The sequence below is a fragment of the Oncorhynchus nerka genome, linkage group LG24 (assembly GCF_034236695.1).
Source record: "Oncorhynchus nerka isolate Pitt River linkage group LG24, Oner_Uvic_2.0, whole genome shotgun sequence".
NCBI lineage: Eukaryota > Metazoa > Chordata > Actinopteri > Salmoniformes > Salmonidae > Oncorhynchus > Oncorhynchus nerka.
In genome coordinates, this window is record NC_088419.1 from 60,237,088 (window position 1) to 60,338,293 (window position 101,206).

Below are 101,206 nucleotides of genomic sequence, written 5' to 3' on the forward strand. Positions count from 1 at the left end.
AAACACACCAGAGCTCTTGTTGTTGCAAGCATAGTGATTTCCTGGATATACAGTATGGCGCCGTGGGGAGAGGAAATACAGCTATGGGTCAAGAGAGAACATTTAGAGTTTTCAAGAGTCTAGGTTTACAATCGTGTGCTTGTGTGTGTGTGTACGCTTATGCTTTTGTTGTGTACGTGTGTGGCACTGTGAGTTAAGGCTGTCTGACGCACAGTTTGGCAGTGAGTTAGCTTGTTTGGAATTTAAAGTTTAGTGGGAACTGGGGGGGTGGTTCTATGGTGGAAAGGGAGGCCCTCTTGTGCCTTCACCTTTCTGCCCCAGACCCCCCCCCCCCCCCAAACTACCCTCTCTCCTTTCCTCCTCCGCTCCTCACTGAAACAGTTACACAAGAATGAAACATGCTTCTCAACCAACCCTCACGTTCTCAATGTTTACCCTTTGAGTTTGGATTTCATCAGACTTGTACAGGATATCCTGGAACTCTGACAAACACAACATTAGCACAACAGATAGGATTTTATCAGATAAGTATTATTTTAGATCACTGTGAGGCCATCACATTTCAGTCAGTCTGATATCCCTCTATAGGTGGTCTTGATTAGAGCTCTGAGAGCTGATAGTCTATCTGGACCTGTATACCTAACTGTTATCTGGACAGTATGTCCAGTATGTGGCCCCTACAGGGTCCAGATGGCAGACAGTCTGAGGAGCAGCCCTGCTTCACTCCTGAGATAGCTATTTATATTGGTTGGTTGAAAATAGTGACATCAAAGGTACATAATGGAGAGGTATGTGTACGTGACTGCAGGTTGAAGTTTCCTGTAGGCACTTAGCAGTAGGCAGTGGCACAGATCTAGGATCAGCTTACCCTCCCTAGATTCTAACTGTAAGCCCGTATGCGCTTTTTTTGTATGGGTACAGAATGTCACTGAGATTTTCTTAGAGAAAGTGGGTTGTCGAGGTCACTTCCTGTTCCTGAAAAGAAGTAGTCAGTTAACAGGAAATCTGATGAGAGAAACAGATGACAAGATGGATGAAAGTTTACTCAACTGAGCTGTGTAGATTTCCATACCGAGCAAAACATTCAGACAGCAGATCAAAAGCACAATCAAGGTGAGCAAAGACATTGATTGGTTGATGATCTTACAGTGACAATGCCTTGTTCATGTGCTAGTCAGAACTTGGAAACTCTGACCTTTCCGACTGTCTAACTGGTTGTAGTTCTACACGTGCTGCGTTCAACCAGTTGGCAAGTCGAAAATCCCAGAGTTTCCTAGTTCCAACTAGCTCATAAACGTTGCACAATAGACGGAGGAATGAAGAAAAATACATATTTTTAAAAGCAGAAGATAATGTACCGATGAGAGTTTACTATGTTGAGTTTAATGTGGTAAGAAACCAGTGGAAACTGAGCTTTAACTTTAATGACCCAGCAGGGAGGTTTTAATAGCAAACCAAACATAATAATAAAATGTCCTATTACTCAAAAATGGACATTAAAGTGCTTGTGAACATGGTGCCACAATACATCAAAATACGTTTTTTATTATCACAGTCCCGTCTTTCACCCATCTTTATCTTCTTTCACATGTCATCTGTTGTCGGTTAGAACATACATTTTTTGTGGCCTTCATTTATTTTCCTTGTGATCATGGCCTTAAACACTAAATAAAGTTCTGGCCTTTGCCTTACCAAATAACTTAAAAATAACTTGGACCTCAGTCATGTAAACAAGCCAGCCCTTTGATTCTGCCCGATTCTCTCAGCACTGCTACGCTGATGCCTGGGAATGCTTGTATATCAAATCAAATCTTTATTTGTCACACTTGTCACATGCGCCGAATACAACAAGTGTAGACCTTACCGTGAATTGCTTACTTACAAGCCCATAATCAACAGTGCATTTCAAAAAAGAGTTAAGAAAGTATTTACCAAAAGTGACACAATAAAGTAACAATAACGAGGCTATATACAGTGGGTACCGGTACAGAGTCAGTGTGCGGGGGTACAGGTTAGTTGAAGTAATTTGTACATGTAGGGAGGGGGGATGTTCCTATGCATAGATAAGCAGTTCAGCAGTCTTATGGCTTGGGGTAGAAACTGTTTAGGAGCATTTTGGTCCTAGACTTGGCGCTCCGGTACCGCTTGCCGTGCGGTAGCAGAGAAAACAGTCTATGACTGGAGTCTCTGACAATTTTTGGGGCTTTCCTCTGACACTGCCTTGTATATAGGTCCTGGGTGGCAGAAAGCTTGATGTACTGGGCCGTTCGCACTACCCTCTGTAGCGCCTTACAGTCAGATGCCGAGCAGTTGCCATACCAGACGGTGATGCAACCGGTCAGGATGCTCTTGATGGTGCAGCTGTAGAACCTTTTGAGGACCTGGGGACCCATGCCAAATATTTTCAGTCTCCCAAGTGGGAAAAGGTGTTGTCATGCCCTCTACACGATTGTCTTGTTGAATTTGGACCATGATAGTTTGTTGGTGATGTGGACACCAAGGAACTTGAAACTCTTGACCCACTCCACTACAGCCCCGTCGATGTTAATGGAGCAAGGTCTTGTGCTTTATCACACAGTCATCCAGAACAGCTGGTGCTCTCGTGCATGCTTCAGTTGCTTGCCTCGAAGTGAGCATAAAATACATTTTGCTGGTCTGGTAGGCTCGTGTTACTGGGCAGCTTGCGTCTGGGTTTCCATTTGTATAAGCCAGACTCCTGCGTGTGTATGGTGTGCAGTATGTCTGAGGGTACTGTAACTCGGTTGACTCCAGTCTGTGCAGAACTATAACCTAAATGTGACTTCAGTGAGTCAATTATGGACAGAAAAGTAGTTCAACTGCGTCTCTCGGGGGGGGGGGGGGGGGGGGGGGGGATATTTTGGCTGTCTGTACAATATCTAGTCTGCTGCCGCATAGGCTGAGGTCAGAGCATGATAGTCCCATGAGGCTATGGAATGCTCTAATGTTCCAGTGTGTGTCTCTCCAGACTCCTCTTTTCCATAAGGAGGAGAGCGGGACCAGAGGGCCCCCTCACCCTGGGCCTGACCAGCTGGGCCTCCTAGGGATTGCAGCTGGAGCCTGAGAAAGGGCTTGCCCACCATCTAGACTCAGGCCAAGCCCAATTGCACTCCTTACTTATTACTGTGCAGTGGTTGGTTTCAGGGAATGCGTCGCAAACTCGTACAACTTCCTCACTGCACATCAATGCAGCTGCTTTGTTTGTTTGGTTTGGTAAAACAATGCTGGTTGGGTTGGACAAGCAAGCAATGCTTTTGGGGGAGTTGTTTGTTGAATGAGCCTTTGATTTGGTTTGAGTCTGTATTTAAAGAAGGAGTTGTGAGGGAGAGAGAGGTTAGGTGGTGTGGAGGGTGTCTATGCTTGGCTGTGTATATTTGTACATAGAGTGTGTGTGTTTGTGATTGCGGCAGGGGTCTCCCAGAACGTGACCCTGCTGTGTGTGACTGTGTGAATAGAGCGGACCCCTGGCCTCTGGCTGCTGACGTTAGCTTCTCTGACTGGGAGTCACAGTGAGTGATTCACCAAACAAAGAGCTCTGGAGATCTGCAGAGGTAGCAGGCAGTGGCTCTGCTGATCCAGCAACACGAATAAGACAGACTGGGTATGGAGCAAGGTTGCCTAAACATACTCCATGGATTTTCAGTCTTTACAAGCCAGAATGTTGAATAAAATGTTTACAATTCATTTACTGGTTGTCCGTGCTGTTGGTACTTTTGGAGTTAGGAGGTGGAGATCCACAGGAAAGTGTTGTTACCCAACATTCTTGCCGCGCAGGTAGGTTTTGCCACTTGTATTTTCAATCTCGACACATTGCACATAATGCACAATATGTAAACGATAGCCGAATGTAACCGAACATAGTTGACCGAAGCACACGTTTCCTCGCAATCAGCTGTAAGTGTTTGCCAATCGGTCTGGGGTTCGGTTAGGCTCAGCCATATTGTGCAAGTGTTTGTCACCTGCAAATTGCATCAGCATTGAACATTTAAAAAAAGGAAATACAAACCGTGTATTGTCATGTGTGCTCCCTCTCCGGTCTCTAGGTCACAAGGCTGCTCGTTATGGAGCACACCTGTCACCATCGTTATGCGCATCAGCGCATTATCACACTCACCTGGACTCTATCACTTCCCTATATATGTCACTCCCTTTGGTTCCTTCCCCAGGTGGTATTATGTCTGTTCCTATGTCATGTCTGTGCGTTGTTCGTGTTTCTTATTTTGTATCATGTTGTGTTTATTTATTAAAACACTCACTCCGTGAACTCGACTCTCAGCGCACATCGTTAAACCGATATATAGACCAGTGTCCTGAAGGTCAGGTTGATAACACTTCCCTGTAGATATTTTGGATTAGATGACCTTTGACATGGGGACAAAACAGGCGGACAACAGGTAAAGTAAGTTGAAATGTTTGTTCAACATTTTGACTTGTAATGGGACTGTTCAGGAATGCTGAGCCTACATGTTAGAGACAAGTGTGTAAGTATTTCACTCTTGGATTCTAAAAGAGGCTAGGAGCAGGGCTCCCCAAAGCTCTCTGGCACCAGAAACAAGCCTCCAGAACACTAGGCTAAAAACACACTTCACATCTAATTACCCTGCACTACTCTGACATCTGATAGCCCCAAACTAAACCACACCACTTACAGCAATGTGACCCAATTTAGGAAGGTGAGCGTAAGACTCATTTTCCTACTACACAGGAGAGACGTTTGATGGGGGGGTTCACATCTTCCCTCTGCGGTTCCCATAAGATAAGAAATGTACACTTTTTCCCAGAAAGATATGTTGTTTTGAATTTTATTGGCTTGGGAATTCCAGAGATTTGTGAGAAAGGAACTGGCTGTGAGAAGAAAAATCAGCTTTAATGATCCATGTCGTAACCTATCAGTTTGGTTAGATTTATGGTGATTGACACATGATTTAATTGCATTAGAGAGAATGTTTTAAGTGTTGTAATTGAAAACTTAACATATCCCAGACAGCAGTCTAATGATGTTAGCTACTGACTCAGCTGCCATTCTTCCAGACCCTAGCTGTCCTTTTGATGACAATCACAACATTGCCATCCTTCGTAACATATTAGATTTGATCAGGCAGTGTTGCTTGTGTTAAGAAACCAATAACTAGCCAGCTAATATTGTTGCACTCGCTAAGTCTAGGGGTCTTAGGCCTAGTTAACTGTTCGCTAACCTGATTTGATGTGTGCAAAAATGTGAGAAGTAAGCGTCTCAACCAGGTGTTGAGACAGCCAGGGTCAGATGTTCAACATATGAGGCTGTATATGGAGCCAATTTCCTAAATGGTTTGAAAATACAACAACAGCCATTCTACAGTAGCCTACAGCGATTCATAAAACCTTATTGTAAATGTCAAGGCTTGTAACTATACTGTGTAACCAGGCTGTGTTTTATATGACCCATTTCACTGGTTCCTTGCCTTCCTGTGGGCCCATGTAGGAGTTGATGGCATGGATAAAGGCCCCGGGGCATCTTGGTGGCACATGTACCTCCAGGTGTGCCTGTCTGTGGCCCGGTGTTGGCCCGGTGTGGCCCATCTGTGTTTATGAGAGTAGGGCAGCATGACAGGCAATGGTTATTGTTGAAATTACAGTGCCCAGCAAGCACCCTGCAGCCAAGCATCTGTTGGTGTCTATAAATGTGGCCTGTGCACATGTGTCAGTACTCTGGGGGTACAGAGGGCATCATACCACAGTGCTTGATGAAAACGAGCTGCAGTGAGCACGGTGCCGCTCTGTTTATTCATGGACGTGGACGGGGACAGGAGAGAGGAGGACTGCAGGCGGAATTTGGTGTGAAAATAAACGAGTCTGGCCGCAGACAGTGGAGGGAACAATGATGTTTCAGAGCCGGACCGGCCTGCTGGATGCCCTCTGTGTAAACACAGGCATTATCTTCATGAGCTCATCCTTTCCTATTAGACTGGACTAGAGCAGCTTTCACTGTTCCCTACATAACATTTCAGACTTAGCACCATACACAGCCACACCCGTGCTGTTGAGGAGAGCTAAGTGAACTGTCCCTACTGCCCTTCTCACAGTTGGAATAATACTTACAGTACATCATACTTGCACTATGCACAGCGGATGTGCTCATACTAACACAACACAAAATGATGAATAACTAAGTAATAATGTTTTGATGGTGTTGATATGGATTGTGAGTACTGGCATGGGAGATATACATCATAAATCACTTTGAGGAATGGTCATACAGTATTTCTGAAATCTCAACTTGTCACACTAGAACACTCTCCAGTAGTATTTGCCTACACACATCATAACTTGGGCATTTTCTCATCAACCACACGGGTGATGTGGCCATCAGGAAAGACTTCATCATCACTGAATAGCCTCACATTAAATCAAATTTGTGTTTCTAAATGGGTCATTGAACCTAATAGTTTCCATATTGCATCAGGCCTAAAGAATTGTTTTCCATGGATGAGATCCAAAAGATTAAGAAGTGATGTGAGTGAGCTGCTCTCAGTGGACTGTGTCTTACAAGACGGCCACCATAGTACTTACTTTGCATTGTTTTTGCCTTTGAATGTTTCACTTAAAAAATAGTCACAGATGCTTAAAGGAAAGGGTGCACTTGAAGAGTGACGACTACCAAAAATAATAAAGGTCTTATAACATCACTACCTACCGTATGGAATCCTTTATGTTGGATTCTAAAATGAATCAATGGCTTATATCACAAACATCATTTCACATAACAGTACATTATTTGATACCAGCAGTGATGTATCTGACAAAGTATGATTGGTTCAATGAGTTAGTTTGCTTGGATTTTGTGTCTGTTCTTGACCATGTCTGTTCTTGAACTGAGGTATCAACAGTGATTTGAAAAGGACAAGGTGATTGCTTTAACAGAAAGAAAAAAACATTGTTGTGGTTGATTGGTTTACAGCTTACAAGATCTGACAATCATGTAATGATGCCATGACCTGACTTGACTTACTTGACAAGCAAACCCCGTTCGAGAACATTTACACCTATATGTCTTAACCAGTTTGATTATGTTGTCAAGTTGTCATGTAGTTAATAATGGCAAACACGTTTAAGAGCCGCTAGAAGAAGCTGCTGAGCAGTGAGAACTCTTAAAGAGAAAACCGTTGAGAAGTGACATTTCTAACTGCTCATACCAACCTGGACAGACAGCAGGTCATGTTCGATTAGGCTGATCTGAACAGGGGTGTGATTGTGTCCAGTATCTATGCCACATGTGTATACACAAGTCCTCTAAAAGTTTCTGAAAGCCCTGTGTGTGTCTGTGCGTCACTGACTTAATGACACTACTTACTCTCTAATTCACACTCGGGTCGGTGTGCTTGCTTGAAAAAGCAACATAGACATTGAGCCAACACAGAATCCGTTGTGTCACTCAGAGTGGAAGTGGATACATTCACTGGCGTGTTTGAGCTTTTTTGATATGATAAAAATGGAATTCAGGTGATCCTTTTATCGCATCAAACTCATTTAGCCTGTTTTCATAGCAGGAATGTGAAAAGTGTTACACATTTCAATTGATTACTTTCAATCCAATTCAACCCACGGCGTGTGGAGGGTTTTGGGGGTAGAAAAAAACAAGAGTGGATGTAAAATAAATATTGAAGAGGGAGGAGTGGACCTCCCTCACAGAAAGGACAGGGAAGGAGAGAGAGAATGGCCAAAACAGGGCAGAGCCGTACACGTCTTTCCCCCCCAGTGGTTTTATTTGAGCCGATTGCGTCTCACAGGAAATGCCCTCCAATGTTTCCGCAAGTGGTCCTTCTAATAGCAACAGCTTATTAATACGACACTGATACACTAAGTACTGCCAAGTAGCACCACCCTAATATCATCATTGGTCCTCAATCATTGGTCCTCAATGATCCCATAACCACTTCATTTTATCGCCACCATGAATCATTAATGATGCCTCCTCAGGTTGTTGACTATTTGAGTCTACTGCATTTCATGGTGACATTGCTGTGGCACAGTGACTCAAAATCCACAAGCAGCTGATCTACCGTATGACTTGTGGTTACCAAAGAATGGGCATGACTGAGATGTCTAAAGGTTTAACCCCTTTGTCTCTTCTTCAACAGAATTATGGTGACCTGTCAAATCTCTTTCCCAGTTACACAAAGGATGTCTCAGTCCTAGAAGTGATTGTTACTGGTGATAGCCCTGATATTGGTGCAGGTGTTTCTACGTAGGCTATGTGTATCTTAGAGTCCCTGACCTTCTGTGACGCTGTTTGTAATAAACATGGGCTGAGCAATAATGATCGGGGGGGCTTGATTGTCACGGCAACACAGGCCAGGCCAAAGGAAGGGTGAGCGTGCGGTTGGCTGGGTGACCTCCTGTGCTGTCTCAGGCTGTGTGTTGCTTTAGTGGCCAGCGGAATGAAACCTTTAAATCCCAGTTAATCTGCACTGGGAATGGGAGAGGAAGGGAACAGTGGGAGCTGAGCTCTCTACTCCTCTATGCTACTATCAGATCATCAGTGTTGTGCTCTTCTGACTGCGGCCCACAGAGGCATTAACATCCTGTTTATACTAACACAGTCAGAGCGAGAGAGGCTTGATGTGGGGAGAACAAGGGATGGGGGGACCTAAGAGGGGGGAGAGGGAATGGGGTAGAGGAGGAGAAAAATAGGAAGATGGGGGAGAGGGAATGGGGTAGAGGAGGAGAAAAAATAGGAAGATGGGGGAGAGGGAATGGGGTAGAGGAGGAGAACAATAGGAAGATGGGGGGACCTAAGAGGGGAGAGAGGGAATGGGGTAGAGGAGAAGAACAATAGGAAGATGGGGGGACCTAAGAGGGGGAGAGGGAATGGGGTAGAGGGGGAGAACAATAGGAATATGGGGGGACCTAAGAGGGGGAGTGGGAATGGAGAAGAGGAGAAAAATAGGAAAATGGGGGGACGTGTGATGAGAAATCTCATTACATTTTTTTTGTCACGTTTCGTAAACAACAGGTGTAGACTAACAATGAAATGCTTACTTACGGTTTAAGATACAACAAATAGTGACATAAGGAATAAATACATAGTAAGTAACGAATAACAATAATGAGTCAAAATAACATGGCTATATACAGGGAGTACCAGTACCGAGTCGATGTGCAGGGGTACGGGGTAATTGTGGTAGCTATATACATATAGGTAGGGGTAAAGTGACTAGGCAACAGGATAGATAATAGACAGTAGCAGCAGCATATGTGGTGAGTGTGAAAGTGTGTGTCTGGTGTAAGTATGCATGTGTGTGAGTGTTATGTGTGTGTGGGCATACAGTGCCTTCAGAAAGTATTTAGACCCCTTTACCTTTTCCACATTTTGTTAGGTTATGGTGCCAGGTTTCCTCCAGAAGTGACGCTTGGCATTCAGGCCAAAGAGTTCAATCTTGGTTTCATCAGACCAGAGAATCTTGTTCCTCATGGTCTGAGAGTCTTTAGGTGCCTTTTGGCAAACTCCAAGCGGGCTGTCATTTGCCTTTTACTGAGGAGTGGCTTCCGTCTGGCCACTCTACCATAAAGGCTCTTATCTTACCCTTATCTCAGCTCACTGGTCACCATAGCAACACCCACCCGTAGCACGCACTCCAGCAGGTATATCTCACTGGTCATCCCCAAAGCCAACACCTCCTTTGGCTGCCTTTCCTTTCAGTTCTCTGCTGCCAATGACTGGAACGAATTGCAAAAATCACTGAAGTTGGAGACTTATATCTCCTTCACTAACTTTAAGCATCAGCTATCAGAGCAGCTTACCGATAGCTGCAGCTGTACACAGCCCATCTGTAAATAGCCCATCCAACCAACTACCTACCTCATCCCCATATTTGTTTTTTTTCTGCTCTTTTGCACACCAGTATTTCTACTTGCACATCCTCATCTGCACATCTATCACTCCAGTGTTAATTGCTAAATTGTAATTACCTCGCCACTATGGCCTATTTATTGCCTTACCTCCTTACTTCATTTGCACACACTGTTTACAGATTTTTCTATTGTGTTATTGACTGTATGTTTGTTTATCCCATGTGTAACTCTGTGTTGTTTTTGTCACACTGCTTTCCTTTATCTTGGCCAGGTCACAGTTGTAATTGAGAACTTGTTCTCAACTGGCCTACCTGTTTTTTTTAAGTCCTGATTGGTGGAGTGCTGCAGAGATGGTTGTCCTTCTGGAAGGTTTTCCCATCTCCACAGAAGAACTCTAGAGCTCTGTCATAGTGACCATCGGCTTCTTGGTCACCTCCCTGACCAAGGGCCTTCTCCCCCGATTGCTCAGTTTGGCCGGCAGGCCATCTCTAGGAAGAGTCTTGGGAGTTCCAAACTTCTTCCATTTAAGAATAATGGAGACCTTCAATGCTGCAGAATGTTTTGGTACCCTTCCCCAGATCTGTGCCTCGACACAATCCTGTCTCTGAGCTCTACGGACAATTCCTTCGATCTCATGGCTTTGTTTTTGCTCTGACATACACTCCCAACTGTGGGACCTTATATAGACAGGTGTGTGCCTTATCAAACCATGTCCAATCAATTGCATTTACCACAGGTGGACTCCAATCAAATTGTAGAAACATGTCAAGGATGATCATTTGAGACAGGATGCACCTGAGCTTAACTTCGAGTCTCGTAGCAAAGGGTCTGAATACTTAGGTATTTGGGTGATTCTGCAACTTTGGGCACTTTGGCCCTGCAATAGTTTAGATTTAAAAAAAAATTGAAACACCATTTTACCAGTATTATAATTGTTTTTGATTTGTCTAGACATAATATCTGATCATGGCTGCGATCATACTATTCAGGAATGTATATATTTTTGTTATTTTTCTCAGACAGTCATAGACAAATGTCATTTACATCACGTCATTAAACATCCATTTTTGTTGAAAATTAAATATCATACAATTAATTTATAACACATTTCTTATACATTTGTACATTAACTTGCATTGAATATTATTTTTATGCTTTTTAAGGTTTTCCTAATATGAATAATTTAACACCACGCCTGTTTATATAAACTTGCCTTTGTGACACCTGAAAACATTTATTTATCATAAGAAAATAAGATATTTCCACCCAACCTTTCTGTGAGATTATGATAAAACCATATGATTTCCCTTTCTAAAACAAATCAATCAATGTAAATTATACATAATATACTAATTTACCAAAAACAACTTGTGAAAACAATATTTTATTGCCAACATATGGAACAACAACCCCTGTTAAACATTTAATTAATTTAAGACAAAGTAAGATTCCAAAAGTAGCTGATGGGCAGAGCTCAAGAAAGTAGGCCAGTGTTTTTGAGAGATGAGCCCAGATGGGGTAATCTGCATAGAAGCAAAGTTTAACTGTACCGTTTGTGGTATACCCAACACAGGTGTGGAGCGTCACCTGCTTATGAGAATCACCAAAGTGAACTGCCTGGATTTAAATGGTGTATTTACACAGGTAGTTCTCTCAGGGGCGCAACTTTGGTTTTAGAAGTGGTGATCTCCTCTTTCAGCAGATCCTCTTTTAATTCTCTCTGTTTGGAGTATTGGTGTTGAATGTTGTACACGTGTTTCCCCAACTTCTCTTTCAATCCTTTGGAGAAGTCCTCCAATAGAATCTGCAGTGTGACACACCTCTTCTTTTACTGTTAAATGTACTGTGAACTTCTCCATGTTTCCCTCTTTGTTTTTCTTCTCTCTCTCTTCAGCTTTGTTTTAGGGAGAACTCTGTCTACATGCACTCTTTCTTCATGTTCTCATAGCACAAAGACTCAATAAGGTTGTCATTGTTGCTGCAGCTGATCACTTTGTGATGCTGTAGTTTGTCCTCCATGAACTGGAGGTCGGCGTGGGTTTTGCAGAGCCATGTATACCTATCCTGGCTTGACAACCTAAAAGGACATCTTTTTTTAATCCCTGAATATTCCCTCTTAAACTTCTGATAAAGGTTCTCAATTGTGCCATTCGAGAAGAGCTTCTGCTTTTATTTCTTGTTCCTCGTTAGTGTGTCCTTTTTCCCTGTTTGCTCTACTGTTGACATCACGTTCATAGAATCTAGTGATTTTCTCTTCTGTGGCAGTAGTTCTGTTCTGTAGTTCTGTAATTATGTTACACTGATTTTTCCTGGAGTATTGAAGACTTGTTGGCCTGTTTTCATTTGCCCTCATTGCTTTTGCTGAAAATCCAAATTCTCTGTTTGCGGCTTTGACCAGGCCATACTTTCTCAGGATGTTGCATCTGAGCATTTTTGAAGCCACTTGTTTGTCTTTTGCACTGCGCATTTTTTAAAATACTTTTGTTTTAACTCTGCAATGATGGCATTTTGAAACAATAAAATCCTTCTCAGGTTTTTCGGAGTTCCCTTCATTTGGTGTTTTGTCTTTGTCTTTGGGGAATCTTTTCCCTCCATTTTCTACGTCAGTTAATCATACCTTTTTTTGTATTTCTCAGCTTTCCGTAAAGCATTATCAAGTTTGACATTTGTCATACTAAGATCTCTGTATGCTTTTGAGCGACCTCTTCCAACCTTTTTCCTTCCAGCAAGTATTCGACTTCTCCTTCCTGTTGCAGACGATGAGGAAGGGGTATCAGGGTCTGCATCAGGGGCAGGTAAGTTAGGGGCAGGTATGTTGGCCTCATGTTCTGGCTGCAGGTCATCTGGTGACTGAGGTGATGTGTTGCCTTATAGGTAGGTCTCATGTTCTGGCTGCAGGTCATCTGGTGACTGAGGTGGTGTGTTGCCTGATAGGTAGTTCTCATGTTCTGGCTGCAGGTCATCTGGTGACTGAGGTGGTGTGTTGCCTGATAGGTAGGTCTCATGTTCTGGCTGCAGGTCATCTGGTGACTGAGGTGGTGTGTTGCCTGATAGGTAGGCCTCATGTTCTGGCTGCAGGTCATCTGGTGACTGAGGTGGTGTGTTGCCTGATAGGTAGTTCTCATGTTCTGGCTGCAGGTCATCTGGTGACTGAGGTGATGTGTTGCCTGATAGGTAGGTCTCATGTTCTGGCTGCAAGTCATCTGGTGACTGAGGTGATGTGTTGCCTGATAGGTAGGTATCATGTTCTGGCTGCAAGTCATCTGGTGACTGAGGTGGTGTGTTGCCTGATAGGTAGGTCTCATGTTCTGGCTGCAGGTCATCTGGTGACTGAGGTGGTGTGTTGCCTGATAGGTAGGTCTCATGTTCTGGCTGCAGGTCATCTGGTGACTGAGGTGATGTGTTGCCTGATAGGTAGGTCTCATGTTCTGGCTGCAGGTCATCTGGTGACTGAGGTGATGTGTTGCCTGATAGGTAGGTCTCATGTTCTGGCTGCAGGTCATCTGGTGACTGAGGTGATGTGTTGCCTGATAGGTAGGTCTCATGTTCTGGCTGCAGGTCATCTGGTGACTGAGGTGATGTGTTGCCTGATAGGTTGGTCTCCATTGCAACTGTTCTCTTTAAAGTCTGTCTTCTATTCCGTTAGTTGCATTTCCATTTCCATCTCTTGCTTCTTTGTTCTCGCTTTGTAAGCTCCGAGATAGATTTCACTTCTCCCTTCTCTTTTTTCTTCCAGTATCTCTCCCTGTTTATCAAAATGAAAGGAGGACCAAGGCACTCTTCATATAATTAATTAAAATGCCTTTGTTTGTATAGCATGTTCAATGGAAACAAAGTTTTAAAAATCCGACATGTTTCGGCTGCATGGCCTTTGTCAGGGAGTACAAAGAAATTATAATACAATGTCCTTTTTTGAACATTTTTTTCCAATCAGCTCTAATTTGAAGAAGGAGAGGTTACAAAGTTGATTGGACAACACCTAGTAAGCAATACTATACACATTAAAATGTGAAATACTGTAGATATGTTATCAAAAAAGTCAACTCCAAGCTAGAAGCATCAGAACGCCTAGAAAGGTAGTTCTATTCTTGGCAAAGTGCCAAGAATAGGAAAGCACTCTATTCCACAGTACACTAGAACATAGCAAACATGGACAACAGCAGTCTTAACATAGCTGAGGGCAGCAATAGAGCAAAATGTCCACTAGATGACAGCAAATGGACCTATCACGACCCTACAGGAAAGGTGAGAAACACATATTTTAATTTAAACCAGGGTACTTAGTGGCCTGTAGTTTGTAAATCCGTATCTTCATTTAAACCAGGGTACTTAGTGGCCTGTAGTTAGTAAATCCAAATCTTCATTTAAACCAGGGTACTTAGTGGCCTGTAGTTAGTAAATCCAAATCTTCATTTAAACCAGGGTACTTAGTGACCTGTAGTTTGTAAATCCATCTTCATTTAAACCAGGGTACTTAGTGGCCTGTAATTTGTAAATCCATATCTTCATTTAAACCAGGGTACTTAGTGGCCTGTAGTTTGTAAATCCAAATCTTCATTTAAACCAGGGTACTTAGTGACCTGTAGTTTGTAAATCCATATCTTCATTTAAACCAGGGTACTTAGTGGCCTGTAATTTGTAAATCCATATCTTCATTTAAACCAGGGTACTTAGTGGCCTGTAGTTTGTAAATCCAAATCTTCATTTAAACCAGGGTACTTAGTGACCTGTAGTTTGTAAATCCATATCTTCATTTAAACCAGGGTACTTAGTGGCCTGTAGTTTGTAAATCCATATCTTCATTTAAACCAGGGTACTTAGTGGCCTGTAGTTTGTAAATCCATATCTTCATTTAAACCAGGGTACTTAGTGGCCTGTAGTTTGTAAATCCATATCTTCATTTAAACCAGGGTATTTAGTGGCCTGTAGTTTGTAAATCCATATCTTCATTTAAACCAGGGTATTTAGTGGCCTGTAGTTTGTAAATCCAAATCTTCATTTAAACCAGGGTATTTAGTGGCCTGTAGTTTGTAAATCCAAGAACTTTCCCTTTGGTTTAGCTGTCCCCTTTTCTAATTGAGGCCGGAACATGATCAATACCCATAGCTTGTAGGGAGGCAGGGTTGCCATGGTGTAAGAACTTGTGGTGCTTCATTGTTCTTCATTGCCTACCCGTATGGCGTACTTGTGTTCCGCTAAGCGGTCTTGAGGCATCTCTTTGTCTGTCCAATGTAGAACACCTTGCACTGTGGACATTCCAATATGTAATACTCCATTCTAGAAGCTTTGTCAACTATTTTTTTATTCTGTGCAATATTTCTGCACTGGTTGCATTTAAAAGAGCCTTTGGGGTTGTTGTCTAGCCAAGTTTTTTGAGAGTCACCAGGAAGATAGCTGTGGACTAATTTGTCATTTAGGGTCGGACATCTCTTAAAGCGTATGACTGGTGGCTCTGGGAAGACTTCGCGTGGTAGAGTATCACTTTGGATGATTCCCCAATTATTTGTAATGATTATTTTAATGTTCTCTGCTTCAGTGCTGTATTTTGTAACAAAGTACACTCTCTCTGATATATCACGAGGCACTCCCCTTTGCAACAAGTTCTCTCTGTCAAGTTTTCCTGCCCTTATACCGGCATCTTTCAGGACCTGAGCTCTGTAGCCCCGATTCCAGAAGCGATTCTCCAATTCTGCAGATTTGACACTGTAGTCTGTTTCCTGATCTCAAATTCTGCGGACTTTGGAATTGGTCATATGGAATGTTCTCTTTTAGCATTTTGAGGTATAAGCTGTCTTTTTGCAGATGATCCTGGTATCATATTTAAAGGAACAATTTTTATTTTGTTTCTATGTCTGTGAGCTCTGTGCTGTTTTATGTGGCATCTTCTAAGAACAAAGAAAAATACTACTTAAGTTTTCAAATTGTCCACAGCTTGGAGCATTTTCTAGATTAAAGAAATGTAATGCATGATTAAATAAGACTAAAGTAATTAAAAGTAATAATATAATGGATTTTTGTGATTTCCAACAAGTTCTGTCATTTCCTCCACAATTACGTTTGTGATGGAAATGACTGTGATGGAAATTATGCTTCTACTGTTTTGGGAGAAAAATGACAGACTGCTTAGCATGCTTTGGCTAGTATTACAGCTAGCATATAGTTTACACTAAATACATAAAATATATATTTTTTTATAATTCTACCACAAATTAAAGAATTTATAGTCTTTTTGGTAATGACTGACAATAAAAAATATTCTCTACACAAGCGATATTTACCTAGATTTTTCTTCATCTTCTGGACATCACTTCTGGACATCACTGGAATAACTGTCTGCTGCAGCCATCTGCTTTTGCGTCACAATACGTTTCCATGGTAACTAAATTAACATTCTCTTGACAACTTTATTATTGAGGAATTTGCACTCAGTGGTGGAAATGACACCACTACCAAATGTTTGTGTAAATAACAATATAAAGGGCATACTCACAATAAATATTGATATGGATTTAATTTAATTTAATTGACTCTTTCTCGAATACAACATTACATATTGTGTAATTATTACTTTTTTCTTATAGAAGAACATACTAGAAACTCAAAAGTCTGGGTCTGGGACACGGGCAAAACAGTGAAATTTAGGTATAAAATGCATCTGAAAAGTAGCTAAAATACTTGATAGAGAGGTGTTAAACGTCTGGGGTGATTGTAGTGTGAACTTATAAAGAATAAAACCTATTTTTTAAATAAAATCCCCAAAATGGACCCTGAGTACATAGAAGTTCCCGTAGTTGCAGGATAAAGGGGTCCAGGGTTCTGCCAACTTTCCCGAAGGCACTGTACATAGTGTGTGTGTGAAATCAGCCAAGACCTCAGAAAGAACATTGTAGACCCCCACATGTCAGGTTCATCCTTGGGAGCAATTTCCAAACGCCTGAAGGTACCACGTTCATCTGTACAAACAATAGTACGCATGTATAAACACCATGGGACCACGCAGCCGTCATACCGCTCAAGAAAGAGGCGCGTTCTGTCTCCTAGAGATGAACGTACTTTGGTGCGAAAAGTGCAAATCAATACCAGAACAACAACAAAGGACCTTGTGAAGATGCTGGAGGTAATAAAAGTATCTATATCCACAGTAAAACGAGTCCTGTATCGACATAACCTGAAAGGCATGGAAAAAGCCACTACTCCAAAACCGGCATAAAAAAGCCAGACTACGGTTTGCAACTGCACATGGGGACCAAGATTGTACTTTTTGGAGAAATGTCCTCTGCTCTGATGAAACAAAAATAGAACTGTTTGACCATAATGCCCATCGTTATGTTTAAAGGAAGAAGGGGGAGGCTTGCAAGCCGAAGAACACCATCCCAACCATGAAGCACGGGGGTGGCAGCATCATGTTGTGGGGGTTATTTGCTGCAGGAGGGACTGGTGCACTTCACAAAATAGATGGCATCATGAGGAAAGAAAATTATGTGGATATATTGAAGCAACATCTCAAGACATCAGTCAGGAAGTTAAAGCTTGGTCACAAATGGCTCTTCCAAATGGACAATGACCCCAAGCGAACTTCCAAGGTTGTGGCAAAATGCCTTAAGGACAACAAAGTCAAGGTATTGGAGTGGCCATCACAAAGCCCTGACCTCAATCCGAAATAAAATTTGTGGGTAGAACTGAAAAAGCGTGTGCGAGCAAGGAGGCCTACAAACCTGACTCAGTTACACTCTGTCAGGAGGAATGGGACAAAATTCACCCAACTTATTGTGGGAAGCTTGTGGAAGGCTACCTGAAACGTTTGACCCAAGTTAAACAATTTAAAGGCAGTGCTACTAAATACTAATTGAGTGTATGTAAACTTCTGAACCACTGGGAATGTGATGAAGGAAATAAAAGCTGAAATAAGTCGTTCTCTCTACTATTATTCTGACATTTCACATTCTTAAAATAAAGTGGTGATCCTAACTGACCTAAAACAGGGAATTTTTACCAGGATTAAATGTCAGGAATTGTGGAAAACTGAGTTTAAATGTATTTGGCTCAGGTGTATGTAAACTTACGACTTCAACTGTATACATGTCTAGTTAGATACCTTGCTTTGAAGTAACCTACCTTATCCATTTCATCCCTGATTTAAAAAACTATTTGGTTGTAATGTTGAAAAAGCGTGCACACCCAGGAGCTCACATGTTGACATGTGACTAACAGTGCAGTTCTATGTGGGGGGCTAAGTGCCTTGATCAAGGGCAAAACGGCAGGAGGTGTTAGGTCTACATGGGATCAGACACAGCAGCTTTCCAGTGTCAATATTGCTTACTTTTTCATGTAGGCTATAGTAATAGTCATGAAAATGTGGTTAAATGTCATGGAGAGTAACAGTGAACAATCAAAGGTCTCTATAGTCTCTATAGTCTGATGGAAAATACAGCTCCTGTACTTCTTCCATCCCAAGTCAAGCACTGCCAAGCAGTGATGCAGCTGGTCAAGATGCTCTTAATGGTGCAGCTGTAGAGTGACTTTTGGGGTAAAGTGACAAAGAGAGATGAGGTAGCACTCTATTCTTCATACAAAGAAGTGTATGAAAGAGTTAAAAAGTTATAGATGAAAATGAGTGAACATGTATTTGTTTGTTTTGAGTGGGAAGTGATAAAATGTCTGAAAGACATTATGGGAGAACGCATGCAGTGGTAGTGGGAGCTGTGACATTGAGAGGGCATGTGGACATGTAAAGCAGACAGACAGGTTGTAGTAACAGAGTCCCTCGAAGATGTCGGTCTGCAATTTTCACACAGCTTAGATGGATTTTAGGGTTATTGTGTCAACTTGTTGTTCGATCTTGCACCTTTGCCATTGAAGAACTGGAAAAAGTTGCCCCCTTGTGGGGTGAAATGGCCATTAACATTATCTGCCTGCAGCAGGATTTTTAAAACCCAAATGCCTTTTTCTTTAAGTCAAACAGGAAGAAGGAACACGTTGTTCAGATTTGCTTTCTACAATAATAGGTTTCACACTGGAGTTGTTGTAAAGTGGATGTAGACAGAGTGAATAATCATTTCCAGGACAATCAATCAGTTCAGAATACGAGTTTCACATTTTGGAATGAAATATGTTCCAATAGAGATGACATCTGGCAGCTTGGTTTTGTGGAGATTTAATTAATTCCCAAACGCAAACTCCCAGACTGTGACTATGCAAACAGACTGTGTTTAAATCACATGTTGACAGATCACATCATAGTCTGCCAGAAGTTAAAGCTTCATGTGATGACTGGCGGTCTGGATGAAACCTCATGATCTAAAACCACTGTGTGCTGCATGGGCCATAGTATAGTGGTGCACATTTTGTTCTGTCTCATTGACCCATGACCTTTAATCCATTTACCCATACAGAAAACAGAACATGCAGAACTGGGACCCAAATTATGTCATCATTTTTTCCCCCAACACAACATTCTCCTGTTTGGGAACTAGTTTAATAATTATAGCATACATTAAATAACTAATTACATGATTTAAAGCTGCTTGAAGCCCCTTCAGATTAGACACAGGGTCTTGATAACTCAGTTACAGTAACAGTTCAGTGAGGATGTTGGGATGGTGGCTGTCTAGATAGTCCGAATGGTGACGGAGTACTCATCACCCTGCTGCGGTGGAGAACCCAGGTCTTCTGAAAAACACGTTCTCTGAGGGGAAGTGAAAGAGAAATGATGAGTGTTGGCCACCACAGTCAGGGCTGACAAATGAAACTGGATAAATGAGTAGCTAATACCAATAAGTTATAGTCTCAATCTACAGTATAAGGTGTAGGTCTAAGGTTAGGTTGTTGCAGTCATAATCAGGGTCTGATATGTCACACAAAGGGACATTACACTACCTGATACACACTCTGATTTACCTGGGAAATATGAGTGAGGGTCAGCTCGTCATGGTCAGCTGAGAGCTTGATTTGGCCGTCAAGTGGTTGCCATGATGACTCATAGACGTAAATCTGGAGGGCAAAGTCAGGGGGCTCAGGAGAGAGGACCACCATCGGTCTGGCTGCAGTACACAGCAGGGCCTGGAACATAGGGAGTGATGATCAACTGTGTTCACAGACAGACAGACAGACAGCCGCACACACACACACACACGCACTACTCACTGTAAAGTTAAAGTCTGACACTGGTCTGCCTCCTTTTTTGGCGTGGCTCTTCTTGTCCTTGCAGCGTTTGTTCTGGAACCACACCCTGATGACCCGCTTGTTTAGGCCAGTCAGCTGACTCAGCTGGAGCTTGACCTCTGCGTCAGGCCGGGGGGTCTGGGAGTAGCAGGTGCACAAGGCTTTCAGCTGGGTGTCACTGAGGACGGTACGCACCCGCACCCGCACCCCTCTACTCCTACCCCTGTCCAACCACCTTCTCTCCCAAACTCCTCCTCTTCTCCCTGACCCTGACATATGTGAGAATGATTCAACTTAACTTAAGGAACATTAAACTTACCGATTACAGGGAAAGATGAGACAGACCTTTGAGACAGTTTCATAATTATCATTAACTCTAAAGGGAAAAAAATCTCTATTTTATTATGCATATAAACTTCACAGACCTTTTCTTTTCTTTAGTGAGTCTGCTTTTTGGATCTGTTGCTCTGGCATCGTGTGCTCTGCCTGGCAGCATGGTCCTCCTGGTCCCAGGGTGAAGCTATCCCCAGGCATGAGTAATGCACCACAGAGCGAGCAGTGCAGACAGTCAGGGTGATAGTTCTGTCTTCCTGCCCTCACAACCAGGTCAGAGGACAGTACTGCCTCCCCGCAGCCTCCACACTTCTCTGCAAATAGTCTAACACACACACACAATCAATAACAAAGACATTCACATGGTTAAAAATGACAAAACTAAAGGTTGGAAGCTGTTCACAAACACACACACACCATCAACAAACACATTCAAAGAGTTAAAAAATACAAACATAATATACACACAAAGTTGACCTTACAATGTTCATCTTTATCGTTACAACTTCTCTACTGTCCCACCAAAGCTGCTGACTCACCGTGCATAATCTGTCCTACACAAGGTCCTCCCGTCCCTCAGGAAGCAGCTGACACTCTCTCCCAGGGGACAGTGGCACTCGTCACACCACAGGCACCCTGTGTGCCACTGCTGGTTTGACCCAACCCGTAGCACCACAGGGTCTCTGATGGACTCTCCACAGCCAGCGCAGGGCCATACCGCCCCCTGTGGACATGACTCCTCATTGCACCCTGGCCCCACTGGAATTACAGGGAATACTGTACTGAAAATTACCTTTCCATGGCATCAACATAAACATTGTGAAGTTTTAGTCTTTCTTACAGCATGTTCATGATAAGAGACTTATATATATTTTTCATAATCAACAGTAATCAAGAATAAGTCAATGAGGGAACATTAAACGTTTAATCTTTACATTTCTCAGCAAAAATGTTCTCATCTCACTGGTGTGTTTAGGTTACAGGTTTTATCTAGTAACATTATTTGTATCATAACGAATGAGGAAAATACTGAATTTGATGTATTCAAAACCAACTATAGCAATCAAAACTTTAACCTCTACCATAAGACTGATTATAATAAAACATAATTATGTGTACATGATACAATATAAACATGTAAATTACAACACGTTTATCAAACTCACATTTGCTGGTATTGCTGTGGTCCTCCAAGGTTTCCCCCGGTAACATCAGGGTGTATTCTGACAAGAGATCAACTGTCCCCACTGAGTGGAATTCTGTCTGAGCTGGACTCAGCAGGCTCTCTCCTGACATTGGTCCGTCACAAAGCATGGCTCTGCACAAGTGTCTTGGAGCAACACTCAACCCTCTCAATTTTATAGAGATGTGCAACGCCCCCACAACCACCACATGTTGGCAAACACACACACACACACACACTTACTCTTCAAAGCAATCTATTAAATTAACTCTCAACAAACACTCCTCCTCCCTATTAGTAAAACAATGCAACAGTTCCCTTCCCTTGGGTTATTAAAATCCGACCTAATTTGTTCTGGGCTCTGAGTAGAGGAGGCTGGTGGGCACAGATGGGCTGAGATGGGGGAGGGAAGGATGGGGGCATTCATACCACAGATAACATTGACACCAGTGCCAGCCTGTGCACTGATGAAAATTCAAGGTCTTTATTTTTTTCCCTATTAATTAACTTTCGTTTGCCACCTGGATTTGCACCTTAACTAAAATGTATACTTTTCATTTTCAATATAAGTGTTGATTTTTTTTACTCTCATTTTTTAAACTCTCATCGGGGGCAGGAGTTTTCTGACCATTTGACCTGTCTGGGTAAATCCCTACAGGAACGTATATATCCCGTAAACTTTTGTGTCCTACCATTTGACCTGTCTGGGTAAATCCCTACAGGAACGTGTATATCCTGTAAACTTCTGTGTCCTACAACATTTACATTACATTTAAGTCATTTAGCAGACGCTCTTACAATTTGACCTGTCTGGGTAAATCCCTACAGGAACGTATATATCCTGTAAACTTCTGTGTCCTACCATTTGACCTGTCTGGGTAAATCCCTACAGGAACGTGTATATCCTGTAAACTTCTGTGTCCTACCATTTGACCTGTCTGGGTAAATCCCTACAGGAAGGTATATATCCTGTAAACTTCTGTGTCCTACCATTTGACCTGTCTGGGTAAATCCCTACAGGAACGTGTATATCCTGTAAACTTCTGTGTCCTACCATTTGACCTGTCTGGGTAAATCCCTACAGGAACGTATATATCCTGTAAACTTCTGTGTCCTACCATTTGACCTGTCTGGGTAAATCCCTACAGGAACGTATATATCCCGTAAACTTTTGTGTCCTACCATTTGACCTGTCTGGGTAAATCCCTACAGGAAGGTATATATCCTGTAAACTTCTGTGTCCTACCATTTGACCTGTCTGGGTAAATCCCTACAGGAACGTGTATATCCTGTAAACTTCTGTGTCCTACCATTTGACCTGTCTGGGTAAATCCCTACAGGAACGTGTATATCCTGTAAACTTCTGTGTCCTACCATTTGACCTGTCTGGGTAAATCCCTACAGGAACGTGTATATCCTGTAAACTTCTGTGTCCTACCATTTGACCTGTCTGGGTAAATCCCTACAGGAACGTGTATATCCTGTAAACTTCTGTGTCCTACCATTTGACCTGTCTGGGTAAATCCCTACAGGAAGGTATATATCCTGTAAACTTCTGTGTCCTACCATTTGACCTGTCTGGGTAAATCCCTACAGGAACGTGTATATCCTGTAAACTTCTGTGTCCTACCATTTGACCTGTCTGGGTAAATCCCTACAGGAACGTGTATATCCTGTAAACTTCTGTGTCCTACCATTTGACCTGTCTGGGTAAATCCCTACAGGAACGTGTATATCCTGTAAACTTCTGTGTCCTACCATTTGACCTGTCTGGGTAAATCCCTACAGGAACGTGTATATATCCTGTAAACTTCTGTGTCCTACCATTTGACCTGTCTGGGTAAATCCCTACAGGAAGGTATATATCCTGTAAACTTCTGTGTCCTACCATTTGACCTGTCTGGGTAAATCCCTACAGGAACGTGTATATCCTGTAAACTTCTGTGTCCTACCATTTGACCTGTCTGGGTAAATCCCTACAGGAACGTATATATCCTGTAAACTTCTGTGTCCTACCATTTGACCTGTCTGGGTAAATCCCTACAGGAACGTATATATCCTGTAAACTTCTGTGTCCTACCAAGCAAGCACCATTCAGTGCTGCAGTAGTTACACTGTCACACAGTCCTTCAGATGGGACTCCGCTCTCAGAGTTAATACAATAGGCCCCCTTGGTCTCTATTGTTAGGGCAGTGCTTTGTCCTTGGATCCTCCCTCTTGTAATGAATCTGTCCCCATAGGTCAGGACCACTAAACTTGTTGCTGGTGTCTGTGGGCAATTTCCCTCCCAATTTGAGTCAACACATACACACGTAACACACCCCCAACAGTTGTGCATCTGCACCAAAAAACGAAATTGACAGCTTGTCTCTCTCTCTCTCTCTCTCACACACACACACACACACACACACACACACACACACACACACACACACACACACACGGCAAAGGAAGCTTCTCCATGTCCCACTCTGTAACGCCTCATAAAGTTATTTTACCAGGAGCAATTAAAAGCATCCAGTGCGTGTGTAAGGGAGGAGCTGCCTCTTGATGAATACTCTACATACTGTACTGATCAAGCCCTGGGACACGCCCACTAATTTACACAGCCAGGCTGCCACTAGCGTCATCCCTAACCTGGTCCTCCCATTCCCCACACTCTGACTAATGGAAACACGGAGCAGCGGAATGAAGTGGCCAGCTCTTTTAATTTGCCGGCCGTATAAAATAACAGAATTAGGTATGTATATTAATCAAGTCAGAAGACATTTGGCCGTGTCTCTGTTCCTCCTCCTTCATCTCCTCCTGTGTCCTGCTCATTACTAATGAAAGTCATCTACAGGGGCAATGAGACTGAGTGGAAGGGAGGGAAGAGGGACCACATATACTTGTTGTGATTTACTCACGTTTGTATACATGGCAATTTGGCAGAGCTGGGTAATCTGTAGGTGTCCTGTACAGAACAAAGAAATGAATGAGAAACATGCAAATCTCTCACTCCTTCTGATTAATTAACCCTTTCTGTTGTTGGCTGGATTAATTGGACCGTGTGCGTGTGTGCGTGCGTCCGTCCTATGGGCAGTATAGTATCAGCAGCCCTATATTGCCCTACAAAGGCAAAACACAGTAACTACGAATGTGGTCAAAAATCTTTGATCTGTTGTAATGGCCAGGTATATTATCTGATGAATGCGGTATTTCGTTTCCTGACACAAGAACAAGCCAGTTGATTAGAATATATCATGGAGTATCATGGGTCCGGTACTGTTCGGTTTATGTATGTTACCCCTTTGCACCATCATCAGAAAGCACAGCATTATTTTAACTGTTTACTTAGACCATACACAAATGTACATTTCTGCGTCACCAGAGGATTTTAGCTCCACGGATAAATTATAAGATTGTATTAGGGATTTAAATACTTGGATGGCTCACAACTTCCTCCAGCTAAATCAAGACAAGACAGAGGTACTTATTGTTGGAGTCAAAGCACAGAGAAAGAATCTAGCCGCACATTTTAATTCACGGGCAATAAAGATAAAACACCAGGTAAAAAACCTAGGTGTTATTTTGGATTCTGAACTAAATTTCAAATCACACATTAGGAATGTAACCAAAATATATTTTTACCACCTGAGGAATATTGTGAAGGTGCAGTACGTTTCTCTCTCAGGCTGATACAGAGAAACTCATCCATGCTTTTATTACAAGCAGACTTGACTACTGTAATACTCTCCTGTCTGGTCTACCCAAGAAAGGCATTGGTCAACTGCAAAGCATGCAGAATGCTGCAGCACAGGTACTGACGAAGACCAGACGGAGAGCACACATTACACCGGTTTTAAGGTCTCTGTACTGGCTACCTGTGAGTTTTAGAATACATTTTAAGATTGGTTTTTAAATCAATCCACGATTGTGCACCCCAATACATGTCTGACATGTTTTTAGTTATGTACCCAGTAGGTCCCTCAGGTCCTCTGGCACTGGCCTTTTAACTATCCCAAAGCCTAGGACCAAGAGGCATGGAGGGGCAGCCTTTAGTTACTATGCCACCAGCCTCTGTAACAGCCTGCCAGAGAACCTGAAGGGGGTCAAAACTGCCGGCGCCAACAGAGATGGCCGCCTCGCTTCGCGTTCCTAGGAAATTATGCAGGATTTTGATTTGACTGGACATTTTTAAAAGAGATCTTAAAACACTCATTTTTAGCTTTGCTTTTCCTTAGGGTGCTTTTTAGTTATTCAGATTTTATTGTTATTCTTTTGTTTTTTTTTATCCTCTTATGTTTGATGAGTAGTAAATGTTTAATTTAGTTTTTTCCTGTGAAGCACATTGTGTTGCATTCCATATCTGAAATGTGCTGTATAAATAAAGCTTGATTTGTTCTGATTTGATGAAACATTTCTGTCTGTCTAGACAGAAAAATACTTTGAAGTCCGATTTTGCAATAATAAAAAAAACAGTAGTCACTGCGTTTGCCTTTGTTAACCATTTTAACATGTCATGTCAGCACTTGTCACAGTGACAAAGGACAGCATGTGGCCCTCTACAATACACACACACACACACACAAATACAGATTCATCACAGCACACTTACATAGAGGACATCAGGATACCTTATACCGGAGGCATTCAAAGAATGACAATCTGTGGCTGTCACAGAGTGCAAGACAATTTACTAAGTTACGATTGAAATGATAAGAGTTATTATAGTACATGAAGAAAAACATTGTCTCCTCCTTATCAACTGAATTCGTATCATACCTGCTGGAATTTTGACCACACAAGGGAATTGAAGGAAAACAAAGAGGAGACAAATCAAGAATAGATGCTCATGGTCACCTTTATTTCTCTTTGAAATCCCGTCCTTTCTCCCCCATTGCTCTTTGTTTAGTTTCGCCCCTTTACAGAGCATGTACAACACACTGTCTACCTGAGCATATTTATCTTCACGTTGCCTCTCGATTTTGGCGTGTAGCAAAGGTTTTGCCTGGTAATTTTTGACTTGCTGATTCCTGTCAGATCCCGACCGGTCATAATAAGTTGACACTTTGTGATCGGCTCTTCCTCCTTCCATTTATTATTGTTTGAAGTAGTCTACTTTCAGCCTTGTCATCCAGTTACTGTTGGCTCATCTTGTTTAGTTGACTATGTCATTCTATATACACCACAATGCAGTTCTCACTTTCTCAGTTTGTGTAGTGTCACCATTTAGGACTTATAAAAGGGTCATATTGCTATGTCATACATTCACATACATGTATTTGTCTTTCTCTATCTCATGGAAGCACTGGGGACTGGGGAAGCCCTCATATTCCCTCTTATACCTTTATCAGCTCTGACCATTTCTGCCCCCTCCCTTCATACAGTATCCATCTCCCATCCAATGAGATCAAGGCAGTGACTATGTAACATTGGGTCACACACACTCTAGGAAACATGTATGTGGGAGTCAAACAAAGTTTTATGTTGTCTGTTGTTTTTTTCTGCTATCTAGAGTCACCATGATGTTCCTTATAGCTTGTCTGTACAGCCTACTGGAGCCTATTCACATGGGTAGACCATAATTCTTTACTAAACTAGATGACTGTCAAATCAATTATTGGGAAAATATAGCCCATGATAATCAGATTGGCTACATTGGCTATTCAGGGTCATAGGTGAACAAACATGTGATATCAATTTCAAAGGACTACTTTACAAACATCTGAACTGCAATCATTGTGCTTTGTTCATTATTTTCAGCAAGAGGGATGTCAAGTTTATGAACGCTTGTAACAATACCAGACGTCTGTGTGAATAGTAGACGGGGTACTGTCTCATTTCTTTATTTTTTCATGTAGTTGACTGTCATCGCGGTTGCTGAAATGTTGCAGCAATAAAATAGGGCTGCTGTTGCTGAGGCTCAGCGGCTGGCTGTACATAGGCTAGACTAGAGCCATAGCTCTACAACATCCGGGCATTCCTCAGCCTGCGCAGAAACGGAATGGCGGAGGTAAGTGAGCAAAAAGGCTTGGGGAGGAACATGAGGACTAATGATTTTGAAACAGCTCCGCATTTGAGAGCCTCTGTCATCCTAGACGGCAGATATCGATGTTGGCAATCGTATCAACGGGTTACTTAGGGTTGTGAGTTAGCTAGCCATGGGTTGATAACTAACGAAGTAAAATGGGGGTATTTTGTCCGTCTCGCCTCTCCGCGTTCTTCGCGTTAAAAAGCCATTCCCAATTTGCCAGATCGTGCGCTATAGAAAACAATGGGAGACCGGCTAGACGGTGGTGCTGAAGAAGTGGTCCAGGTGTGCTCCGTTATAGCAAGGCATTTTGACTACAAACTTTGAGAGAAGTCCGACTTATTTCAGATACTTTCTTGGTGTCTTTTCGGGTGAAAACGCAACCTCTAGAACTATTTCCTCTCTCGGGTCATTCGTGTGTCAGAGGAAGGAACGTTCAGCACCAAGTTACAGGAAAGCGCCCTGGCCCTGGTCAACGCGTCCTAAAGTGGAGTGGACCAAGCTTTACAAAGTGTCTGTAAACGTAGGGCTACCAGGCTGTCACTAATGTATTGTTTGTGAAAGTATCCGACCAAGAGTTTTAAGTAGACCACTGCTCTATTTACTTAAGGTCAAAAGTAACTCTTGAAAGTTGTTGTAGCCCTGAACTAGCTCACCTGATTGACCAACTCAAAGCCTTGATGATTAGTTGACAAGTTGAATCAGGTGTGCTAGCTTTGGAATAGATCAAATACATGGTGGAATGGCTGGGGGTCCCCCAGGAGATGTTTGAGAACCACTGTCATAGGTCAACTCGTCCTATCTTCATGGATTGTCTTTTTGGCCAAACAGTTACATTTTTGTAATACCATTAGTTTCCACTGTTGGATCAACTTTCACCGTTCTTTAATTCACGAGTGGCTGTAAGGCAAGTAGAAAGACTGGTAAACACTTTACTTAATATGACAGTTGGGCCTATGCATTATTGGGTTGAGCCCTGAATGCTGATTGGCTGACAACCATGGTATATCAGACCATATACTACAGGTATGACCAAGCATGTATTTTTACTGCTCTAATTACGTTGGTAACCAGTTTATAATAGCATTAAGGCACCTCTGGGGTATTTGGTATATAGCCAATATGTGTCCAGGCACTCTGTGATGCTTTGTGCATAAGAACAGCCCTTAGCCGTGGTATATTGGCCATATACATGCCTTATTGCTTAATTATAAACTGTGTTGTTAGAGGCCTGAATGCAGATTTGGCTGACAGCCGTGGTATAAAACATTTATTTTTACTGCTCTAATTACATTGGTAACCAATTTATAATAGCAATAAGTCACGTCAGGGGTTTGTGGTATATGGCCAAACTCTGCGTTGTGTTGTGCATAAGAACAGCCCTTAGCCGTGGTATATAGACAATACACCACACCCCCTCGGGCCTCATTGCTTTATTATAGCTCTATAATGCATTTGAGGACTTGTCGTAAGCAAGTATGATAGGTCTTATGTCTTATTATCATCTCATAATGATCCTGACTAAATAAAAGTAATTTCGAGTTGACAATTTGCTACATTAAGACATACCATTATAATAAGACATGAAAAAGACTTGTACATGCTTCAACAAGTAAGAAAGCATAATATCTGTGGGCATTATACCTGTACTGTTGCTCCTCAGTCTGTGGGTGTGTCCAGCTGTACACTGTAGAACCAGTCATCAGCTCTCAATTTCAGTTGAAAAAGGGTGGTTCAGAAGAAGCCAAGGGTCAGCTGATCTATAATGGGATGAACAGGCACCTCTTGATCCTCCACGATGGTAACTGTGTGTGTGTGTGTGTGTGTGTGTGTGTGTGTGTGTGTGTGTGTGTGTGTGTGTGTGTGTGTGTGTTAGCTGGTTCGATGGGCTCTGGAGATCACAGACGCAGCCTAGTGGAGATCCTGAGGCAGGGCTATGAGGGGCCGGAGAAGGAGTCCAGGGCCCTAGTGGAACTGGAGAAGAGCCTAGGTGCCGCCCAATGAAGATGGCAGCACGCCCCCACACTGTGAGTACAGCTCCTCTGGCATACGGGGCTTCATTTATCAACCGTGTATAACATTCTTACTACTGTAAATTCTGATGTACGTGGAGATTCTAGGGTTTGCATGCACAACAAACTGATCAAACTGTTGCATGCAACATATATGCATATTTTCATTGATAAATCAGAGCCAAACTATATTTACAAACCCGCCTGGAAAACAACCTCCATTCACGTTTTATGGTAACAAAAGCACCCTCATTTGTTGTATGATTTGAAGATGTTGGAATTGGGCCATGATAAAAGAAAGCGCAATGGCAAATGTTATTACATTTCTGTAGAGAAGTGGGCAAAATGTTTTAATCTTTTGCAGTGATTTTTTTCAAACTAAAAATGCATGCCGCCTATAGTGAGTGCCAAACACTGGCCACGCATTCTACAAGATTGATTGTCCTTTCAAACAATTTAAAAGTAAATGCTACAGCCCACACTTCTATGCAAAATACAAATTGTTCAATATTTTGCTGATCAATAGATGATTTTGTTTCCTTGGTGTAGGCTCAGAGATTAAATGGGCTATGTTGTGCTTCTTTCTCACAACAATGATGTAGCTTACACATACTTTCAAATATTTTAAATAGGCTACCAGTCTATTTACTTTTGAGCATGCATGGCTAATATATATAATATTAATATATATATATATATATATATATATATATATATATATATTATATAATTTATATAATAAACCAGTCATGTCAGAAAAGGAGAGACATGTCCTGCAATATGATTATGATTTAGGCCTATATAATAAAAATAAAATAACCTATGTGACCAACCGGCTTGATTCGGTAGCAACATTTGAATTTATTTTTAATTTTTTACATTAGATAAAAGTACAGACTCAGAGCTAGGAAATGGTATATCATACACTACAGTTGAGGAACAATGGGAAAGTAATTCTGCTTTGAAAGTTGATAAACTTGTAACCCCACTTTTGAGAAAATGGCCCTTGAATGTTTTGGTACACCTACTGGAGAGCCCTGCATTGTCTACACCCATTCAGCATTGTTCACACCCTCTTAAGCCTTAGCCCAAACCATCTCTTTAAGGATTCACATGTGAGGCCATGTGCTAAACAGAGTGAGTACGACGGTAGTGTACTAAACAACCAAAGATTCCAAGACTAAAGGCTGGTTTATACGACGTCTATTAACATGTCTGTATCCAGTTGTCGCAGGGACATCATGAACATTCTATTGTCGTCCGACATTAAACTTGTCCTTGTGAAAAAGTATAAACACAAAAACGACAGGCTGCATGGCATCAGTAGCCTGGTGGTCCAAAATAGCATAACTGGTGTATGTTAACCTCCCAGGGATTTGTGGGATGCTAGCGTCCCACCTGGCCAAAAGCCAGGGAAAATGCCAAATTCTAATAAATTACTATAAAAATCACACTTTCATTAAATCACACATGCAAGATAGCAAATTAAAGCTACACTTGTTGTGAATCCAGCCAATACGTCAGATTTAAAAAAGGCTTTTCGGCGAAAGCAAAAGATGCTACTATCTGATGATAGCACCCCAGTAAACAAAGAGAGAGAAGCATATTTCACCCCTTCAGGCGCGACACAAAACGCAGAAATAAAAATATAATTCATGCCTTACCTTTGACAAGCTTCTTTTGTTGGCACTCCAATATGTCCCATAAACATCACAAATGGTCCTTTTGTTCGATTAATTCCGTCGATATATATCCAAAATGTCCATTTATTTGGCGCGTTTGATCCAGAAAAACACCGGTTACAACTTGCACAACTTGACTACAAAATATCTCAAAAGTTACCTGTAAACTTTGCCAAAATATTTCAAACTACTTTTGTAATACAACTTTAGGTATTTTTTAACATAAATAATCAATATAATTGAAGACGGGATGATCTGTGTTCAATACAGGAGGATAACAAACTGTAGCTAGCTTTCTGGTCATGCCTCTATCTAACAGTACACTACAAGTGACCCTCGTTCTGAACAGGGCTACTTCTTCATTACACAAAGGAAAAACCTCAACCAATTTCTAAAGACTGTTGACATCCAGTGGACGCGGTAGGAACTGCAAGAAGGTCCCTTAGAAATCTGGATTCCCAATGAAAACCCATTGAAAAGAGAGTGACAACAAAAACATCTGAATGGTTTGTCCTCGGGGTTTCGCCTGCTAAATAAGTTCTGTCATATTCACAGACAAGATTCAAACAGTTGTAGAAACTTCAGCGTGTTTTCTATCCAAATATACTAATAATATGCATATCTTATCTTCTGGGGATGAGTAGCAGGCAGTTGAATTTGGGCATGTATTTCATCCGGACATGAAAATACTGCCCCCTGTCACCAAGAAGTTAACACCAATAAACCCATCTGTTTAAAAATGAATTTAGTATTTGTCAATCTAGCAAATCAGGTAACTAAAAGCAACTTTCTAAACAATGTTTTGGTTTGTTTCTAGTTTGTTAGCTAGCTAGTTAATGTAAAGCTAGCTGGCTAGAGCCAGCTCAAATAATAACCATACCATATAGCTGACAGTGTCTTAAATTTAGACAATTTGTATTCATTATTACAGACAAATAAACTCACAACAATATCAATATTTACAAGTTAATAGCAAGCTAATTACACAAAATAGCTTATGGTTGTTAGTTTGACAAAAATTAAAGCAGGGCATTCTACCGGAGAATTTTAGAACTTTAGAACACTGTCTCGTTGGCCTAACGTTATATCCTAATTTGACTTTGGTGCAGGTCATGTTGTTCTTCACATTACTGTCTCTGGTAAATACACAGTGTTAAATAAAATCAAAGTTTATTTGTCACATGCACAGGATACAGAAGGTGTAAACGGTACAGTGAAATGGTTACTTACATAGTGGAGTCTTTTGTTAAGACATGTAGCTAGCTAGCTAAACAATTATCCATAATCCCAATTCATAACATTACAACCCTGCATGAATCTGCAGGTAGCTAAAACTAACCAACTAGGTTCAATGTTAGCTAGCTAGCTAACATTAGGCTATAACTAGCAATGCAAATGGCTCTGACATACAAATAATATTACTACACAGATCATACACGTAACGTTAGCTAGCTAGCTAACAGTGCGCTTCACCTAACAATGAAAATAACTTTCTGACATATTAGAAATGCAGAATATCTTAAAATGTAGCTAGCTAGACTCTCTGACATGGTTCAACGATTTTCCCTCTCTGTCACGGATGCCATGGTTGCCCTTAGTTTGAAGATGTAATCCCGATACAGGTGTTTTATACAACAGTGTGTTCTCGTTTTGACTCCCTCTGCATATTTGCAATGAAACGACAGAATTTTCTCCATCTCCTTAGCTATCATACTCTGCTTCCACCAGACATTCCACTGATTTCAAAACTCTGTCCTCCTGAAAATTAGCAACGCTTTTGCAGTTCTTCGTGATTTTTATTTATTTTTAAAGCAGAATTATAAAGGATTACCTACACATGCTGAGCAGCTCATGTTATAGACAGAAGCGTGCTACATGACCAATCCGAACTCATATCTCGGCATGTCCAGCCCAGCTATTACCTCAGTCAATCATGGCTAGCGGGAAGGTTCCTGTATTGTTCCGTGGCTAAACCAACTAGGTTCAAAAGCTTGACCACACTGCACCCCTCCAGACCTGTAGGGAATAACATTATTCTATGTAATAGATGATCAATTATTTCATAATTCCAAATGATATCGCCCAATCCCACATTGACCCAGAGCGATCACTCTCTCTCTCTCTGTCCCCCTTTCTCTCTGTGTAGGGCAGTGAGATGCCCCTGGAGGAGCTGCTGGCGCTGTATGGCTACGAGGTGTCTGATCCCCTCCTACAGCAGGACAGGGAGCCCAATGAGCTGTCAGCCAGTCTTCCTGACATGACACTGGACAAGGTGAGACCTGGGTATACCTAGACATAGCTGAGACAGATAACTGAAAACACAGCCAGAAAAGCATCAGATCAAGGGTGCTGAGACCCTCAAATTCCACAGTCCAGACAGTTTTTGTTTCTTCTTAGTACTTCATTGATTAATTGGTTATTGGTGCACCTACCTGGTTTTCCAGGCAGAAGTCAATCAATAGTTAAAAGGCAAGATGGAAAACCAGCATAGAGTACACTGTAATTGTCGTGGAGCTGTGTACTCCTGCATTCAAAAGCATTGCATGATACATGTTTTGGCATTGACATGATGTCTATTGATTCTTTCATGGATTCATGGATAGTTATGACTTGGTCCGTAAAGAAATTAGTTAAGATTGCTTCTTGATGGCCTGTCTTATCTATAAACACTCAGAAAACATGACAATTACAGAATCACTTTCATATATCATAAATGCCATTTACTTTACTGTGTGTGATGCTGAGAGAAGGTAGTGGACTGTTCCATTGAGACAGTAATGGACTGTTCCATTCTTCCAGGACCAGATAGCTAAGGATCTGTTCTCAGGAGAAGATGAAGAGGAGTCATCAGCTGATGACCTCACTCCCTCTGTCACCTCCCATGCCTCCGACCTCCTCCGCCGCCACCTAAGAGGTACAACCACTGATGTCCTATACAGTATCATACTATATAATGGGTATGACACACTTCCTCCCTTCCCAGCACAGCTACCACTTTCCATTAACAGACCTCCACCCAGCCCACTACTCAGGAGAATCCCCTTCCTGTCATATCACATCAATATATTTTTTAAATGGTCCGAGTGCTCTTTTATGGCAAGACTGATTTGTTGTACCGGGAAGGTGTTATTGGGTAGTATTATGAGAATGCTACATATTGGCAATGGTGTAAAGTATTCAAGTAAAAATACTTTAAAGTACTACTTAAGTTTATGGGGTATCTGTATGTTACTTTACTATTTATATTTTTGACTACTTTTACTTTTACTTCACTACATTCCTAAAGAAAATAATGTACTTTTTTCCTGACACCCAAGAGTACTTGTCACATTTTGAATGATTAGCAGGCGAGGAAAATGGTTCAATTCACACATTTATCAAGAGAACATCCCTGGTCATCCCTACTGCCTCTGATCTGGCTGACTCACTAAACACACATGCTTTGTTTGTAAATTATGTTGGAGTGTGCCCCTGGCTATCAGAAAATTAAAAACATAAGAAAATGGTGCTGCCTGGTTTGCTTAATATAAGGAATTTGAAGTGATTTATACTTTTACTTTTGGTACTTAAGTATGTTTTAAACCAAATACTTTTAGACTTTTACTCAAGTAGTATTTCACTGAGTGACTCACTTTTACTTGAATAATTTTCTATTAAGGTGTATGACATTTGTGTACTTTTTCCACCACTATATAGTGGTGTAACAAATGTTCCCATTTTTATTCTCCAGCCCATTCCCTAGTAAGTGGAGACAAAGGCACCTTAGTCAGCACCTCAGAAGAAGACTCAGACAATGATGACGACACCTCCATTCCCTCCAATGACGGACGCAAGGTGAGACACTGGGGACTACTGAATAGCGCTCAAATCCCCTACAATTACTCTTTAGGTAAATATAAAAACCTGTTTTCTGTGTGACTGAAACTGTGGTTGTTCTTTTACCAGGACATCATGGTGGGCTCAATGTACCAAGCCAAAATCCCTACTCTCAGCCTATACTCAGACCAGGAGAGAGGTAACCCCAAATTTCCCCTTTCAGAATCAGTGCATATTTTGGATTAGTGTGTTGACACTTTTTGATTCACCTCCGTCTCACAAACATCCTTATACCTGTGTGTCTCTCCATCTCCTGCTCCCAGTCTATGAGAATGAGGACCAGCTCCTGTGGACCCCAGACATGCTGTCAGGTCATGCTGTAGAGGAGTTCTTACTGAGTGCCCAGAGATGGGGAGGCCAGGAGGGCACTAAAGACACCCTTATCACTGGGGAAATAATCAAAGACAATGATCAGGTACTGTAGCGGGTTGGGGACTAAAGCAGGAACAGAGTGGGACTTAGTGGGGCTAGAGCTATACTGAACAAAAATATGAACGCAACATGCAAGAATTTCAATGATTTTACTGAGTTACAGTTCATAAGGAAGTCAGTCAATTGAAATAAATTCATTAGGCCCTAATTTATAGATTTCACATGACTGGGCAGGGGCGCTGACAGCCAATCAGAATAATATTTCCCTGCCAAAAGCCTTTATTACAGACAGAATACTCCTAAGTTTCATCAGCTGTCTGGGTGGCTGGTCTCGAATGATCCCGCAGGTGAAAAAGCCGGATGTGGAGGTCCTGGGCTGGCGTGGTTACATGTGCTTTGTGGTTGTGAGGCAGGTTGGACACACTGACAAATTCTCTAAAACAACATTGAAGGCGGCTTATGGTAGAGAAATTAACATTACATTCTCTGGCAACAGCTCTGGTGGACATACCTGCAGTCAGCATGCCAATTGCACGCTCCCTCAAAACCTTAAACATCTGTGGCATTGTGTTGTGTGACAAAACTGCTCATTTTAGAGTGGCTTTTGATGATCATGCTGTTTAATCAGCTTCTTGATAATCCATCCACCTGACAGGTGTGGCATATCTTGGCAAAGGAGAAATGCTCACTTAACAGGGATGTAAACCAATTTGAGCACAACATTTTGGAGAAATAAGCTTTTTGTCTGTATGAAACATTTCTGGGATCTTTTATTTTAGCTCATGAAACATGGGACCAACACTTTACATGTTGCGTTTATATTTTTGTATACATTTGTTGGCCAATTAACTTTGTTTGAATGTTGAGTAACTTCTGCAGAGTTCACATTGTGGTACAGATTTCAGTCACAACTGTTTCCCCTTTTGTCTCTTTCCCGCAGGCTCTGTATGAGCTGGTGAAATGCAGCTTCAATGCAGAGGAGGCACTGAGAAGACTGCGCTTTAATGTGAAAGTGTTCAGCGGTAAGACCTTTCACTACACATTTACTACTGCTGTCTAGTATGCATTGGCATCTTCTTGCAATATCTTACTAGTAACAACAACTCTATAAACTTATATCAATAATAACTCACTAGTGGAAGCGAATGATTAATTCAACTCAATACAATGTTGCCTTTGAGGTACCAACCACCAGGGGTGGTGGGTGGGGTGGTGGTGGTTGTTCCCCCCCAAAACAAAATTGTATTGAGTTGAATTAAGATCCTTCAACTCAATAACCACCCCTGTAAATCAAAAATGTGTTGTTAATGCTCTCCAGCTGTTTAGTCTCTGGATGCTACTAGTATTTTCAATTTCAGAGCATTTAAAAAAGATGTCCCAAATTTCTTGTGGGATCATGGAACTTCTTTGCTATCTTTGGAACTTCCTCTGCTTTCCCTTGGAAATGCAATTATTTGATAGACCTAACATGAACCCATGTTACCAACAACTTGAAAACACACTCATTCTATATAATGGCCTAGGTCAAATATTTAGGCTAAACCTCGGGGCTCACAAGAGTCTAATATCTAATTCGTATCAGCAGTCCTACCCTGAAACACTTTTTGAATATGGGTCTGCCATCTTGACTAAGGCTATAAAATGTTTTTGATCCTGCATTTCCAGTTGTGCACATCCAAGCTGGGAGTGTAGGTGAAAATGTAGCCAATTGTGCCCGCTCCAGTGTAGGCTGACAAATGATTCATTGTCTTGCGGTATTATAATATAGATAAAATGAAATCATTGCATTCAAACTTTGTGGCGCTTATGGGGAGAATGGATTTACAGTTATCATCTTGACATGGTGAGTTACTGTAATAGGGCTGTAGTATTTGTTACAAATAATTAAAGTCTGCTTTTAGGGTATATTCCCACCTAACTGCTGTTGTCTTCTGTGTAGAGGAGCTGTGTGCCTGGAGCGAGGAAGAGTGTCGAAACTTTGAACATGGCTATCGAGTTCATGGGAAGAACTTCCACCTCATTCAGGCCAATAAGGTGAGCAAGAACCGAAACTTCCATCGTCAGGTTTGGGGAGAACCTGATTTGCTACAAAGCTGGAATTCTCTGTTTTTCAGTCATGACATTGACTGGTATCATACATTACCCCTTAAATGCAAATGTTGACAGCTGCTTCATCATAACCTGTACAGGCGCACCTGTACAAACCTGCTTGTCTGCATTGATCAGACAGGAAACTCACTGATCTCCATACTGCAGCAAACAGTAAAGCACAGTGTGTTTACATGTCAGGTACGCACACGGTCGGTGGGGGAGTGTGTGGAATATTACTACATGTGGAAGAAGTCGGACCGCCATGAGTACTTTACCCAGCAGACCACCAAGCTGGGTCGCAAGAAGTACAGTCTGCAGTCAGGGAACATGTAAGTAGCACTGCAGATATGAGACGGTCTATCTCAATGACCTTTTCTCAGGGATGCAAACTAGTCGCCTTTCAGCAGAATTCTCTGTTTTGAATCCAAAATAGGTGACCTACGTGATTGGTGTAGATCTGTCGAGGAAAGTTTGGGCGAAGGGGGGGGGGGGGGGGGCTTTGGATGACTACTGGCTGTATGCGAACGAGTGATGAGCGTTTGGAGCAGTACTGGCTGTATGTGAACGAGTGATGAGCGTTTGGAGCAGTACTGGCTGTATCCGAGGCGTTCACATAACAACAGAATGCAGGACGCGACTGAAGAGAGAACATACGACCAATGTGCTAGTTGCAGTGTCAGCGTGCGCTCTGGAAAGAGGCGTGGAAGGCAGTTTGACTGTTCATTTACAGCGGTGGGTCCCCTGAACTATAACGAAGAGGTAGGTGAGAAGCCTACTTCATGAGCTCTAACCGGAAACTGTCATTTGGAAAGTTTGAGGTGAGGGAGAAGGTGTGGTGGAACAAGTATTGTTAGCATTGTTAAGTATTTTGCTAGCTGGATCGAATTATCCGTTATAGCTTTCCAGAGAAATGTTGAGCAACATTAGCCAACTGAACTGGTCAAATAATTGAGTTTATGGTGTGAAAATTAGCTGGCTAAAAAAGTCAGATAGCTAACGTTACATCAGATGAGCTAACGTTAGTAACCTAACCAATTCGCTATAGTAATAACTGGTAACGTTAACGTTATACGACTCCTTGCCGTTCCTTAAATTATAACGCGTTAGTTACTTACTGGACCCTGGCAATCTGTGTGAAATGTTAACGTTAACTAGCTAACAAACTAACTACTATCTGTGAAGTAATGTTTTCCCTCTACAGTAAGTTATGTGGTTAATTTTCAGAATAAGAGAATTAGGGGAAAATGAGGTGTTGCTTGTTAAACAGTTAAGTGGAGCTGGGCCTGGCTTAAACTGGATGCCACTATAGAGGTGAAAGGAACACCACACACTTCCCTCTTTCTCATTTGTTCAATACAGTGGATAAAAAGGGGTATGCTAGGTGTACTCTCTGGCTGAAAGAGATCAATTATGCCAACAAAGGGTATCTATCATGCTCTGCTGGCACATTGTAGAACCGATGTCCACAGGCAGAAAGTGTACAATGTAATAATGTGCAGTGTAGCCCAAAGATTTTGCTTTTGTTGTGTTGAACTTGACACTAACACTTGTGTGTGAGTGAGGGGGGATTATTACATTTTTTACTGAGTGAACGTTATTTTTGCACACATGTAGCCTTATGCACTTGATCGATGTCTACTATAGTGACCACTAGAATAGAGCAAAAATAGAATGCCTGTTTGTTTCATTCTATTTCTACTTAATAACCTCTTAGAGCTAGCCCTACTTTTTTCAATTTCTGCCTGAAGATATACCCAAATCTAACTGCCTGGAGCTCAGGCACAGAACCAAGGATATGCATATTCTTGGTACCATTTGAAAGAAAACACTCTGAAGTTTGTGTAAATGTGAATTGAATGTAGGAGAATATAACACAATAGATCTGGTTTAGATAATACAATGAAAAAAACATATGTTTTTTCTTTTTATTGTTGTATCATCATCTTTAAAATTAACAAGATAAAACAAACATTCAGATAGGATGATGGGGACAGTTTCAGAATGATAACTTCCAAAATGAGTGTTCCACATGACATTTATCATGAAGTCACCCAGGTGTCCCACACAAGTAGCCCAAAAGTACCCAAGTGGCCAAATTGGTGAAGTTATACATTTTGAATGGAATAACTATATACAAAATACCAAAATGGTATTCTAACACCCCCCCCCCCCCAAAAAAAAAAATGGAGAACAAACATGAAAAAATATATATACACATTTACAAAATAACAATTTCAATATTTGGAAGACCCTCAGTCCTCTACACAATATTATGCTGCTGATGCCAGGTGCCATAGCACATCCATGCCTGCAGAAATACATTTGGGCAGATGAACACCACTTGTGGCAGGAGCTAGATGAACCAGCTTCAGTGGCGGATAGACACCTTGGCACTGGGGGCTCCCATTCGTAGTCAGTGTCACTGTGAAAGAAAATGTTCAGTTAGAATAGTTTCACATATGAGCCCTGTATCAAGAGGTATAATAAACAGATATTATAATATTATTATAGACCTGCTAGATCTACTGTCTCATTTATATTATGACATTTCAGCTAGATCTACTGTCTCTATTATATTATGACAGACCAGCTAGATCTACTGTCTTTATTATATTACAACAGACCAGCTGTATCTACTGTCTCCATTTCACTTTGGCCATTGTTGTGGGCCTGCCCTCCCCTCAACAGCCTCAAATAGGCTATTTCATTTCACAAATAATATTTTATATTATTAATTTCAAACAACGGCATTAGCATGAGAAGAACTTACCAGTCCAAAACGATGTCCTTTCCGTTCAAAACATATTCCTCCATTTGGGAATCGCTAAATGAATCTAGACTTAGATTTAGCGTTTCCTGACTTAGTCGCCATACTGATTGATATATAAACAGCTGAATATGCGCTTTACCAAAACAATGCTGTGTGCAACATGCGTTGCTCCTTCCGGTATGAATCGTCAATGGCGAATGAACATCTTTACACCGGAGTTTACAACATGGGTTGGTCTTCCAACACATAAACATTACATATAGCCGTTTACCTCAGCTCATTGGCTATCTACCCAGCTAGATTTCAAGACGATCAGTGGTCATTGGGTTAAAATACAGTCAATCAACGAAACAGCGGGCAGATCATTGGTGCACAATGATGTCATTACTTGTTGTCTTCAAATCGGTTTCTTTCAGTCAATACGTCCCGCGAAATGACCCATCAGGTTTGGTTGTGTTACAAACAAACCAGTTGATTGCAGTGAAACCAAACATGACTGGAAAAGTCACATTCTGTGTGTGTATTTACCTCGAATGTGTCGTCGAAAATGGAATGAGACGGAATTCACAACACAGGTGGTTCACAAAATGTTTCGTGTTAGGCTATAAAAATGGATTTGATCAAACAAAAAACCACTCATTGTGTAACAATGAGCATTGGGATTGCAAACCGAGGAAGATCGTCAAAGGTAAACAATTGATTTTATTGCCGTTTGTGATTTTGTTACGCCTGTGCTGGTTGAAATAGTTGTTTTTTTATGGGGCTCTATCCTCAGATAATCGCATCGTATTCTTTTGCAGTAAATCCTTTTTTAAATCTGACAACGCAGTTGGATTAGCAAGAGTCTAGGCTTTCGAAACATGTGAGACACTTGTATTTTCATGAATGTTTAATATGACTATTTATGTTGTCGAATTTCATCCCGCTACCGTGTTCCGTGCGCAGAGAGGTTAAGATGTTTTTTCCCCCAACTGCAATATTTAGATGTGTGAGGTCACAAGCATTCTATTATAAAGGCTGTCATGGCTAACTGCAATATTTAGATGTGTGAGGTCACAAGCATTCTATTATAAAGGCTGTCATGGCTAACTGCAATATTTAGATGTGTGAGGTCACAAGCATTCTATTATAAACGCTGTCATGGCTAACTGCAATATTTAGATGTGTGAGGTCACAAGCATTCTATTATAAACGCTGTCATGGCTAACTGCAATATTTAGATGTGTGAGGTCACAAGCATTCTATTATAAAGGCTGTCATGGCTAACTGCAATATTTAGATGTGTGAGGTCACAAGCATTCTATTATAAAGGCTGTCATGGCTAACTGCAATATTTAGATGTGTGTTCACAAGCATTCTATTATAAAGGCTGTCATGGCTAACTGCAATATTTAGATGTGTGTGTTCAAAAGCATTCTATTATAAAGGCTGTCATGGCTAACTGCAATATTTAGATGTGTGTGGTCACAAGCATTCTATTATAAAGGCTGTCATGGCTAACTGCAATATTATTCTTTTTTCTTTTTCTATTTTTTCTCTTTCTTAAGACTTGAGTGTCATTTGCAGTAAAGTCTAGGCAACACATATCATTGGACCGCTTCCTTTACATTTAATTAACTGTGAGTTAGGTTCACATGAACTACTTTTTATTTTACACACAGAGACTGATCATGTAGATCATATTCTTTGTTTACTTAGTTAAAACCTGCATTTCCCCCTGGCAGGGATTTTGTGCATGTTTCAGTGCAAAAAAGAAAAAGTGTCACCTTTTTGGGCCCTCACCAGTTTGTATCCCTGCTTTCTAGACTTGACACTCAAGCTGCATTTAAATGCTGGCTAAATTAGCACATGCCTCCATCATGTTGGTTGTTATGATCTTCTCCTTGGCATGACATTGTTCTCAGAATACATTATTTAAATATGGTGTAGGAAAAGGAGATGTGGACACAGCAGACATATCTTTACCATGATGGGAATGTGACAGGTTATCAGAACAGGAAAGCTGCATGTCAACAACAGGTGTAGAGACAAGTAAACAATATAACCTCCCGATTGTCATTGTTTTCAGACCAGAGATTTGTATTATGTTTAGCTGATATCATGCTGGGAGTTTGAAACTCAAAACGGAAATGAATGTTCTTCTTGGACAAGTTCATGTGCAGTTGGGACTGTTTACACAAGTTTCCTACTGTGTTGTCTTCCAGGGAGGATGGAGAGCAGGATGGAGAGGTTGGGGAGATGGAGGGGTGCTCCCAGATTGAGCCCCACTCACCCCCACCAGTCACAGACGTGGACAAGCAAGGTAAACCCTGGTCCCTAGCCTTAGTCCCAGCCTTAGCCCCAGCCTTAGCCCCAGCCTTAGCCCCAGCCTTAGTCCCAGCCTTAGTCCCAGCCTTAGTCCCAGCCCTAGTCCTATACCTCAGCCCTGGCCCTGATTCCCGCCCCAGATAATTTTACTGAGACCGACAGACCACAAACACTACAGCTTGTTTGAAGGACTGAGGTCATAAGTTAGCTAGAACCATAAGTGATAGTTGTATGCCCTTGCCTCTGAAGTCGCAGGAATCCACCCACAAGCTGTACCATTTCAGAGATATGTCATGCCAAATCACCCCATATCCACCTGTCTCTGTCTTATTACATGAGTCTTATTATTTATTTTCTTTATTATATTATTTGTCTGTTTGATTGGTTGTGTTTATTAACATATGATTTAAAGCATTTTTATGTATTGTTTTATGTGTCTGTTTTCCCATTGCTTTGTGTGTGTTTGTCTGTGGTGTTTCTACCTGTGTGTTGACATGGCGGTGCAGAGGAGGAGGGCCGACCCCGTCGCAGACGAACGCCCCGCTTTCTCTTAAAGCCCTGAGCTCACTACACACAGGCCACTCTAATCAGGCAGGGCCACCAGGTAAAGACTAACCAGACAGGGCCACCAGGTAAAGACTCTAACCAGACAGGGCCACCAGGTAAAGACTCTAACCAGACAGGGCCACCAGGTAAAGATTCTAACCAGGCAGGGCCACCAGGTAAAGACTCTAACCAGGCAGGGCCACCAGGTAAAGACTCTAACCAGGCAGGGCCACCAGGTAAAGACTCTAACCAGGTTGGGCCACCAGGTAAAAATTCTAACCAGGTTGGGCCACCAGGTAAAGATTCTAACCAGGTTGGGCCACCAGGTAAAGATTCTAACCAGGTTGGGCCACCAGGTAAAGACTCTAACCAGACAGGGCCACCAGGTAAAGACTCTAACCAGACAGGGCCACCAGGTAAAGACTCTAACCAGACAGGGCCACCAGGTAAAGACTCTAACCAGGCAGGGCCACCAGGTAAAGACTCTAACCAGGCAGGGCCACCAGGTAAAGACTCTAACCAGGCAGGGCCACCAGGTAAAGACAGACAGATAGAGGGATGGAGTGAGGGAGGTCTGGGGACAAGCTTCACTAATCCTACGTAGCTTATACTAACCCCACTGGAGTGCTGATATGAGGTCAGGTTTTCATGAGGTCAAGTTTCATGTGGTCAGAACTAGAGGATCTTTTCCAAAAGACTTTTGAGGGCATTATGATTCTCAGGCCAGGAAGTTGAAGGTATGAAATATAAAATACTAAACCATAATCAAATCTCAGGGCTCATGAAAATTATTTTATTGGAGGCTTAGCATTTTAGAAATGTTGTATTGGCTTCCTCTCAATACTTTCTGAATTGTAACCTAAAATGATTGATGAGTAGTTTATTTACATTATTTTTATAATTATGTTCTAATTATCTTACCATGTTTGCCTGCCTTGTTAAATTGTAACTTGTTTGAAACTAAGATTTTGGTTAGAGCTGATTGTAACATTAAGGAGAAAAAAAGGGAACCACTGCCCAATGCCAGTGATGACTCAGTCAGTTACCATTGAGGTAGTGCTTGTTCAAGTCCCTCTTTGTAATTCTTCTCTCCTTGTCTAGATGCTGAATTGCAGATGGAGGTGTTGGAGCTGTGTGGTGCTCCTTGTCCCAGTCCAAGCCCACAGAGGGAGCAGCTGTTCAGCCACTTATCTCCACTCCCCTCTCTGAAGGACCTGCAGCAGGAGCCCTCTCTGAACTGTCCTAGCCCGGTCCGCTGTCCCACCTCTCCCCCTGCCCAGCTCCACCCCTTTACCCGGCCCAGCGGCAGCCCCACATCCTCCCCAGCAGAGCCTCATCTCCTGGGTTCTGGCTTCTACCAGATGCAGCTGGGGCCCTTCCTTCCAGACGGTCTGTCCATGGGGCCAGAGGATGGGGCCTCTCAGAGGCTGAAGGTGGACTTCTCCCTGCCCTCCGTCCCCCAGCCCCCACCCTTGCCTGCCATTGCCCCATCCTCCTCCGTCACTTCTGACTTTGGGGCCATCAGCAGTTACCTGTGTCCCTCGGCCCTGTGCCCCCCTCCCGTCCAGCACTCCGGCTCTCTCACCAAGTGAGGGGAGGAAGAAGGGTGTCTTTACCCTGGAGAACATTCCAATAATGCCTGGGTTGTTTGTACTTCTAAGTACTGCCAGTTGAAGCTAACTTGGACCAGAGCTCACCCATGTGATGGTGTGAAGCTCCCCAGGAGAGAAACTGTCTTTTTGCCCGGGAGATAGGCCTACCTGAATCAGTGTTTACTAGGGGACTCTCACTGCTCACAAGCACAATGGCTTACCTACCTGTCTATTCTGGAAGGGCAGTAGTTCTACGGAGACGTTCTTAGAGAATTCTTAGATATAATGTTGGGACTGGAAAAGCTGGTGGGCTCGTTGATGGCTCCAAGGCCAAAACAGTTAGCCTGATGTTTGTTGCAGTGGCCTCATTCAGAGCAGAACTAGAGACTGTGATTTAACCTCCCTCACTGATTTCCCAACTTTTACTGGGAACAGTGAGCAGCAGACAGACCGCATGACCTGGAATCCATCATGCTGTATTATAGCAGATGTCCACGAGATGTTCTCATTCTCTATCAGTTCTGATAAGGCTGTTTTTAGAAGCAGGGTTCAGTCTGCACTTCTTTGACTTATCACCACTCTGACTGTGGACCTCTTAGGTAGGATCTGCCTCCCTGGTTCACTGTGAGAGCTTCCACCTCTCTTGAACATCTACATCTGAAACTGAAGGTTTTGTATACAGTACGTTTAAGAGGAAAGATCTGTATAGGAATACCATGAAACTATGCTTTTGAGATTGTCACAATGTTTTTATTTGATTGGTCTTTGTTCCCAGTTCAGGTATTCATTGGCAGGTTTGCAATAAGGAACCTGAGTTTGATGGGAGTCCTTGTGTTCTCTCTTTCCAGTTTATGTTGACATTTAAAGGTCTTGTACAGTACCAAACTCCCACAATTGCCTGACAACCACGGTAGGCACATTAGCCTGTATTTTGCGCATTATTGTACATGCTACTGTAGGTAAGTCACTGAATACACAGGTACTGTAGCCTCTGGCTTCTTCCCTGTATCTCAACTCCAGTTTTTGTGTGATTTAAGGTTTGAATATTGCCCTGAACCACCCATCCGACCTTGTGGATAACAGTAATTGAAAAAGCCCAACGGCATTGAAGGACAAAGAACCAAAAGGGGTGTGTTCAGAAGGGTGAAACCTTATGAACGTTGCAGATGGAGAATGTGGTATACAGAGCTAACGCGCTTGCTTATTCCGTACCGTTGCACCCTCCTGAACAGACCCCAGGTTTCACTGATGCTGTACTGTATTCTGCCACTAGAGGACATTGGCTGTCGCCTAGTCTGAAGAGAGCCTGCCTGCTTCGTTCCCCCTGCTCAGGGGGAGAGAATCTGTCCCCTGTGCTCTCTGTCCCGACGGCAGGAAAACTCCCTTTCTTTATTTATTCCCCATTTTCTATTTTTATAGGTGGGGTTTTCCCTCTACTCCCTGCTCTGACCTTAGCTGTTCTAGATCGGTTTGTTTTTGTTCAACCGTTTACAGGAGGTTCTGGACGTTGACTATCGGGACAGGAAGGGGAGTAGAAACACTGCCTTTTGTTTATTTTTTAGCATTTATATCATACTGCTTCTGTTTATATTGGTTTGTAATTATAATTGTTATATTTTGTATAAAAAAATATATATAAAAAATGTTGACAATTAATGAAAGTCATTGCGCACATACACACACCAGTACTTGAATCTTAGTCTTGTGTGCAACTCTGTTGAAAGAGACTTTAGTACTTCAATTCAATTTCCAACAACATTGTACCCACATGATTCTCTTGTGGACAGACTATGTATCTGACCAAATTATGCAAGATTTGAATTCTGGGCTCACCAAGATTGTACCAAAATGTTTTCACATATCCTGTGATTGGGTGGTGCCAGTATAGTAGCTGAATAACCCACACTGTGGAGATCTGTAGTTGTTCAGAAACTTGGTTAACGCAGAACTCACACTGAATAACCCAGTAGCTGAATAACACATACCCAAACAAATCCCCACAGTACTCATGTACTGGCCTTATACTATGCCTACGGTATAACCAGGCTTCAAATTCACCTGGATATTCTGTACATTTCTGCATTACATTATTTTGAATCAGGGTCTGGTTTATTTGAACTGATGCAACAGAGAGCAATAAATTACAGGCTTACTTCCTCAAAGGTAAACTCATTAATTATTCTGAATTCCTTGGAAAGTGACTAAGTGACTGACAGGTGAACACTAGCAAGGAGTGATAACCATTCATTAGGAAATGCGGGAGGGATATGGCATCCACTAATTCCCATACATTGTTTTTCTAATGTGATCTGTGATCCACAATTTGATCAACAAGATAGTGAGCTTGGCATGTGTAGCCTATTGGCCCACTGTATGAGAGGCTACTACAGGACACTGTCATAACTGGGGGACTGTCACACATCTCTACACACTGTCTACACAGAGCTCTGTGTCTTGTGACTCCGAGGACACCGTTCGTGGTGGCGGACCCCTTTCTAATGAGGCGTGTTGAGTTTTGTTTACACAGGCAAGACAACCTTATAACCCATATCTCAGGCCAATGAGAGGGTTCAGATAGGCAGACTCGGGGTGCTGGAGGTATAGGGATTCACCTTGACTCAGGCTTGACAACAGGAGTCTGGCACTAGTGGCTCTTCTTGTAGTGCTTCATATTTGCACTGCTTCAGGTGAGAATTTGTCTAACTTTTTAGAGTGGTGGGTCTACGGGCATTGGAAGTTGGAACAAGTCTTGCTTCTCTTTAAAAATAAAAAGACTAGCTATTCAAGAGCCCTTGATGGACTAGGTGTTGTGAAATTGGCATGCTGCTACCTCGACAGGGTTTCTTTCTTATCAGAGTGTAGACTAGACCCTCAATAACCTGAAGTAGGCTAGGTTACAGCAGTCTGTTTCATGGACTCACGGACAGAGCTATGGATACACTGATTGACCATTAAATACAAAATTATAGTTTTAACCATATTTTGAGGCAATACAAACAAACACGTTTATATTTTGGGCTCTGATGAAGTATCTGATATATATATATATATATATATATATCTTCAAGAATCAATGGGTATATATTATTAATGTACTGTAGCAACTGCAGATTTCCCCTTTAAATGAATTCAGGACCTTAATTCAGAGCTTGGTTGTGGAGGAATGCAATTGTTTTGGATTGTTTTATTTTCATTGTGTTTTTTCAAAATCATTTTGTAATGTATTGCTTTTTTATGTTTTATTTTTCATATGTTGTTTCTTGATTTTGTGTTGCCTTTCAGGATATAGGTCTCATTTGATGGCGCTGATAGACATGGCCGTTCTGTTTCTGGCTCCTAAGCAACTTTGTTACAAGCATTTCGCTACACCCATAAAAACATTGTTAAATATGTGTATGCCGACCAATAAAATTTGATTTGATTTGGAAAAGAGATTAACTAATCTCAACATGACATCTCCCTCAGCCCTAGCAAGCCTCAGTGTGTCTTCATGGCCTGGGCTAATGTGACCTGCTACTGGACACCTGGACAGGGCTCTCCCCCAGACACACGCTACACACTGCAGGTCAATATGTAAGATGCCATCATATACTACAACATCTACTGCACAAGTAACTGCTTGTGATTATATTAGGCCCCTCCAGAGTGGCACAGCGGTCTAAAGCGCTGCATATCAGTGCTAGAGGTGTCACTACAGACATTGGTTTGATTCCAGGCTGTATCACAACCGGCCATGATTGGGAGTCCCATAGGGCGGCCATCTTTGTATATAATAATTTATTCTTAACTGACTTGCATAGTTAAATAAAGGTTAAATAAAAAATAGACAGCATTAGTTAGAAATCAAGGCCAGTAAATCCTTCAACATGTATTTCCTCAACCATGAGGGAAACAAAGGCAGACTGACATGTTCCAGCACTGGTGCCACCACAGAATGATTCATTCTAAACTCAGCAAAAAAAGAAACGGCCCTTTTTCAGGACCCTATCTTTCAACGATAATTCGTAAAAATCCAAATGCCTTCACAGATCTTCATTGAAAAGGGTTTAAACACTGTTTCCCACTGTGACCTTAATTGACTACCGTCTGTAAGCTGTTAGTGTTAACGACCGTTCCACAGGTGCTTGTTAATTAATTGTTTATGGTTCATTGAACAATTAATGAACATGCACCTGTGGAACGGTCGTTAAGACACTAACAGCTAACAGACGGTAGGCAATTAAGGTCACAATTATGAAAACTTAGGACACTAAAGAGGCCTTTCTACTGACTCTGAAAAACACCAAAAGAAAGATGCCCAGGGTCCCTGCTCATGTGTGAACGTGCCTTAGGCATGCTGCAAGGAGGCATGAGGACTGCAGATGTGGTCAGGGCAATAAATTGCAATGTCCGTATTGTGAGACGCCTAAGACAGTGAGTGCTACAGGGAGACAGGATGGACAGCTGATCGTCCTCGCAGTGGCAGACCACGTGTAACAACACCTGCACAGGATTGGTACATCCGAACATCACACCTGTGGGACAGGTACAGGATGGCAACAACAACTGCCCAAGTTACACCAGGAATACATAATCCTTCCATCAGTGCTCAGATGGTCCACAATAGGCTGAGAGAGGCTGGACTGAGGGCTTGTAGGCCTGTTGTAAGGCAGGTCCTCACCAGACTTCACCGGCAACAATTATTTATTTTTTTATTTTATTTTACCTTTATTTAACCAGGCAAGTCAGTTAAGAACAAATTCTTATTTTCAATGACGGCCTAGGAACAGCGGGTTAACTGCCTGTTCAGGGGCAGAACGACAGATACCTTATCAACTCGGGGGTTTGAACTTGCAAGCTTCCGGTTACTAGTCCAACGCTCTAACCACTAGGCTACCCTGCCGCCCCAACAATGTCTCCTATGGGCACAAACCCACCGTCGCTGGACCAGACAGGACTGGCAAAAAGTGCTCTTCACTGACGAGTCGCGGTTTTGTTTCACCAGGGGTTGATGGTCGGATTCGCGTTTATCGTTGAAGGAATGAGTGTTACACTGAGGCCCGTACTCTGGATGCCTGATCAATTTGGAGGTGGAGGGTCTGCCATGGTCTGGGGGGGTGTCACAGCATCATCGGATTGAGCTTGTTGACATTGCAGGCAATCTCAATGCTGTGCGTTACAGGGAAGACATCCTCCTTCCTCATGACAGCATGACAATGCCACCAGCCATACTGCTCATTCTGTGTGATTTCCAGAAAGACAGGAATGTCAGTGTTCTGCCATGGCCAGCGAAGAGCCCGGATCTCAATCCCATTGAGCACGTCTGGGACCTGTTAGATCGGAGGGTGAGGGCTAGGGACATTTCCCCCAGAAATGTCAGGGAACTTGCAGGTGCCTTGGTGGAAGAGTGGGGTAACATCTCACAGTAAGAACTGGCAAATCTGGTGCAGTCCATGAGAAGGAGATGCACTGCAGTACATAATGCAGCCACACCAGATACTGACTGTTACTTTTGATTTTGACCCCCTCTTTGTTCAGGGACACATTATTCCATTTCTGTTAGTCACATGTCTGTGGAACTTGTTCAGTTTATGTCTCAGTTGTTGAATCTTGTTATGTTCATACAAATATTTACACATGTTAAGTTTGCTGAAAATAAACACAGTTGACAGTGAGAGGATGTTTCTTTTTTTGCTGAGTTTAGTACTATGGGAGCCAGAGGAGGCTGGTGGAAGGAGCTATGAGGACAGGCTCATTAATGGCTGGAATGGAATAAATGGAATGGAGTCAATTGTGGTTTCCATATGTTTGATACCACTCCATTTATTCCATTCCAGCCATTACAATAGATGCAGGTAATACACAGTGTCTAATACAATAGACTATACACACGTTTAACACAAATCTTACTTTACATCCTTAGGTCTCTCTCTCCCCTTGAAGCTGCCCACCCCAGTCCTCCCAAGCTCCAGTCTGTCAGTGGTGAAAGGCAGACCCAGATGCCTGAAGCTGCAGTGGACTACAAATTCCAGCTTCCCTGTGTCCAAGAACCGTATCTCCTCTGGTGCTCTGGTCTACTAGCTGCTGGACAGCACAAAGGAGCAGGTGTGTGGCCCACTGTCATCTCCAATCTGTCAGTTACTGTAGGACTATATAATGTATACAGTGTGATGTGTATAATATGTACAATGCCTTAAGAAAATATTGATACCCCTTGACATATTCCACATTTTGTTGTGTTATTCATTTCAAACGGGATTAAAAGTGAACCTGTTTTTGGAAATGTTTGCAAATGTATTGAAAATTAAATACAGATATATCTCATTTACGTAAGTATTCACACCCCTGATTCAATACATGTTAGAATCACCTTTGGCCCCGTTTACATCGGTGAGTCTTTCTAGGTAAGTCTAAGAGCTTTGCACACCTGGATTGTATAATATTTGCACATTATTCTTTTACATTTTTTTGAAGCTCTGTCAAGTTGGTTGTTGATCATTGCTAGACAGCCATTTTCAAGTCTTGCCATTGATTTTCAAGGCAATTTAGATCAGAACTGTAACTAGGCCACTCAGGAACATTAATTGTTGTCTTGGTAAGCATCTCCCAGTGTCTGTTGGAAAGCAGACTGAACCAGGTTTTCCTCTAGGATTTTGTCTGTGCTTAGCTCTATTCTGTTTCTTTTTATCCTAAAATACTCAATAGTCATGTCAATGACAAGTATACCCATAACATGATGAAGCCACCACCATGCTTGAAAATATTAAGAGTGGTACTCAGTGATGTGTTGTTAGATTTACCCCAAACATAACACTTTGTATTCAGGACATAAAGTTAATTTCTTTGCCACATTTTTTGCTGTTTTACTTTAGTGCCTTGTTGCAAACAAGATGCATGTTTTGGAGTATTTTTTATTCTGTACAGATTTTCTTTTCACTCTGTCATTTAGGTTAGTATTGTGGATAACTACAATGCTGTTGATCCATCCTCAGTTTTCTCCTATCACAGCCATTAAACTCTAACTGTTTTAAAGTCAACCATTGGACTCATGGTGAAATCCCTTAGTGGTTTTCTTCCTCTCCAGCAACTGAGTTAGAAAGGACGCCTGTATCTTTGTAGTGACTGAGTATATTGATACACCATCCAAAGTGTAATTAATACCTTCACCATGCTCAAAGGGATATTCAATGTCTGAGATTTAATTTTTACCCATCTACCAATAGGTGTGGCATTGGAAAACCTCCCTGGTCTTTGTGGTTGAATCTGTTCTAAATTCACTGCTCGACTGCGGGACCTGACAGAGAAATGTATGTGTGGGGTACAGAGATGAGGTAGTCGTTCAAAAGTCATGTTAAACACTTTTATTGCACACAGAGTGAATCCATGTAACTTGTTAAGCAATCTTTACTCCTGTACTTATTTAGGCTTGCCATAACAAAGGGGTTGAATACTTATTGACTGAAGAGGTTTCAGCTTTAAATGTTTTATTCATTTTGTAAAGATTTCTAAAAACATAATTCCACTTTGACATGGGGTTTTGTGTGTAGGCCAGTGATACAAAATCTAAATGTAATCCATTTTAAATTCAGGCTGTAGAACAACAATGTGGAAAGAGTCCAGGGGTGTGAATACTTTCTAAAGGCACCGTGTGTCTACAGCAGGTGTTGGCATTAAGTTTTTGTCCTTTTTTCCCACCATACAGTGCATTCGGAAAGTATTCAGACCCCTTGACTTTTTCCACATTTTGTTATGTTACAGCCTTATTCTAAAATGAATTCAATCGTTTTTTCCCCCCTCAATCTACACACCATACCCCATAATGAAAAAGCAAAAACTGTTTTTTAGAAAGCTTTATTTACATAAGTTCAGACCCTTTACTCAGTACTTTGTTAAAGCACCTTATGCAGCAATTACAGCCTCGAGTCTTCTTGGGTTTGGAGCTACAAGCTTGGCACAACCGTATTTGGGGTTATTCTCTGCATATCCTGTCAAGCTCTGCCAGGTTGGATGGAGAGCCTCGATGCACAGCTATTTTCAGGTCTCTCCAGAGATGTTCGATCGGGTTCAAGTCCGGGCTCTGGCTGGGCCACTCAAGGACATTGAGACTTGTCCCGAAGCCACTCCTATGTTGTCTTGGCTGTGTGCTTAGGGTCGTTGCCCTGTTGGAAGGTGAACCTTCGCCCCAGTCTGAGGTCCTGAGCTCTCTGGAGCAGGTTTTCATCAAGGAACTCTCTGTACTTTTCTCCGTTCATCTTTCCCTCGACTCTGACTAGTCTCCCAGTCTCTGATGCTGAAAAACATCCCCACAACTTGATGCTGCCACAACCATGTTTCACCATAGGGATGGTGGCAGGTTTCCTCCAGATTTGACGCTTGGCATTCAGGCCAAAGTGTTCAATCTTGGTTTCACCAGATAACCTTGTTTCTCATGGTCTGAGAGTCCTTTAGGTGCCTTTTGGCAAACTCCAAGTAGGCTGTCGTGTGCCTTTTTACTGAGGAGTGGCTTCCGTCTGGCTACTCTACCCTAAAGGCCTGATTGGTGGAGTGCTGCAGAGATGGGAGAACCTACCAGAAATTAGATGGTTGTCCATCTGGAAGCTTCTCCAATCTCCACAGAGGAACTCCGGAGCTCTGTCAGAGTGACCATTGGGTTCTTTGTCACCTCCCTGACCAAGGCCCTTCTCCCCAGATTGTTCAGTTTGGCCTGGAGTACCGTTCAGCCTGTAGGTTGGGCAGACATGAGATGAGTGACTTTGCTGTGGAAGGTGAGGTGGCACTATGCTAAATCAAATCAAATCAAATTTTATTTGTCACATACACATGGTTAGCAGATGTTAATGCGAGTGTAGCGAAATGCTTGTGCTTCTAGTTCCGACAATGCAGTGATAACCAACAAGTAATCTAACTAACAATTCCAAAACTACTGTCTTATACACAGTGTAAGGGGATAAAGAATATGTACATAAGGATATATGAATGAGTGATGGTACAGAGCAGCATACAGTAGATGGTATCGAGTACAGTATATACATATGAGATGAGTATGTAGACAAAGTAAACAAAGTGGCATAGTTAAAGTGGCTAGTGATACATGTATTACATAAGGATGCAGTCGATGATGTAGAGTACAGTATATACGTATGCATATGAGATGAATAATGTAGGGTAAGTAACATTATATAAGGTAGCATTGTTTAAAGTGGCTAGTGATATATTTACATCATTTCCCATCAATTCCCATTATTAAAGTGGCTGGAGTTGGGTCAGTGTCAATGACAGTGTGTTGGCAGCAGCCACTCAATGTTAGTGGTGGCTGTTTAACAGTCTGATGGCCTTGAGATAGAAGCTGTTTTTCAGTCTCTCGGTCCCAGCTTTGATGCACCTGTACTGACCTCGCCTTCTGGATGATAGCGGGGTGAACAGGCAGTGGTTTGGGTAGTTGATGTCCTTGATGATCTTTATGGCCTTCCTGTAACATCGGGTGGTGTAGGTGTCCTGGAGGGCAGGTAGTTTGCCCCCGGTGATGCGTTGTGCAGACCTCACTACCCTCTGGAGAGCCTTACGGTTGAGGGCGGAGCAGTTGCCGTACCAGGCGGTGATACAGCCCGCCAGGATGCTCTCGATTGTGCATCTGTAGAAGTTTGTGAGTGCTTTTGGTGACAAGCCGAATTTCTTCAGCCTCCTGAGGTTGAAGAGGCGCTGCTGCGCTTCTTCACGACGCTGTCAGTGTGAGTGGACCAATTCAGTTTGTCTGTGATGTGTATGCCGAGGAACTTAAAACTTGCTACCCTCTCCACTACTGTTCCATCGATGTGGATAGGGGGGTGTTCCCTCTGCTGTTTCCTGAAGTCCACAATCATCTCCTTAGTTTTGTTGACGTTGAGTGTGAGGTTATTTTCCTGACACCACACTCCGAGGGCCCTCACCTCCTCCCTGTAGGCCGTCTCGCCGTTGTTGGTAATCAAGCCTACCACTGTTGTGTCGTCCGCAAACTTGATGATTGAGTTGGAGGCGTGCGTGGCCACGCAGTCGTGGGTGAACAGGGAGTACAGGAGAGGGCTCAGAACGCACCCTTGTGGGGCCCCGTGTTGAGGATCAGCGGGGAGGAGAAGTTGTTGCCTACCCTCACCACCTGGGGCGGCCCGTCAGGAAGTCCAGTACCCAGTTGCACAGGGCGGGGTCGAGACCCAGGGTCTCGAGCTTGATGACGAGCTTGGAGGGTACTATGGTGTTGAATGCCGAGCTGTAGTCGATGAACAGCATTCTCACATAGGTATTCCTCTTGTCCAGGTGGGTTAGGGCAGTGTGCAGTGTGGTTGAGATTGCATCGTCTGTGGACCTATTTGGGCGGTGAGCAAATTGGAGTGGGTCTAGGGTGTCAGGTAGGGTGGAGGTGATATGGTCCTTGACTAGTCTCTCAAAGCACTTCATGATGACGGAAGTGAGTGCTACGGGGCGGTAGTCGTTTAGCTTAGTTACCTTAGCTTTCTTGGGAACAGGAACAATGGTGGCCCTCTTGAAGCATGTGAGAACAGCAGACTGGTATAGGGATTGATTGAATATGTCCGTAAACACACCGGCCAGCTGGTCTGCGCATGCTCTGAGGGCGCGGCTGGGGATGCCGTCTGGGCCTGCAGCCTTGCGAGGGTTAACACGTTTAAATGTCTTACTCACCTCGGCTGCAGTGAAGGAGAGACCGCATGTTTTCGTTGCAGGCCGTGTCAGTGGCACTGTATTGTCCTCAAAGCGGGCAAAAAAGTTATTTAGTCTGCCTGGGAGCAAGACATCCTGGGCCGTGACTGGGCTGGGTTTCATCTTGTAGTCCGTGATTGACTGTAGACCCTGCCACATGCCTCTTGTGTCTGAGCCGTTGAATTGAGATTCTACTTTGTCTCTGTACTGACGCTTAGCTTGTTTAATAGCCTTGCGGAGGGAATAGCTGCACTGTTTGTATTCGGTCATGTTGCCAGACACCTTGCCCTGATTAAAAGCAGTGGTTCACGCTTTCAGTTTCACGCGAATGCTGCCATCAATCCACGGTTTCTGGTTAGGGAATGTTTTTATCGTTGCTATGGGAACGACATCTTCAACGCACGTTCTAATGAACTCGCACACCGAATCACCGTATTCATCAATATTTTTATCTGATGCAATACGAAACATGTCCCAGTCCACGTGATGGAAGCAGTCTTGGAGTGTGGAGTCAGCTTGGTCTGACCAGCGTTGGACAGACCTCAGCGTGGGAGCCTCTTGTTTAAGTTTCTGCCTGTAGGCAGGGATCAACAAAATGGAGTCGTGGTCAGCTTTTCCGAAAGGGGGGCGGGGCAGGGCCTTATATGCGTCGCGGAAGTTAGAGTAACAATGATCCAAGGTTTTACCCACCCCTGGTTGCGCAATCGATATGCTGATCAAATTTAGGGAGTCTTGTTTTCAGATTAGCTTTGTTAAAATCCCCAGCTACAATGAATGCAGCCTCCAGATAAATGGTTTCCAGTTTGCAAAGAGTTAAATAAAGTTCGTTCAGAGCCATCGATGTGTCTGCTTGGGGGGGATATATACGGCTGTGATTATAATCGAAGAGAATTCTCTTGGAAGATAATGCGGTCTACATTTGATTGTGAGGAATTCTAAATCAGGTGAACAGAAGGATTTGAGTTCCTGTATGTTTCCTTCATCACACCATGTCTCGTTAGTCATGAGGCATACGCCCCCGCCACTCTTCTTACCAGAAAGATGTTTGTTTCTGTCCGCGCGATGCGTGGAGAAACCCGTTGGCTGCACCGCATCGGATAGCAGTCTTCCCAGTAAGCCATGTTTCCGTGAAGCAGAGAACGTTACAGTCTCTGATGTCCCTCTGGAATGCTACCCTTGCTCGGATTTCATCAACCTTGTTGTCAAGAGACTGGACATTGGCAAGAAGAATGCTGGGGAGTGGTGCGCATGTGCCCTTGTCCGGAGTCTGACCAGAAGACCGCTACGTTTCCCTCTTTTTCGGAGTCGTTTTCTTGGGTCGCTGCATGGGATCCATTCCGTTGTCCTGTTTGTAAGGCAGAACACAGGATCCGCGTCGCGGAAAACATATTCTTGGTCGTACTGATGGTGAGTTGACGCTGATCTTATATTCAGTAGTTCTTCTCGACTGTATGTAATGAAACCTAAGATGACCTGGGGTACTAATGTAAGAAATAACACGTAAAAAAACAAAAAACTGCATAGTTTCCTAGGAACGCGAAGCGAGGCGGCCATCTCTGTCGGCGCCGGAAGATATATGCTAGAGCTAGTCACTCTGCTCTATCAGGTCCATTTAATTTTAAAGTGTCTACATGCGTATTCTATAAACATTCAGTTTGAGTTGTCTTTGTGTGTCTTGCAGTCCCCACCCAAGAGTCAGGTGAAATGCTCAGTCCTGTGGTACTGAGGGTTTCCAGAATGCACTGCACACAGGTGACTGCAATGCCCTAAGTATGTCTGACACTTCCTGTCACCTGACCCTACCCCCACAGGTACAGACTCTGACTATATTTGACCATTAATGTCAATACCTTTGCAACATATTAAGATGATAGCGTTGTGCAGATCTTGATATGAAGTTGAACAAATGCCCAGAAACTTGCATAGTTTTAGTTGTATTGTGTCCAATATGTATGCAATGTAAAATGGTACATATGTCTTAACTGATGGTATGAATTCTCAGCACCCAAGGCCCTATTTGGTGATGTAATCAGGAAAAACTCTGGGCCCTACCATTTACAGTATACAGTGGGGCAAAAAAGTATTTAGTCAGCCACCAATTGTGCAAGTTCTCCCACTTAAAAAGATGAGAGGCCTGTAATTTTCATCGTAGGTACACTTCAACTATGACAGACAAAATAAGGGGAAAAAAATGCAGAAAATCATTGTAGGATTTTTAATGAATTTATTTGCAAATTATGGTGGAAAATAAGTATTTGGTCAATAACAAAAGTTTCTCACTACTTCGTTATATACCCTTTGTTGGCAATGACAGAGGTCAAACGTTTTCTGTAAGTCTTCACAAGGTTTTCACACACTGTTGCTGGTATTTTGTCCCATTCCTCCATGCAGATCTCCTCTAGAGTAGTGATGTTTTGGGGCTGTTGCTGGGCAACACGGACTTTCAACTCCCTCCAAAGATTTTCTATGGGGTTGAGATCTGGAGACTGGCTAGGCCACTCCAGGACCTTGAAATGCTTCTTACGAAGCCACTCCTTCGTTGCCCGGGCGGTGTGTTTGGGATCATTGTCATGTTGAAAGACCCAGCCACGTTTCATCTTCAATGCCCTTGCTGATGGAAGGAGGTTTTCACTCAAAATCTCACGATACATGGCCCCATTCATTCTTTCCTTTACACGGATCAGTCGTCCTGGTCCCTTTGCAGAAAAACAGCCCCAAAGCATGATGTTTCCACCCCCATGCTTCACAGTAGGTATGGTGTTCTTTGGATGCAACTCAGCATTCTTTGTCCTCCAAACACGACGAGTTGAGTTTTTACCAAAAAGTTCTATTTTGGTTTCATCTGACATTCTCCCAATCTTCTTCTGGATCATCCAAATGCTCTCTAGCAAACTTCAGACGGGTTTGGACATGTACTGGCTTAAGCAGGGGGACACATCTGGCACTGCAGGATTTGAGTCCCTGGCGGCGTAGTGTGTTACTGATGGTAGGCTTTGTTACTTTGGTCCCAGCTCTCTGCAGGTCATTCACTAGGTCCCCCGTGTGGTTCTGGGATTTTTGCTCACCGTTCTTGTGATCATTTTGACCCCATGGGGTGAGATCTTGCGTGGAGCCCCAGATCGAGGGAGATTATCAGTGGTCTTGTATGTCTTCCATTTCCTAATAATTGCTCCCATAGTTGATTTCTTCAAACCAAGCTGCTTACCTATTGCAGATTCAGTCTTCCCAGCCTGGTGCAGATCTACAATTTGTTTTCTGGTGTCCTTTGACAGCTCTTTGGTCTTGGCCATAGTGGAGTTTGGAGTGTGACTGTTTGAGGTTGTGGACAGGTGTCTTTTATACTGATAACAAGTTCAAACAGGTGCCATTAATACAGGTAACGAGTGGAGGACAGAGGCGTCTCTTAAAGAAGAAGTTACAGGTCTGTGAGAGCCAGAAATCTTGCTTGTTTGTAGGTGACCAAATACTTATTTTCCACCATAATTTGCAAATAAATTCATTAAAAATCCTACAATGTGTTTTTCTGGATTTTGTTTTTCTCATTTTGTCTGTCATAGTTGAAGTGTACCTATGATGAAAATTACAGGCCTCTCATCTTTTTAAGTGGGAGAACTTGCACAATTGGTGGCTGACTAAACACTTTTTTGCCCCACTGTATGTGTTGTATGTACAAAGACTTGACATACAAGTATGTGCTGTTGCATGGAATGACATTATAAACATGGGTGGGAGTATTGTTGTTGTCAGAGGGCGTGTGGCCGGAGCTGTGCTACAGCTAGACTGAGGCCTGAGTATGGTGCAGTGACTGGGTAGGAGCTGTCAGTACAATCCTACACCAGGCAAGGAGGTAAATTACACACACACAACACAGACCTAATGTATGTCCTAGGCTTTAGCTCAGCTCATTCATTGATTTATCAGTAGCTGTCACAATAATGAATACATTTTTATGCGGATGTATTGTATTCCTTTATACTGACCCTTTTACACTGATCTTCAGCCCGCTCTGCTGGCCCAAAGGCAGTGGTGCAGAACCTGAACAGAAGTTGTCCTGCAGTGGGAGTCTGTTCCTCTGGGGCAGAGGTATGGCTTCAGCTGCAACTACAGCCTCTACGTCCAGATTGAAGAGGAAATCTTGAGGTTGTAGTTACACCAGGAGAACAGCTGTGGTACCAGTTGAGTGGTTTGTCTGGACTGTACAGGATCCACATGGAAGGAGTCCTGCTGGTCCAACGGCTGTAGGTTGGAACTATTCTATTGACTTCCTCCATTGGAGTAGACAGTTGTTCATCCATATGTGTGTGTTTATGTGCACTTGTGCATGTGTTCGTGGATGTTAATCCATATGTGTGTCTGTATGTTGTGTGTGTTTGTTCCAATCCAGAGGGCATTGATTCATTGGACACCATCCTGCTGTGTTCCATTCCTGCTGTGCTCACTGTCCTGATACTGCTGACCTGCCTACATTGGAGACAGAGGTGAGAGAGCCATAGAGAGAGCAGCCTAGATGGCCTGCAGTGCAACTCTCCCCATGTCTTATCAGCCTGCTGCATTCTACCAGACCCACATGTTTCCTTGGCTGATTAGCAGCAGACTGCAGACTGGCCTCCACTTAGTCTGAGAGTCTGATAACAGTGTCTGTTCTCTGCAGGATAAAGCAGAATCTCTGACCTTAAGTCCCTGACCCTGCACATAGTAGCCTGTCAACCTGGAACTCTGAGACTAAATACACAACAGTCTTTTTCACTGACGGGGTGGGTACTTTTGAATGCCAGATAGCAAAATGGGACTGTGCACTACAAAATGGAAAAACACAGATCCACTACACATATCTGTAGATAAATGCTCTCATTGAAGATCTCTGGAAGTCAAAAGAAACTACACAGAGTAGGACTCAATGAAAATAATACTTTTACAAAATGATTACTCTGTATTGCACTTTAATGCTATTGTTAGTCTAACCAATATTATATGTTTAAAGTTCTTATTATAATTTCAAATACAGCCCCATTGTCCCCACTCACCCAGTAGGGGGCAGAAACCTATTGATTTTGAATGCACAGTGAACAAAAATATAAACGCAACATGTAAAAAGTGTTGGTCCCATGTTTCATGATCTGATTTTTTTATTTATTTAAAGTTACATATGCAAAAGCTTATTTCTTTCAATTATTTTGCACATCGGTGTTAGTGAGTGTCTCCTTTGCCAAGATAATTAATTCACTTGCATATCAAGAAGGGGGGTGCTGAGGAGTATTTCTGTCTGTGTAATAAATCAAATCAAATTTTATTTGTCACATGCGCCGAATACAACAGGTGACCATACAACAGGTGACCTTACAGTGAAATGCTTACTTACAAGCCCTTAAATCAACAATGCAGTTAAGAAAAATACCCCCCCCAAACAATGTCATAAAAGTAACAAATAATTAAAGAGCAGCAGTAAAATAAGGCACTATTGTGGAGAAAAACTCATTCTCATTGGCTGGACCTGGCTCCCCAGTGGGTGGGCCTATGCCCACCCATGGCTGCACCCCTGCCCAGTCATGTGAAATCCATAGATTAGGTCCTAATTAATTTATTTCAACTGACATTTCCTTACATGAACTGTAACTCAGTAAAATCTTTGAAATTGTTGCATGTCAGTATAAGTGATAGTACCATTTCTTAGGATGTCTGATCCCTGGCTGCTATATTTTGAAACTGTATTTACTGTTCCTTGTTTTTCTATCAGATTTCCTGAGTTTGTTTCTGTTATAACACACTGAGGTTTCCATTGTGTCTTACTGTGCTTTCTGGCAAAGTCAAAGTGCAAGGCCACATGAAAAGTACTTCAAAATATATTAATAATATATTTATCCTATATATAAACGTTTACAAATATATGCTGAAATATCGTCTTATCTACTGATGCATGTCTAACTCCTGGTATTTAGCTACTCTTGTGTTATGAGCGAGGCTAGAAGGGTGTCATGCCAGGCTAGAACATAAACCTACCCCCAGTCTAGTCCTAATGAAGAAACAGAAATCATTAAATTATCCCAGCTCCATGGAGTCCTGCTGTTGCTTGGTAATGTTAATTATACAGTCCCAGCAGGATTTGTAAAAGTAATTTAGCTTTTGTAAGACTGTAAGTTTGTCTTGTTTCGCAGATTATTAATGTTTCCACATACTGAGCCCATTACTCAGCGTGGGTCCACCCTGCTTTGATTAATGCCCACAACTAATGTCACATTTAGACCCAATTTCGTTTTTACTACCCAGCGTCAACCGGCCAACTTTAGTCACGTGTGAGTCAGTATGCCTGGGGCTTTTTTGTTGTTGGAGGATAGCATGTTAAATACTGTACAGCATACTGAATTAAGGGTCAGGCACTGTATGGAAATCTATGCACATGTTATTCAAGTAAGCAATATTGACCCAGGACAGTGATCTGCTAAATGACTTAAATGTCAATGTAAATGTGGGTGTAGAGCTGGGACGATTAAACGAAAATGATCCACCCCTGACCATACCGATCACTTATCGCAGGCATTTTGCTGATATCGTTATTTACGTTAAGTAGCCTATACTATAGAAATGTTAAGTTTGAAATTAAATAAGTTTGTTAATATGGATGATGGCACAATTGATGGATACAACCATCAACGTAGTAGGAGTAGTTTAAAGGATAATAAATGAATAAAACTGCACATTGTTATAAACTAATCGTCATATGTATTGTTATTACATATATTCAGGCAATTTATCGTAATATTCATATCGCCTAGCTCTAATGGCGTGCCTGCTGAGATCTGTAGCCTACTGGCTAGAGTCGATGGATTTTGGTTATGTCATGATTGAATATAAGATATTGTTATTGCCATGTTTGGAGTGATACATTATTACTTGCCTTGAATGCCCTCAAGGCAATATCATATAACAACTCTAATTAAGATATAAAACATTATTTATCACACTTGTCAACATGAATGTAGTACCATGGGTTTCCCCCAAATTCCCAGTAAGTTTACACCGATCTATGGAAATGCTCTTAAATATCCCCAAAGGTGTATGGCTCATGTATCAATAAATACACAGTACAGTGAAGTTCATCCGCCTCCACACAAATCAGCTGCTGTCCACTGTAGGCTACTAAAACTAAATACTTTACCACCAGCAATACAGACTTCTGCTCAGCTTTCTTTTATTATTGCTGTCAGTGCCAATTCTTAAATTCAAATTTGGAGAAGATAATGTAGGCCTACTATTCGACGTCAGATTGTGGGAGTAAAAAATTGCAAGGAAGTGGGAAGGAGGGATCTGTGGCGTGGAGGGTTGTATTGGTTTGTAGGACGCCTCAACTACTAAAAACGAAGGTTTATTTTACAAGCCTGTCATTACAACCAAATATGAGGGTAAGAATTTAACACTGTCGCCGATTGAGATGACTAGAGTCTGAGTTTGGACATTTTTCGCACTTCAAAATTGCACATAGGTGTCAACATCTGTGGGCAGGTAGGAAAGTAGCTTTAAATCCGGAAGAACTCGCAATACAGGTTGGCTGCATACGTTTTACTCAGCGGACTCAATGGCAACACTCGTAAACTAAGTTTCCAAACACGTGTCTGATCAACTGGCAGCCTCTATCAATAGAATAAAATGATGGATTTGAGAAAAAAGAAGATGTATGTCTTGGTGGACGTGATGTGCGTGGCAGTAGGTAAGTAGCCTACAGTAGCGACAGTGCATCAATTTCACACTGCGCTTGAACATAGAAACGATTCTATAGTCTACACAAGCCAGACTTATGTATGTTCCTCGATAGCATATTGATTTGAGTTTTGGACTGATGAAGTACCAATTGATGTAAAATAGAACGGTTATCCACCCAGCTAACAACAAACGTAAACAACTTTAGAGCACTTTCCTTTGAGTCTCAAATTATTACCTAACGTATTCATAGGAACGTACCAGTTATGTGCAAGACATTTTTCAAAAAGACCATTCCATTATTGTCAAATATACAACGGGTGGGTTTAATCCTTATAGGCTACTCTTACCCTACTGTAACGAAAGCTGGTTCAACAGCAATGTGTCCGGTGTCTTTCTTATCTTATCCTGGCCATTCTTTAGCCAAGTAGCCTATCCATAAAAGGTTTATAAATATATATACTCGTGAGGCTTTTGCGTGACATAGGCCTACCTGCAGTGCATATTTGTATTTAAGGATCCACATTAGCCAAGGCTGTAGCTATTCTTCCTTGGGTCCAGCAACATTATGGCAGGTATATACAATTTAAAATATTACATGACATTACATTTCATAACACTTTTTACAACACATTAAGTGTGTTCCCTCAGGTCACTACTCTACTACCACATATCTACAATACAAAATCCATGTGTAGGTGTGTAGAGGGCGTGCTAGTAGTTTAAATAGACACCTTGGTGCATTCAGCATGTCAACACTTCTTACAAAAACAAGTAGTGATGATGTCAATCTCTCCTCCACTGAGCCATGAGACATTTACATGCATATTATTAATGTTAGTAGTCTGTGTACATTTTAAGGGTAAGCGGTGCTGCCTGTTCTGAGCCAATTGTAGTTTCCCGAGGTCTCTGTTTGTGGCACCTGACTACACAACTGAATATTAGTTCAGGTGTGACAAAACTAGAAGCCTGTTGGACTTGCCTTGTTGATAGTGTTGTTAAAAAGGCAGAGTAGCGCTTTATTATGGACAGACTTCTCCCTATTTTAGCTACTGTTGTATCAACATGTATTGACCATGACAATTTACAATCCAGGGTTACTCCAAGTAGTTTTAGTCACCTCAACTTGCTCAATTTCCACATTATTTCTTACAAGATTTTGTTGAGGTTTAGTGAATGATTTGTCCCAAATACAGCCTGAAGGAGGAGAGATTACTAGAAATGAATTTGGTTGACTCTTTTAACTGGATTAATTGTCAGAGTAGAGGACCTTGTGCATTTCAGGTAAAATAACAAACCAATGTTTATATCCCAGGACAAATTAGCTAGCAACAGCAAGCTAGCTAGCTAAATTGCCAAAATGTTTGATGCTTTTTGACCTGTCCCCAAATTAATGTAATTGGTTCAGAGTTTGTTTTGATGTTTAAACTTGCGTGTCCCTATTGCGTCTGGTGTGGGTGGACAAAATCAACATGCAGACGCATGCACGTGTGCACTCTGGTCAGCATGTAAGAAATATTGCCTTCTTATTCCGTTACCAAAAACCCACATATCTTTAAGATATTTTCTAATTTCTCTCACTCATGCGGAGGGAGGATAATGAAAGTTCACAGAAGTAACAGGTAAAGGTACACCTTTTAGTGTCAATTTTGTTGAGTTATTAAATCTCAATACACAGGGCCTCCCGAGTGGCAGAAAGGTCTAAGGCACTGCATCGCAGTGCTTTAGGCGTCACTACAGACCCGTGTTCGATCCCAGGCTGTATCAGAACTGGCTGTGATCAAGAGTCCAATAGGGAGACACACAATTGGCCCAGCATCATCCAGGTTAGGGGAGGGTTGGCCAGGGGGGGCTTTACTTGGCTAACCGCGCTGTAGCAGCTCCTTGTGGCGGGCCAGCCACCTGCAGGCTGACCTTGGTCGTCAGTTGAACAATGTTTCCTCAGACACATTGGTGCGGCTGGCTTCCATTTTAAGCGGGCGCGTGTTAAGAAGTGCGGTTTGGTGGGTCATGTTTCGGAGGGAGCATAACTCAACCTTTGCCTCCCGAGCCCGTTGGGGAGTTGCAGCGATGAGACAAGATCGAAATTGGAGAGAAAAAGTGGATAAAATACAAAAACTCAATATCCCACCATTGGCAAATCTGGGTTTTTTAGATTTAAGCTATATTAAATCAAATCCAGATAGTTATTTATTTTAGCGGTGACCAAAATCATAGATTCGATAAGATTGACAGACGTAGTAATACAAATGGCAAATTTAGGGAGCCTCCAAAGATGCTAATGCAGCTGCAATATACTGAGAAGTATTCCCTTTTTGGTGGGAGGGAAGGAAAAGGAGGAGGTTTATATGAGTTGCAATCTGGGAGGGCTCTTGGAAAACGTTTTTTTTCTTTTTACATATTCTATGCGGATTATTGATTACTCATCTAAACTCAGAAAAAAAGAAACGTCCCTTTTTTTGGACCCTGTCTTTCAACGATAATTCGTAAAAATCCAAATAACTTCACAGATCTTTAATTGAAAAGGGTTTTAACACTGTTTCCCATGCTTGTTCAATGAACCATAAATAATTAATGAAAATGCACCTGTGGAACAGTCATTAAGACACTAACAGCTTACAGATGGAAGGCAATTAAGGTCATAGTTATGAAAATGTAGGCCTTTCTACTGACTCTGAAAAACACCAAAAGAAAGATGCCCGGGGTCCCTGCTCATCTGCGTGAACGTGCCTTAGGCATGCAATAAATTGCAATGTCCGTACTGTGAGACAGGGAGACAAGACGGACAGCTGATCGTCCTCGCAGTGGCAGACCACGTGTAACAACACCTGCACAGGATCGGTACATCTGAATATCACACCTGCGGGACAGGTACAGGATGGCAACAACTGCCCGAGTTACACCAGGAACGCACAATCCCTCCATCAGTGCTCAGACTGTCCACAATAGGCCGAGAGAGGCTGGACTGAGGGCTTGTAGGCCTGTTGTAAGACAGGTCCTCACCAGACATCACCGGCAACGACGTCGCCTATTGGCACAAACCCACCGTCGCTGGACCAGACAGGACTGGCAAAAAGTGTTCTTCACTGACGAGTCACGGTTTTGTCTCACCAAGGGTGATGGTCGAATTTGCGTTTATTGTCAAAGGAATGAGCATTACACCGAGGCCTGTACTCTGGATGCCTGATCGATTTGGAGGTGGAGGGTCCGTCATGGTCTGGGGCGGTGTGTCACAGCGTCGTTGAACTGAGCTTGTTGCCATTGCAGGCAATTTCAACGCTGTGCATTACAGGGAAGACATCCTCCTCCCTCATGTGGTACCCTTCCTGCAGGCTCATCCTGACATGTCCCTCCAGCATGACAATGCCACCAGCCATACTGCTCGTTCTGTGCATGATTTCCTGCAAGACAGGAATGTCAGTGTTCTGCCATGGCCAGTGAAGAGCCTGGATCTCAATCCCATTGAGTACGTCTGGGACATTTTGGATCGGAGGGTGAGGGCTAGGGACATTCCCCACAGAAATGTCCGGGAACTTGCAGGTGCCTTGGTGAAAGAGTGGGGTAACATCTCACAGCAAGAATTGGCAAATCTGGTGCAGTCCATGAGGAGATGCACTGCAGTACTTAATGCAGCTGGTGGCCACACCAGATACTGACTGTTACTTTTGATTTTGACCCCCCCTTTGTTCAGGGACACGTTATTCCATTTGTTCGTCACATGTCTGTGGAACTTGTTCAGTTTATGGCTCAGTTGTTGAATCTTGTTATGTTCATACAAATATTTACACATGTTAAGTTTGCTGTAAATAAACGCAGTTGACAGTGAGAGGATGTTTCTCTTTTTGCTGAGTTTATTTACTTTTAAAGGGGATTGTACTCACTAATTTTGCAACAAAGTAACAAAGCATTTTCCAAATGTAATAGTTAAGCTATCTAGGCTTTCCTGGAATTAACAGGGCATAAATTAAATAAATAAAAAGCATACTCGTTTTTATATTTTAAATAGGAAAGGAGTAGATATTGCCATGCTCCAGGAAACTCGTATAAGGAAGGATTATATAAGCAAAATAAAAAACAACTTCCAAGGTGGCTGCCTTTTCTTCTGCTAATAATAGAACAAAAGGGGTAATTGTGTTTTGCCGTAATCTCAAGTTTCATATATTAGACCAAGCCAATGATCAAGATAGAAGGATTGCCTATGTGAAATGCATTTTTTCTGGCAAAGGAAAGCTTTTATTTCTGCATATGCCCCCAATACTCACAATTATTTATTTTGTTTCTTTATCCAAAATACTTACAGGAATATCTGATTTCCATGTGTTCTTGGGTGGTAACTTGAATACTACACTCAATCTAACAAATCGGGTACCGCACCACCACCCACCATAGCGTTCTGAAATATGGTCTTTGCACTAGCAGGTATATGTAGATATATGTAGAGTCCACAGATGAAAGAATATATTTAATATACAGTATAAGAATATATTTTTACTCTGCTAGGCTCCAATTATTTAAGGATCGATTACATATTACTTTATCACATTTAGTGCATCTGTGCTGAACAAAAATATAAACGCAACAATTTCAATGATTTTACTGAGTTACAGTTCATAAGGAAATCAGTCAATTGAAATAAATAACTTAGGCCCTAATCTATTACTTTCACATGACTGGGCAGGGGCACAGCATAGGCCCACCCAGTTGGGAGCCATGCCCACCCACTGGGGAGCAAGGCCCAGCCAATCTGAATGAGTTTTTCACCACAAATGTATTTTTTACCCCACTAGTGAGTTTTACATATCTCTAACGTTCACCCCAGCTCAAGTTTTTTTTTTATACACGTGATATCAGAATCACTGTTCCAAAATGTAATTGTTATGAAACAGGACAGTTAACCTGCGTTTCCCTCAAACCAAGGCACGCTGCCTGCTAATTATCTATAGGCTGTGTTTCAACTTGTCAGTTTCAAATGATTTTTCTAACAAGTTTTTTATTTTCTAACAAAAGTTTGAGTTGAGGTGTGTTCCTCTTCATTAATTCACATTTCACTGTTGCGGACAATATATATTGAGGCTTTACTGATCCGGACAAACTTCTCACTTCAACGAGAGTCCCAGCACTTCCCAAGTGTTTCCCCAGATCAAATAAAAAGACATTTGCGCATTTCTAGTCAGAACAGGCCTTGCGCTAACTTTTTCCCCCTGGCACATTTTCTGGCTGGCGCCCACATGACCTTTTTGTTGTTTTCCTTACAAATAACTCTGGACATATGTGCATTCCTGTCAAAGTAAGTGCATTATTTTCTGTATATTGTGTTTATACTGTAACATACCGTATGCATGTATGGAGCATAGTGCATTTACTGTTTTATTCACATGTTTTCAAGTACTGGTGACAAATCATGCATTCCAATTATTGCATAGATTGTAATGTACACATGATGTCTAATACTTTTTTCAAGGTTATGCTGATTATGATGAGCTAATGCTTAGCTATTTGACAGCTATGTGTGGTGCCATGTTTGTTGACATCATACAATGCATTCTGGTTGTCACGTAAGCGTCTGTCAGACAAAAGATGTTATAAGAAAAACAAGGTGAAGGGATATAGTTCACTCGACATCGTGCAGCCTAACAATGTATTAAGAATCAAAACATTTAGCCCAACGTTTGTATCACAACTAAAGTTACATTTAATAACACTAAATTAAGTATATAGGAATACCTATTTCTTTAACTGCTCAACACAGAATAGCCGCATGTGCGCACTCCATCAAATTGTTTGGAGAAAATCATTTTTAATTGTGTTCTTCATACTATAAAATAATGCTACGGAATTCTAAGCAAATCTAAGCAAGTCTACTAAATGAACTAATGTAGCCCACAGCCATTTGGCATAGCCAGATCAGGACCTATAGCTCACAGCCATTTGGCATAGCCAGGTCAGGACCTAACATAAGGACAATTCAGAGTATGCTATTCTGTTCTTCTGAAGAATACTACATTTTCTTTATATCATGCTTATTTAGACCTGTCTAAAATAAATATAATTTTCTAGGTCACATACATGGTTAGCAGATGTTATTGCGAGTGTAGCGAAATGCTTCTGCTTCTAGTTCCGACAGTGCAGCAATATCTAACAAGTCCACAACTACCTAATACACAGATCTAAGTAAGGAATGTAATAAGAATATATACATAAATATATGGATGAGTGGCATAGGCAAGATGAAATAGATGGTATAAAATATAGTATATGAGATGGGTATGATTTCAAGTCTGTATGTTGGCAGCAGCCTCTGTGTTAGTGATGGCTGTTTAACAGTCTGATGGCCTTGAGATGGAAGCTGTTGTTCAGTCTCTCTGTACCAGCTTTGATGCACCTATACTGACCTCACCTTCTGGATGGTAGCGGGGTGAACAGTCAGTGGCTCGGGGGGTTGTTGTCGTTCATCTTTTTGGCCTTCCTGTGACATCGGGTGCTGTATGTGTCCTGGAGGGCAGGTAATTTGCCCTGGTGATGCGCTGTGTGGACCGCACCACCCTCTGGAGAGCCTTGCGGTTGTGGGTGGTGCTGTTGCCGTACAAGGTGGTGAGGATTTTAAGTGTCAAGCCACATTTCTTCAGCCTCCTGAGGTTGAAGAGGCGCTATTGCGCCTTCATCACACTGTGTGGGTGGACCATTTCAGATTGTCCGTGATGTTTACGCAGAGGAACTTAACTTTCCACCTTCTCCACTGCTGTCCCATCGATGTAGATAAGAGGGTTTTCCCTCTGCTCTTTCCTGAAGTCCATGATCATCTCCTTTGTTTTGTTGACATTCAGTGAAAGGTTGTTTTTCTGACACCACACTCCGAGTGCCCTCACCACCTCCCTGTAGGCTGTCTCGTAGTTGTTGGTGATCAAGCCTACTACCGTTGTGTCGTCTGCAAACTTGATGATTGAGTTGGAGGCGTGCATGACGACACAGTCATGGGTGAACAGGGAGTACAGGAGGGGGCTGAGCACGCACCCTTGTGGGGCCCCAGTGTTAAGGATCAGTGAAGTGGAGATGTTGTTACCTTCCTTTACCAACAAGGGATGACCCGTCAGGAAGTCCAGGACCAATTGCACAGGGCAGAGTTTAGACCCAAGGCCTCAAGCTTAATGATGAGCTTGGAGGGTACTATGGTGTTGAATGCTGAGCTATAGTCATTGAACAGCATTCTTACATAGGTATTCCTCTTGTCCAGATAGGATAGGGCAGTGTGCAGGGATATGGTGATTGCATCGTCTGTGGACCTATTGGGGCGGTAAGCAAATTTAAGTGGATCTAGGGTGACAGGTAAGGTGGAGGTGAAATGATCCTTGACTAGCCTCTCAAAGCACTTCATGATGACCGAAGTGAGTGTTACGGGGCGATAGTCATTTAGTTCAGTTACCTTTGCCGCCTTGGGTACAAGAACAATGGTGACCATCTTGAAGCATGTGGGGACAGCAGACTGGGATAGGGAGAGATTGTATATATCCGTAAACACACCAGCCAGCTAGTCTGCGCATGCTCTGAGGAAGCGGCTAGGGATGCCGTCTGGGCCGGCAGCTTTGCGAGGGTTAAGGAGGCTGAAAAATATAATGGCTCTACAAATAATTCATAGGACACCTAGAGCTGACTATTCTACAACTACAAAAGACCATTCCTTTTTTTCCCCTCAAAGTAAGAAAATCTATTTAAGAATTGACCAAAAAAAAACTCACAAAATACATTCTACAATTTACTGGATAAAACTGCATGATATCATTATATTGGCTCATTCTCTGCTATGCTTAATTGCACCAATAGAAAATACACTTAGCTACAGAATTTGGAGAATGATCAGAGCGCATCTTCTGGACCCAAATTTGATTAAATATCTAAATATTCTTTAAAGATTTACCATTACAAATGTAGACATAAAGGATATACCAACCCCCGATATAATCTGTGATGCCTTTAAGCCATACATTAGGGGAATAATTATCTCATGCTCGGCAGAAGCTAAATATGATTTAGAAAAATAAGTCCCCATCTTAGGAAAAAGCCCATAAAAAGATGATCAAATTTCTAAACTTAAGCACGAATATGATCTTTTACTTTTGTTGAGAGCCAACAACAATTACAGGTTAAACTCAAGTCATATTACTTAATGGCAAATTAATCCTTTTAATATTTTGCAGCTCTCACAAAGCGAATACAAGCTAAACCAGTTACGATTTTAAACGATAAAGATAAATGCGCTAATTACAAATAACATGATTAATTACAATTTTAAAAGCTTCTATGAACATTTATTTAAATCAGAATTAATCAACAGTTGGACTGATCCTATAGCCTTCTTAGACTCAACAACCCTGAAGCAATTATCAGCAGACAAAAAATAATCACTAAAAACAGAGGTCACCCAAAAATAAATATTGTTAAAACATTTGCGCAGAGAAAAGCACCAGGAATGGATGGTAATGTGGGCGCCAGCCCCTGTTTACACAAATGACAAATAACATGACAACACAAATGTCACTCAATTCAATACTTCCTAGTTCCATGTATCAAACGGTTATTTTTATTTTTTTACCCCTTTTTCGTGGTATCCAATTGTTGTTTAGTAGCTACTATCTTGTCTCATCGCTACAACTCCCGTACGGGCTCGGGAGAGACGAAGGTTGAAAGTCATGCGTCCTCCGATACACAACCCAACCAAGCCGCACTGCTTCTTAACACAGCGCGCATCCAACCCGGAAGCCAGCCGCACCAATGTGTCGGAGGAAACACCGTGCACCCGGCAACCTTGGTTAGCGCGCACTGCGCCCAGCCCGCCACAGGAGTCGCTGGTACGCGATGAGACAAGGATTTCCCTTCCGGCCAAACCCTCCCTAATCCGTTACAACAGAGCCTGGGTGCGAACCCATGAATTTTTCCTAAGTCTGAGGGTGGTTTTAATCTTCCAGACTTGGATTTGTATCAACTTGCTACCCTCGGCTGTTACTTGCGACATATAGTTAGTTAAATGCACTAAAGAGTAACAATTGGGTACAAACCCTCCCTAATCCGTTACAACAGAGCCTGGGCGCGAACCCAGGGTCTCTGGTTGCGCAGCTGGCGCCGCAGTACAGCGCCCTTAACCACTGCGTCACCCGGGAGGCCATCAAACGGTTATTTCAATTATATTAAAACCATGAAAATATATAAGGAACTCTCCATCTACAGCAATCCTTTAAGTGGACCAAACAAATATTAAATACTTAGGATGCTTAAGTGACAACAAATATACAGTATAAAGATCTCTTTATTCCATTACTCAACAATATGAATGCAGATCTATATAAATGGTACAATCTTTCTATACATCTTACAGGTAGAATAAACCTCTTCAGAACGGCATGGCTTTTATACTTACTCTCGGTAATACCAATTACCCCACCAAATATATTCTTTAAATAAGTATACTCCGTAATAAGATTTTATATGGGCAATGCATTCATAGAATAAAAATGAATTTTTCCTAAGTCTGAGGGTGGTTTTAATCTTCCAGACTTGGATTTGTATCAACTTGCTACCCTAGGCTTTTACTTGCAACATATAATTAGTTAAATGCACCAAAGAGTAACAATTGGGTACATGTTGAAGATGCACATACTCATACCCAAAATCTTTTTACGTGTCCATTTTCAAACTATAAAGCTAAGAACATTAACATTAAATTAAATGTATTCTAGAAGAACCAATATAACTCCCTAAAAACTGCAACCTTATGGAACAATCCTTGGATCGCTTTTCAGAATTCACCAATAAATTGGTCCACAAGAAAAACTAAAGGCATAGAAACCCTAAATATTGTCAAAGACAAGACTCCAGTCACCCAAGTCATAGACTGTTCTCTCTGCTACCGCATGGCAAGCGGTACCGGAGCACCAAGTCTAGGACCAAAAGGCTCCTTAACAGCTTCTACCCCCAAGCCATAAGACTGCTGAACAATTAATCAAATGGCCACCCGGACTATTTACATTGACCCCCCCTTTGTTTTAACACTGCTGCTACTCGCTGTTTATTATCTATCCATAGTCACTTTACCAAATTACCTCGACTAACCTGTATCCCAGAACATTCTCGGTACTGGTACCCCCCGTATATAACCTCATTATTGTTATGGAATCTTCTTGTAACTTTTTTAAACTTTCGTTTAATTACTAAATATTTTCTTAACTCTATTCCTTGAACTGCATTGTTGGTTAAGGGCTGTTGTATTCGGCGCATGTGACAAATATGATTTGATAATAGAAACAAATGTATTTGGTAACGGAATTACAAAAACAATTGTAACGGAATTACTGCAAAAGAATGGCTACAATTGCAAATCATAATAGTCCACAGTTGGGTCACCTTATACTGTCCTCCCTTCCACTGGCATACTGTTATATTCAGCTCATAGTGTCACCTTATACTGTCCTCCCTTCCACTGACATACTGTTATATTCAGCTCATAGTGTCACCTTATACTGTCCTCCCTTCTACTGGCATACTGTTATATTCAGCTCATAGTGTCACCTTATACTGTCCTCCCTTCCACTGACATACTGTTATGTTCAGCTCATAGTGTCACCTTATACTGTCCTCCCTTCCACTGACATACTGTTATATTCAGCTCATAGTGTCACCTTATACTGTCCTCCCTTCCACTGACATACTGTTATATTCAGCTCATAGTGTCACCTTATACTGTCCTCCCTTCCACTGACATACTGTTATATTCAGCTCATAGTGTCACCTTATACTGTCCTCCCTTCCACTGGCATACTGTTATATTCAGCTCATAGTGTCACCTTATACTGTCCTCCCTTCCACTGGCATACTGTTATATTCAGCTCATAGTGTCACCTGTTACTGTCCTCCCTTCCACTGGCATACTGTTATATTCAGCTCATAGTGTCACCTTATACTGTCCTCCCTTCCACTGACATACTGTTATATTCAGCTCATAGTGTCACCTTATACTGTCCTCCCTTCCACTGGCATACTGTTATATTCAGCTCATAGTGTCACCTTATACTGTCCTCCCTTCCACTGGCATACTGTTATATTCAGCTCATAGTGTCACCTTATACTGTCCTCCCTTCCACTGGCATACTGTTATATTCAGCTCATAGTGTCACCTTATACTGGCATACTGTTATATTCAGCTCATAGTGTCACCTTATACTGTCCTCCCTTCCACTGACATACTGTTATATTCAGCTCATAGTGTCACCTTATACTGTCCTCCCTTCTACTGGCATACTGTTATATTCAGCTCATAGTGTCACCTTATACTGTCCTCCCTTCCACTGACATACTGTTATGTTCAGCTCATAGTGTCACCTTATACTGTCCTCCCTTCCACTGGCATACTGTTATATTCAGCGTATAGTGTCACCTTATACTGTCCTCCCTTCCACTGGCATACTGTTATATTCAGCGTATAGTGTCACCTTATACCCTCCTCCCTTCCACTGACATACTGTTATGTTCAGCTCATAGTGTCACCTTATACTGTCCTCCCTTCCACTGGCATACTGTTATATTCAGCGTATAGTGTCACCTTATACTGTCCTCCCTTCCACTGACATACTGTTATATTCAGCGTATAGTGTCACCTTATACTGTCCTCCCTTCCACTGACATACTGTTATATTCAGCTCATAGTGTCACCTTATACTGTCCTCCCTTCCACTGGCATACTGTTATATTCAGCTCATAACTGTTTTCTCTCTGTTGTCTGTTGGTGAAACCAAGAGTTAAAACAGTCTGTCTGGACAACCCCTCACTCTCTTAATCTCTTAATGACACCTCTCCCGGCTCTTACTGACACCCCTCCCAGCTCTTACTGACACCTCTCCCGGCTCTTACTGTCACCTCTCCCGGCTCTTACTGACACCCCTCCCGGCTCTTACTGACACCTCTCCCGGCTCTTACTGTCACCTCTCCCGGCTCTTACTGACACCCCTCCCAGCTCTTACTGTCACCTCTCCCGGCTCTTACTGACACCCCTCCCAGCTCTTACTGTCACCTCTCCCGGCTCTTACTGACACCCCTCCCAGCTCTTACTGACACCTCTCCCGGCTCTTACTGTCACCTCTCCCGGCTCTTACTGTCACCTCTCCCGGCTCTTACTGTCACCTCTCCCGGCTCTTACTGTCACCTCTCCCGGCTCTTACTGTAACCAGCATCCTCACCCACCAACACTGGACGTCCATGGAGGTAAACTATTTGGTTAGTCCACCCTGGCCTTGATGTTAATGTCCACCGACTGGACCAAATCTGAGCCGATCATAGATGTGAAATACACATTTGGACAGCACATTACAGTACAGCTGTATTGTACTGCACTGTACTCTACTGTGCTCTGCTGTCCAAACTTGTGAATCCACTTCACTTACTGTAGTCCAATAGCCAAAAGAGATTGTTTCAAACTCAAGGTGCCATTTCGTAGCTGACACCACATTCTTTCTGCAGACATCTTTGGATCTTAATTCGTAGCCGATATAAATGTTTTTGGAAAACGTGGTCGCATAAAAACCTCAGGGAGATTTGACTGTGATTCCATTACCAAAGTTGGCATCTGCACAGTTCTTCCACAAAATACATTTTTTAAAGGATTGTCAGTGGAAATTGTTCAAAGTAATCCAAACCACATCAATGGTTTGTTAAACTTTTGAAATCAATGGTTTTTTTTGGGCATATATTTTAAAGTGAAAAAACTGAGTCAAAGCGTAATTCTGTTATCCTGGAATTACCCCTAGGCTATAGCTTGCTTATTATGAACGTATCTCACACGTACCATACAATTTACGGGAGCCTGGCCTCCCGGGTGGCGCAGTGGTTAAGGGCGTGTACTGCAGCGCCAGCTGTGCCATCAGAGTCCCAGGCTCTGTCGTAACTGGCCGCGACCGGGAGGTCCGTGGGGCAACCCACAATTGGCCTAGCGTCGTCCGGGTTAGGGAGGGCTTGGTCGGTAGGGATGTCCTTGTCTCATCGCGCACCAGCAACTCCTGTGGCGGGCCGGGCGCAGTGTGCGCTAACCAAGGTTGCCAGGTGCACGGTGTACCCTCCGACACATTGGTGCGGCTGGCTTCCGGGTTGGATGCGCGCTGTGTTAAGAAGCAGTACGGCTGGTTGGGTTGTGTATCGGAGGACGCATGACTTTCAACCTTCGTCTCTCCTGAGCCCGTATGGGAGTTGTAGCGATGAGACAAGATAGTAGCTACTACAACAATTGGATACCACGAAATTGGGGAGAAAAAGGGGTAAAAAAATGTTTTTAAAAAAATGACAGGAGCCTAATATTTTTTTTTGTGTGGAGTACGGACAATATGTTCCTACGCTGCCACTCCCTCTCCTTGATAGGCTGCTGTGCAGTGAGTGCTCCGCCACTGCAAACATTGGCTAGTTCTTGTTTCAGCAACTCTCGCTTCTTTATGGCAGCATAACTATGAAGATTATCACAAATAGTAGGCAGTTTTAAACGACTTAAGGAATAATAGAGCCATCTGGCTACTTTTCAGGCAGGGGAGTGTAAAACAGCATAAAACCACACATCTAAAATACATGCAGAAAATATATATATATTTTTTTAAACCACTAAAATAAGTATTGAACCATTATCGGGCAATAAAACACGCATAAATCTGTACAGGACACACATCTAAAATACATGCAAGAAATATTCAAAGACACACCAAATAAATCGTAAACCATTCCAGGAAATAGGTTTTTGGAGCAGATTATGAAGAGCGTGTTCTGAGAATAGGCCTATCCCATCTACATTCCTGCTAGTGATAACACAGCTAGCAAAAAACAAGCAAGTCATCAGATATTGAATGACCTTGTATTCGGACGCACTCTTTTGGACTTGGAAGATAATTATTTGCCCTTGCGTATACAAGGCAGCTCTGTTGTTGAATTCTTCACATCAGGCTTGAAAGTCCTTGTAGGATGTAATCATTTGACTTTTTCCACTGTTATTGAATCATAGTGGTGAAACTACAAAATTCTAATCTTGGAATTTTGTGACCGCAGCATTTAGGTCTGTATAATTTGCATATTCAGACCCAACGCAGATAAACTCCATTGCTAGAATGTTAAAGATTTCACACCCCAGGTAGCTGGGATTATATTGTCGTGATCCCTTAACATGTGACGCGCTTGATGTTTGACAGCAGTCAAACTCAGATTACACCCACACACCATGGCTGTTATCGTTGTTATTGGTTTTGCATCGTTCGTTGATAATTCTCATTTCCGTGATGGGCCTTTTCCTTCTGCACTGACTGGGTTTGAGCTTCCTGAAACTCTGTAAAATCATGCTATGTTTGTTAATGGAAATTTGATATGCCTCCCTAGTTTCCTCAATATTTGGTTTGCCCAAAATCTCTCAAAGAATGTGCCTCTTTTCCACACTCAATTCCTTTTCAAGGATATTGAAGCAGCTTGACAGGCCAGCTGCTTCAATATTGAATTACTTCAATATGAACTCTGGCTGGGCATTTAAAGTGCAGGTTGTGACAATGAATCAATTATAGTGAAAATGTTCCTGTTATTTTAGGCGAAGCTAAATAAATACATTGTGGTCATTGTCAAAATCCAACAATCTATCATCCACTCTGACTTCCTCATTATTATTTAGCACATTGCCCATGTCTTCCAGGCCCGTTCAGTCCTTTTGCGTGAGTGTGGTTGGGGGCTATGATAACTGTAAACTGATAGTCTGCCAATGGTAAGTGCAGTTATGATTTCGTGATGGTCTGGCCTTTGGCGGTTTTTGGGAAAGCCTTTCTATCTACCAGAATACTTTTCATTAGCATCATCGCTAACGGCTACGCAAAGTGGTAAACGGGCTCACCACACACAGGGAATTCTTATTGGCTCTTCAGAAAGTTACAGGAAATACAAACCACTGATGCATTCTTACGAACTTGGCCAAAAATATATTATTTTTCAATACATTTAGTTGATTAAGTTGAATACATGTTTTTTATATTGTTGAATTCCATTTTAATGTATGGATTGTGTGATTCCGTCCACGTTCTCTGCATCTCAGATTTTATAGGGCCCCAGAGAGGAGAGCGCAGAATGGGTAATGCTGTTGGGACCTGAGGCTTTCAGGATATGATCCATCCCACCATGGGATTTCTCCAGAAGTGAGAACTTCAGACCGACTGCTACGTAGAGAGTCTCGCTGGCTCACCAATCCTCCTAAAGCCCACCATGTCACAAGCCTTGGCTTAAAATCTCTAGGTCAAATTTAGAGGACCCACCTCACCCCATGCACCCTCCAAAGAAAGGAGAAGTAAGTCAAATCCATGCTCCTGATCCTAACAAAATAGTTTTTAGGCACGGAACACACCCGTTATGGTGTGGCCTTAGTTCCACCACAAAAATGTCTTCATGCATTCCACTGCCCAATTCCATGCCAATACTATGATGACAATGTTTTTGCTGGCTTTCCCGTAGGACATACATTGTTAGAGTTAAGAATGAAACTGAATCACTACAATGGTGTGGGGAAGTTGATAAAAAGGGAGTGTGCAGTGGTGTGGTCTGTAGTTTAATTATTAAAGGTTACTGTGAAGTGTGAATGAATGGTAACAAGCCAGAACCGCAAAGAGCTGCTAGCCATTCCCCAGGGTTAGCTCTCTCTGCATGGTCTCTCTGCAGGTGTGCTCTCAGACCAGGACTCAGGCTGTTCTCTAAAGCTGGCCCTGGGGTTAAACGGACCCTGCTGCTAATGCCTAGGGGTTAGGTTGAGTTACCATGACAACGCAGTTAAATTAAAAGTAGAGTGGAATCATTGGAACTCTATTCAATATCAGAAATCATTATCTTTCCAGTTCTTCATGTCAGCACTTGCTAATTGGTCAATGTAGTCGGGTAGGGGTACTTACATTTTTGGAATACTCTGGAACCTTCAGTGTTCAATTTCGGACAATGACGAGTGTTTTTAGGATTATGAAGCAAAAATTCACCCCAAAAAATGAAGGTTTGCAATAAATAGATGTGATCACAGAGCAATAAAGCAGGTAATTGCTTATCCTGCCCAGTGCCTAGCCCAGGTCAAACTATCAACAGCTGGTGTGTTCTTAAAGGCCCAGTGCCTAGCCCAGGTCAAACTATCAACAGCTGGTGTGTTCTTAAAGGCCCAGTGCCTAGCCCAGGTCAAACTATCAACAGCTGGTGTGTTCTTAAAGGCCCAGTGCCTAGCCCAGGTCAAACTATCAACAGCTGGTGTGTTCTTAAAGGCCCAGTGCCTAGCCCAGGTCAAACTATCAACAGCTGGTGTGTTCTTAAAGGCCCAGTGCCTAGCCCAGGTCAAACTATCAACAGCTGGTGTGTTCTTAAAGGCCCAGTGCCTAGCCCAGGTCAAACTATCAACAGCTGGTGTGTTCTTAAAGGCCCAGTGCCTAGCCCAGGTCAAACTATCAACAGCTGGTGTGTTCTTAAAGGCCCAGTGCCTAGCCCAGGTCAAACTATCAACAGCTGGTGTGTTCTTAAAGGCCCAGTGCCTAGCCCAGGTCAAACTATCAACAGCTGGTGTGTTCTTAAAGGCCCAGTGCCTAGCCCAGGTCAAACTATCAACAGCTGGTGTGTTCTTAAAGGCCCAGTGCCTAGCCCAGGTCAAACTATCAACAGCTGGTGTGTTCTTAAAGGCCCAGTGCCTAGCCCAGGTCAAACTATCAACAGCTGGTGTGTTCTTAAAGGCCCAGTGCCTAGCCCAGGTCAAACTATCAACAGCTGGTGTGTTCTTAAAGGCCCAGTGCCTAGCCCAGGTCAAACTATCAACAGCTGGTGTGTTCTTAAAGGCCCAGTGCCTAGCCCAGGTCAAACTATCAACAGCTGGTGTGTTCTTAAAGGCCCAGTGCCTAGCCCAGGTCAAACTATCAACAGCTGGTGTGTTCTTAAAGGCCCAGTGCCTAGCCCAGGTCAAACTATCAACAGCTGGTGTGTTCTTAAAGGCCCAGTGCCTAGCCCAGGTCAAACTATCAACAGCTGGTGTGTTCTTAAAGGCCCAGTGCCTAGCCCAGGTCAAACTATCAACAGCTGGTGTGTTCTTAAAGGCCCAGTGCCTAGCCCAGGTCAAACTATCAACAGCTGGTGTGTTCTTAAAGGCCCAGTGCCTAGCCCAGGTCAAACTATCAACAGCTGGTGTGTTCTTAAAGGCCCAGTGCCTAGCCCAGGTCAAACTATCAACAGCTGGTGTGTTCTTAAAGGCCCAGTGCCTAGCCCAGGTCAAACTATCAACAGCTGGTGTGTTCTTAAAGGCCCAGTGCCTAGCCCAGGTCAAACTATCAACAGCTGGTGTGTTCTTAAAGGCCCAGTGCCTAGCCCAGGTCAAACTATCAACAGCTGGTGTGTTCTTAAAGGCCCAGTGCCTAGCCCAGGTCAAACTATCAACAGCTGGTGTGTTCTTAAAGGCCCAGTGCCTAGCCCAGGTCAAACTATCAACAGCTGGTGTGTTCTTAAAGGCCCAGTGCCTAGCCCAGGTCAAACTATCAACAGCTGGTGTGTTCTTAAAGGCCCAGTGCCTAGCCCAGGTCAAACTATCAACAGCTGGTGTGTTCTATCAAAGCTGGGCCCAGTGCCTAGCCCAGGTCAAACTATCAACAGCTGGTGTGTTCTTAAAGGCCCAGTGCCTAGCCCAGGTCAAACTATCAACAGCTGGTGTGTTCTTAAAGGCCCAGTGCCTAGCCCAGGTCAAACTATCAACAGCTGGTGTGTTCTTAAAGGCCCAGTGCCTAGCCCAGGTCAAACTATCAACAGCTGGTGTGTTCTTAAAGGCCCAGTGCCTAGCCCAGGTCAAACTATCAACAGCTGGTGTGTTCTTAAAGGCCCAGTGCCTAGCCCAGGTCAAACTATCAACAGCTGGTGTGTTCTTAAAGGCCCAGTGCCTAGCCCAGGTCAAACTATCAACAGCTGGTGTGTTCTTAAAGGCCCAGTGCCTAGCCCAGGTCAAACTATCAACAGCTGGTGTGTTCTTAAAGGCCCAGTGCCTAGCCCAGGTCAAACTATCAACAGCTGGTGTGTTCTTAAAGGCCCAGTGCCTAGCCCAGGTCAAACTATCAACAGCTGGTGTGTTCTTAAAGGCCCAGTGCCTAGCCCAGGTCAAACTATCAACAGCTGGTGTGTTCTTAAAGGCCCAGTGCCTAGCCCAGGTCAAACTATCAACAGCTGGTGTGTTCTTAAAGGCCCAGTGCCTAGCCCAGGTCAAACTATCAACAGCTGGTGTGTTCTTAAAGGCACAGTGCCTAGCCCAGGTCAAACTATCAACAGCTGGTGTGTTCTTAAAGGCCCAGTGCCTAGCCCAGGTCAAACTATCAACAGCTGATGTGTTCTTAAAGGCCCAGTGCCTAGCCCAGGTCAAACTATCAACAGCTGGTGTGTTCTTAAAGGCCCAGTGCCTAGCCCAGGTCAAACTATCAACAGCTGATGTGTTCTTAAAGGCACAGTGCCTAGCCCAGGTCAAACTATCAACAGCTGGTGTGTTCTTAAAGGCCCAGTGCCTAGCCCAGGTCAAACTATCAACAGCTGGTGTGTTCTTAAAGGCCCAGTGCCTAGCCCAGGTCAAACTATCAACAGCTGATGTGTTCTTAAAGGCCCAGTGCCTAGCCCAGGTCAAACTATCAACAGCTGGTGTGTTCTTAAAGGCCCAGTGCAGTCGAAAATGTGATTTCCTGTGTTTGATATGTATCCACACTGAGGTTGGAATAATACTGTTAAAAAATGATAATGCCCTGTTACTGTAAGCGCTGTTTGAAATTTCAGCCTGTTTAGACCAGAAAGAAAGAGTTCCAAACCTCTCTGCCAATAACAGCTAGATTTCAGTTTTCCCCTCTACACTCAGACCACTCTCAGACAGTCCTGTCAAAATGAGTGTTTGAGAAAATGCTCTTTACTAAGAAGCATTTTTCTTTTTTTGTTGAAAACAATCACAGAAAGGTAATTCATTGTTACAAAGAAATTATTTGATATTGAGATAAAAACAGCTGCATTGGACCTTTAAGTTAGGTGAGGTGTGTGATTAGTAATGACAGAGGCAGGTTCAAAGTCACTAGTTGGAGGCCTCACAAGCCCCCTGCTTTACAACCAGGGAACACCCATGCCAGGATTTCACTGTGGGATTAGATGTTCCTTAAACAAGACGCTATGCTTCAGACAGAGAAAGAAATCTCTCTATGTCTTAGATGGCCTCAGCGGCTAGTATGTCATCTATAGTTACCTGTTTTGGGCGATACTCAAAGATCTACCCTAGTTTAAGCTTGAGTTTGACATTTATTATAGGCTCCTCATTCCCACCACTCTCACCCTCTCCCTCTATCTCTCCCTCTCTTCTGTCTGTGTAAACCTACACTCAGCACAAATAGACAGTGGGTGTTGGCTTATTGCACAGAGGAAGGGCTGGGTTTAACTTCTCCCTGTCTGAAGTGTTCATAGGTAGCACTACAAAGAGGCCAGCAGAGCAGAATAGCATGGTCTACGTTTACAGCTGTGCTCTATGCACTCCGTTTCAGGCCATATGAATCGCTGTGTGCGGTTTCTAATGAATGAAGGGTATTCCGAGCAACGTGTGATGACTACATTTCCTCCCCAGCAAGGCGGAGGTTACACTCACCACACACACTCTCCAGAGGGTTATGTTTTTTCTGCTGTGATTTTTATTCCCTTGTTGTACACTAATCAAACACAGAGACAGCTGAGAGGACAGAGGATATGAGTGAGTGTATGACTCAGAGTTGTGTTAGGTCTCCACATCCATACGACCCCCCCCCAAGGGCTTGGCCCGTTTACTGAGGAGGAACGAGGAGGAGTCATCTGGTTTGCCATGGGACTTGGGGAGATTTGCCATGTTTTTTTCCTCCTTCTCTCATACTCAAAGGCACAGCATTGTTAAGCAGAGTACCCTTGGCAGTACCAAGGAAGTGAGTGCAGGACAGCAAAGGAAAAGCTGTGCTATCAATGAATGCCTTGGTGTGCCTTCTCCTTTGATGAATGCCACAAGGGGAAGTTTATGGCATTTCAACTTAGTGCCATCTGTAAGGAAGCTTTTCTCTTCATGTTAAATCAGATTTGACTCAATAAAATGTTCCCATGTTCTTTGACCTGACTGCGCTTGAGTTTCAAGTGGTTGAAAGAGGCTTGTGAAGGAAACTATGTAGCTTGTCTCTGGGGATTCAGGATTCTCATCCAGTTGGGTTGTGAAAAGGCATTGTCATGAGTTCTCAAACTGTTTCCACTCGATGAGAAATTTACTGATGACAGCACAGGAAATGGTTATCCCAATTTAGTTATGTTATGGAAACTGAAGACATTTCAATGAACAGTAGAAGAGGTGGACTAACACCCTTAGATGGGTTTGTGTGGTGAAGTATTGTAACATGGATTTCACAACATATGACCATATAAACGGTATCTACATTTTAGGGATTTCATGTTTTTTTTATACCATGAGCCTACTGTACTAATATATCTAGCTCCCAGATGTATAATCAAAATATGTGTGGCCTGGTCTATTTGTTTGATCTAACAAAAGTCAGACTATTCTCCAGACCAGATTTAACTGCCCTCCATCCGCACTACTTGGTGCTCAGAATGCGTAAATGATGAGGAGAGCGAGAGAGCAACAGTGGGATTAGAAGGCAATGGGTAGCAGGATTTAGTGTGACTGACAGGGGAAGTTGGGCATTCCTCGTGTGAATGAGGTTTTACGCCCAGCACATACCTTCCACATTAGTCAGTCTAGCCAAGGTCGACTGTGGTGCTGGGAGAAGGACCCTGGTCCACACATTACACATTGGGTGAAAGAGAGAGAAAAAAAGAGAGAGAAATAGAACGAGTATTGGCATTAAGAGGAAAGGAAAAAGAGATGCACTGGAGGAAGGAGAAAGAGAGTAGAGGCACTGAATGAGAGACAGAGAAGAGTCACTGGAGAAAGAGTCACAAGATGACCCTCGCAGTGTGGAAAGACAGACCATCCAATCCCAATAAAGCAGAGAGCGTTCTAGCACATGGCCCAGCTGTGACCCTGTAGGAAAGCATTCTCTCCAGTCTGAACCAGTCAAGTCAAAAATAATCGGCACAAAGGACAGTGAAATCCCGGGCTGGATGTTTTAATAGTTTTGTCCGGCCTTCCTTAAAGCAGTGCAGGTTCCATAGAGTAAAAGGCAGGGACAGGCTCTGGTCTATAGTGCAGTGGCTGTGTAGTATCAGGTGGAGAATGCTTTTCTAATTAAATCAGTGGTCCAGATGAGTTGGGCAGTACAATGATCCAGGTGTTTGAGTCCAGGCTCTGACCCCTCCATTAGTTCACCCAGGGGCATGAATTTACATTTAAATTCCAATGCAAGATTTGAAAAAGAGCAATGTATTTTCAATGAAGACTCTATGGTTCTTTTGCTGGAAATTGTATTCCCTTCCTGAATTGAAAGGGCATTGACCCCAATCCTGCCCTCCACTGTGCAGAGAGATAGAGAGGATGTGACGATTTTCAGTGGCTCTTAGCTTCCAGTAAGATTATGGCCACAATCATCCCATGTAATCAGCTGTCTAAAAAAAACCTGGCTCCATTCAGACCTCTATATTTACAGAGTGTGAGAGTGTGGAAGGACACATGGAATGACCGAGAGTGAATGAGATGGAGAGACTAAATAAGAGAATGAGGGGCACAAAGGAGGAGAGAAATTACTGGTGTGATGGAATATAATTCATTTCTGTTGCTCAGCTCAGAGAGGCCAGGTAGTTTAATCCCTCTCTATCGCTTATGCATATCCAATGGCATCGAGCAGGTGCTGGATAGCTTTAACTTAAGCTTTTGTTCCATGTGTTTGTGTCTAAACCCTCGTCATTTGCCTTTACCTCTCTCTTGTATTTCTGTTCCGCAAGACCCCATTTTAAGAAGCATTGAAGATGATTGTGAAGGTAGAGGAGAAAAAGGAGCATTCGCTTCTCAAAGTGTGACTAAAAGCTATTCAAATGGGATTCCTTAATCTGAGGCTGGAAATGTGAACTCCTGCTTCCTGTGACTTCAAAAGGCCTAAGTATGGGCTCAAATAGGAGATCTTTCACAGGCAGCATTCCCAGCAGGGCCTAATTTCCTTCCAACTGTAGTGTCAGGTGTTTTCATGGTCCTCATGGAGCGAATACACTCCTTCAAACCTGCTTTCCTCTATTATTCTACCTTTTCCCACGAGGACTTTCATTTGGTCGGTTAAAAGACAGTTTCCTTCTTTCATCCTGTAAAGATGAAGTTCGCTGTCAATTTGGGTGGTGAAATGTTCTTGTGGTATCCTGGAGACCTATTTTTGTCTGTTTTTGCCTGGTCAGTGTGGCTGTGTTTGTTTTTGTCTGTCTGTGTGCATGTTTTGGGGCTCAGAGGCTTGGAAGTCTCATCCTATGTAGAGGTTTATTAGACATCCCTACTTCACAACACCAGACTAGATATTAATATTGAATTTTAGATTTGTCTCATCTGTTAAAAGTGATGTCTGCAGTATAAATGCAGCGTTATGAGTACAGAATATAAAGATGTACACAACCTAAGAAGCCTAGACGGGGGGGGGGGGGGGGGGGGTCGCGTCTGTATCTCTGGTTCCAGAGAGACTCTACAAAGAAAAACTGAAAGAGTGCCCTCTTCAGCCGGCGTCCATTCGCCTTTCTTTATACACTGGTGACACTATTCCTGTGTTAGGGCAGATCCAGGTACCAGTCCGGTATGAGGGGAAGGAGTGGACGCTACCGCTTGTCATTGTTAAAGGAGAAAAATCAGCCTTGCTAGGCAGAAACTGGCTACAAAAGATCAGGTTGAACTGGGGAGAAATCTTCAGTCTCAGAAATGACAAACCAGTGAGTCAGGCTACACTCACTAACATGCTGGAGACGCACAAAGATCTTTTCAAAGATGGCTATGGTGAAATACAAGACTTCACAGCAAAAGTCAGAGTGCAAGAAGGAACCAAGCCTATCTTTCACAAACCACGTCCGGTTCCCTATGCTCTTAAGGAAGCAGTAGAGAAGGAACTGGAACGCCTACAGAAGAATAACATAATAACGAAAGTAGCGAGGAGCGACTGGGCCGCTCCGATTGTTGTAGTCCCAAAGAAAGACAAGACCGTCAGAATGTGTGGTGACTACAAGGTCACAGTAAATCGCTGCATACTACCAGAGGAATATCCACTACCAAACGCTGAAGATCTGTTTGCCACTCTAGCTGGTGGGAAGGTTTTCAGTAAGCTGGACCTGGCATTCGCTTATCAGCAACTGAAGCTGGATCCGGAGTCAGAACAGTATCTGACCATCAATACACACAAGGGGCTATTCAGATTCAATCGCTTGGCCTATGGAATCTCGACAGCTCCAGCGATATTCCAACAAACAATGGATCAGATCTTGGACGGTATAGAACATGTTGTGTGCTTCATGGACGACATCCTCGTGTCAGCACCAACCATTGGAGAGCACCTTGTAGTGCTGGACAAAGTGATGTCAAGACTGGAGAAATACGGAGTGAGAATGAAACGCAGCAAGTGTGAGTTCCTCCAGGACTCAGTGGAGTATCTCGGATACAAGATTGATGCACAAGGCCTGCACCCAACCAACAGCAAGGTGGAAGCAATCGTAAACGCTCCAGCACCCACAAATATCTCAGAGCTGAGGTCATTTTTGGGGCTCCTGAACTATTACGGAAAGTTTGTGGCAAACTTGTCCACATTGTTGCATCCGCTTCACCAACTGCTGCAGGCCGATACAAAGTGGAATTGGTCCCCACAATGCGAAGAAGCATTCAAGACTTGCAAACAGCGTCTGCTAAAGAGCAAGTGGCTTGCCCACTATAACACAGAGATGAAGCTGAGACTCACGTGTGATGCATCTCCATACGGAGTAGGAGCCGTCATCTCACATGTTCTACCGTCAGGTGAAGAACACCCTATTGCATTTGCATCACGGACTCTGTCACCAAGTGAGAGAAATTATGCTCAAATTGAGAAGAAAGCTCATGACAGACACTCAAAGACTGTCAGAGAATTCAAAGAGGAAGAGAGGGTGATGGTACGTGATTTCAGACACCCCAAGCGCCTGTGGAACTCAGGTGTGATCTTGCAACGCAGAGGACCTTTGACTTACCAAGTCCAAATTGGTCATCGCCAGGTCAACGTTCATGTGGATCATCTGCTACGGTCCAACGCCCCAGCAGAGACATGCCGAGAGAACAAGAACAATAACGACCCCCAGGACTATTCTCCTGACTGTGGACGTACGGGAGAGACAGAGCCTGACCTTCCACCCGAACCTGGCCCACCACAGGAAGCCCAGGAGGAGTGGAGATATCCTATTCGACAGCGAAGGGCACCTCAAAAGCTTGACCTGTGAGTTGAGCTGGTTAAGGAGGTAACGGACAGTAAAACAAACACTTTAATATGTCCTAGATAAAAGGAAAGAAAAATGACATTACCTGGGTTAGTTATTAGGACACAAACTCCATCTTCGGGGCAGAATAATCCCCTGGATTTGTGCTGGGCTCTGAAAAGTCTGCTTCAACCCAGTAGTTGAAAAATGTTTAAGAATGCATTGTTCAGATATTGTATTAGTAGTTACCTAACATATTTACCTTGTTCTCTGGGAGTTGAACACTATGGGGGAGGAGTGTAGTATCTGGGATCTACATCTGTTTATATTAGGTACTGTGCTGTTACTAAGCAGTAATGCATTACGGCAGTGTTACGTTACTACACCTAATAGGAAATGCACATGCGCACTGGAATGCCGGGAACTGTGGAGCACGAGGGGTTTTTGACTAAACGACAACTAACTGTACTCCCGTCTCCTGCCTGGTCATTTCTCCACAACACAAATATTACATGAACATTCCTACCAAATAGGATTTTGTATTTAATGGCAGTGTGTGGAGACTGACATGAAATCTTTCTGTCTAAAACATTTCCCACTGTACAGTAATGACAGCCTTGCACACAGTAGCCCTCAAGTTTGTTTTTATTAGACATTTACGGCCATGTATATTCCCGGTAAATATTGTTTTACTGAATATATTTGCTGGTGCCAATCCAAAGCAAGTTACATTATGAGAGATCAAGAATATGTTGTAGAAACGTTCAAAGTGACTTTTATGATGAACTCAGAAGTGAAATGGTGATGATAGTTAGTGTCCTGCAGAGAGCTCATCAGCCTATCCTGATTAAGTTACACTCCGCTCAGATGTTTGGAACAAAACAATGGCAAAATATTCCTCCAGAAACCAAACACATGTTATCGTGGACACTGGATCTGGGGGAGATGGAGGAATAGTCACAATAGCTAAGAAACACTAACCTCTTGTCCTCCACTCTTTCTGTGATTAGCTTCCAGCACTGTGTGGACTTGGAGGAGGAAAAGGAAGCTGGAGACATTTGTTCCTTGACATTCTGGTGTGATTCTGTCTGACTTTGCCCATGCCCGCTGGAGGCAGGATTTTGGGCCAATGAATTGCCATTCAAAAGCCTCATCACACTAGTCCCACAATGTCCCTGCATCCCCTCAGGATGTTATGGATGGCCACATTGTCTTATGGCACCACCAGACAGGATGGAGGTGCTGAGGGCCTGGGGGCATTGAGACTTATTCTGGGGCTCTATTCCCTCACAAGGCCTTCTTCCACTGTGTAAACACTGCCACAACAGCTCTGCACTGGTGGGAAACATGGAGTGGCTGGCAGGTGGGCTACAGCTGCTGGTGTTGACACACACGCTAATGGTTGGTGCTGGTTGGGAACAAAGGCTTGCCACTTGGTTCCTATATGGAATATCAGCCAGTTAAGTGGCACCTGTTTGGTGGTGACACCGTCTGTGGTGCTCATAATGGTGGGTGCTAGCATTTACATGTAATAAACATAAATTCCTCTTGAACTAATATCAGAAGGCTAGCAAGGCAACGGACCCTTTTTGTAGATGTACAGTGCCTTCATAAACTATTCTCACCCCTTGACTTTTTCCACATTTTGTTGTTACAAAGTGGAATGAATTATGTTAGTGTTGTGGAGTAACTACAATGTTGTTGTTTATCCATCCTCAGTTTTCTCCTATCACAGCCATTAAACTCTGTAACTGTTTTAAAGTCCCCATTGGCTTCATGGTGAAATCTCTGAGCGGTTTCCTTCCTCTACTGCAACTGAGTTAGGAAGGACGCCTGTATCTTTGTAGTGACTGGGTGTATTGATACGCCATCCAAAGTGTAATTAATAACTTCACCATGCTCAAAGGGATATTCAATGTCTGCTTTTTTTTACCCATCTACCAATAGGTCCCTTCTTTGCGAGGCATTGTTAAACCTCCTTGGTCTTAGTGGTCGAATCTGTGCTTGAAATGTACTGCTCGACTGAGGGACCTTTACAGATAATTGTGTGTGTGGGGTACAGAGATGGGTTAGTCATTTTAAAAATCATGTTAAACACTATTATTGCACACAGAGGGAGTCCATGCAACTTCTTATGTGACTTGTTAAGTATGTTATTACTCCTGAACTTTAGGCTTGCCATGACAAAAGGGTTGACTACTTGAATACCTGCACACTGACTCGGTACCAGTGCCCCCTGTATATAGCCTGCACACTGACTCGGTACCAGTGCCCCCTGTATATAGCCTGCACACTGACTCGGTACCAGTGCCCCCTGTATATAGCCTGCACACTGACTCGGTACCAGTGCCCCCTGTATATAGCCCGCACACTGACTCGGTACCAGTGCCCCCTGTATATAGCCTGCACACTGACTCGGTACCAGTGCCCCCTGTATATAGCCCGCACACTGACTCGGTACCAGTGCCCCCTGTATATAGCCTGCACACTGACTCGGTACCAGTGCCCCCTGTATATAGCCCGCACACTGACTCGGTACCAGTGCCCCCTGTATATAGCCTGCACACTGACTCGGTACCAGTGCCCCCTGTATATAGCCTGCACACTGACTCGGTACCAGTGCCCCCTGTATATAGCCTGCACACTGACTCGGTACCAGTGCCCCTGTATATAGCCTGCACACTGACTCGGTACCAGTGCCCCCTGTATATAGCCTGCACACTGACTCGGTACCAGTGCCCCTGTATATAGCCCGCACACTGACTCGGTACCAGTGCCCCTGTATATAGCCTGCACACTGACTCGGTACCAGTGCCCCTGTATATAGCCTGCACACTGACTCGGTACCAGTGCCCCCTGTATATAGCCCGCACACTGACTCTGTACCAGTGCCCCTGTATATAGCCAGCACACTGACTCTGTACCAGTGCCCCTGTATATCGCCCGCACACTGACTCTGTACCAGTGCCCCTGTATATAGCCCGCACACTGACTCTGTACCAGTGCCCCTGTATATAGCCTGCACACTGACTCTGTACCAGTGCCCCTGTATATAGCCCGCACACTGACTCTGTACCAGTGCCCCTGTATATAGCCCGCACACTGACTCTGTACCAGTGCCCCTGTATATAGCCTGCACACTGACTCGGTACCAGTGCCCCCTGTATATAGCCCGCACACTGACTCTGTACCAGTGCCCCCTGTATATAGCCCGCACACTGACTCTGTACCAGTGCCCCCTGTATATAGCCCGCACACTGACTCTGTACCAGTGCCCCCTGTATATAGCCCGCACACTGACTCTGTACCAGTGCCCCTGTATATAGCCCGCACACTGACTCGGTACCAGTGCCCCTGTATATAGCCCGCACACTGACTCGGTACCAGTGCCCCCTGTATTTAGCCCGCACACTGACTCGGTACCAGTGCCCCCTGTATATAGCCTGCACACTGACTCTGTACCAGTGCCCCCTGTATATCGCCCGCACACTGACTCTGTACCAGTGCCCCCTGTATATAGCCCGCACACTGACTCTGTACCAGTGCCCCTGTATATAGCCCGCACACTGACTCTGTACCAGTGCCCCCTGTATATAGCCCGCACACTGACTCTGTACCAGTGCCCCCTGTATATAGCCCGCACACTGACTCTGTACCAGTGCCCCCTGTATATAGCCCGCACACTGACTCGGTACCGGTGCCCCCTGTATATAGCCAGCACACTGACTCGGTACCGGTGCCCCTGTATATAGCCCGCACACTGACTCGGTACCAGTGCCCCCTGTATATAGCCTGCACACTGACTCTGTACCAGTGCCCCCTGTATATAGCCCGCACACTGACTCTGTACCAGTGCCCCCTGTATATAGCCTGCACACTGACTCGGTACCAGTGCCCCCTGTATATAGCCCGCACACTGACTCTGTACCAGTGCCCCCTGTATATAGCCTGCACACTGACTCGGTACCAGTGCCCCCTGTATATCGCCCGCACACTGACTCTGTACCAGTGCCCCCTGTATATAGCCTGCACACTGACTCTGTACCAGTGCCCCCTGTATATAGCCCGCACACTGACTCTGTACCAGTGCCCCCTGTATATAGCCTGCACACTGACTCGGTACCAGTGCCCCCTGTATATAGCCCGCACACTGACTCTGTACCAGTGCCCCTGTATATAGCCTGCACACTGACTCGGTACCAGTGCCCCTGTATATCGCCCGCACACTGACTCTGTACCAGTGCCCCCTGTATATAGCCCGCACACTGACTCTGTACCAGTGCCCCCTGTATATAGCCCGCACACTGACTCTGTACCAGTGCCCCCTGTATATAGCCTCCACACTGACTCGGTACTGGTGCCCCCTGTATATAGCCTCCACACTGACTCGGTACTGGTGCCCCCTGTATATAGCCCGCACACTGACTCGGTACCGGTGCCCCCTGTATATAGCCCGCACACTGACTCGGTACCGGTGCCCCCTGTATATAGCCCGCACACTGACTCGGTACCGGTGCCCCCTGTATATAGCCCGCACACTGACTCGGTACTGGTGCCCCCTGTATATCGCCTCGTTATTCTTATTGTGTTACTTTTTATTATTACTTTTTATTTGAGCCTACTTGTTAAATATTTTCTTCTTCTTGAACTGTCACTGTTAAGGGCTTGTAAGTAAGCATTTCACGGTAAAGTCTGCACTTGTTGTATTCGTCGCATGTGGCAAATAAAGTTTGATTTGAATGCTTATTGACTCAAGACATTTCGGATTTGAATTTTTATTCATTTGTAAACATTTCTAAAAAAACAATTCTACTTTGACATTATGGTGTATTGTGTGTAGATCAGTGACACAATCTCAATTTCATCAATTTTCAGGCTGTAACACAGCTTTTATGAATCTCATCTTCTATCTCTAGTTGAGGTTTCTCTCTCCAATGTTTGTCTCATTGTGTGTTTTGTCGTGTCTGAAACCTATTAGCAAGGTTAGACGGTATGACACAGTGTACACTGATACGTCTTTATCCTGTAGCCATTTGTTCATTCTCTGAGGAACACAAAGGCTCTAGTATATACTGTTGTCCTTGGCATCCTCCACACAGCCAATGTCTCTCTTTGTTTAGAGGAGGAGGGTGTCAGTTAGTTAGTAGGCACATTTTCCGCATAGCCATGCAAATGTAACCAAACAATGCCGTTCCTCATCTCATGTGAGGTAGGAATCATGTCAACCAGACCACACATGACATAGATAGAGGTAGATAGATATACCCTGTTCTTCTCTAAGCTTATTCCTTGTCCAAGTGAATGTGTCCTCACCACCTTAAATGTAGTTTGTCCAGAACATTCCCTGCGGTGCAAATGTGTTGACTTCTTGGCGGCAAACCAATCTATGATTGCCAGCCTGCCAGGGACAAATGAAAAGGGCTGCAATGCTTAGACTGGAGTTGTACATACATAAGCTAGACAGATGTCTTCAGAGAGCAGAGAAACCCTGCCGATTTAGAGCCTCAGCTTTACTAACACTGTCTAAGATCCAACATTATTATTTTCATCAGTTAGCTTCTCAGTGTGGCATCGTTCTCCTGGCTCTATCTGTTACTCTGCCTGGAAACTGGCCTGGAACTATGTCATTAACAGGCGTGCTTCAGAAGGGAGGAGGGGTGGGAGTGAATGAGAAATGTATACTTTTGAAATGACATTTTTCAGTGTATGTAGTATTTGTCTTTCATTTAGTATGCAGACTCATGGCATTTCTATATGCTCAAGGCTGTCTGCCATCCTGGGTAGGGGAGCTGACTGGAGGGTTTCAGGGTGGGGAGAGTTCACACATGCCCTAGGTCTTTGTTCCACTCCTGGTTTTACACAAAAGAGCTCCAGGCTTGTAGGAGAAGAGAGAAAAAATACATTCCTATGCCAATGGAAGTATTTTTCACATATCTGTTTTAATTTGCAGACTAGGAAGAGCATTATTCATTAAGTGTATCAACAGGAACTACAGTAACAAACGTGTAATGCCTTCCTCATGGTGGGTTTGTGGCTTTGCATCACACATCAGACATGTCCAGAGTGTGTGTGGTTTTGGAGACGTTTCCGAACGTCTCAAGGCCATTTTCCATCCACTCAGTAACCTTGAGCGGATATATTTGTTTGTGCACACCACCACATCAGTCAGTTTTCTAAGGAGTAGCACTGGGGTGGGGGTGTACATCTGAGTCTACGGTTTGTTTTTTAATCCCTTACTGTGCGGATGTACCATGACATTTCACAGCCTACGTCAATGTGTGCTGAGCTCTGCTTTGGTATGCGGTGCCTTTCTGGGCTATGAATGTAGTATATTTTCAGGACAGCGTTGTTCCACTGAAAAAGGTCTTCAGGAAAGGAGGAAAAAATCTACTCCGAAAACCTTGAAGAAACATTTAACCTCCCAGATTGAATAGTGATGTAATGTCTGGGTTTCTGGAAATTGAAAATATCTGTTATTTCACAGATGGAATGCTCCCATAAAATCTTTGTATGTTAGCTTGGATCAACAGCATTATCATCAATCATTCCCGGTGTACTTTATCACCCTTTATTATAGGAATAATCAATGTTGGTAGTTGAAGTGAATTAATGAAAGAAGAAAATAAGAAAAGAAAATTCACATCCTGCTGGTTCAGGTGCTGGAAGGAAAAAAGTGTATGAAATGTCATCAATGGGAGCATATCAGTGTTGCGAACAGTTATAAAATTCTCTGTTGAAGTGAATTAACGAGTTGCCTGTCGTTTTTCTCTTCTCATAGCCGCTCTGCCCTTCCTCATCATGACTGTTGTGTTCCGGCCCTACCTGAGGGGTGTGTACTGTGACGATGAGGACATCAAGTACCCCCTCAAACCTGACACCATCACCCACGGCTTGCTGGCTGCAGTCACCATCTCCTGCACTGTCATCATTGTGAGTCCCTCCCTATACTTTCCTCGCTGACACCTAAGTGAGCTAAATAACATCTACTACACTGATTACAGACCAGTCTCTCACAAACAGCCATTTCTATAAGCAGCCAGTGTACCAGATATTAGCTGTCATATTGGAGTGTTGGATGTAATTTAAGCCTCTTTCTCTCTTTCAATAGATATCATCAGGAGAGGCCTACCTCGTCTACAGTAAGAGGATCCACTCTAACTCTGAGTTCAACGGGTACGTGGCGGCACTCTACAAGGTGCTGGGTACCTTCCTGTTCGGGGCAGCTGTCAGCCAATCACTGACGGACCTGGCCAAGTTCTCCATCGGACGCCCTCGGCCCAACTTCATGGCCGTCTGCAACCCCAAGGTCTGCAAAGGCTACGTGCTGGAGATCAACTGCACCGGCAATCCTCGGCACGTCACGGAGTCCAGGTAGTTACTGAAGTAGAGGGTGTCAGGGAAATATTGTTGATGTGTACATTGCTCAATGCCAGTGGTTAGTGCCGTACTGGAACCAATGCCTGCATACGCTGCAGGACTAGATCCAGGGTTGGTGACCACTGCTTTATGCTATGGTAGAAAAACACAGAATACATCCACTGTGGCCTCTACACAGCCATGTGTTTTAACAACATATTTGTTTTCGCTCTATTTTCCAGGCTGTCCTTCTACTCCGGCCACTCCTCCTTTGGGATGTACTGTATGCTGTTTCTAGCTGTGAGTAAACTACACACACACCCTCATATTCAGCAGTCTCAAGGGGAGTCAATGTCTCTCCATTTGAAACAGGATTCATGGGGAAAATATGAAATGCAGAATAGGACAGGATAGACAGAGAGGGATTGTGCACATATAAGGGCAAGTCAGAAGTTCAGCTGAGGAATTTGGACACAAAGGCTAATGCCCTGCTGGACTGGACTGTTATTGACTGGAGATGAAGGCCCGTGTTCTGTTTCTAGTAATCCAGTTCAAGTGTGCTGGGCCTTGTCTATGGACAGACAGAGCAGGCAGGCGCCTTGAGCAGACAGCCGGCCCTCAATGCCAATCAAAGCAATTAGTCATTGTTTGGTCATGTCACAGGCCCTTTGATGTTCCCTAGTATACGTGATTCATATCTCCTTGTCCCTACAAGTGTCCTACAGTGTTGATTGCTGTGATAGAGTGTGTGTGTGTGTGTGGTAGGAGGGCATGCATGGATGCCAACTAACACACCTACTGCGGCAGGAGCCTGGTAGCAGCCCAGAGAAATGAGCGCGCCAGATAGACATTCTGGCAGCAACTCTCCTCTTCTGTGAAAAGGGTTTTCAGTCCGTAGGCATAAATTAGATCAACATTCAACACCTTTTCACGCTTTATGCGATTTTAAGCATACCAAATCTGGTTTTGCCGGGGAGTTGATTTAGTATGAAAAGGCAAACTCTTTAAAGATACATTCTTGCCTTTTAAATGTTTGTCTACATGTACTGATGATGTGATGGTTAGCATTGTGAAATAGCTAAACATGCTTTCATATTACATAGCCAATTGAAGAATGGACTTGCACACTGTTTACATGAAAGAAACATTTACTAACAAATGCTGTGTTTCAGACATTCGTTGAGGCATGATGGTAGGCTTAGTGTAACTGGGGCCAGTTTACAGTCAAATAACATTGCCTTATTTGGTAAGATGGTTCACTACAACACAAAAACCACAAATGACCTCAATCAGCAGTAAAGGCAAATTTTCTACAAACACAGCTCTACTTATGAGAGAACTAAAACATCTCCTCCCTCTCTTTCTCTCTAGTTGTATGTCCAGGCGAGACTGAGGGCTAAGTGGGCAAGACTCCTCCGGCCCACAATCCAGTTCTTCCTTGTAGCCTTTGCGGTGTACGTGGGCTACACCCGCGTGTCTGATTACAAGCACCACTGGAGCGACGTTCTGGTGGGCTTCCTCCAAGGCGCTCTCATCGCCATCCTCAACGTGAGTGTTGCCTGCTGACTTTTTATTGTTCCTAGTCCCCTGTTTTGATCGTACCTCTTTCAGCAACGCCTTTTGGAAGTCTCGGAGACGTGGGAGATAAATATTGAAAAGCGAAGCCTCAGTTCGTATTTCAGACTTCTGTATGCAATTAGGGACCCTCCCAGACCCAATGTTTTATGATGGTTAGAGAGCTGGAGGGGTTATGCAGCGCACTGTGTGTTCCTGTCAGATGTGGAGCAGCTGCATGGTGCCCTCCACAACCAGACATATACAATCATACTTTCTAGCCCTGCCCTTGGTCCTCTCACTCTGTCTGACTATGTCCCTCTTCTCTTTACAGGTGCGCCACGTATCAGACTTCTTCAAGCAGCGCCCTCCCCGCTGCTCCAGCCAAGAGACGGCTGAGAGCGAGGAACTGGAGCGCAAACCCAGCCTGCAGATGGCCGATGCAGAGCACAACAACCATTACAGCTACCCAGGGCCTGTGTGAGAGTGGCCAACCCAGGGGCCCCCAGACTATGTCAACCACTCTCACCACAAACTCCCACAAACCACTGGGCTGAGTGAAGGGGCTGCACACAATACCAGAACCATCTATGGCCTGAGTGCACCAGCCCCCTTCCGAAGACATGACTCCCTCTCCCCACGAATGGGAGAGGACTTTTGTTTTAATCATGAATGTTTATCATGGTTGATGTTCACAAACATTTGTTTTGTATGTTTTTTTTTTTCAACTTTATTTTACACAATAGATTAGGAGAGAGCACCAAACATTCACATTAGAAAGAACGAGACTGTTCTGAGGAGATTAGTTTTAGTGCACCTTAGTCGGAGGAGTAATCTGATTTCAGTGGAAGTTTGGGATTGATATGTTGAATGTTTCACCTATGTGACATGGAGTGCAGAGAGTTAGAAATGTTGTTGATTGTGTAAGCTTTCCTTGGATGTTCCAGAGTGATATACCACTAGATCACAAACAATCACTGCAAAAATTTGGCATAAAGATTTTAGAATTTGGAAATGAGAAATTCAGCTTTTAGCTATGCCATTCTGGCTTCCCTATTTTTTTATATATAAATGTTTTAACAGTAACATTGCTCCTTTGGTATGAATTGAAGGTATTTGGAAGGGCCTTCTAATTTATTTTCTATTATAAACTGGGTGGTTCGAGCCCTGAATGATATCATATATCAGACCATATACAATGGGTATGACAAAACATTTATTTGTACTGCTCTAATTATGTTGGTAACCAGATTATAATAGCAATAAGGCACCTCTGGGGTTTGTGGTATACGGCCAATATATCACGGCTAAGGCTGTATCCAGGCACGCTGCGTTGCATAGTGCATCAGAACAGCCTTTAGCCGTGGAATATTGGCCGTATACCACATCCCCTCGTGCCTTATTGATTAATTATAGATTACTTTATTCTCACGGTTGGAAATGTCTATTAAACCAGCGCTGTTCAGCTATTTTGCAATCACGATCACCCCTGTTAGCCACTATGAGCCACAAATACTGTATCTTCTAATATTGTGACATTTTTCATACTGCATGGAGAATGTGTGTAAATATGCATGTAAGTATGTTTTTTTTTCTCACATGTACATGTTCTCTGGCCCATATCAAACCAGTGCCTACCTGGACTAGTGCCCTTTAAGATTGCCACAAATGGATCAGATTCCAAGTTCACAACGCAAACCAGATGCCTTAACATGAGCCTTTAAGGGTTGTAAAGATACATCTTACCATTCGAGTCATTTGTTGCAAGCTGTTAATACTGTTCTGTGCAAAGTTCAAAGATTGGACTGGACTGATTGAGCTCATTTGTGAAGAAGTGCTCCTGTACACTGACTGTCCGGCCTGGCCCTGCTTGGCACAGGAGGACTGACGACATATCAGTCAGCTGGTAGTGATTGTGAGGCTCAGAGAGCTGACTGAGAAGTGACCTGTGACTGTGGAATGGCAAGGGCCTCCTGCGGAGACCTGGTCCCTACGGACTTCCAGACTTTTAAAAACTGCTTTGAATTCCAGAAATGAGAACCACCTGGACCAGCTTCAGTGAAGTGTTGTTGTTGTGTAACGTCTCAGCTGTGTATTACTGAATCCCCAGACCAAATTTACCCATGAAACAATGGTATGAAAATGTAATGGTGTTTGAGTCACCTCCAGGTTTCCATCATAAAAGGCACTCGGTTAGCCTTGTTCTGGGTGGTGTGTGTTTCATTTGTAATCAAACTATTTCCATTAGGATTGGTGCCTTCGAATAGGTCCTGGTTGGCCATTCTTTGTATGTCCAACATGATGCTGTTCTGTACATTCATCTAGCCATAGCTGTTTATGTATACACAAAAGGACTCTAAATAAATACCAAATATACATGATGTTTCAATGTCATATTTTCATATTAACTAAACAGCTGTGTCAAACTGTGACTTGTCAGGAAGGTTTAATCTTAGATTTATGCATAAACTTGACACATTATTTGTCATGCATTCCATTCCACATTAAATAAGTTTGCATTCCAATGAACTCATTCAGTCATTAGGTAATCAAATAATTAGATACCACGCTGGTTTCACTCTTGCGACACATATTTCACAAGTATGGGATAGGTGGTGGGACTTGTGAGTTGTCACATTGTTTCTGAGTGATTTGGATCGTGATGAGGATGGTATAATATCAGCGTGCGATCTTGTCTAGGCATACTCCAGCTAGCTTGAGTAATCATGATTCCCAGCCGTTCTCTCGATTATTTCAATCCCTCTGCACTAACATGAGGTGGCATGTCTCACTCAGAAATTACGTTTTGGTTTAATTCACAAATGCACATAGTAACTTGTTTTCATCCATTGATAAAGGATTGGTATCTGCTTTAATGAGTATTGTTTGGAGAGAGAAAAGCCTGACCATAGAATTAAAATCCCTATGAGCCTGACATCCCTCCTCGTTGACAGTGGAATTCCCATGAGTAAGGGATTTCCAGTAGTTCTGCTACTACCGTGGTTTTACTGTCTGATGTCCTGTTCTTGTGTGAGGAGGGTCTGTTTAGGGATTCTTCCGTGTCCTCTTCGCTGTTTGTGTGCACTTGGCCATGAGTATTTTCACTAGCCATTGTATCCTGTGTACATTAATGAGATGAATAGGGACGTAAGAATCATGAATGGCTGTTGGGTTTCTGTTGTTAGCTTTGTTTGTGATGGAGTACAGCTTTGGAGATGCTAACTATTCACAGGACACCTTAGGACGCTTCAACTGACATTTCCGGAGCATTTTGACACAGCAGTAGCAATATGAGGTTATCCATTTGATTTGTGCCTGAGAGCCCACAGCTTTGCATAGGATGCTATCTATGCATGGCGTGAATATAGCTCAACTGGGCATATCCATGATTTACGTGGTTCTAACTTCGAGACATCCTGTCGCGTGGCTGATGCATAGCCCCAACTCTGTCCTGCTTTACAAGTTCAGTACAAAACCCCCTTGACTTATCCCTGGCTTTTCAGCAAGACTAATTAAAAACAAGTGCCAGGGATTGGGAGAGGTCGAGCAAGACTCCCCTACCCCCTCATAGAGAAGGTCCGTAGAATAGGACGTCTCAACCAAAATGAACACACACATTTATATTGACATGAACATCAGACCCCAGGGACATTTTTGCAAGTCTTATTGGCAGCTCAAATGAACACCACTGTCACCCCTCATTTAAAACAATATTAGTCAGTTATTTTGAAAGTCCTACTCATGTATATACAGTAACTTGTTTTGTGTTTCCAAGCACTGAGTGAGAGGCTACCGACCTGTAGCTGAAGTGCTACGACATTTTAACCCCTTATTTCAGCATTGTAATAAGAACATTCACAGATCTGACTGGAGGTAACCGCTTGACAGATATGACTGTGCTAACCTTGCAGGTGTGCATGTATTATAAAAATATCAATATGAATCCAAAATACAGGCATCATAATCATCATACATAACTAATAACACAGCAATTCACACAATTCCTTAAAACCCATCTGAGCTCCAAAGGCAAAAATGGTCCAGGAGTTGAGATTCTGTGAATGGCTCCGGGCAGGGTGAAAAACGGTCCAGGAGTTGAGATTCTGTGAATGGCTCAGGGCAGGGTGAAAAACGGTCCAGGAGTTGAGATTCTGTGAATGGCTCCGGGCAGGGTGAAAAACGGTCCAGGAGTTGAGATTCTGTGAATGGCTCCGGGCAGGGTGAAAAACGGTCCAGGAGTTGAGATTCTGTGAATGGCTCAGGGCAGGGTGAAAAACGGTCCAGGAGTTGAGATTCTGTGAATGGCTCCGGGCAGGGTGAAAAACGGTCCAGGAGTTGAGATTCTGTGAATGGCTCAGGGCAGGGTGAAAAATGGTCCAGGAGTTGAGATTCTGTGAATGGCTCCGGGCAGGGTGAAAAACGGTCCAGGAGTTGAGATTCTGTGAATGGCTCAGGGCAGGGTGAAAAACGGTCCAGGAGTTGAGATTCTGTGAATGGCTCAGGGCAGGGTGAAAAACGGTCCAGGAGTTGAGATTCTGTGAATGGCTCCGGGCAGGGTGAAAAACGGTCCAGGAGTTGAGATTCTGTGAATGGCTCCGGGCAGGGTGAAAAACGGTCCAGGAGTTGAGATTCTGTGAATGGCTCAGGGCAGGGTGAAAAACGGTCCAGGAGTTGAGATTCTGTGAATGGCTCCAGGCAGGGTGAAAAATGGTCCAGGAGTTGAGATTCTGTGATTGGCTCAGGGCAGGGTGAAAAACAGTCCAGGAGT

General features: G+C 43.1%; 3 protein-coding genes across 8 annotated transcripts; 2 read left to right on the top strand and 1 right to left on the bottom strand.

Annotated features, from left to right (window-relative positions):
- Nucleotides 1–19,003: 19,003 nt before the first annotated feature.
- On the bottom strand, nt 19,004–21,639 carry LOC115107400 (insulin gene enhancer protein ISL-2-like). Its single transcript, XM_029630799.2, has 6 exons — nt 21,510–21,639; nt 20,883–21,102; nt 20,436–20,668; nt 19,993–20,279; nt 19,747–19,908; nt 19,004–19,534 (listed from the first exon to the last, which is right to left on the bottom strand). The coding sequence occupies exons 1-6, from the start codon at nt 21,637–21,639 to the stop codon at nt 19,457–19,459; spliced, it is 1,110 nt and encodes a 369-aa protein (XP_029486659.2). The 3' UTR covers nt 19,004–19,456.
- A 5,502-nt stretch (nt 21,640–27,141) lies between these two features.
- LOC115108334 (mesoderm induction early response protein 2-like) lies at nt 27,142–47,191 on the top strand. The gene is given in 13 exon segments (XM_029632533.2): nt 27,142–27,521; nt 29,416–29,529; nt 29,532–29,566; nt 33,380–33,505; nt 34,033–34,147; nt 34,964–35,067; nt 35,179–35,248; nt 35,373–35,524; nt 36,422–36,503; nt 37,421–37,515; nt 37,771–37,901; nt 42,547–42,644; nt 44,297–47,191. Coding segments are annotated over 12 exon segments (1,605 nt in total). The 5' UTR covers nt 27,142–27,521; nt 29,416–29,423; the 3' UTR covers nt 44,788–47,191.
- A 7-nt stretch (nt 47,192–47,198) lies between these two features.
- LOC115108335 (phospholipid phosphatase 2-like) lies at nt 47,199–98,819 on the top strand. 6 transcript variants are annotated; one of them, XM_065009016.1, is made up of 11 exons: nt 47,199–47,474; nt 50,690–50,871; nt 57,140–57,269; nt 59,206–59,305; nt 59,459–59,696; nt 59,843–59,936; nt 94,307–94,458; nt 94,637–94,899; nt 95,127–95,184; nt 96,256–96,432; nt 96,773–98,819. In XM_065009016.1, the coding sequence occupies exons 7-11, from the start codon at nt 94,327–94,329 to the stop codon at nt 96,920–96,922; spliced, it is 780 nt and encodes a 259-aa protein (XP_064865088.1). In that variant the 5' UTR covers nt 47,199–47,474; nt 50,690–50,871; nt 57,140–57,269; nt 59,206–59,305; nt 59,459–59,696; nt 59,843–59,936; nt 94,307–94,326; the 3' UTR covers nt 96,923–98,819. The 6 variants fall into 6 exon arrangements, with proteins under 6 accessions (XP_064865088.1, XP_064865087.1, XP_029488398.1 ...); XM_065009015.1 differs by lacking the exon at nt 47,199–47,474 and adding an exon at nt 48,277–48,360 and having other exon boundaries at nt 59,459–59,700; XM_029632538.2 differs by lacking the exon at nt 47,199–47,474 and adding an exon at nt 48,277–48,360.
- Nucleotides 98,820–101,206: the final 2,387 nt, after the last annotated feature.

Excerpts from the sequence above, each read along its gene's own strand:
- LOC115107400 (XM_029630799.2), bottom strand. The coding sequence starts at position 21,639 with ATGTCAGGAGAGAGCCTGCTGAGTCCAGCTCAGACAGAATTCCACTCA. Across the intron at positions 20,669-20,882 it reads TGTAGGACAGATTATGCACG|ACTATTTGCAGAGAAGTGTG; the intron begins GTGAGTCAGCAG and ends TGTGTGTGTTAG. Across the intron at positions 19,909-19,992 it reads TGTCAGACTTTAACTTTACA|GCCCTGCTGTGTACTGCAGC; the intron begins GTGAGTAGTGCG and ends CCTATGTTCCAG.
- LOC115108335 (XM_029632537.2), top strand. The coding sequence starts at position 63,100 with ATGATGGATTTGAGAAAAAAGAAGATGTATGTCTTGGTGGACGTGATG. Across the intron at positions 63,161-94,306 it reads CGTGATGTGCGTGGCAGTAG|CCGCTCTGCCCTTCCTCATC; the intron begins GTAAGTAGCCTA and ends CTCTTCTCATAG. Across the intron at positions 96,433-96,772 it reads CTCTCATCGCCATCCTCAAC|GTGCGCCACGTATCAGACTT; the intron begins GTGAGTGTTGCC and ends TTCTCTTTACAG.